The sequence below is a fragment of the Hyperolius riggenbachi genome, chromosome 4 (genome assembly GCF_040937935.1).
Source record: "Hyperolius riggenbachi isolate aHypRig1 chromosome 4, aHypRig1.pri, whole genome shotgun sequence".
Taxonomy (NCBI): domain Eukaryota; kingdom Metazoa; phylum Chordata; class Amphibia; order Anura; family Hyperoliidae; genus Hyperolius; species Hyperolius riggenbachi.
The window spans coordinates 200873229-201017407 of record NC_090649.1 but is presented as its reverse complement, the minus strand read 5'-3'; the positions used below and the strand labels follow the sequence as shown (position 1 = coordinate 201017407).

General features: G+C 44.2%; 1 long non-coding RNA gene across 5 annotated transcripts; it reads left to right on the top strand.

Annotated features, from left to right (window-relative positions):
• The first annotated feature begins 24671 nt into the window (after window positions 1–24671).
• On the top strand, window positions 24672–141809 carry LOC137570626 (uncharacterized). Of its 5 annotated transcripts, XR_011031123.1 has the most exons (9): window positions 66850–66904; window positions 76625–76723; window positions 100743–100842; window positions 126166–126401; window positions 128910–129024; window positions 133930–134077; window positions 135036–135079; window positions 140424–140526; window positions 141586–141809. It is a non-coding gene; the product is annotated as an uncharacterized lncRNA (long non-coding RNA). The 5 variants fall into 5 exon arrangements; XR_011031120.1 differs by lacking the exons at window positions 66850–66904; window positions 128910–129024 and adding an exon at window positions 24672–24712; XR_011031121.1 differs by lacking the exon at window positions 128910–129024 and having other exon boundaries at window positions 140427–140526.
• Window positions 141810–144179: the final 2370 nt, after the last annotated feature.

Sequence of the window (144179 nt, the reverse complement as noted above, 5' to 3'; positions counted from 1 at the left end):
CCTTACCCTAGCAAGTCTGACATTGCAAATCTGGCCTAATTGGCTATTCATGAGGCAATGCTCATGCAAATGCATGCACAAACCAATACCACAAAGCAGTCACCCTGCTACATGCTACATTAGCACTATCCGGCTTAGTGCACACCAGAGCGGTTCGGCAGCGTTTTGCGATCCACTTGCGGCTGCGGATACGCTAGGGTAATGTATTTCAATGGGCTGGTGCACACCAGAGCGGGAGGCGTTTTGCTGAAACGCATATTCCCGAGGTGAGGCATTTTTTTGGATTTCGGATGCGTTTCTGCCTCAATGTAAAGTATAGGAAAAACGCAAACCGCTCTGAAAAACGGCAGTTCAGAGCGGTTTTCCAGGCGTTTTTGTTACAGAAGCTGTTCAGTAACAGCTTTACTGTAACAATATATGAAATCTATGAAAAAGAAGACCGAGAGCCCATATAGTGTAGTAAGTATTAATAAAGGGTGGGATGTGTTATGAACTGTAAGTAATATACTCACAAACCAGGGTTGCCTCCAAAGCAACCACTGTTCAGGCAGGTGGGGAGAACAAGCCTGTCCCCACTCAGGGTTAAAACGTCGCTCTCCGTGGATAGAAGAAAATAGTAGGGTAAAACACCCTTCCACCAAGGGTGGACTTCAAGATACGTTGAGGTGTACAGAGGCGCCGGTAGGATAAAAGTAGCTAAAAAGTTTAAATTGTTGTGGTTGTGGTGGTGGACCGACCAACCATAAACGGACAAAAGCTGTCGAATTTCAAAACATATAAACACATGTCACAGAGGTGCCACGCTTTACTCAGACTACACGCTGTGTATTGCTCCTGTCCCTTATTGCCTGAAGAAGCGGGTTCTTGCCTGCGAAACGCGTTGCGACTATTGTACCGGGAGTAATTGAATAAACTGTTTATATGTTTTGAAATTCGACAGCTTTTGTCCGTTTATGGTTGGTCGGTCCACCACCACAACCACAACAATTTTAAACTTTTTAGCTACTTTTATCCTACCGGCGCCTCTGTACACCTCAAAATATATGAAATCTACTACACCAAATATGCTTTACAAAACCGCAAAATGCTAGGTGAAATGCTACAGAAAAATAAGAAAAAGCGTTTCAAAATCTGTTAGCATTTTGCGGATCTGCTAGCAGTTTTTGGTGTGCTCTAGGCCTCCAGGAGCGCCACGGGGAGGATTCCCAATGCCCCCTTTTTATACAACTGGGGGGACCGCAGGGTCCCAGGCTCTCTCACTGCCTGGAAACCACAGCGGCACCCCGGAGGGGGAGGCTGGGTGGCGTGGACGACCCCCCCCCAAGTTTGGCCAGCGCCGGGGAGAGCCGTCTGCACCCACCTCCCAATATTAAAAACAGGCACTTAACTTAACGTCCATTGCGTTCTGCTACATGCGCATTAATTTGGGGGCACCACATGAGAAAGGAGAGAAGCATGGGTCACCCCGAGCTTTAGAGCTTAGGGCTGGCTCACATACAGCACTCCAGAGGGGGGGGGGGGGGGGGGAGGACAGGCGCACTCACTCCAGGGTTCACACCACCGGAGCAAGCCATCCACCACCTGCCTCCAAAGGATACAAACTGCACAAAATGCTTTCCATGAGAAAATTAATGCGCATGTAGCAGAACCCAATGGACGTTAAGGTAAGTGGCTGTTTTTAATATTAGGAGGTGGGTGCGGACGGCTCTCCCCAGCGCTGGCCACGCTTGGGGGGGGGGCAGCTGCGCCACCCAGCCTCCCACTCCGGGGTGCCGCTGTGGTTCCCAGGCAGCGAGAGAGCACTTTGCAGTATTGGTTTTTTGACCCTGCATAGTTTGGCATGCGAAAGCAAATGCATATTTGCATGAGCATTGCCGCATGAATAGCCAATTAGGCCGGATTTGCAAAGCCAGACTTGCTAGGGTTAAACTTGGTGTTTGAGCACGCATACATTTTCTCATGGAAAGCCTACTTCTTCTTGCTTCAAGGTTGAGGCACGTACTCTATTAGATAGATAGATGCGGCGTATGCTACGACGCGGGTGGGCTAGTGTTATATATTGATTCATCGCCAATATATACGTATTCTAGTCAGCGTTTGTTATTTCCCTTGTATTCGTGCTATGGTGATATATCAGTGCCGCTGATATATATGTACTCAAACTGTTGATATCCTGTATTTAGCTAGTCAGTTTTAGCACGTTTCTGTATGTTGCGCTTATCGTGACCACCCGTGCTTAGCTAGCATAGTCCTGTTCTTGCGAGGTAGCTATTTCTGCAGTTGCTATTGGTTACCTCACTCTAGTCTTGTGAATGCTTGCTGTCACTGAGGCAGTGACTAGATTAGCAAGCATTCATTCTGTCAGCCTCTGTCCTCCTAGTCCTGTTCTTGCGAGGTAGCCATTGCCACGGTCGCTATTGGCTACCTCACTCCAGTCTGTCTTGTCTCATTTGTGAATGCTTACTGTCACTGAGGCAGTGACTAGATTAGCAAGCGTTTATTCTGTCAGTTTCTGTCCTTATTTTTCAGAGTTTAAGGCAGAAAGGAAGTGGGGGTGGCACACCTTACCCGTAAGGTGGGTGCATAGCCTGTCGGTGCTGAGCCCAAGCACCAAATCACATAAGCCAAGTATGAATCCAGGCTAGCACACCATTCAAGTTCCAATAGTCTTCTTTATTGCTACATCAGCACATAAAAGTGACAATTGTTTCGGGGCCAATGGCAGGTCCCCTTCTTCAGACAGTGCAGACAAACAATACACCTCATAGTGCACATCAATTATATACTTGGGTGGATATCCACCCATGGCAATCAAAGATACTCAGAACCTCCCCTTCTCCTCCCATCACATTCAATTAATTGGGTAAACAATGCATGAAACTTTCCCAACCTTCAAAGAATCAGCATTTCAACATACATTTTAAATGTACCCTTATCTTGCATATACTTGAACAGCCGCGTGGGTGCTAAAATCATAGCTAGATGCTGTTACGTGGAGCGCTCACCCACCTCTCCAATGTGTCAATCTGTGTCCAGAGGGGCGGAATCTGCCATCCTTCAAATTCAATAGGCTCACCGTTTTCTATTTCTCAGAGTTTTGGACAATAGACGCTCAGCGCTGCTGTCGCGCTGAGCAACCATTGTTAAGTCTAGTCTGTGATTCCTTGGAGCTGCACTCGCTCTGTGCGCCACATCTCCTGCTGGGGTCACTCTGTCTCCTCCTCCAGTGCATTCGCACTATACCCTGAGATTTAATAGTTTTATGCCTTGCTTGCGTTTTGCGCGTGTGTCTCCTTCACGTCAGGGTGTGCATTGCGCGCTGACCGTGGAGGATACACCACCAAACGTTACACTGACTAATAGAATGTTTATTACAGCAAAAACATTTCTGAATAGATTGGAGTGCTTGCAATGCAGGGTGAGGTTGCAGGCTGCATATTAAACACAGAGCAGTGGGTAAATGGAATTTAATTTTGTAGCTGACAATCCCTCTTTAACAATTAACACAGTTTAAAAGTGAAAGAAAAATAATACAAATGTGTGTGTGATGTTAAATAATCATAAGTTTTAAGGTGAACATTGCTAGAGGTGGAGCAAGGATGTGTATGGGAGACTTTATATGAACTATTTACTGCATATGTGTATACATGTATTTAAAATCTTACCATTTTCATGATAGTGGTTCTTTAATAGGATTGCTGTAGAGTAAATGGAAATGCTATAATGTTCTGTATATTTGTAGTAGAGGATGCCAGTATCAGCTACTTTGCAGCTAGACTCACCACACTGAGACACTGTATTTTCCAGATGTTGTTACTTGCTCTTGTGAGCACCTGGTTCAGAACTTAGTAAAGGAATTTCTTTTACAGTGTCTCAGGACTTTAGGAACACAGTCCTACAAATATTAACAGTTGCTATAGGCATGTTCTATTATTATACATTGAGAACACCTTGTAAAAAGATCCATCTTGCAGTAAGCATCGGCAGTAACTTAAGCTGTAACTTTCATTGGCTTTCCATATTACCGTGGAAATGAAAAATAATGTGCTATATTGCAAACTCCAGGAAAGAATGTGCTACAATTTATTACATTTCTAAGTTGCACATAAATTACCTCTTTAAACTTTTCATTACAATAACAAAATGCTGATGCCGTTAATGTAGCTTGGTGCAATATAAAGGAAAGTCACATTAAAGTGGAATGGTCTTACTTTCTCACTCCTTTTCCCACCTCCAATTCAAAGCAGTGAGATTTTCTTGTTTTGCTTGATTTTCTATGAGAGAGGATAGAATACATAAACTCAAGGCAGTTTCTAGGCTAAATTGCACCCAGAACGTGGGTGTAAAAATTAGTTAGGTAGGTGCCCCAAGTATAGGTTAGATAGGTATGTGCCCCCAATATAAGGTAGATAGGTAGGTGCCCCCAGTATAGGTTAGATAGGTAAGTGCCCCCAGTATAGGCTAGATAGGTAGGTGCCCCCAGTAAAGATTAGCTAGGTTGGGGCCTCCAGTACATATAGCCAGTATAGTTGCTCCCAGGATAGGTTATATAGGTAGGTGCCCCCAGCATAGGTTAGATGTGTAGGTGCCCCCAGCATAGGTTAGATGTGTAGGTGCCCCCAGTATAGCTTAGATGGGTAGGTGCCCCCAGTATAGGTTAGCTAGGTTAGTGTTATAATTCGCATGGAGTTTGTGCGCTGCACCTGGAGCAAACAGAAACCAACGCACAAACCCGCAACCAGGCAGAGATGTCACTGTTTAGGAAAAGACTGCCAAACCAGGAGTAAATGAATAATAAGGATTTATTATTAAATGAAAATAAAGAAATACTGTGCATTCACCTCATGCACAGAAACAATCAGTATCAACTTGCAGGCAATGTATTCTACACACACATACAACACACTGCATCAAATAATACTGGCAGATATATACAATAAGCATACAAGGTATGAAAATCAGGGTTTATACAAGGACCTCTCTGCATAAGCGAGCTATGCAGAGTAGATCCAGTGTATAGAATTGTGTGCACACAGACCCTGGATCCAGAATAGTAATACAACATAAACCTAGGAATATATATACAAAATACAGATTACAATCGAGGAGGAGACACACGGATAGTCGGCAAGCAGAGGTCATACACAGGAGATCAAACAGTACAGTAATCGCTAGGCAAAGAATAGTCGGAATACAAAGCACAAGGTCAAAACACGGGAGATCAATACAGCAGGGAATCAAGGAACAAGGTAACCAGGAACAGGGAACTCCGGACAGGATGGCTAGGATCAGGAACAAAGAGCTAGCAAGTTCAGAGTGTTCAGGTGTGGCTTAAATACCATGCGATAGTCCAGGCCTCCTCCCTGTCTGTGGAGAGATATCCAGAGAGTCCACCCTCTGCTGGTGGGCAGAGGAAAGTTCAGGCTGTATATTCATAGAGGCTGGTGACATCTGCTGGTAAAGCAGAGGTAGTACATGCAGGGATCTACCAGCAGATGCAGATTGTAACATTACCCCCCCCTCAAGGAGCAGCCTCCGGATGCTCCATTTGGACTTATGCCCACCTGGGTCCCAGAAAATACTGGCAAAGAGGCAGGCCATAAATCGGTCAGCAAATGAGGCCACAACCCGGGTATTACCAGGCTGACTGGACAAAAGGACCCAGAGGCAATAGGACATGTTGCAAGTCCCTCTGAAGACCTTTGGGTGAAACAAAAAAATGAAGGACACCAGGAAGAGCCATAGATTGGACATCCACAGGAGCAGGGCATCTGAGGTCATCAAATAAAACAGAAAACTGGATGCCATCAGGAAGGGATGCATAATGGCCATAAACAGGAGGAGGATACCACCAGGAGAGGCACCAGACAGGAACTCATCAGGAGAGGTACCAGACAGGATCTCATCAGGAGAGGCACCAGCAGGAGCAGCAGATGGGAGGGCATCGGCAGAAGCAGCAGACGTGAGGGCATCGGCAGCAACTGCGGACTTGGAGGCAACAGGAGCAGGAACTGCGGACTTGGAGGCAACAGGAGCAGGAACTGCGGACTTGGAGGCAACAGGAGCAGGAACTGCAGACTTGGAGGCAACAGGAGCAGGAACTGCAGACTTGGAGGCAACAGGAGCAGGAACTGCAGACTTGGAGGCAACAGGAGCAGGAACTGCAGACTTGGAGGCAACAGGAGCAGGAACTGCAGACTTGGAGGCAACAGGAGCAGGAACTGCAGACTTGGAGGCAACAGGAGCAGGAACTGCAGACTTGGAGGCAACAGGAGCAGGAACTGCAGACTTGGAGGCAACAGGAGCAGGAACTGCAGACTTGGAGGCAACAGGAGCAGGAACTGCAGACTTGGAGGCAACAGGAGCAGGAACTGCAGACTTGGAGGCAACAGGAGCAGGAACTGCAGACTTGGAGGCAACAGGAGCAGGAACTGCAGACTTGGAGGCAACAGGAGCAGGAACTGCAGACTTGGAGGCAACAGGAGCAGGAACTGCAGACTTGGAGGCAACAGGAGCAGGAACTGCAGACTTGGAGGCAAAAGGAGCAGGAACTGCAGACTTGGAGGCAACAGGAGCAGGAACTGCAGACTTGGAGGCAACAGGAGCAGGAACTGCAGACTTGGAGGCAACAGGAGCAGGAACTGCAGACTGTAGGTTATCAGGATGGATAAACTGAAAGTTATTTTCCAATAGAGCAGGCAAAGCAGCAGACTGGACAACAGTTTGTAAATGCAGGGTATCTGGAGGAATCTGTGGGAATTGAGTACCAGAAAATGTCTTTGAGGACAAGCAATCAGCAGAAATGAGTGTGCGCTTAGCCTCAGCAGAAGACTGTGGGAGCCCTCTTTCAGCCGAGCATTGAGGAAGCATGATCTCAGCAGGAGTCTGTGGAAACAGGGCATTAACAGGGGTCTGTGGTGCCTGAGTGTCAGACATCTGTGCGGATTGAACTTCAGCATAAGTCTGTGCTCTAGCAGAAGTTGAAGGGCAAAGGGCATCAGCAGAGACTCGAGAAAGCTGGACCTTTGGCTGAGCGACTGGCTGGACCACTGGCTGCATAGCTGACAAGACCCTTGGCAGAGCTATTAGCTGAACCTCAGATCGAGCAACTGGCAGACCAACTGATCGAGCACCTGGCTGGGCCTTTGGCTGAGCTGTGGAGTATGGTTCTGCTGGAACGGCAGACTGAGACTCTGCCGGAACAGCTGGCAGGAGGCTTGCTGAGACGTCTGGAGGACCCACTGCCAAACCAACTGACAGAGGTTCTGCCAAGCTGTCTGACTGGGTCACTGCCAAACTGACCAACAGGGACACTGCCAAGCCGACCGACAAGGACACTGCCAAATCTTCTGAAAGGGAAAACATTGGGCCAACGGACACTGGTACTGCTGAGCTGACAGACACTGGTACTGCTGAGCTGACAGACACTGGTACTGCTGAGCTGACAGACACTGGTACTGCTGAGCTGACAGACACTGGTACTGCTGAGCTGACTGGCACAGGCAGGGCTGAGGAGACTGGCACAGGCAGGGCTGAGGAGACTGGCACAGGCAGGGCTGAGGAGACTGGCACAGGCAGGGCTGAGGAGACTGGCACAGGCAGGGCTGAGGAGATTGGCACAGGCAGGGCTGAGGAGACTGGCACAGGCAGGGCTGAGGAGACTGGCACTGCTGAGGAGACTGGCACGACAGAAGTAACTGGCACGGCAGGAGTAACTGGCACGACTGAGGTAAGTGGTACAGGCAGAGCTGAGGTAACTGGCATAACAGGAACAGCAGGCTGGAGTGAAGATGGATTAGGTTTCGGTAAAGATACAGTTTGTGGATCTGCGGAAACTGGCAACATAACTGTTGGAGTCTTTGCGGTGGTAACTGGAAGGATGGAGGCTGTAGGAAAATATTTCCGTTTGAACTTAGATTTTTGACTCAGTCTGGAAGCAGGGGTGAGTTTAACAAAGTCCTGATGTGCAGAAGAACAGGGCAGGTATGATGTAGGTAGCTGGAACGACCATGGAGTGGATCTAACCGCAGTTTGTAAAGGAGCAGTTCTTTTATGATTTTTGGATACAGGTAATTCCAAGTCCGTGGAACAGGTTACTGAGGACAGAGAGCATGTCTCTCCCTTGATGCCTGGGGCAGAATTAACAGGTGGTGTGCTCTGATAATCATAAGAATGAGACAAAATTCTTTGCCAAGCGATTACTAGACCAGAACCTGATTCATATTTACAAGTCTTGTGATCAACCATAGACTGGACAGCACGCATGCATGCAAATATATATGAATCCCCTTTTTCTAGATAGAACTCAAGAAATCGATCCCAGTCACTCTTAAGGTAACCATACATCTGATCAATCTGTTCAGGATGGAATACTGGATCGAAGCTGACAAACTTATTGCTGGAACTGACAGGGTTAACATTGGCTGCTGAATGCTGCACAAACTGACTACCAGAAAACTCAGAAGGATCTTTTTTATGCAAAATCTTTTTCCATTCATCAATCAAAGGAAGTACACGGTCAGACTTGCAAACATTCAGGTTCATCAGAGAAGTTGCAGATTTTATACATGCATCCAAAAATGTCTTTTCTTTTGTGGAATAGAATTCATTAAATGATTCCCAATCATACTTTAATTCATCATTTAGTGCGTTAATTTCCCATCTACTGAATGGGGGATCCCAATCACTCTTAATGGGAGCTTGCAGATTACCCTGAGCATAATTGCAGGATTGAACTGTCTGTTTGGAAGTGACAGGAATATGATTAGTTTTAATTGGCTTGGTTTGGTTTATTACTGAGGAGGAGTTATTGCAATAGACAGGCAGGGATCTAACTTGAGTCCAGGAGGTAGAAGGATCTCTTACTGCAATTAGGGTTTGCAGAATCTGCAACAATGATTGCATCTCAGATTCTGCAGAGTTGCCCTGCTGCATAAAAGATTTAACATGCATAACAATTTGCATTAATTCTTCACGGGAATATGCTGACAATTCCTTATGACACTCATGTTGGTCTTCCTCTGCTAGCAAGGAGTAGAAGTTATTGTGCTGAATAGTCCAATCCACTTCCATAGCTGAAACAAATGAGATTCCAGTATTAATGGAAGTAGCAGGATCATGAGTGGACTTAATTGATTGAATCTGGTTAATTACTGGCCAGGATTTGGCTTGATTCAAAGGGGCAGCAGGACAATTAATGGGGCCTGATAAATTACCCGGAACATGCATTGTGGAATAAGCAACTGAATTTTGTTGGGCTTCAGAACAACATTCATGCAAAACCGACAAAAAGTCTTTTAAATCATAAGGAAAGGTTCTTTCATTACTCACAGACTGAACCCATGAAATCAGCTGCTGCAGATCCTCAAATGAATCGTCTGCAAACGTATAATAGCAAAGTTTCCTTTTGTCTCTTGCTAGAATAGCATATTCAGACAGGTGCTTTAAATCCATGTCAATCATGGCTGGAGAAACAGGATCTCAGACCTTTTCCTAGTGACAAATTGTTTGGCTAGCTCTTCTGTTATAATTCGCATGGAGTTTGTGCGCTGCACCTGGAGCAAACAGAAACCAACGCACAAACCCGCAACCAGGCAGAGATGTCACTGTTTAGGAAAAGACTGCCAAACCAGGAGTAAATGAATAATAAGGATTTATTATTAAATGAAAATAAAGAAATACTGTGCATTCACCTCATGCACAGAAACAATCAGTATCAACTTGCAGGCAATGTATTCTACACACACATACAACACACTGCATCAAATAATACTGGCAAATATATACAATAAGCATACAAGGTATGAAAATCAGGGTTTATACAAGGACCTCTCTGCATAAGCGAGCTATGCAGAGTAGATCCAGTGTATAGAATTGTGTGCACACAGACCCTGGATCCAGAATAGTAATACAACATAAACCTAGGAATATATATACAAAATACAGATTACAATCGAGGAGGAGACACACGGATAGTCGGCAAGCAGAGGTCATACACAGGAGATCAAACAGTACAGTAATCGCTAGGCAAAGAATAGTCGGAATACAAAGCACAAGGTCAAAACACGGGAGATCAATACAGCAGGGAATCAAGGAACAAGGTAACCAGGAACAGGGAACTCCGGACAGGATGGCTAGGATCAGGAACAAAGAGCTAGCAAGTTCAGAGTGTTCAGGTGTGGCTTAAATACCATGCGATAGTCCAGGCCTCCTCCCTGTCTGTGGAGAGATATCCAGAGAGTCCACCCTCTGCTGGTGGGCAGAGGAAAGTTCAGGCTGTATATTCATAGAGGCTGGTGACATCTGCTGGTAAAGCAGAGGTAGTACATGCAGGGATCTACCAGCAGATGCAGATTGTAACAGTTAGCTATGTAGGTGCCGCCAGTATAGATAGCCAGTATAGTTGCCCCCAGTATAGGTTAGATAGGTAGGTGCCCCCAGTATAGGTTAGCTAAGCATTGGCAGTGGAGCGGCAGGGTGGAGGCGTGTAAGCACCCCCTGTGATGACATGCGGTTATGACATCACAGGGGGCGTTGTTACCAACGCGATGGATGCCTGGGACAGGAAGAAAAAAGAGGCTGTGTATGGGGATAGTGGAAAGTGAGTTGTAACTGCGCCATACACGCTCTCCCCCACCGCTGTGCCCCCCACCCTGCCACTCTACCCAGCACCCCAGTCAGTCGCGCGGTTCGCATGCCCCTAGAAACGTGCCTGCACAAACTACAGGATAAGGAGCAGGAAAAAGTAACAGTGAAAGAAATTCAAATAGAAGGTTTATTGATATTCTACTGCAGCATTGTAATTGTTATATAAAATGACAAAGGCACATCCTCCCATCTGGACCTAGCATTGCACAAATAGCAGCTCATACATCTGAATTTCTGAAATAGGAACCCCTGTGTACCTGCATTTAGAAAGTTTGTATACAGCTGTTGAGATTTGTGTTTCTGTCTTGTCTCTACATACACCAACTAATATTTTGCTGTATCGGGTATGTGATATTCTCGTTATCCAAAACATTATTAAAAAGAAATACATAACTCTGAGAGTGACTCGGACGGAGTTTAGCAAAGGCCGCAAAGGCAAGTGCCTAGGTCGCAAGGGAAGCTGAGGCGATGCTGTCCAGGGCCAGACTCCCCCCTTGCTGGCTTCCTCCCCTTCCCCCGCAAGCTGCCGAGACAGACACACTCACCTCCTGAATGATGCAGGCAGTGCAGCTCCTGTCTGTCTCCCCTGTAGTGCTTGTCCTTCACTTCCTGCTTCTATGTTCAGGCATTAGAGCCCAAACGTATTAGCAGGAAGTGCAAGACAATCACTACAGGGGAGACAGATGGGAGCTGCACCGCCTGGATCATTTGGGAAGTGAGTGTGCCTGTTTCCCACTGCCTTTATTACACTGCGGGGAGACAGCATGCGGGGGGGAAGGGGAGGGGGGATCCAGCCAGCGGCAGTTGTGGGGGAGGGGTAAAAGGTGAAGGTGGCTGTCTCCGCTCTATCTCCTGTATGCTGTCGCTGTGAGTTGCAGCTCTAATGAGTTGCTGGTGCCGGAGTAAAAGATTTGACTTGAGATGAGGAGAAGCTACCTATACTGGGAAACTCCATTGACTTCTAATCCAAACAGGTGGTAGCCCCTCTCCACAGAGTTCAAAAGTAAACTAGTTGTTTTCTGGAGTTGAGCACTATATTATAGGGATTGATACAAAGTTCCCCCTTCTTGTGTCTCTCTATATTAAAGGGAACCTAAACTGAGAATCCTTTTAAAATAATACCAGTAGCCTGAATCTCCTGCTGATCCTGATTCTCTTTTAACTTTTAGCCACAGTTCCTCAACAAGCATGCAGGTCAGGTGCTCTGACTGAAGTCAGACTGGATTAGCTGCATGCTTTTTGCAGGTGTGTGCTTCAGCCACTACTGTAGCCAAAGAGATTAGCAGGACTGACAAGCAACTGGTATTGTTTAAAAAGAAACATCTATATCCCTCTCAGTTAAAGGATACCAGAGCCCAAGCCCCTATATAAAAAGACATGATACGCTGTCAGGAGGGTGTGAGCCCTCACTTACCGCTCCCTCATTTGCAACTTTTGTGCCGCCGTTCCCCCGTTCTATACCCCCTTAGCAGCTCCTGACCCCAGTGTCCACTATGTAAATACTGCACCGCACATGAGCACATGAGCAGTATTACCTTCCCTCTCCCCCTGTGACACGCCTATGTCATTGCTAGACAGTACGATGGCGAAGGCGTGTCACAGGGGGAGACGCATGTCTACACCCCGCAAAACTTCACTTCAGGCTCAGGGGCATAGATATGCACATTGTTTACTTACTGCCACTGCTAGCGATCGTTGCGCGTCTCTGGGCCGCATTCGCGGCAATCCTGTACCTCCGTGATCGGGGAATGGATAACAGCTGTTTCCATCCCCAATCACTGTGTCTTCATGAGTCAGAGCTTCCTGCAGCTCTGAGTAAAAAAAATACAGACAGAAAAAAATGTAAACACTTAGTTCCATGTTATGTTTATTCAACACTGAACTCAGTGTAGCACCATCTTGTGGCCAACAAGTAAAAATACATCCAAATACACTCCAATACACTAATCCATAGGAAACGTAAATCATTTTTTAGTATTTTTAACCCCTTCCACCCCTACTAGTTACCAAAATAATAAAAAAAATATATATATATATATATTGTTACCTTAGGGACTTTTTTTAATATGTATGTCATGAGGATATATTACTGTGGGTTTTGTAAATATAGGCTTGTAACTATTATTATAATATAAAAAAAACACACGCAGATTTCCAAATAAAATATTATTGCCATACATTATACTAGGGACACAATTTAAATGTAATAACCAGGACAAATGGGCAAATACCATGTGTCTGTTTTATCATCAATAGCACATTTTATGTTTAAACTACAATGGCTGTAGTCAAATATCTCAAGATCCGCATCATCAAAAAAATCTTTATTATAGCTCAATCCATATAAAAAACACTATAAAAAGTATGGGTGCACATACTTTTTATCGTGTTTTTTTATACGGATTAAGCTATAATAAAGATTTTTTGATGGTGCGGATCTTGCGATATTTGACTACAGACGCTCATTGCTCCCCGAGTGGATCTCGGCACATCATAATATACCATTGGCGCACTAACAATCCAGACTGCACAAACTACAAGGGCTGAAATCTGAAAAATGGTGCTTTTTTCATTTTCTTTCTTCTTCTTCCCTGCAAAAGGCATATAAATAAAATAATTCTTAGCAAAACGTACTGCCCAAAGAAAGTCTAGTTTGTTCCGCAAAAAATAATATATAGGTCATTTGATAATAGGTAGCAATAAAGTTATTGTTGAATGAATGGGAGGAGGTTTTGAAGAGGAAAAAAACCTGTAGTCCTGATGGGCCTGATTCACAAAGCGGTGATAACTCAGTTATCACGCCTAAAAGACTTTAGGCGTGATAAGCTTTGCACCGCTGAGTTAGCACCGATTTGTGCTCTTTATCGCGCGCAAAGTCCCATGCGCAAAGTTTTGCGCGCGCAATTGCGCAACTCCGCGCGCAGCGCCCATAGGGTTTAATGGGCGCATCGCGCGCACTGCACCGTGGAAAATTCACGCGAGTTTCTTCTTATAATGCCTAAACTGAGTTTAGGCGTGATAAAGGGCTTTTCACTGGCGTGCAAACACTTTGCACCGCTTTGTGAATCAGGCCCGAAGTGTTTAAAGTTACCTTTAAAAAGTTATAGGATACATTGACTTTTCCTTCTGACCAATTTGAGAGAAAATTGTAGGGCATACCTTAGATGCTTTTGTAAGTTTGTGTTGATTTGAGTTGACTTCACTAGTCACCATAGCAAAACCTTCCCCACCAAGGTCATCTAATCTGTATCCGTACAATAAAAACTTGTGTGATGTAGGTGTGAGACTGGGGTGATCCTGGGAGCCCCACACTCTGCCTATAGACCCTCTGTTGAAAATATATATTGTACCACTCTGCAAAAATTTGCTATCAGGTTCTAATACTGTAAACCAAAAGACAGAAACCCAAAAGTTAGCACTACTTGTGTGAAGTGTGAAGCATACTACTGTACTTTAAATAGTAACATGAAAACAGCAAACTACAGTGTGACCAGAAAGCTTTCCCTAAATAAACAGTAACTGGAGAAATCCAGAGTACAACAGTGGCTTGTGTGACTTTCCATTGTCATTGGTTAGCACTGTACTCTGGATATGACCAGTAGCTGTTTACTTAGGGGTTTGTATATGATCACATAATACTCTGCTGTTTTCAGTTGCTCTTAAAGCAAACCTGAGCTGAAAAATTAAAGTCAAAATAAACATACACATTTCATACTTACCTCCCACATAGTTTGCTCAACAATCTCTTTCTTCTGTCTCTTGGGTCCTGTTTGTCCACTGTGATCAATGGAATTATCAGTCCTCTATGGTGATGATCCTATAGCAGCTTCTGGGTCAGCAGTTCATTAACCAGTAATATTGCTTGAGCCATAGGGAAACATGGACATTACCTTACACATCAGTTGTTCGGGGGCAGAGGTAGCACAGCTGGACTTAAGGTGGCACAAGGCGGTACAAACCCCCCTGGGGGTGTGGGTTTGTTGGTAGGTATGGCTTTGTTACTAGGGGGTGGGCTTAGTTCAGGGGGTGGGGCTTAAACAATGGCATGGTGCCCCCTGGACCAACAGAACTCCAGGCAGTGGCCTTTAATACCTATGACTAAAACGCCCCTGTGTGCAGTAATTAACTGAAAAACGAGCCCATTATCTATCAGGAGCAGATCGGACATGTTGTAAATTATTGATTTGACCTGTCAATCTGACAGAAAGTTGCAATGTATTTGTCAAGCGTAAAAGGTGCATATCAATTTTTGGTGTGGTGAAAGGGTAATGCTGTTGGTCGGGGCAGCTGGCAACAGTGGCCTTTGGGTGGTAAAAAGTACAAATCCAACTCTAGATAGAGATTTACAAAGTAGATTAATGTTTTATTGTCTCTGCTCAATGACCGTTTATTAAGTGTCCCAGAGCTAAACTACTTTATTTCTAAACAAAGTATACAGTCTGGGCACAGTCATCAGGTGCAAACTTTATTCAGCTTTCCGCAATATAGTTAAAAGCCAATACATTTCATGCTATCATGGGTGTGACTTGCCTGGACAAAGCATGGCACCAATAGTCAGTGATGCAAAACAGCTGTGGTACCCATTTGTCACTGCTTTTAAGGCTGGTTCACACTGGGCACTTTTGCAGCTCTTTGCTGATCGTCAGCGATTAGCAAAGCGCTGCTGCTAATGTATCCCTATGGATACATTCTCATTGTAGCATTTGCAATTGCGATCAATCGCAAATGCGCGACATGTAGAGCTTTGGTGACGATCGCACTGTGATTCCCATTCTATTGAATGGGTAAATCGTGGTAAATCGTTCTATTGAAGCACAAATCGTGGTAAATCGTGAGATTTTGCCTGCCAAATCGCGATCGCAGACACGAACGTGATCACGATAAAACGCCCAGTGTGATCTAGCCCTTATGCCCACCTCCAATCACCTGTCTCACTGTCTCACTCCACAGCACCATGAGTGCATGAAGAGTGCTGGCTTTTCACTGTATTAAGGTAAGCTGGATAAAGTTTACAACTGAGGACTGTGCCCGGACTGTATATTTTTGGGGAAATCTAGGTGCCTTGCTTCACCAATGTGCGAACCGTGAGGATGTCAGCTCGATGTTGCTGCACCAGAGATGGGTAAGATCTTTACAAGCCTATTGCATTACTAAGTAGAAGTCCTTCCCATAATCCCATAGAGCTGTGTCTTTTCTATTTCTTGTGCATCTGCTAAAATACAATAACTATTGACCTTTTTTATCTATCTCCTTCAATCACAATCTCTTCTCTGTAGGAAAGAGATTTATGGCTGTAGTTCCTTATCAGTAAGGGTTACGCTATAGTTCGACTAGGTCCAACTGGAGAGAAACTGTCAGTTGCATAGCTAAATGTTAACTCTTTCAGGCAGAGAAAGAAAAAAAGGAACACAGCATAGTTATTTGTTTGTTTGACACTGTACATACACACGTTTATCTCATCATGTCATATGTCGCCTTGGGCATACATTAATGCTAAGGGTAGTTGCGGTCGAATCAGGCCATATGTCTCCAATCAGGCTGGGTGCACACATGGCAGAAACACTAGCGTAGCAGGAAACGCTGTGCTTCATGCAGCAACATTAGTCTATGGGGTGCAGAAGAAGCTGCGGTTCCCTGCATTTGTACAGTATGCGTTCCACAAACGCTGGTAGTGTTGCATGATATGCAGGCTGACTGCCAAAATGCACATAATAAAAGTTTATGGTAACGCATATGCATTGCGTTTTTCATGAGGTTTTTAAATGTGTTTTTAATTAAAAAGTAAAGATCTGTGATGTGTTTCGTTTCTTGTTGTCTTCCTAGTGATTTGCATACATAAAAAGACGCATAAAAAACGCATATGCGTTTATCATTATCGAACCGCAAACGCATTAAACCGCACACTACGCATGAAAAACGCACCTGCGTCAAAAAACGCAAACGCACCACAAAACATTGTAAAAAAGCAATCGCATAAGTTCTAATCCATCCTAAAATGCTACTTTTTCACACTAGGCGTCAATTCACCAGAGGTTACCAACCTATTTATCTCTTGGGAGGTAATTTACCTCCTGTGATATCTCCAAATATTCTCCAGAAGTATAGGGGAAAATATCGACAGAGAGAAATGCAAGAGATAAATGTGAGATAAGTATGAGATAAATAAGTGATAGTTAGTAGTTAGTTTTTCTCCAAATCACAATTCACCAGGGAAGAAAGGGGGTGTGGCCATTCGTTATTTTTTCATCTCTTTATCCCCTGAATGAACCTGGAGATATCGTGGTTTTCACACAGCAGCTGCTGCTGTGGAAGATGGAGCCTTTTGAGCTTACTCTGTAAACCGCTAGCAGATGCGCAAAATGCTAGCAGATTTTGAAACGCTTTTTCTTATTTTTCTGTAGCGTTTCAGCTAGCATTTTGCGGTTTTGTGAAGCGTTTTTTTGGTGTAGTAGATTTCATGTATTGTTACAGTAAAGCTGTTACTGAACAGCTACTGTAACAAAAACCGCCTGGCAAACCGCTCTGAAGTGCCGTTTTTCAGAGCGGTTTGCGTTTTTCCTATACTTAACATTGAGGCAGAAACGCCTCCGCAATCCAAAATCTGCAGCAGCCCGGGAGTATGCGTTTCTGCAAAACGCCTCCCGCTCTGGTGTGCACCAGCCCATTGAAATACATTACCCAAGCGTATCTGCAGCCGCAAGTGGATTGCAAAACGCAGCCGAACCGCTCTGGTGTGCACTAGGTCTTAGAGCTTGCTTCTATTATGAGGAGACAAAGGCGCAGGAGGAGGGTCTGTTTAATCGCCCCTCGTATTTTTTGTGAGAGAACAGTTCTTGATAATTTTACTGAGACAGAGGTGGTGAAGAAGTTCAGACTCACTCGTGATATGATTTATGATATGATCCGGCAGTAAAAGGCGGGAATACTCTGGTCACGTAGTGGTAAAACTCCGCCTCCTACCCACAATGCTTCACTTTCAAGCTTACAGAGAGGAAAAGTATCCCATGCAAATCATTAATACCGATTACCTAACTCTCTGCTTTCTCACACTTTCCTCATGCATATCTCTCCATTATCCCCTGCTATCGAACATTTTTCTCTCTGTGCTCTCACACTGGTGAATTGACTCCAGAGTGTTAAAATACCTCATGAGATAAACTACCTACCTTTTTTCTCTTAGTAAATCCTCTCTGGTGAATTGACGCCATTGTCATATGTGAACCCGGTCTCAGAGAAAATGAATATAGCTTTGTCATTCAAATGAAGACAAGAGACTCTCTGGAAAAAGTGATCTTGGTTGTACATTACAAACTAATATGAAAGCATACACATAAATATATTTATATAGCCTATGTTATCAACATTACTTTTACCACTTTATATTTGTTTTATGAAATTATGCTTTTTCATGAAATGTATTTTAGAGCTTGATTTGTTGTACAGTTAAACATTTATATAATGCCCTTCTTTCAATTCTTTCCATGAATAGTTTTCATTAGGAAACATCACCCTATCTGAAATACTACAGACTGTAAGAGGTGATTATTTTTAATCTTTCACATTATCATGTCCTGATGGTTAATGCATTGCTGCCGATTTTAAAAGCTCAAATGGCTAATTGAGCAGAAAGGGTCTGCTTACTAAACAATTTATGTATGGAAAAAAACAAACAGTTATTTGCTCTGAATGTTGGCTCTCAGATTGAAAATCGCTGCAATATGACTCATTATCGGCGGAAATGACAGATGTTGCAGTTGATGGAATACAAATTAAAATTAGAAATTTAAAGGAAATTTAACCTTTGCAAAATAAATTACCTTTATGACAGCCCTTCAGAATCGAAAGTCAGTGGTGAAGAGCCATTTATCTCTCAGGGCAAAATATAGTGCACTAAAGGGAAGATTTATCCATTTTTGTACAAGCAAATCATTACTTAAAGCAGAACTCAGAGTGCACAGGGGGGAAACACGATATGTATCAGCCTCTGGCTGATTTACTAACATTCTCCAGGGCTAGAGACCACTAGACATAAGTGATCCTATAAAATATATTCCAGATTTATTATTATATGTATATTATTATGCTGTAATGTGCTTGTCATACTGCTTGTCTGTGCTGCAATACTTTAGACATTACCGTAGTTCTCAAACCTTTCGGCAACCATGAGCCATATGACCCAGGCCAGGGTTGTGCATTTACCTCCTATTAGTCCACATCTAAAGTATTACTTATCTTTTCCAATGTTCTCCAGGGCAGAAGAACATTGATAAATCAGGAAAAAGCTGTGTTTAAAATACTTGCGTTATCTCAAACACACATTCATAAATGTTGCTGCACAGCAGGGAACATGTACTGTGCAATGGCTTTATCACTGAAGGACAGTATGATTAATACATCTTCCCAGAGAACAGCACTGTATCACTTCATACTACATACTATATACTCTGCAAGGCACTGTGAGAAACTTCAGCACTATACAAGTAATAAATAAATTATGTTTTCCTCAACTCCTTCCCTGGGATAATTTGTGTTTTGGTATAAAGCTGTCAGCTATTCATTTCTACACACTGAAATTGATAAAACAAATTTGGTTAGCTTACCCCAAAAGTCTGCATCCTCTAAGAACAATGAATCATTTTTGTTTTGTGTTTTTTTTATGAATAGTTATCTGGTGATGACTTTGAAAGTGTTTGATTGGAACAGCAAAGTTAACTGCATGCTTCTTGATTAGGTGCAGGTGTGTCTGGCCTGTTGCTGGGCAGGTGTTCTTGATTGGGACTCCGGTGAGTATAAAAGCCCCGCCCCTCTGTGCATGTGCCACACTTTATCTTCTGCATGGAGCTAATCACATCTTTCCCCCTTTCGCATTTGTCGTTGTGGTTATTTTATGTGATGAAGTTCCTTTGGAGTTATCATTGTTATCATGCTTAAAGCAAATCTGAAGCAAAAATAAACACATGAGATAATGAATTGTATGTGTAGTAAGGATATTAAATCGATCATTAACCACTTATATACCATGCTATTTTGTGCTGATCTGTGCTGCGTGGGCTCTCCAGCCCACAGCACAGATCAGGTTGCAGCCAGGCCGATCAGACTTCCCCCCTTTTTTCCCCACTAGGGGGATGTCCTGCTGGGGGGGTCTGATCACCGCCGGCTGCTTGCGCTTGCGGGGGGGGGGGGGTGTTTCAAAGCCCCCCTCCGCAGCGCTTCCTGGCCTCCTTCCCCTTCCCTCCCTCTCCCTCCCCCTGTGAGCGGCGCAGGACGGATTTCCGTCCTGCGCCTGATGGGATAGGCTTTAGCCTATCAGATGCCGGCGATCCCCGGCCAATCAGAGGCCGGGGATCACCGATCTCCTCTACGGCGCTGCTACGGCGCCGCAGCAGCGCCGTATACATGTAAACACCGGGGAAGATCTTCCCCGTGTGTTTACATTTACCCTGCGAGCCGCCGATCGGCTCGCAGGGTGTTCACGGAGACACCCTCCGTGAACTGACATGGAACGGTTTCCATGGAATACACTTCAGGATTCAGGGGCATACATATACGCACCGAGAATCCGGAAGTGGTTAATAGCAAAGAAAAAAAGTCTCATATTGTTTACCAGTACAGGAGTAGTTAAAATACTTAAAGAGACTCTGAAGTCTCATAAAATGTCACTTTTTATGTAATAGTTACTTTCAGCAGTATCGCCCTAACTAAAATGCTGCATGCCCGCAGCAGATGGCTGGTTTTAAACCCCCCAAATCACTGTGGGAAAATGCGGTGAGCACTTCCTCATAGAGGCAGAGCTTTGGGCTGTAGCTCTGCCTCCATGCGTGTCGATCCCCGCTGATCACCGCCCCTCTCCCCGCCCCTCTCAGTCTTCTTTCACTGAGAGAGGCAGAGTTGCAGCTCAAAGCTCTGCCTCCCCGGGCAGAAAAATCCATGACTTTTAAAGTCGTGGATTTTTGCCCCGGTATTTGGAGGGTTTAAAACCAGCGATCTGCCGCGGGATGCAGCGTTTTGGTTAGGTACTGCTGAAGGTAACTGTTACATAAAAAGTGGCATTTTATGAGACTTCAGAGTCTCTTTAACTGCTTGCCGACCGCGTCACGCCGATGGGCGTGGCCGTGACGGCAGCCCCAGGACCGCCTAACGCGATCGGCATAAAGTCCTGGGGCAGCAGTTTGCAGGAGATTGCGCGCACGCTGTGTGCGCATCTCCTGCTTGGTGGGCGGAGCGGAGCTCCGCCTTCAATCTCCGAGCGGTGATTGCCGCTCGGAAGACTGTTGCATGGCGAAACCACTGTGTATTTACATGTACAGCGCTGCAATCAGCAGCAGCACTGTACTGGGGACAGCTGTGTGACACGGCTGTCCCCCTGGGGGACAAGAGAGCGATCGGCTCTCATAGGCAGAAGCCTATGACAGCCGATTGCCGTGATTGGCCGGCTGGGGGGTTGTAAAAAATAATAATAGTAAAAAAAAGTAATAAATATAAAAATATATATATATATTAATTAAAAAAAAAATAAACACAGAGGGGGCGATCAAATCCCACCAACAGAGAGCTCTGTTGGTGGGGGGAAAAGGGGGGGGGATCACTTGTGTGCTGTGTTGTGCGGCCCTGCAGCTTGGCCTTAAAGCTGCAGTGGCCAATTAAGTAGAAAATAGCCTGGACACTAGGGGGGTTTAACACCATGGTCCTCAAGAGGTTAAAGAACAACTATCAAAGAACAATTTTTTCTGTAAACCCCACATATCTATAGAGCTTTTAGCCAGCAACACTATAAAGTAAACAAGGCTTTCAGCACAGCCTGTGTGAAAAAAGCCTTGTTTACCTGCTGTTTGTAACAATTTTGTGTTGGCATTGGGGGGGGGGGGGGAGAAGCAGGAGGGGAGGGGAGGCAGAGCTGAATTGTAACCCGGCTGTAAATTGATTACTTTACACTGCGAGGGAGAGAGTGAGACAGGAACACACAGACGGAGCTGCAGCTACTGATTGTTTACACACTTTTGAAGCTATATTTCAACTCTCTATCATTCTGAACAGATAACAGTTACAAGTACTAGAGCCAGTGAAGATTGTTTCTGTATGCTGGATGTGCTGAACACAGTCCTCCATAGTAATGCCCACAGTGAAAACTGTTCTCTGCAAATGTAATTTTCTTCATATAAAATGATGAAAAGATGAAAAAAAGCCTTTGTATTGCCATTTGCTAGTAATTACTGGAAATATATGTGGCATTTAGAATTTTAGTTTGCTTTGATGGTTGTCGTTTAAGTTGTTATCTATGTGCAAAAGAGCATCTATGAGCTAGTCACCAACTTGGTCCTGTTTTTTTGAGGAGCTAAAACAGTCAAGAAACAGTGAGAGACAGCTGGAGATAAGGTTAACTGCAGGAAAGTTCAAAGGGTTATTAGCTCTACTTTGTTTTACAGAGTGTGGATTCTAAACATGCAACTGTGATACTTTGATGCAATGTTATAAATAAAGCTGGATAGTGTCCTGGTTAATGGCTCTGCCTAATCTTGGCTCTTCCTGTTCAGTAAACCAGCACCTATTCTGTTAGAGACATTGGGAAACACTCCCTAACACTGCTACTGCCTATAGAGCGCATCCTAGTGGCTGCAGCTCTGGTGATTTGAGTCTGTCAGGAGAAAAGCGCAATATACCTGTTATTTGTTTTTTGTCTAAAGCTATATAACTGAAAATAACAAATATGATACTATTTTCTTTGATACTAATGTTCTATTTATTATCTGTACTACACATACAATTCATTATCTCATAAGTTTACTTGCTAAATTTGCTTTAATGTTTGCTAAAGAGGTTTTAAGCAACTTATTTTGTGGTTATGATGATACATAGGTTGAAAAAAGACATCCATTCATCAAGTTCAATCAGAAAATATGATAGAACACTAGCCTACACCCTTACATATCTAAGTTGATCCAAAGGTAGGTAAAAAATCCTTACAAGGCTTTGACCAACTAACCCTAAAAGAGAAAAAAAAATCCATGATCAGATTCGAATGCCATTTACAAGGTCTTTTTGTTTCTAAATATAAGTAATTTACCAGGAAACTCCTGTTTCTCAAAAGAATCACACATGCAGTGCACACACCACAACTGCTGCACTAAGCCACCATCCACAACTGAGTCATCCACGCTAAGTTGCCACCCACACTAAGCCACCGCCCACACATGCATCTGTGCATACTTAAAGAATAACCATCAAAGAAACTATTTTTCTGTAAATCCCATATACCTATAGAGCTTTTAGTCAGCAACACTAGAATACTTTTCAGAGGTCTCTCAGCACAGCCCGTGTGAAAAAAAAGCCTTGTTTACCAGCTGTTTTTGTAACAATTGTGTGTCGGCATCGGGGGAAGGGGGAGGCAGAGCTGAACTGTAACCTGGCTATAAACTGTTTACTTTAAACTGCGTTGCAGAGAGAGACACACAAACAGGAACACGGAGCTTCAGCTGATGATTATTTACACACATTTGAAGCTATATTTCTGCTTTGTATCATTCTGAAAAGATTCCAGTCACAGTATTAGAGCCAGTGAAGATTGTTTCTGTATGCTGGATGTGCCGGGCACAGTCCTCCATAGTAATGCCCACAGTGAAAACTGTTCTCTGTAAATATAATTTTCTTCATATAAAACATGAAAAGATGAATAAAAGCCTTTGTATTGCTATTTGCTAGTAATTACTGGAATATATATGTGGCATTTGGAATTCTAGTTAACTTTGATAGTTGTCCTTTAAGAAAGCCTCTGTAGCTGTGCACACATACCGCAACCGCTGCACACTAAGCCACTGCCCACACAAAGCCTTCACCCACAACTGCGCTGCCCACACTAAGCTGCCACCCACAGGTGCGTCTGGGACCATACATATTTACAACCTTCGATTAGTATATAGGATTATTGGTTGGGGGTGTTGCTGCCTGTGCTTCCTTGTACCTTACATGCCTGTCCAGCTAATGGGAGAGAATAACATTTTGCATGGTGAAATGCACACACTTGTCCCTGCAATATTGGTGGCATTACTTCCATCATTTTGTGGTCACGTTTTCATTTGCATTTTCCGCATGTGATTTTTTTTTTTTTTTTTTCATTTGCAATTTTTCGTTTTGCTGCAAAGCTGTTTGAAAGCTGTTAGATTTTTTTTTTTTTTTTTTTTTTACTGTAGATAAAAATGCAAAATGGAATATGGAGGAAGGAAAAAAATTCCAGATTCTCAAGTGGCCCTTTTATTAAAATTGCACGCGGGGTGGTGCCTCTTTCCCATAGTGCGTCAAACCGTGCACAATTCAAACAAGTGTGCACACTGAAAGCTTCACCTGCAGAAGCAGTGTCCATATGCACACAAATAAACATTTTCAATATTTTGGAATAATGCACAAAGAAACCTGTGAATAATCACCATCAGTAAACAAGGCTGGATCTATTGCACAGCTTGAATAATACTGACGAAGGTCCTTTATAGTAGTTTTATTATTAATGTTTACTCAGTGATCAGATTTGTTTAACACAGTGTTATGTGGATGAGTATAGATCTACTTTAACTGATTGATGTCTTTTTGGACTGTTGTATAAAGCATTCCTTTATCAGCTGCACACCATTACATCAGCATCATAGCGTTGTGCGTAACTGTTTACATGGAATTCATTGATTTAAAATAGGTTAAATACAGTCGTTGTGGATGTTAGATGGGCAAAGCATCATGAAAATAATTCATAAACACATACCATGGAAACAAATATGCCTCATGCTTGGAGCTTTCTGAGTTTATTCCAGGCAGCAGCTGCCTCGGAACGATAGCCGTATGTTGATTATATTATGGGTCTTCACTTTTCCACTCACTCATTCTGTATAGAATGACTCCAGGAATTAATTCCTTGGCTGTCAAAAAGCTCTGGGGATTAAGTGTTTCTGTCTAAAAGTAACGGATAGGCCTCCCAGTGGGATGATCGGGTAATTGTAGGAATAAGTACAAGTTAAACAGCTACAGCAGAGGATTAGCAGGCAGTGCTGGTGTGGTTGCTAAAGACCCGGGGAATGAAAAGTCGGTCAGTATATCAATTCAATATGCTTGAAATTGATGGGTGTCTAGATAATGCATGCTAGCTGAATATTTATGCAACTGTTCACCTCATGACAGTGTTGTTTCTGTGAAGTAATTAGTGGCTTCCATCTAGGATGGTCAATGTAAATTAGAATGTATTTTTCTTATTACAGGTCTGTACATTACGGTTAATGAAGAGTTGTTTTTCTCACTAGTTCTGTGCCTAAAAGCTTTATTAACTGACCTAATAAATAGAAGTGCCTTTTTATGAGGCCATGTAGATGACATTTCGAAGGTTCACAGACAATTCACTATGCTTTATTCATGGTTCAGTGTGACCAAGTTGAGAGCTACCATCTTTTGACACCTACTATCAGGCAGTTTTTAATATATACAGGCCAGATTTGTTGGACCCCCTAGATTCTTTAATATTCTTCAGCTTAGGAGTACCTTAGAAAATAAAGCCCCCCCACACAACATATATTATTTCGGTATTATGGATATTTTCTCCATATTTCAAAGTCTTTAAGGCATCCTACTTCTTCTTATTCATAACATGCTTGCTCTGGATAGACAGCTAAGACAACTTTACAGGTACCAATAAGGCTTTTGTATATCAGTGTAAATCAGTACACGTTCTCATGAGTGGACAACATAGTAAGATTAATTATCTGAAATTCCTATCTAAACAGGCAAATTAAGTATTGTTAGTAGTATGTGTTTATAAAGCAAGGGAAAGTAAGAAGTAGGGAAAGAGGACATCACCTAGATCAGAAATAGTCAGTGATTTTACCAGGGGCATAACTAGAAATCACGGGGCCCCCTGTGTAACTTTGGATGAGGCCCCTCGTATAGGTGCCCGCCCCCAGTATAGCCAGGTATAGGTGCCCTCAGTATAGCTAGATATAGGTGTCTTCATTATAACTAGGCATGTTTGCCCCTAGTATAGCCAGGCATGGGTACCCCCAGTATAGCTAGGCATGTTTACCCCCAGTGTAGCTAGGTATAGGTGCCCACAGTATAGCCAGGCATGGGTTCCCCCAGTATAACCAGGCATGGGTGCCCCCAGTTTAGCTAGGTATAGGTTCCCCTTAGTGTAGCTAGGTATGGGTGCCCCCAGTATAGTCAGGCATGGGTGCTCCCAGTATAACCAGACATGGGTGCCCCCAGTTTAGCTAGGTATAGGTGCCCTCAGTGTATCTAGGTATGGGTGCCCCTGGGCTGTCATGTGGACCAGTGTTTGTGCCCCCAGTATAGCCAGGCATGGGTGCCCCCAGTGTAGCTAGGTATAGGTGCCCTCAGTGTAAATATGCATGGGGGTGCCCTCAGTATAGCTAGACATGGGTGCCCCCAGTGTAGCTAGGCATAGGTCCCCAGTATAGCCAAGCATGGGTGCCCCCAATTTAGCTAGGTATAGGTGCCCTCAGTGTAGCTAGGCATGGGTGCCCCCAGTATAGCCAGGCATGGGTGCCCCCAGTTTAGCTAGGTATAGGTGCCCTCAGTGTAGCTAGGCATGGTGCCCTCCCTATATCCAGTAAAGAGAACACGGACTTACTACTACGTTCCATGCTGGAGATTCTTCTCTGTAACAGTGCCCGATGACGCTACTTCCTGTTTATCAGGAAGTAGCGTCATCGGGTGCTGATACAGAGAAGATCCTCCAGCGTGAAACACGAAAGTAAGTACGCGTTCCCTTTACACCGCCGCCACTACTGCTGACAATTAATGCCGGAGGAGGAAGTATAGCCCAAGGTGAGGAAGGGGGGGGGGTGCCCCCCCCTCCCCGCCACTGTGTGTGAAAAATGAAAATGTATGATGAGTCTGAATTATGAGTCATTTGTGTAACACTAGTGAAGGTAAAGGTTAGGTTAAAGGTCAGTACAATCCTGCAGCATCAATGAAAGAAGAACCATTGGCAGCGTTGTGATGATGATGTAATGCGTGTATATGTACTGTGCTTGTTAAAGGCTCCTTTGCCTTGTTACAGAACTCAGAAATTAATATAAAGTAAATATATTCTGATGTTGACTGCTAGTTTTAACATGTTCATATGGAGCATTTTGGCTGTAACATATGTGGAATGCATTTGCCATCATTTTGTGAGAAAATGTGCCATAATAATGTTGTTTTTGATATATTATTTGTCAATGTACTCAAACCCTGGTTCTGGAGGACTGGAACTGCCATGCTGATGGTATTACTCTATAGAAACACAGTCTGTTGAGTGTCTGGGACAGCATTCAAATAGCTCACTTTAACATGTAAAGCTTTTAAAATCCCATCAGCATAATGTCAAATATTAACAAAACAGCTGTTTCCTCGCATTCAGCAAGCCATCTCTGCCACAAACTGCCAACAGCTGAACAGGCAGAAGCTACATTTTAGAAATATTTAACCATGCTGGCAAATCATCATTTACACTTAATACAATATTTTTTGGCAGCAAATGCATTTTTTTCTGTTATTAATTTATTGCATTCCACCAAGAGACATACTTCTGCTTCATCACTGATCTGAGTTCTCCAACCTGTGTATAACTGGGCAAGAAATAAGAATAATTATGTGCCCAAAAACATATGTACAGTACTTTCACTAGTAACCTTAAAGAGAATCTGTACTCTAATATTCTTACACTAAAAAGCATACCATTCTATTCCTTATTTTCTCCTGTGCCCCTCTGTGCTGTTTCTGCCACTCTCTGCTGCAATCCTGGCTTGTAATTAACAGTTTTAGGCAGTGTTTACAAAACAAACTAACCAGCTTGTGATAGGCTCACATAAACAGAGTGTGTGAGTCATACAGAGTGTGCAGGGGGCCTGCAGAGGGTGTGTATCGCTTCTATCCAATCACAAGCAGCCCTGCACATTCCACACATTCAAGCCTTAGCCCGACAGACACAACAGAGGAAAGGAGATAAGATGTATTACAGAGACAGTGCAATTAGGAAAGGCTGCAGTAAGCCAGAGCACATTAGAACAGGCATAGGAACTTATAGGATAGAAGAACTAAGGCTGAAAAATTTGTTACAGAGTCTCTTTAAAGGACAACTGAAGCAAGAGTGATATGGAGGCTTCCATATTTATTTCCTTTTAAACAATACCAGTTGCCTGGCTGCTGATTCTCTGCCTCTAATACTTTTAGCTATAGACCCTGAACAAGCATATGAACAAGGGCCCATATGCAATTCATGTTTTCACTTAAGTTTACTACTAGGTGACATTGTCATATCTTATTAAAAAAAATGCATTTTAAACCACCTGTAAGCAAAAACATACCTACATAATTTTAATAGTACATTTCCACCTACTTTTTCGTACTTTTCAATTGCAAAATTATTTAAAAGTTATTTTAAACAGAAGATAAAAGAAATTATCTCCTAGGAGAAAGCTCAGAAGAAAAAGTTAATGGGATATGGGCCTAGGTGTTTCTGATATTATTGTCAGATCTGAATGCGCAGTCAGGGATTTTATCAGGGCTGGTAACAAGCAGGCTGAGCATTGAGGAATGAAACAGAGAGCAGGGTAGGTGTTTTCTCTAATGTTCCCACTGATATATATGGTAAAATACATGCGGGTGCTTCGTCTCTGGTTCACTTTAAAGTAGGATAAGACATACATTTAATCCACGGTCTAAAGCATAAAACTAATTGAAAAAAAAAGATATAAAATGGATTTAAAACTACTGGAAGGGTTAATACAGTAATACCCCCGTTATCCAGAACTCAGTTAACCAGAAGTCTCAAGCAACCAGAAACCAGTCCTGACCTTGCAGGATGCATAAATCTACTTTTACACCTCTTTATACAGTAATAGACCTCTGTGACATTACAGTAAGTCTGTCCATTGTATTCATTTGTTTTTAATTAGGCCTATTTTTAACATTGACTCTCAGGCAACCAGAAATTACACTTATCCAGCATCAGCCGGATAATGGGGGTTTACTGTAGTTATTCCTCTACTTTACTCATAAGCTAATTGGTGAGCGTATCACTGAAATGATCAGATAGTGTTCAGCTAATAGTAAGAGGTGTAAACAACGAATCTTCTGCTGTATCCAGGGGTGTTGCTAAGAACGTAACCTACTTTGTTTGCACAGTAATTACATAATCTTTCCGTGGTACAACGTCATATTTTTCTTGTTTCCTACTTAATTCTTTTTGCTATGTTTAATGTTTTTGAGAAAAAAATTAATTTTGAGTTTTATACTACTTTAGAAACATATTACACGCTTCAGATGAATTTGGCCAGGTCATTACATTCAGGACCACAAATATTTAAACTGAACTCGTTCATCCTTACCATACTGGCAGTGCTAGCTGCTGTAACTATTCAAAGGAGATAACTTGTCAACTCCTCTAAAAAAATTACTTTTCAGAACTTGGCAAATTAAATAGTGCTAAATAGTAGAGTGAACTCATTTTGTGTAGTTTCATGCTTGCTGAGTGTCTGAAGGCCTCTTTCACACAGGGGGCTGAAGCTTGTCAGGCAATTCAGCCTCCTGGCTACCGACTACAAACACCATTGCGATTACAGTGCAGCTGAATGGCACCATTTGTAACATCACAGGGGTGGTCTCTTAACATGTAGTGGTGTTATCTGACATCAGAAAACTGCAACATGTAACATTTGAGCATGCCCGCCACCAGACTTACCAGCAAACATTCTCAGCATCCCATGGGAAAATGGGCCTAAGATTGTTTATTGGTTAGACTTGAAAATATGTCCTGGGTGAAAACTCAGGAGAAAAATTAACTGAATATAGACCACCATGTATGAGGGTTGGGAAGAAATTATTTAGACTCTAAATTCATGTTACATTTAAGTCTGTTCCACAAAAGTGTTTTAACTTTAGGTATGTTTACTTCAACCACACAGAGAGATAATTCATAAGATAAACAAACGGGATGTTATGATGTTAAGTGAGTTCAGAATGGACTGGAGAGGTGAAACTGGTCCACTGGCAGACCACAGAAGAGAGTATTGCAATAGTTCTCAATACAGGTGCTCAAACCTTCAACAGCCCTTTTTATGGTCCAGGCCTGTGTTGATGACGTTTGACTGCTAATTGCAGACATGTTTACATGATTACTTGTGGTCTTAGGTATTCTCTTGCCTAGAGAACCTTAGGAAAAATATGGCCTGAATACCATACCATACCATACCATAGAATAGCACATCTATCACCTAGAGCTATGTTGAAAAAACATAGGGCTATTTATAAAAGCAAGAACTCAACCCCACTCTGCAAACCTCCCACCCATGCCATTCTACATAGATGTGATCTTGTCTTAGGTGAGAGGAATATTGAAATGTCTTTCAGCTGGTAACTGTTGAAGACCTATTAATTTTACAGCATAGGAAATGTTAACCTTGTTAGTGATCATTCCTTTGGAGCATCACAGTATTCTCCTTTAATGTTGTAATGGTGTAATTTAACATAGTTATATGGGTAGGTTTTTTAACCACTTTAATCGTTTTTTATTTTCATGATCAGCAGTTTTGTAAGATGCAGAGTTAAACAAGGATTGGATCCTTTAAACATTTATAAAACTTATGTTCCCTAAGGGGATGATATGGGATGAGCAGTAGGTAGTGTTATGTTAAACTTTAATGTAGTCAGATATGAGCTCTTCATCTTCAATTGGCTAACAACTGCCTCTGGGCGGAAGACACCAATGCATAAACAAATACACATCATTACATCACATTATGTTGAATGCTCCAACACAGCCAGACTTCTGCTTCATGTGGATAAACCAGCCAACTAAGACTGTGCAGATCTCACATTTTGACTTGGCACAAGAAATGCATGCTTAATACTTTACTGTCTTTATTTCTTTAACCATTATTCTGTTAAATTACCCTTTGTTTAGATCTTTGAAGAAACCCAAACTTTATAATAGAAAAACAAAAGTTTGCTTTCTTAAAACAGAAAGAATTTGCGATAATTCAGGTTGGAGTGAGCTTGAGATGTCTCCCAGTGCATCACTGCTGAATATATGCAAATTAACCATTGTACCCTTAGAAGCTAAACACACCTCCAGAACCGCTGGAATGCAATGATGTGTCAGCTTGTTAATGTGTACAGAGCCATAATAATCCAACATGCATACAGACTGTTTTGGATTGTTTGATCCTCATCAGTGCATGGCATGGATTAATTTGGCTCTATGCAGTAGGGCTTGTAACACCGAGAGGTACAGACTAACCAGCAAGCTCATGGTGACCCAGAACTCATTGGAGTGTGTAAGGGACTACAATGGTCCTAAAAGCCCCCTTACTAAGATGTTAAGAAAAACAAAAGTTTATAATAGAAAAACTCCCTTTAACTTATTCTGTCCCGATTCTGAAATATTTCTAGTAAACAAAAGACCCATTAAAACGAGCAGCAAAGCATTAATTTTCCTCCTGTTTTTTTCTTTTTGTTGTTGTTGTTTTTTTTTGTATACAAAAATCATTGCTTGTCCATTGGGAAAACTAGAGTCAAACAGATGTGGATTCATCCCCTCCCCAATTTTCCTCCTAGGCTGCTCACCAATTTGATGATGAATGCTGCCTGAGGCTGCTAATGGTCATGTTAAATAGGTGACTCCATCCTAGTAACTTACTTGCTATGACTAACAACTGTGGTTATATTCACATACGTTTTAGTAGAGTTGCCAGTGACAGCAAGTAGCCCTTTGCAACACATTCATACAGCTAGTTGCTGGCAACTCAGTTGCACTGTGTCCTCACAAGAGCAAGAAACAGCTTTGTAGAACGTGCAGGTATGGAGAAACTGGAGTCAAACTGTCTGTGTCAGTCCTGTTAGTTTACCTACAGAATAACCAGAGAGCTCATGGTGACCCACAACCACTAGGAAAGTATAAGGGCCTTAAAGAGACCAAAAAGCTAAAAAATAGATTTGCCATCTTAAAGCAGAAGGTTTAACAACATCATCATTCATCTTTAAGTGAGCAAGAAAGATCTCCCATGATGCATGGCTGCTGAATGTGCTAATCATCTATATATGCCACTCAAGTAGCCCCTGCAACCCCCATGATTGGAGGGGGACAGAGATTATCTTTATGACCCAAAAAATATGTCTGCACACCCAGAATTGCTGGTGTATATATAGATCTTAAACTTTACAGAGCCACACCAATCAAACGTGCAAACAGCTTTTTTTTGGAATTAAAGTTATACCCCTGAAATAACCTATGAAAAATTATTTTCAGGATGAAAATATGAAGTAGGAAATTGTAAGATAATGACCCACATGCGATTCACTTTTTCTCCTGAGTTTTCTCCTCTGTGATATTTTTAAACCGTGTCATAAAATGCCTTTTAACCTCCTTGGCGGTTAATTTTTTTTTTTCTAATTTAAAAAAATCCTTTTTTTTTTTAATTTTTTTTTTTGTTTCATGTAAAGCTACCAGAGTGGTAGCTACATGAAACACCACTAGAGGGCGCATGTGGCCCTCTAGTCCTATCGTCGCCGGCATCTATAGCAAACAGGGGAACGCGTATATAACGCGTTCCCCTGTTTGGCTTCTCCTGTCGCCATGGCGACGATCGGGATGACGTCATGGACGTCAGCCGACGTCCTGACGTCAGGCACACCCGATCCAGCCCGTAGCGCTGCCCGGAACTCATTGGTCCGGGCAGCGCAGGGCTCTGGCGGGGGGGGGCCCTCTTCAGCCGCTGCGTGCGGCCGATCGCCGCAGAGCGGCGGCGATCAAGCTGTGCGCGCGGCTAGCAAAGTGCTGGCTGCGCGCACAGCAATTTACAGCGCACAAATCGCCCCACCAGGGGCTGAGATCTCCCCCTGCGCGGCATAGCCCGAGCTCAGCTCGGGCTTACCGCCAGGGAGGTTAAACCACCAGCAAGTAAGAAAAATACCGAAAGTACTTTTGGTAGTACAAACTTTTAGTTACTTTCTCAATTGTAAAATGCTTAAAAGGTACGTTAAAGAAAAGATGAAAATTATCTACTAGGAGATAACTCAGGAGAAAAAGTAAAAATGTCTTTTAAACCACCAAAAAGCAAAGAAATACTCAAAATAATGCTGACAGTACTTTTTTTCACCTACTTTTTGGTACTTTTTTCATTGCAAAGTACTAAAAAGTTATTCTAAAGCAAATATGAATACCGGTAATTATCTCCTAGAAGAAAACTTATGGACCAAAGGCCCATATGCAATTATTTTTTTTCACTCAAGTTTTCTCCTATGAGATAATTTTTAATTTTCTATTTAAAATACCTTTTCAGCACTTTTCAACTCAAAATGTACCGAAAAGTAGGTAAAAGGGTACTATCAAAATTATTTTGAGTACTTTCTTGCTTTCTGGTGGCTTAAAAGGCATTTTATTGACAAATGTATACCGTATTTTTTGCCGTATAAGACGCACTTTTTCTTCCCCAAAATGTTGTGGGAAAAGTGGGTGCGTCTTATGCGGCGAAGGTACGGATTTCGGGATGCAGAGGGGCGCAGGGAAGCACTATATACATTACCTGCTCCTGCCGCCGCGCTCCTGGCTCCAATCCTGGCTCCCCGATCCTCTTCTTCCATCTACCGCTGCCTGCTGCTGCCCCCGCCGAACATCGCTGGCCGGTCTTAATTAGCCGCAGGGATACGCTATCAGCACACCACGTGCCGGGGTCACGCATGCCGCCGAACGCTGGCCGGTCCTAATTAGCCGCGCAGGGATACACTATCAGCACACCACGTGCGCCGGGGTCACGCATACGCATGTGTGACCCGGCGCACGCTGATAGCGTATCCCTGCGCGGATAATTAGGACCGGCCAGCGTTGTTCGGCGGCATGCGTGACCCCGGCACGTGGTGTGCTGATAGCGTATCCATGCGGCTAAGACCGGCCAGCGATGTTCGGCGGGGGCAGCAGCGGGCAGCGGTAGATGGAAGAAGAGGATCGGGGAGCCAGGAGCGCGGCGGCAGGAGCAGGTAATGTATGTGTACTCACACTACCTGCACAGGGGGACACCGGCACTGGAGGACACACGGACAACGGGGCCACAGGCACAGGGGACGCTACCACAGGGGACACTGCTACAATAGGGGGACACTGCCACAACAGGGGGACACTGCCACAACAGGGGGACACTGCCACAGGGGACACTGGCACAATAGGGGACACTGCCACAGGGGACACTGGCACAATAGGGGACACTGCCACAACAGGGGGACACTGCCACAACAGGGGGACACTGCCACAACAGGGGGACGAGGGACACTGGCACAGGGGGCTGCAGGCAGAACAGGGGGACACGGCAGGCAGAACAGGGGGACACAGCAGGCACAGGGGGACACAGCAGGCAGAACAGGGGGACACAGCAGGCACAGGGGGACACAGCAGGCACAGGGGGACACAGCAGGCACAGGGAGACACAGCACAGGGGGACACAGCAGGCACAGGGGGACACAGCACATAACACTGTCCCCAGGGGCGTTTCTAGGGTCCCTGGAGATCAGTGGCACCTGTGGGCACCAGGAGGGGAGGTTGGGCGTGGCCATGCGGTGAGTGGGCGTGGCCATGGGTGGGGCCAAATGTACATGAACTTAGCAGCGGTGTAAGCTACGGATAACGGGCCTGCCCATCGAAATATTGGACGGAGCCCCCTGTCCTTTATTTCGATCATTTACAATCAGTATAGGCATAGATCAAAGATGTATACGCACATACAATTTTGATTGGTCAATCACTGACCCCCAATTTCCCACCCCCGTGCAGTAAGTGGGCCAACAGACAATGAATTTTATGAACAGAGCTAAAATTGGCTAATCAAAATTGTATGTGTGTACCAGGCTTTACAGCTAATACTGTACATACTGAAAGTAGCAGGGATCAGCATACAATACAGCTGGTTTACAATCAATAAAGGCACAGAGTAACACCTTACACTGTACACACTGGAGGTAAATCAGCACACAGTGCAAGCACTAGAGAACAGCGTATACTGTACATACTGTAGGCAGCAGAATTCAGCACACTGCAGCTAGCGTGCCAAAAATATGACGATCACGTTGTGTGGCGTGCTTATCGCGCCGCACCAAAAAATGGGTGGGCCATGGACCAGAATATAGGTGTGGTAACGGGTGGAGACAAATTTACATGAACCTAGCAATGGTGGGACATCAGATTAGGACAGTGGTGGCGAACCTTTTGGAGGCCGAGTGCCCAAACTGCAACCCAAAAGTCACTTACCGGTATCTATCGCAAAGTGGCAACAGCAATTTAAACTAAATACTGTACAAACGTTTTAACTCATACATGAACATTATGGAAAATCCAAGTTGAAAATAAACTGTGAAGATAAACAATTTCATCCATCCTACTCCTGAAAAATGTATTCAATTTTTTAGAACCTCCCAGTTTTATTTTCTGTTTTAAAACGCTAAAAAAGTAGGTTTAATGCTATTGTCTCATATGATAAGGATTCAGCTTTTCCCATAGTCTCGCAGTTAGCAATCATGTGACCCCCAACAAGACATATTCAGCAATCATGAGGCCCCCAACAAATCAGGAGGCCCCCAACAAGACAAATTCAGCAATCATGAGGCCTCCAACAAATCATGAGGCCCCCAACAAGACAAATTCAGCAATCATGAGGCCCCCAACAAGACAAATTCAGCAATCATGAGGCCCCCAACAAATCATGAGGCCCCCAACAAGACAAATTCAGCAATCATGAGGCCCCCAACAAATCATAAGGCTCCCAACAAGACACATTCAGCAGTCATGAGGCACATAAATAGACAGCATTTCACATAAATAGGCAGAATGCCCCCTTAATATGGTAGCCCCCCCAAGTTAGGTAGTGAGTGACAGGGACCCCCAGGTTAGCTAGTGAGTGACAGGCGCCTCCAGTTAGGTAGTGAGTGACAGGGACCCCGATAGTGAGTGACAGGGAGCACCTTTAGGTAGTGAGTGAGTGCCAGGGAGCCCCTTTAGGCAGTGAGTGAGTGCCAGGAAGCCCCTTTAGGCAGTGAGTGAGTGCCAGGGAGCCCCTTTAGGCAGTGAGTGAGTGACAGGAAGCCCCTTTAGGCAGTGAGTGAGTGACAGGAAGCCCCTTTAGGCAGTGAGTGAGTGACAGGGAGCCCCTTTAGGCAGTGAGTGAGTGACAGGGAGCCCCTTTAGGCAGTGAGTGAGTGACAGGGAGCCCCTTTAGGCAGTGAGTGAGTGACAGGGAGCCCCTTTAGGCAGTGAGTGAGTGACAGGGAGCCCCTTTAGGGAGTGAGTGAGTGCCAGGGGAGCCCCTTTAGGGAGTGAGTGAGTGCCAGGGGAGCCCCTTTAGGGAGTGAGTGAGTGCCAGGGGAGCCCCTTTAGGGAGTGAGTGAGTGCCAGGGAGCCCCTTTAGGGAGTGAGTGAGTGCCAGGGAGCCCCTTTAGGGAGTGAGTGAGTGACAGGGAGCCCCTTTAGGGAGTGAGTGAGTGCCAGGGAGCCCCTTTAGGGAATGAGTGAGTGCCAGGGAGCCCCTTTAGGGAGTGAGTGAGTGACAGGGAGCCCCTTTAGGGAGTGAGTGAGTGACAGGGAGCCCCTTTAGGGAGTGAGTGAGTGACAGGGAGCCCCTTTAGGGAGTGAGTGAGTGCCAGGGGAGCCCCTTTAGGGAGTGAGTGAGTGCCAGGGGAGCCCCTTTAGGGAGTGAGTGAGTGCCAGGGAGCCCCTTTAGGGAGTGAGTGAGTGACAGGGAGCCCCTTTAGGGAGTGAGTGACAGGGAGCCCCTTTAGGGAGTGAGTGAGTGACAGGGAGCCCCTTTAGGGAGTGAGTGAGTGCCAGGGAGCCCCTTTAGGGAGTGAGTGAGTGCCAGGGAGCCCCTTTAGGGAGTGAGTGCGTGCCAGGGAGCCCCTTTAGGGAGTGAGTGAGTGACAGGGAGCCCCTTTAGGGAGTGAGTGAGTGACAGGGAGCCCCTTTAGGGAGTGAGTGAGTGCCAGGGGAGCCCCTTTAGGGAGTGAGTGAGTGCTAGGGGAGCCCCTTTAGGGAGTGAGTGAGTGCCAGGGAGCCCCTTTAGGGAGTGAGTGAGTGACAGGGAGCCCCTTTAGGGAGTGAGTGAGTGACAGGGAGCCCCTTTAGGGAGTGAGTGAGTGACAGGGAGCCCCTTTAGGGAGTGAGTGAGTGCCAGGGAGCCCCTTTAGGGAGTGAGTGAGTGCCAGGGAGCCCCTTTAGGGAGTGAGTGCGTGCCAGGGAGCCCCTTTAGGGAGTGAGTGAGTGACAGGGAGCCCCTTTAGGGAGTGAGTGAGTGACAGGGAGCCCCTTTAGGGAGTGAGTGAGTGACAGGGAGCCCCTTTAGGGAGTGAGTGCGTGCCAGGGAGCCCCTTTAGGGAGTGAGTGAGTGACAGGGAGCCCCTTTAGGGAGTGAGTGAGTGAGTGACAGGGAGCCCCTTTAGGGAGTGAGTGAGTGACAGGGAGCCCCTTTAGGGAGTGAGTGAGTGACAGGTAGCCCCTTTAGGGAGTGAGTGAGTGACAGGTAGCCCCTTTAGGGAGTGAGTGAGTGACAGGGAGCCCCTTTAGGGAGTGAGTGAGTGACAGGGAGCCCCTTTAGGGAGTGAGTGAGTGACAGGTAGCCCCTTTAGGGAGTGAGTGAGTGACAGGTAGCCCCTTTAGGGAGTGAGTGAGTGACAGGGAGCCCCTTTAGGGAGTGAGTGAGTGCCAGGGAGCCCCTTTAGGGAGTGAGTGAGTGCCAGGGAGCCCCTTTAGGGAGTGAGTGAGTGCCAGGGAGCCCCTTTAGGGAGTGAGTGAGTGCCAGGGAGCCCCTTTAGGGAGTGAGTGAGTGCCAGGGAGCCCCTTTAGGAAGTGAGTGAGTGACAGGGAGGCCCCTTTAGGGAGTGAGTGAGTGCCAGGGAGCCCCTTTAGGGAGTGAGTGAGTGCCAGGGAGCCCCTTTAGGGAGTGAGTGAGTGCCAGGGAGCCCCTTTAGGGAGTGAGTGCGTGCCAGGGAGCCCCTTTAGTGAGTGAGTGAGTGACAGGGAGGCCCCCTCTCTAGCCGCCGCCGCTCCCCCCCCTACCTCTCAGCAGACCTCAGGATCAGCGGCGACCCGACCAGATGTACGAGCGGGCGCTGGACGCACCCGCTCGATATGCGGAAGTGATGTCACTTCCGCATATCAGTGCGGGCGCTGGGTCCTAGCGCCCGCACGATTGGTCGCCGGCTCGCCGCCTGATCCTGAGGTCTGAGACGCGGCGGCGGCGGCTGGAGGGAGCCGCTGACAGAGGGGGCAGCGGCGGCCGGGAGATCCGTAGCACCCCAGGAAAGATTGGGGGCACGTGCCCCCCTAAAACAGGGCTAGCGACGCCCCTGACTGTCCCCATATGTGGTGTAATAGTATGTAATGTAACTGGAAAGGGGGAGGTAAAAAGTCCTTAAGACACCCCTGCATCATAGACACACCTAGGTTTATTATTTTTTTTTTTTTCCTGATTTTTGCCCTCTAAATCTGGGTGCGTCTTATATGCCGGAGCGTCTTATACGGCGAAAAATACGGTAAATATCACCTAGGAACAATCTCAGGAGAAAAAGTTTATTGCATATGGGTGTTTTATAAAAAAAATCCCCTTTTGTTATTGGTATACATTCTTAACACATTCAGGCCCATATGCAATTAACTTTTTCCTCCTAGGAGATAATTTTCATCTACTTTTTAAACGAACTTTTCAGCATTTTACAATTTAAAAAGTACCCAAAAGTAGCTGAAAAAATACTATTAAATTTATTTTGAGTATTTTCTTGCTTGCTGGTGGCTTAAAAGGCATTTTATAACACGTTGTGAAAATATCACCCAGGAGAAAACCCAGGAGAAAAAGGACAGGATTAATTGCAAATAAAACACATGCCCATATGCAATTAACTTAGTTATCTCTCCTAGGAGATAATTTTCATATTCTCTTTAAAATAACTTTTAAGCATTTTACAATTGAAAAAATATGTACAAGTAGGTGAAAAGGCACTATCAAAATTATTTTGAGTATTTTCTTGCTTGCTGGTGATTTAAAAGACATCCCTGGCGGGCTCAAAGCGCCAGCCACTAGGACGCGCTCTATATGCAGTAGCAGTGTTATGGAGTCTTGCCCAAGGTCTCCTACTGAATAGGTGCTGGCTTACTGAACAGGCCTCTGGCACAGTACTCCTGTGCCAGAGGCAGAGCCCTTAACCATTACACTATCCAGCCACTGTAGGAACAGAAGGCAGTTGTAATATGCAATGGGGTGGATGCAGTACTACACATATAACAATATCTGCCTACTGCGCACATGGTGGGACGGAAGGAGGGGGTGTACAAGCGTGCATGGCGGGTGTGCATGCGCTTGGCGAGGGCTCTGCGCCTGCGGCAGGGGAGAATTCGGCAGGATTCTTGAAACAAATAGGGGGATTACTGGTTTAAAAGAATCAACAGATATGGTGGCGCTAACATACATAGTTACATAGTTACATAGTTATTTTGGTTGAAAAAAGACATACGTCCATCGAGTTCAACCAGTATAAAGTACAACACCAGCCTGCTCCCTCACATATCCCTGTTGATCCAGAGGAAGGCGAAAAAACCCTTACAAGGCATGGTCCAATTAGCCCCTAAAGGGAAAAATTCCTTCCCGACTCCAGATGGCAATCAGATAAAATCCCTGGATCAACATCATTAGGCATTACCTAGTAATTGTAGCCATGGATGTCTTTCAACGCAAGGAAAGCATCTAAGCCCCCTTTAAATGCAGGTATAGAGTTTGCCATAACGACTTCCTGTGGCAATGCATTCCACATCTTAATCACTCTTACTGTAAAGAACCCTTTCCTAAATAAATGGCTAAAACATTTTTCCTCCATGCGCAGATCATGTCCTCTAGTCCTTTGAGAAGGCCTAGGGACAAAAAGCTCATCCGCCAAGGTATTATATTGCCCTCTGATGTATTTATACATGTTAATTAGATCCCCTCTAAGGCGTCTTTTCTCTAGACTAAAGAAACCCAGTTTATCTAACCTTTCTCGATAAGTGAGACCTTCCATCCCACGCATCAATTTTGTTGCTCGTCTCTGCACCTGCTCTAAAACTGCAATATCTTTTTTGTAATGTGGTGCCCAGAACTGAATTCCATATTCCAGATGTGGCCTTACTAGAGAGGTAAACAGGGGCAATATTATGCTAGCATCTCGAGTTTTTATTTCCCTTTTAATGCATCCCAAAATTTTGTTAGCTTTAGCTGCAGCTGCTTGGCATTGAGTACGATTATTTAACTTGTTGTCAATGAGTACTCCTAAGTCCTTCTCCAAGTTTGATGTCCCCAACTGTATCCCATTTATTTTGTATGGTGCTAGACCATTAGTACGTCCAAAATGCATGACCTTACATTTGTCAACATTGAATTTCATCTGCCATGTATGTGCCCATATAGCCATCCTATCCAGATCCTGTTGCAATATGACACTATCTTCCTGAGAGTTAATGATTCTGCACAATTTTGTATCATCTGCAAAAATAGCAACATTGCTCACTACTGCATCTACTAGGTCATTAATAAATAAATTGAAGAGCACTGGACCCAGAACAGACCCCTGTGGGACCCCACTGCTAACAGTCTCCCATTTTGAGTATGATCCATTGACCACAACTCTTTGTTTTCTGTCCAGTAGTCAGTTCCCTATCCATGAACACAGACTCTTCCCCAGTCCTTGCATCCTCAACTTTTGCACCAGACTTTTGTGGGGAACAGTGTCGAAGGCCTTTGCAAAGTCCAAGTATATCACATCTACAGCATTCCCAATATCCATATTAGCATTCACTACCTCATAAAAGCTGAGCATGTTAGTCAAACAGGACCTGTCTTTAGTAAACCCATGTTGATGCTGAGAAATAAGATTATTTTCTACTATGAAGTCATGTATAGTATCTCTTAGTAACCCCTCAAATAGTTTGCATACAACTGATGTTAAACTTACAGGTCTATAATTTCCTGGATCAGATTTTTGCCCTTCTTAAATAATGGGAAAACGTGGGCTGTACGCCAATCCACTGGGACTCTGCCAGTTGCAAGAGAGTCACAAAAGATAAGATAAAGGGGTTTATCTATGACTGAACTTAATTCCCTTAGGACCCGAGGATGCATGCCATCCGGGCCAGGTGCCTTGTCTATTTTTAATTTATTTAGTCTTGCCTTCACTTCTTCCTGCGTTAAGTATTTAATATTACAGTTAGAAGATTGAGACTCTTCCGCCTCTGTAGTTTGCAACAGTGCTGTTTCTTTTGTGAAGACAGAAGCAAAGAAAGCATTTAATAACTCTGCCTTACCTTGGTCATCCACCATTGAGTTCCCATCCTCATCCTTTAGGAGTCCTATACAGTCAACCTTTCTTTTTTTAGAGTTAATGTACTTGTAAAACTTTTTTGGGTTAGATTTGATATCCTTAGCGATTTGTTTTTCAGCTTCAATCTTTGCCTGCCTAATTTCTTTTTTACAATTTTTATTGCACTCCTTATAATTGCTTAGTGCAGCCTCTGTCCCCTCCTGTTTTAAGACCTTATAGGCATTCTTTTTCCTCTTCATTTTATCTTTAACCTTTCTATTCATCCATAGAGGCCTTTTTTTATTCCTAGACATTTTGTTTCCATATGGGATATACATACTACAGTATTGATTGAGTATAAGTTTAAAAGCTTGCCATTTCCCTTCAGTGTCTTCCCCTTGTAGTACATTATCCCAGTTCACCAAACTTAGTGCCTGCCTAATTTGAGTGAACTTTGCTTTTCTAAAGTTCATAGTTTTAGTGGTCCCGCTGCCCCGTGGCCTATCAGTCACCAGCTCAAACGTTATCATGTTGTGATCACTATTTCCCAAATGTTCTTGAACCTGCACATTTGATACATTATCTGGTCTATTAGAAATGATCAGATCCAGTAACGCATTCCCCTAGTTGGTTCAGTTACCATTTGAGTCAAGTAATTGTCCTGTAGTGCTGCCAGAAATCTGCTGCTTTTACCAGAATGGGTAGCCTCAATACTCCAGTCAATGTCTGGAAAGTTGAAGTCGCCCATAATTATGACCTCATTTTTACCTGCAGCTTTTTCAATCTGCTGTAGTAATCGCAGTTCTGCAGCTTCATTAATAAGAGGTGGCCTGTAGCATACCCCAATAAGCAATTGGCAACTTTTATTTCCACCATGAATATTTACCCAAACGGACTCCACATCTTCGCAATCTTCCTCCATCTCATCGTTGAGGACAGCTGTAAGAGAATTCTTAACAAAGAGACAAACCCCTCCACCTTTTTTCCCTGTTCTATCCCTCCTAAACACATTGTATCCTTTTAAATTAGCTATCCAGTCATGGCTTTCATCCATCCATGTCTCGGTTATTCCCACAATGTCATAGCCTTTGTCATTCAGAATGAACTCTAGTTCGTCTATTTTATTTGCAAGGCTCCGAGCATTGGTTACCATGCACTTTATATTTTTACCACCACATTTACCAATTTTGTTTACATGAAATTGGCTACTTGAATTTTTACCAACCTCCTTAATCTTTACACTGTCCCCACCCCCCTCTCCACCCTCCATAATGATAGGTTCCCACTGTCTTTTTACCTCATCTTGTCTATGTATTGAGACTTTATCCTCCCGCCTCCCCCCAGATCCTAGTTTAAAATCTCCTCCAACCGTTTAGCCATCTTCTCCCCCAATGCAGCTGCACCCTCCCCATTAAGGTGCAGCCCATCCCTGCTGTAGAACTTGTAGCCGACTGCAAAGTCTGCCCAGTTCTCCAGGAACCCAAACCCTTCCTTCCTACACCAATTTCTCAGCCACTTATTTAACTCCCTAAGCTCCCTCTGTCTCTCAGATGTAGCACGTGGCACTGGCAGTATTTCAGAAAACACCACCTTGGAGGTCCTTGCTTTAAGTTTATCTCCAAGTACCTGAAAATCATTTTTGAGGACCTTCCATCTCCCACTAACTTTGTCATTGGTGCCAATGTGTACCATGACAGCCGGGTCTTCCCCAGCCCCACCCAGTAATCTGTCAATTCTTTCCGCTACATGCCGAACCCGAGCACCCGGGAGGCAACAGACTGTACGGCATTCGCGGTTTCTTCGACAGATTACCCTATCTGTGCGCCTAATAATTGAATCCCCTACCACCAGTACCTGTCTAGCCTTAGCTGCACTCCTATTCCCTTTCTCGTTACAGCAGTCTGCCCCTTGGTTGCTAAGGAGCACATCCTGCTGCAGCATTGCTACTCCTGAATCATCCTCCCCAATATTACGCAAACAAGCATACTTATTAGTGAGGGACAACTCGGGACTAGCCTCCCTGCCACTTTTTCCCCTACCCCTTCTAACTGTGACCCAACTAGCGGCTGCCTCTGCTTCTTGGTCCGGCTGTACTCCACCCTCCTCATCTTCAACGGTTCCTTCCATCCAGTGTCTGGATCGTGAGATCCAAGCTCTTCTCCATGTTGTGTATGCTTCTCAGTGTTGCGAGATGCTTATTTAGCTCTGTGACTTCCGCCTCTAACTGAGCAACACGCACACACCCAGGGCAACAGTAAACACCCTCAATCCACTGATCAAGGCATGCATACATGTTGCAGGATGTACACTGTACAGCATAGTCCAACATGATGACTTTTGTGTGGGGAAAAATTATTTAAAGTAAACTGTGGTGGTAAAAGATGAAATGGGAGAGTGAGTGTAGCTGGGGAGGAGGAAAGGGAGAGTAAGTGAAGTTAAGGAGTGAGTGAAGAGGGGGGGGGGAGGGGAGTGAGTGAAGAGGGGGGGGGGAGGGGAGGAGGGGGAGGGGGGGAGGAGGGGGAGGAGGAGGGGCGGGAGGGGTGGAGGAGTGGAGGTGGAGTGAGTGAAGTTGGGGTGGAGTCCCCAAAATTTAAAGACTACACCACAACGTGCCTAGCACATTCTAACCAATGCAAAAAAACCACAATATTGATTGAAGGTTGTTTTTTTTTTTTTTTTTTTTTTTTTACGTAATAAGAAACCAGTGCTGTTCACTAATGCGGTATTTTGACAATGAAACAGGTTGTAAAAACTTTGACCTGTTACATGGCTGAACAATTGTGCCTGAATGTAAACTCTCAAGTTCCTATAAAACAGCAGAGTGCTAGTATGAACAGAGTCATGCATATAACTTTCTCAGGCAATTTCAGGCTCTGCTAATTAAGTTCATTGTATGAGCTTGTAGTTATAAGAGTGTGATGGAGGTCTTATTTCCCTGCCTGAAGGTATTTAGCTAAGTGTTCTGGATAACACTTATTATAATGATCCTCACAGCTTCCTCTAGTCAGATCAGCCTAATACCATTTAGCAGAACACAAAAAGCCATTTTACAAGACTTTGTTGATCGTTCCAAGCTTTTGCCTCATTCTAGAAAAATGGGCTTCTTAGAAAACTGATCTTGTTTAACTCTTCAGATATATTGATGCAAATATCAAAGCTCTCTGCGTGTAAGCGCTACTGTAAATTGGATCTGCTGCAAAATGAAAAATAAATTACAAAAAAAGGAATCATATGGAAAGTGCTGAAATTAAAAGTGAACCTGAACTGAGTAAAAATATTTAAAACAAAAACACATGATGTACCTGCAAAAGAAAATGACATACTTACCTCTCTGTCAGTCCCTCTCAGAGGCTCACCATTTTCTTCTTACAATGATTCCCTCAAGTTCTGACAAGGTTTTGTCAGAACTGAAATATAGCAGTTGCTTTCAGTTATATATCAGTTGTTGTCAGTTATAACTGAAAGGACAAATTGATGTGAAAGGTAATGTCCATGTTACCCTATGGCTCAAGTAGGCAATATTACAGTTTAACGTTGTGTTAACGAAGAAGCTGTAATGAGGTAATGGCCATTTTCAAAATGGATGACGGAGAATTCCATGAATCACAGTGGACAAACAGGACGCAGGAAAGGAGAAAGAGATTGATGAGTAGACTGCATGGGAGTAAGTATGACGTGTATATGTTTATTTTGGCTTAGAATTTTCAGTTCAGGTATGCTTTAAGGACCTTTTCCACGTGGAAAAAGAAAAGCTGCCGATCATCAAAAACTCCCAGCTCAAATTTTAATATAAAGGTTTAGGAAAACTCTATACCTGCATTTAAAGGGGGCTTAGATGCTTTTCTTGCGTTGAAAGACATCCATGGCTACAATTACTAGGTAATGCCTAATGATGTTGATCCAGGGATGTTATCTGATTGCCATCTGGAGTCGGTAAGGATTTTTTTCCCTTTTGGGGCTAATTGGACCATGCCTTGTAAGGGTTTTTTCACCTTCCTCTAGATCAGGTGTCTCAAACTAAATTTACCTGGGGGCCGCAGGAGGCAAAGTCAGGATAAGGCTGGGCCGCATAAGGGATTTCACAAAAAAGTCCTCAAATGTCATTATTAACAGTTTTAATTATTTCTTCTGAACATGAAGTGTCCTATCTTATAGTTTGCTTCAGTGCTCCCATTACAAGTAATCCGCCGTGTCCCCGCCGCAAAACAAGGGCTGCAGAGCCCCCAAATCGCCCAGGGGGCAATCCGCCGGCATTTCCTGAAAGGGGCAGAGCTTTCAGGTTGAGCTCTGCCCCTCCTGACGTCAATTGCGGCGGATTGCCGCCTCTGCCCACCCCTCTTACTCTTCCTTCACAGAGAGGGGCGGGGAGAGGCGACGATCTGTGCGGCGATTGACGTTAGGAGGGGCAGAGCTACAGGTGGAAGCTCTGCCCTCTCAGTGCAGTCGTGGATGTTTGCCCGGAGGATTTGGGGGCTCTGCAGCCCTCGTTTAGCGGCGGGGATGCGGCGGATTACTTGGGAGCACTGAAACGAACTATAAGGTAAAATAGTTAGCTTCCGTGTCTCTTTTGCCGGCGCGGGTCACAAAATATTGTACCGAGGGCCGCAAATGGCCCGCGGGCCACGAGTTTGAGACCCCTGCTCTAGATCAACAGGGATATGTGAGGGAGCAGGCTGGTGTTGTACTTTGTTCTCTGGTTGAACTCGATGGACGTATGTTTTTTTTCAACCGAAATAACTATGTAATTATGTAACTATGTAAAAATACAAATTCAGGTTAAAAATTCAGTCACATGATCAAAAGCAAACACCTCTAAAAGAAAAGCAGGTACGGCACTCAGTATGCACAATATTGTGTAATTGCATGGTCAGCATACTAGTAAGCAGAAGGGATGTCACCTATAGTTGGATCCATTCACAAACCACAAATTCACAAACCTCATGACCATGCTGTGTGCTCTCCGAAAAAAAACGAATAGTGGTACAGACAGTCTCCTACTTACAAACGACTTGTGTTACAAAGTTTCATATTACAGTTGTGATAAGTCACAGATGAGGGGGGATTAGACAGGCTAAACTCTTTATATACATACAGGGTGCATTCTATATGTTTTCCTTCTGTCCTGTGCAAGAGTTCAGGTCCACTTTATAATTATTGCAGGAGGCCAACTGCTGGTGAATAGCAGAAGAATGAAACACTACTCGCAGATAAGAGGAAGTGGCAGGTCGGTTTGAAGTTTGAGGAATGCCACATACTGGAGGATAATAAAAGCCTAAGTTTAAAATACCACCAATGGTTCAATCAGCAACAACTGGCACAGGCAATTTTGTTGTTTAAAGAGAACCCGAGGTGTGTTTAAAGAATGTTATCTGCATACAGAGGCTGGATCTGCCTATACAGCCCAGCCTCTGTTGCTATCCCAAACCCCCCCTAAGGTCCCCCTGGACTCTGCAATCCCCCATAAATCACAGCCATGCTGTGAGGCTGTGTTTACATCTGTAGTGTCAGTCTCAGCTGCTCCCCCGCCTCCTGCATAGCTCCGGCCCCTGCCCCCATCCCTTCCCTCCAATCAACAGGGAGAGAAGGGATGCAGGCGGGGACCGGAGTTCTGCAGGAGGCGGGGAGAGCAGCAGACTGACACTATAGAGATAAACACAGCCAGCTCTGACAAGCTGTTTGTCAGCAGCGTGGCTGTGATTTATGAGGGATTGCAGAGTGCAGGGGGACCTTAGGGGGGTTTGGGATAGCAACAGAGGCTGGGCTGTATAGGCAGATCCAGCCTCTGTATGCAGATAATATTCTTCAAACCCACCTCGGGTTCTCTTTAATAAATCATTCCTACAGTTCCTCCCCTTTGTAACAAGTCACTTGTCTTACTGCTGCAGTGACGTTACCTAGTCACTACTATTTCACCCAAGAAGCAACCCCTGTCCTCGATGCAGCCTTGTTTCTAGGGGCAGGTACGGTGGGTGTCCACCCAGGGCACAGTGGGGGGGAGGGCGCACCCATTGCAGTGATCGTGCAGTGGCACACTTAAACTCAGCTGCAGGGGGCAACTCCTCCTTCGCTTTCCTCGACCGCCTCCTACATTCTACCCCCTCCATCGCAGAGAAAGATTTATGGCAGTGAGAGCGGTGTAGTAAAGACTTTCCGGGCTCCATGCGAGGTTGCAGCCAGGATGTTCTGTCTCTAGCATTGCTAAGGGCCCATTTACACTTAATCAGTTAGTGTGCGTTGGTATGCGTTAGTATGCGTTTTTTCCATAGCAGTGCATTGTGAAAAAGATTTCAGTTAAAACGAGATAAGTGTGAAAGGTGCCATATGAAAACATGGGCATTACCTTGAAAATCAGTTTTCTTTCAGTTATAACTTAGAGCAACTGATTAAGTGTAAACAGAGCCTTACTCTTACTACTTCCTGTAATGAGGGGGATGGGGGGAGCGCACCCATACCTGGCTAACCTATACCTGGCTAACCTATACTGTGGCACCTATACCTGGCTACAGGACCAGATTTACCATAAGGCACTGTATGCCTACAGGTGCCTGATGATGGAATGGCATCTCAGTGCCTCCCTCCCACCTTACCTATGCAGTGTCCTGAGCCGAGTGTACATGAGAGGTTACTATTGGCATTCCATTGATGAGATCTCCCTTCAGTCGGGGGCACCGCTAGCTACTTAATACTGATGGTACCTCTCGATTCTCAATACTGAGGATAGCTCTGGTTACCTAATGCTGAGGGCAACCCTTAGCTACCTATGACGGGCAAGGGAAGTAAGGGAGAAGTGACCGCTGGGCCAGCCGGCACACTTGTGGTTTGGTTCGGTGGGTGTTGGTAGGTTCTGCAGGGTGAAGTCTAGTCTAGTGTGCCAGAACATCAGTTGCTATTAGAGATGTCCCAAACGGTTTGCATGCAAACTTATTCACACGAACAACGCAAATTTGTGTTCGCGGTCGAACGTGAACTTTATGCGAGTTCGACCCACCCCCTATACTACATCATTGGGCTAAACTTTGACCCTCTACATCACAGTCAGCAGACACATGGCAGCCAATCAGGCTGCACTCCATCCTGGAGCCCCCCCCCCCCATATAAGGCAGCAGCATAGGCCAAGTTCTCACTCTGTGTGCTGCAGTATTAATAAGAGAAGGGAGAGACATTGGAGAGATAGGGAAAGCGATAGTTAGGAGGTCTGTTAGCTTGCTCCTTGCTGATATTTGTTGCTGAAAAGAACCACCAAAACAGCTCTTTTGAGAGCTAATGTTCTTGTAATGTGTTTTTTTTTTTGTATGGCCCACTGACACTGCATATACAGCCCTGTCTGTCGCAGCTGGTTCTTGCTAATTGCTATACTGTGCCAGGCCCAGCACATTCAGTGCCTACCTTTTCACTGCACATGTGTGTGTGACAGCTGCACATTGTATTGTAATACCAGTCACTGTATACCTTTCACTGCACCTGTGTGACAGCACGCAGTTTTATATACAAGTCACAGCATACCGGTTCACTGCACCTGTGTGACCGCATGCTGTTTTATATACCAGTCCGTACATACCTGTTAACTGCACCTGTGTGACAGATGCACATTGTATTGTATTACCAGTCACTGCATCCATTTTCACTGCACCTGTGTGACCACACGCCGTTTTATATAGCAGTCACTGCATACATTTCACTGCATCTGTGTGACCACACGCTGTTTTATATAGCAGTCACTGCATACATTTCACTGCATCTGTGAGACCGCACGCTGTTTTATATACCAGTCACTGCATATCTTTCACTGTATCTGTAGTTGACTATTTAACACAGAACACTTCATCTTCCTCAGCTTCCGCACAGAAGCGTGACATATCTTCCTCCTCCTGCTCTGATTCTGGCACCCCACTTAACACTCCGTTGGCAGCCATCACCAAAGTGCCATCATCCCAGGGCTCAGCAGTGTGGAATTTTTTTTGTGTTTCTGCCTCAGATGAGAGCAATGACATCTGTACTCTCTGCCCCTGAAAATTGAGCCATGGAAAGACCAAGACCCGCGTATGGACAACTACCTTACGAAAGCGCATGATGAAAAAGCATAAACTGCAATGGGGTGACCACCTGAGGAAAAGCAGCACACAAAAGCAAAGCCACACACCACAGTGGAAGATACCAGGCCGCAATTATTTCTCAAAAAAGGTGATACCAAAACTGTACTGTGATGTTGAAAGGCAAGTGGTGTCATCTCTGGCACACAGCGTTTGGTCAAGGGTCCATCTGACCACGGATGCCTGGTCTGCAAAGCACGGTCAGGCCTGCCCGAACACTAAGTCAGTCCCCACACACAACATCTCTGTCTGCACGCCGTGTGACTGCCTGCCCCAAGACTAAGTCGGTCCCCACACAGCATCTCTGCCTGCTGGCCGCTTGACTGCCTTCTCCGCCACCACCAACAGGGTCCAGGACTCCAGGCAGAGTCCTGAATTTGTAAGGCCGCTGCTAGCAGTGGCCGCTATAATAATTTTTCTGGTGGGTGTACATGCCTGCCTAATTTTTCTGGCTGCACTGTGGCTGCAACAACAAAACAAAAGGCATGTACATGTGTCAATTCCCCTTTGTGATCGTTACCTTGCCGCGGTCAAGGGGCTTGCATATTACAATGAAGTAATGACCGACTATATGAGTGTGTTGGGGGCACACCTGACCCAAGATAATACGGTCATTGCTTCATTGTGGATAGACCAAATTCCATCAGCTGGACACTCAGTCACTGTTGTTCTGTCATTGAGCTACCTCAGCCTGACCATATGGGCTTGAAAACCACCATTGCCTGCACTCTAGCCATGGTGCGCACCAGTCCAGCACGGCCATCACTACACAAACAGCTGTTTGCAGTGCATTAAACAGTGAGTTTGGTCTGTCAGTGTGAAGCAGTACACTAATTACACTACCTGATCCATGTATAGTACACACGCAAGATGTTTTCAAGCACTTTAGGCCTCCAATTTAGGAATGCAATGTGAGTTCTGCCCTTTAGGGATTATAACCCTGCTGTGAGTCAAATCTGTAATTTTCTTTTGGCATGTATCCCACTCCGCCATGCCCCCCTCCAGGTGTTAGACCCCTTGAAACATCTTTTCCATCACTTTAGTGGCCATAATTAGTTTTTGTAGTTTTGAAAGTTCGCCTGTCCATTGAAGTCTATTGCGGTTTGCATGATTCGCCAGTTCGCGAACTTTTTCTCTAGTTCGCGAACAAACAAATGCGTGTTTGCGACATCTTTTGTGGCTATAGGCTCCTGTGATGTAAATCTGGGTCTGCCTGGCTATCCTATACTGGGGCACCTATACCTTACTAACGTATACTGGGTGGGGCACCTATACCTGGCTAAACTATACTGGGGCACGTATACCTGGCTTACCTATATTGGTGCACCTATACCTGGTTTCCTTTACTGGGACACCTATAAATGGCTACCTATACTGGGGTACCTGCACCTGGCTACCTGTACTGGGGGGCCAAATACCACATTACAAACAATATTCTTGAGCCTATGTGGGGACTCAGGGGGGGCACCATTTTTACACTCTTGCCCTTGGAGCAATTTAGCCTAGAAACTGCCCTGTCTCCATGAACATGTGCAGCAAAATTACCTTTCTGGACCAAGCTGTCAGCAAAATGATCCACATGACCATGAAATGTGGTTAAGCAGACAGTCAGCTCCTTCGTGAACATAACATAGCCTCCTAACTAATCTCCCTTGAAATAATTCACTGAATCTCTGTAAAGTAAAAATGATATTCCTACAGCCCACTGAGTAAAAAACCTTTCACTATTTTCTGACAGTTCTGACTGCTTGGTTTCTCTTTTCTTGCTTCAGTTGGCACAATATTGAGCTGTAATTATGATGTCAGCTTGTCTAAATCATTTAATTGTAGTCTGTCATGAAACACAGTTCTGATTAGGTCTTATACTGTACTTACCTGCTTCTATATTGAAGATAGATTCCTGGCTGTTTGTCTTTGAAGATGTAGGCTGAAAAGCAATTTTCTATTGTCATTGTTAATGTTACTACTTAGTGTTTTAATTAATTTGACTATCCAGTTGGAACAAAGTGAGATACGTAGTAAGCAGCAATTTGGCATGTAAGGATGAAATAGATGTGTATTTCCAATCGTGTGCAGTCTCACAGCAGTGGGTTATGATGTGTACAGATAAGACAAAGAATTTTAATGTCAGCTCACGTATAAGTTATACATTATCATGTACAATCAAATACAAGCATTCCTCGGATTACACCAATTGTTTGGTCTGGGAATACATACGGTATGTAATTAAGATTTCACATGAGAAACACCAGAACTCCAACCAAAATTGTATTTACAGTATTTATTTAGTTTTGAGTAGAGTGAAGCGAGATTGAACTCAATCTGGTTTCTTATTGTTATTAACCATTTCACTACTGAGTGGTTTTCCCCTTCTGTACCAGAGCAATTTTCACCTTTCAGCGTTCATTCCATTCATTCACCTATACCTTTATTACTACTTATAACAATTACAAAATCTATATCTTGTTTTTTTTGCCACCAATTAGGCTTTCTTTGTGTGGTACATTTTGCTAAGAATGATTTTAATCTAAATGCATTTTAACATGAAAAATAAGAAAAAAGAAAAAAATAATTTATTCTTTAGTTTTCAGCCATTATATTTTAAAACAATACATGCTTCTATAATTAAAACCTACACATTTTATTTACCCATTTGTCCCGGATATTTCCCTAGTACAATGTATGGCACCAATATTTTATTTGTAAATGAAGGTGCATTTTTTTCAATTTTGCGTAAATCACTAAATACAAGTCCATTATTTCATAAATAACATTAACCACTTTCACCGCTGGACGTAGTAGCTACGTCCAGGAGGCCATGTGCGCTCCTGCGTGCTCCTGTGGCCGATCGCGCACGTGCACGCGTGCCCCCGGCCGCGGATCAGTAGCCCAGGAATCAGTGAATAGGGCCATGGTGCCCGATCACTGATTCCTCTCCCCGCAGAAAAAGCGACAGCTTCTCTCGGAAGCCTTGCTTTTTCTGCCTCCTACGTCCCCCTACGACCCTCTAAGTGTACATGTTACGCTTAGAGTGACATCATGTAAACAAACCTTAGGTTGCCATCGTGTGGCCCAAAAGTATCCCACCCTTCCAAAACTACATCTACATTATAAAAAAATAAACATATATTTACATGAAAAAAATACTATTTACATCCCACCCTTCCAAAAATACCCAAATAAAGTATTTAATAAAAATAAAAACGCATTACAATAAAAAAAAAAAAACACATAAATATTTACCTAAGGGTAAGCTTGTAAATAGTAATGGATGCAAAACGGAAAAAATGCACTTTTATTTCCAAATAAAATATTGTCGCCATACATTGTGATAGGGACATAATTTAAACGGTGTAATAACCGGGACAAATGGGCAAATACAATACGTGGGTTTTAACCACTTGAGGACCACAGTCTTTCTACCCCTTAAGGACCGGCCACTTTTTTTCCATTCAGACCACTGCAGCTTTCACGGTTTATTGCTCGCTCATACAACCTACCACCTAAATGAATTTTGGCTCCTTTTCTTGTCACTAATAAAGCTTTCTTTTGGTGCTATTTGATTGCTCCTGCGATTTTTACTTTTTATTATATTCATCAAAAAAGACATGAATTTTGGCAAAAAAATGATTTTTTTAACTTTCTGTGCTGACAATTTTCAAATAAAGTAAAATTTCTGTATACATGCAGCGCGAAAAATGTGGACAAACATGTTTTTGATAAAAAAAAAAACCATTCAGTGTATATTTATTGGTTTGGGTAAAAGTTATAGCGTTTACAAACTATGGTGCAAAAAGTGAATTTTGCCATTTTCAAGCATCTATGACTTTTCTGACCCCCTGTCATGTTTCATGAGGGGCTAGAATTCCAGGATAGTATAAATACCCCCCAAATGACCCCATTTTGGAAAGAAGACATCCCAAAGTATTCACTGAGAGGCATAGTGAGTTCATAGAAGATATTATTTTTTGTCACAAGTAAGGGGAAAATGACACTTTGTGACAAAAAAAAGAAAAAAAAAAAGAATCCATTTCTTCTAACTTGCGACAAAAAAAAATGAAATCTGCCACGGACTCACCATGCCCCTCACTGAATACCTTGAAGTGTCTACTTTCCAAAATGGGGTCATTTGTGGGGTGTGTTTACTGTCCTCGCATTTTGGGGGGTGCTAATTTGTAAGCACCCCTGTAAAGCCTAAAGGTGCTCATTGGACTTTGGGCCCCTTAGCGCAGTTAGGCTGCAAAAAAGTGCCACACATGTGGTATTGCCGTACTCAAGAGAAGTAGTAGAATGTGTTTTGGGGTGTATTTTTACACATACCCATGCTGGGTGGGAGAAATATCTCTGTAAATGACAATTTTTTCATTTTTTTTACACACAATTGTCCATTTACAGAGTTATTTCTCCCACCCAGCATGGGTATGTGTAAAAATACACCCCAAAACACATTGTACTACTTCTCCCGAGTACGGCGATACCACATGTGTGGCACTTTTTTGCACCCTAACTGCGCTAAAGGGCCCAAAGTCCAATGAGTACCTTTAGGATTTCACAAGTCATTTTGCGGAATTTGATTTCCAGACTACTCCTCACGGTTTAGGGCCCCTAAAATGCCAGGACAGTATAGGAACCCCACAAATGACCCCATTTTAGAAAGAAGACACCCCAAGGTATTCCGTTAGGAGTATGGTGAGTTCATAGAAGATTTTATTTTTTGTCAAAAGTTAGCGGAATATTGATTTTTATTGTTTTTTTCACAAAGTGTCATTTTCCACTAACTTGTGATTTTAGAAAGAAGACACCCCAAGGTATTCCGTTAGGAGTATGGTGAGTTCATAGAAGTTTTTATTTTTTTGTCACAAGTTAGCGGAAATTGATTTTAATAGTTTTTTTTCACAAAGTGTCATTTTCCGCTAACTTGTGACAAAAAATAAAATCTTCTATGAACTCACCATACTCCGTACGGAATACCTTTGGGTGTCTTCTTTCTAGAATGGGGTCATTTGTGGGGTTCCTATACTGCCCTGGCATTTTAGGGGCCCTAAACCGTGAGGAGTAGTCTTGAAACCAAATGTCGCAAAATGACCTGTGAAATCCTAAAGGTACTCATTGGACTTTGGGCCCCTTAGCGTACTTAGGGTGTAAAAAAGTGCCACACATGTGGTACCGCTGTACTCAGGAGAAGTAGTATAATGCGTTTTGGGGTGTATTTTTACACATACCCATGCTAAGTGGGAGAAATATCTCTGTAAATGACAATTGTTTGATTTGTTTTACACACAATTGACCATTTACATAGAAATTTCTCCCACCAGCATGGGTATGTGTAAAAATACACCCCAAAACACATTATACTACTTTTCCTGAGTACGGCGGTACCACATGTGTGACACTTTTTTGCAGCCTAGGTGCGCTAAGGGGCCCAACGTCCTATTCACGGGTCATTTTGAGGCATTTGTTTTCTAGACTACTCCTCGCGGTTTAGGGCCCCTAAAATGCCAGGGCAGTATAGGAACCCCACAAGTGACCCCATTTTAGAAAGAAGACACCCCAAGGTATTCCGTTAGGTGTATGGCGAGTTCATAGAAGATTTTATTTTTTGTCACAAGTTAGTGAAAAATGACACTTTGTGAAAAAAGCCCAATAAAAATCAATTTCCGCTAACTTTTGACAAAAAATAAAATCTTCTATGAACTCGTCATACACCTAACAGAATACCTTGGGGTGTCTTTTTTTCTAAAATGGGGTCACTTGTGGGGTTCCTATACCGCCCTGGCATTTTACGGGCCCAAAACCGTGAGTAGTCTGGAAACCAAATGTCTCAAAATGACTGTTCAGGGGTATAAGCATCTGCAAATTTTGATGACAGGTGGTCTATGAGGGGGCAAATTTTGTGGAACCGGTCATAAGCAGGGTGGCCTTTTAGATGACAGGTTGTATTGGGCCTGATCTGATGGATAGGAGTGCTAGGGGGGTGACAGGAGGTGATTGATGGGTGTCTCAGGGGGTGGTTAGAGGGGAAAATAGATGCAATCAATGCACTGGGGAGGTGATCGGAAGGGGGTCTGAGGGGGATCTGAGGGTTTGGCCGAGTGATCAGGAGCCCACACGGGGCAAATTAGGGCCTGATCTGATGGGTAGGTGTGCTAGGGGGTGACAGGACTCGTAGTGTTGGGCGAACATCTAGATGTTCGGGTTCGGGCCGAACAGGCCGAACATGGCCGCGATGTTCGGGTGTTCGACCCGAACTCCGAACATAATGGAAGTCAATGGGGACCCGAACTTTTGTGGTTTGTAAAGCCTCCTTGCATGCTACATACCCCAAATTTACAGGGTATGTGCACCTTGGGAGTGGGTACAAGAGGAAAAAAAAATTAGCAAAAAGAGCTTATAGTTTTTGAGAAAATCGATTTTAAAGTTTCAAAGGGAAAACTGTCTTTTAAATGCGGGAAATGTCTGTTTTCTTTGCACAGGTAACATGTTTTTTGTCGGCATGCAGTCATAAATGTAATACATATAAGAGGTTCCAGGAAAAGGGACCGGTAACGCTAACCCAGCAGCAGCACACGTGATGGAACAGGAGGAGGGTGGCGCAGGAGGAGAAGAAGGCCACGCTTTGTGAGACACAACAACCCCGGCCTTGCATGAGGGCAAGAAGCGTGCGGATAGCAGGCTTTGTACCGCCATGCAGTCATAAATGTAATAAAGATAAGTGGTTCAATAAACAGGGACCACGCGGCAACGCTAACCCAGCAGCAGCAGACGTGATGGAACAGGAGCAGGCGCAGGAGGAGAAGGCCACGCTTTGTGAGACACAACAACCCAGGCCTTGCATGAGGGCAAGAAGCGTGCGGATAGCATGCTTTGTACCGCCATGCAGTCATAAATGTAATAAAGATAAGTGGTTCAATAAACAGGGACCACGCGGCAACGCTAACCCAGCAGCAGCAGACGTGATGGAACAGGAGGAGGCGCAGGAGGAGAAGGCCACGCTTTGTGAGACACAACAACCCAGGCCTTGCATGAGGGCAAGAAGCGTGCGGATAGCATGCTTTGTACCGCCATGCAGTCATAAATGTAATAAAGATAAGTGGTTCAATAAACAGGGACCACGCGGCAACGCTAACCCAGCAGCAGCAGACGTGATGGAACAGGAGCAGGCGCAGGAGGAGAAGGCCACGCTTTGTGAGACACAACAACCCAGGCCTTGCATGAGGGCAAGAAGCGTGCGGATAGCATGCTTTGTACCGCCATGCAGTCATAAATGTAATAAAGATAAGTGGTTCAATAAACAGGGACCACGCGGCAACGCTAACCCAGCAGCAGCAGACGTGATGGAACAGGAGGAGGCGCAGGAGGAGAAGGCCACGCTTTGTGAGACACAACAACCCAGGCCTTGCATGAGGGCAAGAAGCGTGCGGATAGCATGCTTTGTACCGCCATGCAGTCATAAATGTAATAAAGATAAGTGGTTCAATAAACAGGGACCACGCGGCAACGCTAACCCAGCAGCAGCAGACGTGATGGAACAGGAGCAGGCGCAGGAGGAGAAGGCCACGCTTTGTGAGACACAACAACCCAGGCCTTGCATGAGGGCAAGAAGCGTGCGGATAGCATGCTTTGTACCGCCATGCAGTCATAAATGTAATAAAGATAAGTGGTTCAATAAACAGGGACCACGCGGCAACGCTAACCCAGCAGCAGCAGACGTGATGGAACAGGAGCAGGCGCAGGAGGAGAAGGCCACGCTTTGTGAGACACAACAACCCAGGCCTTGCATGTGGACAAAAAGCGTGCGGATATAGCAGCAATGCTTTTTGCCGCCATGCAGTCATAAATGTAATACAGATGAGAGGTTCAATAAACAGGGCCCGGAAACGCAACACCATCCCAGATGTTCATTGGTCATGTTACTTGGTTGGGGTCCTGGAGTGTTGCGTAGTCATTTCCAATCCAGGATTGATTCATTTTAATTTGAGTCAGACGGTCTGCATTTTCTGTAGAGAGGCGGATACGCCGATCTGTGACGATGCCTCCGGCAGCACTGAAACAGCGTTCCGACATAACGCTGGCTGCCGGGCAAGCCAGCACCTCTATTGCGTACATTGCCAGTTCGTGCCAGGTGTCTAGCTTCGATACCCAATAGTTGAAGGGTGCAGATGGATGGTTCGACACAGCTACGCCATCTGACATGTAGTCCTTGACCATCTTCTCCAGGCGATCGGTGTTGGAGGTGGATCTGCACGCTTGCTGTTCAGTGGGCTGCGGCTGCATGGGTGTCAGAAAATTTTCCCACTCCAAGGACACTGCCGATACCATTCCCTTTTGGGTACTAGCTGCGGCTTGCGTTGTTTGCTGCCCTCCTGGTCGTCCTGGGTTTGCGGAAGTCAGTCTGTCTGCGTACAACTGGCTAGAGGAGGGGGAGGATGTCAATCTCCTCTCTAAAGTCTCCACAAGGGCCTGCTGGTATTCTTCCATTTTGACCTGTCTGACTCTTTCTTCAAGCAGTTTTGGAACATTGTGTTTGTACCGTGGATCCAGAAGGGTATAAACCCAGTAATTGGTGTTGTCCAGAATGCGCACAATGCGTGGGTCACGTTCAATGCAGTCTAGCATGAATTGAGCCATGTGTGCCAGAGTCCTACCAGAATCCTCATCATCCTCTTGTGAGCGTTGTGATAGTTGTTGTGATGCATCATAGTCGTCACCTTCCTCCTGGTCTGCTTCTGCTGACCATTCGCGTTGAATTGTGGAAGTCCAACGTGCACCGCTCTGGCCCTCGTCAGTGGTGGCATGAAATTCCTGCTCCAACTCCAGCTGTTCCTCCTCCTCTTCTTCGTCATAGCTGCTGGGGCCAGCGTTCCCTGAGGCGGATGGCCTGATGTTGGTACCATCACGCTGATCGTTTTCTCCTTCAGATTCCCCCAGTTGCATCATGACAGCTGTTTCCTTGATTTTTAACATCGACCTCTTCAGTAAACACAGCAGTGGTATGGTAATGCTGACTGAAGAGTTGTCACTGCTCACAAGCAATGTGGATTGCTCAAAATTTTGGAGGACTTGGCAGAGGTCCAACATGTTGGCCCAATCGGATCCACAGAAGCTTGGCAGCTGGCCGGATGCGCCTCGGTACTGCGCCGTCATGTACTGGACCACTGCACTCTTCTGCTCGCAAAAGCGGGCTAGCATGTGCAGCGTAGAATTCCAGCGCGTAGGGACATCACACAGCAAGCGATGGTGGGGGAGATTGAAGCGCTCCTGCATCTTGGCGAGTGCCCCCGAAGCAGTACTGGAATTTCTACAATGTTTGGACACTCGACGCACCTTCAACAGCAGATCGGGCACGCCTGGGTATGTCCTCAGGAACCGCTGAACTACTAGGTTCATCACGTGCGCCAGGCAAGGGATGTGTGTCAGCTTAGCCAACCTTAAAGCGCGAATGAGATTACTCCCATTATCACACACAACCATGCCCGGTTTCAGGTCCAGCGGTGCCAGCCACAAATCCGTCTGTTCCTTTATTCCCCTCCAAATTTCCTCCCCTGTGTGCTGCTTATCCCCAAGGCAGATTAGCTTCAGCAACGCTTGCTGACGCATGCCAACAGCTGTGCTGCACTGCTTCCACGATCCTACTGCTGCTGGGTTAGCGTTTCCAGGTGAGGTACAGCTTTGAGATGCGTTGGAGGAGAAGGAGTCAGAGAGGTAGGTGCTGCTGTTATCCAGTGGGAGGGACGGCGGTGCAGCTGTTTGTGGCGTGGGCAACACCCGTGCCGTAGCAGGTGAGGAATCGCTGCCAGGCTCCACAAGGTTCACCCAGTGCGCGGTAAGGGAGATGTATCGACCCTGGCCGAACGCACTCGTCCAGGTGTCAGTGGTGAGGTGAACCTTGCAGGCAACGGCATTCTTCAAGCTTCGGGTTATTTTGCTGACCACGTGCTCATGCAACTCAGGCACTGCAGAGCGTGCAAAGTGGTAGCGGCTGGGAACCACGTAACGTGGGATGGCCACTGACATCATGCCCTTGAAGCTGTTTGTCTCCACCAATCGATATGGCAGCATTTCGCAGGCCAGAAGCTTGGCTATGCTGGCTGTTACTGCCACGGCCCGGGGGTCATTTGCTGGCAATTTCCTCTTGCGCTCAAACATCTCCGACACAGACAACTGAACCGTAGCGCTGCACACGGAAGGGCTGTTGGTTGTTGTGTTTGATGAACACTGGGAGACCTCAAGAGCACTACTCCGGAAAGTGACAGTGTCAGCGTCGTCTGATGTTTGTGAATGTTGTGAACCACGCAATGGCTGGGCTACTGCTGCTGCTGAGGCGGGTCTGGTGGTGAGTCTGGTGAACCCAAGGGAGGCAGTGTTGTTTCTGGTACCCTGTCCTGACGCGTTTGCCCAAAGAGTGGGATGTTTGGATAGCATGTGACGGCTCATGCTGGTGGTGGAGAGGTTGTTAATATTTTTCCCCCTGCTCAGGCGGGTCTTGCACACCTTGCAAATCGCCATGGTAACATCCTCAGTGCAGTCTTCAAAGAAAGCCCAGACTTTGGAGCACCTGCCTCCTTGCTGGCGATTTCTGTTTGCTCCTCTTTTGCCTCTCACTTGAACTTCCACGCTTGTGGTGCCTGAAATTGCGCGCCGCCTACCTTGTGGCACAAGGCGAACTCGTGCAGCAGTGTGTTCTTCAACAGACTCATCTGTGCTGCTGCTACGACGGCGATGTTCTCGTTCACAAACAAAATCTGGGTCTCTGTCCACATTGTCCATACCCTCCTCTTCCATCTCCTCAAACTCGTCATATGTCATTGTGGGCCACCGCCGTGGAGTAGAGCTCCCCACAACAACCTCTGCGCAGCACACTCCAACGTCGTCTTCCAGATCTTGTCGGCCGACCTCCTGCAATTGCAACCCCTCCTGCCCAAATTGCTCTGGGATTTGGGTTTCCGAGTCCTCTTCGGACTCGCCTTGTATTTCAGTGCGCGGTGCATTTCCCACAGTTAACGGTTGTGAATCCAGGCACAACATTTCTGGCTGTTCCTCCATTGACCTTTGAAAGGTGGAAGTTTGTTGGGCTGGGAATAGCTCCTGCGAATACCCCATTGTGTCCTGAGGTAATTCATCGGACTGGTTATCTGGCAGTTGTGTGCGTGGTGTCGCTGCCGGTTGTGTCAGCTTTGTGCCCACTGGCTCCTTGTAACTGGCTGAGGACTCGGACCTCGTGCGTGATGTGCTGGTGCTGCTTAACCCACTGCTGGACGCTTGAGAGGTCATCCAAGTAATTATCTGGTCCTGTTCTTTTGGATTTGTGAGGGTTGTTGTCCTGGACAACATGGGCGGTATTGAGTGGGTTTTCTTGGGTGCTCCCCTGTGGCCTGTACGTGAACCGTCAGGGGAAACACCTCTTCCCTTGCCCCTCCCTCTTTCACCGGATTTCTTCCTCATTTCACTTATCCTTACAGTACACGCTGACTGGCAGCAGTACAGTGGCAGTACAGAAATGCTATACAGTACCACTATTCCCAGCAGCGACACAGAGCACAATGCTATACAGTGACGGGTGAGCGGTGTACCACTATTCCCAGCAGCGACACAGAGCACAATGCTATACAGTGACGGGTGAGCGGTGTACCACTATTCCCAGCAGCGACACAGAGCACAATGCTATACAGTGGCGAACGAGCGGTGTACCACTATTCCCAGCAGACACAGAACAGTACACAGAATGCTATATAGTGTGGCTGAACGAGCGGTGTACCACTATTCCCAGCAGACACAGAACAGTACACAGAATGCTATATAGTGTGGCTGAACGAGCGGTGTACTACTGTTCCCAGCAGACACAGAACAGTACACAGAATGCTATATAGTGTGGCTGAACGAGCGGTGTACTACTGTTCCCAGCAGACACAGAACAGTACACAGAATGCTATATAGTGTGGCTGAACGAGCGGTGTACTACTGTTCCCAGCAGACACAGAACAGTACACAGAATGCTATATAGTGTGGCTGAACGAGCGGTGTACTACTGTTCCCAGCAGACACAGAACAGTACACAGAATGCTATATAGTGTGGCTGAACGAGCGGTGTACCACTATTCCCAGCAGACACAGAACAGTACACAGAATGCTATATAGTGTGGCTGAACGAGCGGTGTACTACTGTTCCCAGCAGACACAGAACAGTACACAGAATGCTATATAGTGTGGCTGAACGAGCGGTGTACTACTGTTCCCAGCAGACACAGAACAGTACACAGAATGCTATATAGTGTGGCTGAACGAGCGGTGTACTACTGTTCCCAGCAGACACAGAACAGTACACAGAATGCTATATAGTGTGGCTGAACGAGCGGTGTACTACTGTTCCCAGCAGACACAGAACAGTACACAGAATGCTATATAGTGTGGCTGAACGAGCGGTGTACTACTGTTCCCAGCAGACACAGAACAGTACACAGAATGCTATATAGTGTGGCTGAACGAGCGGTGTACCACTATTCCCAGCAGACACAGAACAGTACACAGAATGCTATATAGTGTGGCTGAACGAGCGGTGTACTACTGTTCCCAGCAGACACAGAACAGTACACAGAATGCTATATAGTGTGGCTGAACGAGCGGTGTACTACTGTTCCCAGCAGACACAGAACAGTACACAGAATGCTATATAGTGTGGCTGAACGAGCGGTGTACTACTGTTCCCAGCAGACACAGAACAGTACACAGAATGCTATATAGTGTGGCTGAACGAGCGGTGTACTACTGTTCCCAGCAGACACAGAACAGTACACAGAATGCTATATAGTGTGGCTGAACGAGCGGTGTACCACTATTCCCAGCAGACACAGAACAGTACACAGAATGCTATATAGTGTGGCTGAACGAGCGGTGTACTACTGTTCCCAGCAGACACAGAACAGTACACAGAATGCTATATAGTGTGGCTGAACGAGCGGTGTACTACTGTTCCCAGCAGACACAGAACAGTACACAGAATGCTATATAGTGTGGCTGAACGAGCGGTGTACTACTGTTCCCAGCAGACACAGAACAGTACACAGAATGCTATATAGTGTGGCTGAACGAGCGGTGTACCACTGTTCCCAGCAGACACAGAACAGTACACAGAATGCTATATAGTGTGGCTGAACGAGCGGTGTACCACTGTTCCCAGCAGACACAGAACAGTACACAGAATGCTATATAGTGTGGCTGAACGAGCGGTGTACTACTGTTCCCAGCAGTGACACACAATGACTGGGGGGGACCCTGGCTAGCGTGGCTGGAGCGCGAACTACCCTGCCTGCCTACCCAAAGCTAAACCCACAGACAAATGGCGGAGATATGACGTGGTTCGGGTATTTATTTACCCGAACCACGTGACAGTTCGGCCAATCAGAGCGCGTTCGGGTCCGAACCACGTGACCCGTTCGGCCAATCACAGCGCTAGCCGAACGTTCGGGGAACGTTCGGCCATGCGCTCTTAGTTCGGCCATATGGCCGAACGGTTTGGCCGAGCACCGTCAGGTGTTCGGCCGAACTCGAACATCACCCGAACAGGGTGATGTTCTGCAGAACCCGAACAGTGGCGAACACTGTTCGCCCAACACTAGACAGGAGGTGATTGATGGGTGTCTCAAGGTGTGATTAGAGGGGGGAATAGATGCAAGCAATGCACTGGCGAGGTGATCAGGGCTGGGGTCTGAGGGCATTCTGAGGGTGTGGGCGGGTGATTGAGTGCCCTAGGGGCAGATAGGGGTCTAATCTGATAGGTAGCAGTGACAGGGGGTGATTGATGGGTAATTAGTGGGTGTTTAGGGTAGAGAACAGATGTGAACACTGCACTTGGGAGGTGATCGGACGTCGGATCTGCGGGCGATCTATTGGTGTGGGTGGGTGATCAGATTGCCCGCAAGGGGCAGGTTAGGGGCTGATTGATGGGTGGCAGTGACAGCGGGTGATTGATGGGTGGCAGTGACAGGGGGTGATTGATGGGTGATTGATAGGTGATTGACAGGTGATCAGTGGGTTATTACAGGGAAGGACAGATGTAAATAATGCCCTGGCGAATTGATAAGGGGGGTCTGAGGGCAATCTGAGCGTGTAGGCGGGTGATTGGGTGCCCGCAAGGGGCAGATTAGGGTCTGATCTGATGGGTAACAGTGACAGGTGGTGATAGGGGGTGATTGATGGGTAATTAGTGGGTGTTTAGAGGAGAGAATAGATGGAAACACTGCGCTTGGGTGGTGATCTGATGTCGGATCTGCGGGCGATCTATTGGTGTGGGTGGGTGATCAGTTTGCCCGTAAGGGGCAGGTTAGGGGCTGATTGATGGGTGGCAGTGACAGGGGTGATTGATGGGTGGCAGTGACAGGGGGTGATTGATGGGTGATTGACAGGTGATTGACAGGTGATCAGTGGGTTATTACAGGGAAGGACAGATGTAAATAATGCCCTGGCGAATTGATAAGGGGGGGTCTGAGGGCAATCTGAGCGTGTAGGCGGGTGATTGGGTGCCCGCAAGGGGCAGATTAGGGTCTGATCTGATGGGTAACAGTGACAGGTGGTGATAGGGGGTGATTGATGGGTAATTAGTGGGTGTTTAGAGGAGAGAATAGATGGAAACACTGCGCTTGGGTGGTGATCTGATGTCGGATCTGCGGGCGATCTATTGGTGTGGGTGGGTGATCAGTTTGCCCGCAAGGGCGGGTTAGGGGCTGATTGTTGGGTGGCAGTGACAGGGGGTGATTGATGGGTGATAGGTGATTGGCAGGTGATTGACAGGTGATCAGTGGGTTATTACAGGGAAGGACAGATGTAATTAATGCACTGGTGAATTGATAAGGGGGGGGGGTCTGAGGGCAATCTGAGCGTGTGGGCGGGTGATTGGGTGCCCGCAAGGGGCAGCTTAGGGTCTGATCTGATAGGTAACAGTGACAGGTGGTGATAGGGGGTGATTGATGGGTGATTGATGGGTAATTAGTGGGTGTTTAGAGAAGATAACAGATGTAAACAATACATTTGGGAGGTAATCTGACGGCGGGTTTGCGGGCGATCTAATGGTGTGGGTGGGTGATCAGATTGCCCGCAAGGGGCAGGTTAGGGGCTGATTGATGGGTGGCAGTGACAGGGGGTGACAGGGGATGATTGATGGGTGATAGGTGATTGGCAGGTGATTGACAGGTGATCAGTGGGTTATTACAGGGAAGAACAGATGTAATTAATGCACTGGCGAATTGATAAGGGGGGGTCAGAGGGCAATCTGAGCGTGTTGGCGGGTGATTGGGTGCCCGCAAGGGGCAGATTAGGGTCTGATCTGATAGGTAAAAGTGACAGGTGGTGATAGGGGGTGATTGATGGGTGATTGATGGGTAATTAGTGGGTGTTTAGAGGAGAGAATAGATGTAAACAATGGATTTGGGAGGTGATCTGATGTCGGATCTGCGGGCGATCTATTGGTGTGGGTGGGTGATCAGATTGCCCGCAAGGGGCAGGTTAGGGGCTGATTGTTGGGTGGCAGTGACAGGGGGTGATTGATGGGTGATTGATGGGTGATTGATGGGTGCTTGATGGGTGATTGACAGGTTATCAGGGAAGATAGATGCATACAGTACACAGGGGGGGGGGGGGGGTCTGGGGGGGGTCTGGGGAGAATCTGAGGGGTGGGGGGGTGATCAGGAGGGGGCAGGGGGCAGGGGGGGGATAAAAAAAAATAGCGTTGACAGATAGTGACAGGGAGTGATTGATGGGTTATTAGGGGGGTGATTGGGTGCAAACAGGGGTCTGGGGGGTGGGCAGGGGGGGGTCTGAGGGGTGCTGTGGGCGATCAGTGGGCGGGGGGGGGGCAGATCAGTGTGTTTGGGTGCAGACTAGGGTGGCTGCAGCCTGCCCTGGTGGTCCCTCGGACACTGGGATCACCAGGGCAGGAGGCAGCCTGTATAATACACTTTGTATACATTACAAAGTGTATTATACACTTTGTAGCGGCGATCGCGGGGTTAACATCCCGCCGGCGCTTCCGTATGGCCGGCGGGATGTTACGGCGGGTGGGCGGAGCCAGTTGCCGGGGGAAGCGCGCGTCATCAATGACGCAATCGCTCCCCCGGCATGCCTAAAGGACGCGCTGCCTGAAGGCGTATTGCGGTCCTTTAGGCGTCCACTTTGCCGCCGCCCATGGGCTGTGGGCGGTCGGCAAGTGGTTAATTATGGAGGCATGTATTATTTAAAACTATAATGGCCAAAAACTGAGAAATAATGAATTTTTTCAGGTTTTTTTCTTATTATTACTGTTAAAATGCATTTACAGTAAGGTAGCAGTCAGCTGGAGGCAGCAATATCTGTCTCTGTCATTAAAATCACAGATAAATATTTGGGCTAAAATTAGGAAAACTGTGTCCAACTTTTATAAAACATGGATCCCTTGGATAGATTGGCAAAATAACGACGGTCTATCATATGTCTATCATAAGCTTGCCAGAAATTTGCAGGGTTTACTAGATCACTCCTAAAACTGAAGCTAGGCAATTGCTGAATCCTTCCCTCCCTCCACCCAACCAAAAAAAGCCTACCTTATTTATTACCAGTGATTCTCAAAAAAATCTCTATTACCGCAATTCTCAAAAAAAAATAAAAAATCACACGGCACAATTGCTGCAGTGCCCCCACTGCCCAAAGCCTGCCCGTGCACCACCGCTGCTCAAAGCCTGCATGTTTGCACACCAGCAGTAGGCAACGGTTGTAATGTGTCCACGCAGCTTGCATCCTTTGATTAGTATTACAGATTACCACCAGAAGGACTCCTCTAACTGCCTCCTGTCTGTGCTCTGTGGCCTACTTTACTTATTCTTACCAATATAAAAATTCCTCCAACTACCTTCTGTCTCTGTTCTGTGGCCTGACAGATTTATTCTTGCAACTATGTGTATCTTTTCAAGTGCTTTCTGCCTGTACTTTGTGACAGGGCCATTTTTGAGCTATTGGGGGCTCCCCAGCCAATGCACCCTAGGTACCCCCTAAATAGGACTATAAAAGTTGAATTGACAGGGGTGTTTCTAGGATTTCAAAACAACTGGTGCACCTCTGAGCACCATAGAACGTGTAGCTGTGAAGACTGAATAGACTGCTTTAGCAAGAAGTAGGGATTCTGAAGAAATTCCGATTTCCGCCAATGCCGATTACCGATTTCTGATCGGTTTCTAATTTCCGAGTTCGGATTACCAATTTCTGAGTAGTGGGTTTTTTGGTCATTTTTTTGCATTCTCTGATTGGCCAAATACTTCTGAGTTGACTTTGCATTCTCTGATTGGTCCATTGATTTCGAGTTCTGTGATTGGGCTAAAATTACCGAATTACAGTAATGCAGTATTTCTGCAGAAATCCGATTTCTGAGTTACGTTTTCCGATTTCCGATCAGAAATTCAGATTTCCGATCGGAAATTCGGAAATTTCAATTTGCGGAATCCGAATGAGCATCCCTAGCAAGAAGTGTGGGGTCAAATATTAAGCATAGTATAAAATCAGAGGATTCTAGTTGCAGGCTGGTATATTCCTATTCTAGTGGTGAGTAGGTAGTGATAAGCTTTTAGTGGCAGGCTGTAAGATTCTAGTGGTGGGCTGGTGATTGTGCTGTGATTATCCACCATAAGAATCATTGTGCATGTTGCATTTTGCCTGGGATTCGAGCTGACTGAGCAAAAGTGCAAATCGCAGTTGCTGTAAAATCACATTGCGTTTTGCAGTCTAAAAGAGCCCTTACTGAATGGCAGTTGCTCAGTCCAACTGCCAAAATAGCAAGCATATGAGTATGAGGGTGGTCAGCATCTTTGCATAGATCCTTTTCAGTGAGTACTCTTGTAAGAAAAAAAGGGTAGAAGGTGTTCATCCCTGAATTTTCCCACCATTGACTTCAATGGAATTTGAATTCAGCTCTTGAATAAACCAGAACATTAGTACCAATTTGGGCAAACTGTTGTCTAACAGAACTGGGAGAAATACAAGCAACATTGATTAGAAGTTACATTGGCACGTGGTTATTGTATCGCTATGTTTTAGACATATGTAGGACAGGCATCTGTCAGCCAGTTACTCACCAACATAGCCTACACAGCAAGGCCAGCTAAACTCCTTCCCATTCCCTGCCATATAGGCAGGGCCGGATTTAGCATAAGGCACTGTAGACACATGCCTACAGGCGCCTGATGATGGAAAGGTGGCTCATTCCCCTCCCCAAATGCCTCCCACCTACTTTACCTATGCAGAGGCCCAAACAGAGTGTAAATGAGAGGTTACTCACCCGAGTCTCAGCATTCCACTGACCAGATGTCCCTTCAGTCGGGGGCACCTCTAGCTACCTAATACTTGGAGGCACCACTAGCTACTTAATGCTGAGGATACTCTGGCTACCTAATACTAAGAGGTACCTGTAGTGAACTTAGGGAGAAGTGACAGCTGAGCCAGCCAGCACATTTGCAGTGCAGTTATGTGGGAGTTTGTAGGTTAATGGAGGGTGAAGTCTAGGGTGCCAGGACATCTGTGCCTGTGATGTAAATCCACGCTTGCACATATGCAGGTGTCTGCTATTATAATATTTACTAGCAGAAGGCTTCTGTGCAAAACAATAGTTAATCATTTAAAAGTTTTTGTATCATTGTAGCTTGTTAAACTTTTAGCTTTAGTACACATATTATTTATAATGGAAAGGAAATGTGAATGTTTCTATAATGAATTGCAGATGTTTTGACTATAATTTGTTTTGAAGTTTCCATAACCCTGACATGATTAGCAAAATCCTATTAAAGAAAGACAGCATTCTTATTTTATTTTAACCTGACATTTTGTCTTTGCTGTGAAACCTTTTTCAGTCTCCTGGACAATTATTTTATTTTATCGTCTCTGATGTACAACCTCCACCTCGGAGTGCAGATCACATTATTCTGAATAATAGTAATAATGAACAGATAAATCACCTAGTAATTATAACCCATAAAAGAAAAAGGCTTGTTTCATGTGTGACAAACACATTAATTGCTTGTCATGTAAATAGTTGATACATTTTGAGATTTCTTTTGGGGCGAGACATAACCAGTGCTGCAAAAATCATTTTTCATTTGTGAAACAGTACACAGGCATACAGTCCACTTGCCATGTACTAATTTAATTCATTTTTGGTCAGCTGCTCCCACTTAACAGGACGAGTACTTAACAAGTTGCATGCAAGCTGTTAGGCCTAGTCCACACTAGGTCCGGAAACGTATCCGTGGGCCGTGGCTGCGTTTTTCAACCCTGATGAAAAACAGAGTCCCGGATACTAATGTTAAAAATAGCACCCATCCTCACCCAAGAAAAATAACGGATCCGTCTGCGTTTGCGGGGACCCGTTTTCAAAACCTGAACGGAAGGTCCGGATCTGCTGCATTTTCACAGACCACGGATACACGGATGGGTAGGGAAAAGCAATGAGAAAACGCATCTCCATCTCCACAGGCAAAATAGCAACAAAAACTGATGAGAAAACGGATAGCCTGAACTTTATTATTGGCCCAAAAAATCCTCCCACTACCTTCCTAATGATAGAGACATTTTCTGTCCATTTAAAACTGAACGGAAACTGATGCAAAACTGATGCACTTTGATCAGTTTTCGGTCTGGTGGTACGTCCCCTGATCTTCCCCTGATCCCAGAATGCAATGTCTGTCCTGCAACCGTGCCTAGTGTGGACCTAGCCTACAGGAAACCAACATCCTCCAGTGGTAGACAGGTCATGTGTATGCTAGGTGTGTATTTTACCCCACAAGTGGGGCTTGCACTCTCTTGCAGGTAGGCACTTATCTGTTTTTAAGTAGCGCTGCTCATTTCCCTGCCATGTACTAATTTAATTCATTTTTGGTCAGCTGCTCCCACTTAACAGCCTTGCTTTTGGTGTATATGCAGAGCTTCTGTTTGGGTTCAAGGTGCGTTTGCAGTTTCTGGGGGGGGGGGGGGGGGGGCTCAGCGCACCTCTAATAGGAGGCCATTTGGAGGCAGCCTGGTGATGCGCTGATCCACCTTTTGCGCAATTTTCAATTTTACTTAGTGGCGCACCCAGGCTATGCATATGCATAGGTTAGGATTTAGTTAGTGTTAGGTCCCCTCCCATCGAGGATGACTTCTCCACAGTGGGAGGGACGAGTACTTAACAAGTTGCATGCAAGCTGTTACAGGAGGAAACCAACATCCTCCAAGTGGTAGACAGGTCATGTATGCTAGGTGTGTATTTTACCCCACAAGTGGGGCTTGCACTCTCTTGCAGGTAGGCACTTATCTGTTTTTAAGTAGTGCTGCTCATTTCCTTGCCATGTACTCACTTAAAGAATAACACCAGCCTTCTACAAAGTGTGCCAATTAAACACATTCCAGGCCTGTGAGAATTCCATAAATTAATTTAATCTGTTGCTTAAAATGCAATGTAAAGCCGTATGGAAAGGAGGTGGTAACGAGTTGTGCATGCTCTGTGGGTTAGGGTCAAAGTTGGATTAATTCCAAATATTAGTTGGTTCATTTTAGTGTATGGCTTTGTAGCACAGACAGTAATCAGCAGCATTGATCTCTGCTGTCAGTTAGTTGGACTTATAGTTGGTAATATACTGTATTTTTAAAGTGTACCTGAGTCGGACTAATTTGGGGGGGAGGGGATAAAAAAATTATATATACCTGGGCTTCCTCCAGCCCCCTCCAGGATGATCACTTCCTCGCTGTCCTTCTGCACCATCTGGATACTCCGCAATTCGCTCCCCTGTCACTCTCCTGTGGTCCATGGGAGTGCGATGGGGACACACCTATTGCCATCTGCACAATACGTCCTAGACCAGAGGACTGTCCAGGGCAAATTGCAATCTATGTGTTAGCTAGGTAATGCGAATTATACTGATTGTGCAGTGAATTTGCTCCATTGTCTCTGCTAGAAGTCCCAGAATTTAGACTCATGAATTATTAGCTTGATTACTAAAGCAGCATAATACTGTGTTATTGTTTTTGTGTTGTTGCTTAATTGTTTAGGTGCACAAAATAATGACACTACAATTACAGTGCACGTGGGAAGGTATAGGGAGGGTTGTTAACCTCCTTGCCGGTTATCCCGAGCTCAGCTCGGGGTAACCTGCGCAGGAGGATATCTCAGGCCCCGCTGGGCCGATTTGCATAATTTTTTTTTGTTACAAGCAGCTAGCACTTTGCTAGCTGCTTGTAACTTCCGATCGCCGCCGCTCGCCGCCGATCCGCCGCAATCCGCCGCGCCGAGTCGCTCCCCCCCGCCTCAGAGCCCTGCGCTGCCTGGCCAATCAGTGCCAGGCAGCGTTGAGGGGCGGATCGGGATTCCCTATGACGTCCCGACGTCCATGACGTCGGTGACGTCATCCCGCCCCGTCGCCATGGCGACCGGGGAAGCCCTGCAGGAAATCCCGTTCTCAACGGGATTCCCTGCATACTCTGATCGCCGAAGGCGATCGGAGTGGGTGGGGGGATGCCGCCGCTTAGCGGCTATCATGTAGCGAGCCCTTGGCTCGCTACATGATTTAAAAAAAAAAAAATTAAAAAAATGTGCGGCGCTGCCTCCTTGCCGGATTTTTTAGACCGGCAAGGAGGTTAAGGGTTAGGCACTGGTAGAGGAAGGGTTAAGGGTTAGGCGGGCCTTGGTAGAATGGGGATAAGGGTTAGGCATCAGCAGAGGGAGGGGTTAAGGGTTAGGCATCGGCTGGAGGAGGGTTCTGTGTGAGAGTAGGCTTAGGTCGGGACAGTAAAATATCCATAAAGATTATTGATAGTTTACTATCTGAATTAAGTAGTAGAATATTGGTTATTCAATTCTATTCTACTGGCTGCAATATTCGGCTCCCTTTTTTGTAGTGTCTTTATTACGTGTACGCCTTAATATCTGCTTTAATATCTGCTTTTTATTATTTATTTATTTATTTCCAGTAATTCCCTTTTAACAAAACCCTTCCCCAGCTGTGAAGGTCATACCTGGAATTCTTGTGGTTTAAGACGGGCATGTTAGTCAGTGCTGCCCCAAAATGTTTATGAAAATGCTTTATTTGCACCATAGAGATAAATTCCACTTCCTGTGAAACTCCCCAAAAGGTAGAGATCTTTACTCCACACTATCCAAAACTAAAAACGAAGAATTGAGCTTTTGTATGTCTAATGTCAAACATTTAAACATTGTTTTATAAAAAGAAAATCCCCCAAAAATATGTTTATGCTCTGTAGTAGCATGTTTATCTTGAGTAATTTACAATTTATCTGACCTCCAAAGCTTCATACACATGTTAGATGAGAACCCATCGCCGTGATTCACGAATTGGAAGGGTCCTGCGACTAACATGGTAATTATCATAGTGGTTTTTTTCCATCGGTGCACTTCAATTTTGGGCCAATCCAAAAAGCTGCATTTTAAAACCTAATATAGGCCGTATTAGGTTTTTAAAATAGCCGGTAAAACATGCTTGTTTAAATGTTGAAAATTGTGACTGGTCAATTGCTGCCAATTGTGTTATTTAGTGTGAAAAGGCACTTTACGATTCAATATGCTGAATTCTGTAAGAGTTATAGACACCAAGTGCTTTGTTCCACTCCTTACCTGATGTAACTTCTTCAAGAAAAGTTTCCTTAAAGTGTACCAGAGCTCAGTAAAAGGAAAAAAAATATACATACCTGGGGCTTCCTCCGGCCCCATCCGCTCGGATCTCTCCTACGCCACCGTCCTCTGATGTCTGCAGCTTTGGTACTGGGTCCTCGCACTTCCATCAGTCGCAGCCAGTCTGGCGTAAGAAGTGCAACTGCAGCTGCTGGAGAGATGCGCAAAGAGTGCACTTCTCCTGCGTAGACTGGCTCCGACTGATGGAAGTGCGGGGACCCGGTACCAGAGCTGCTGACATTGGAGGACAGCGGTGTGGGAGCAATACGAGCGGATGGGGCTGGAGAAAGCCCCAGGTATGTATAACATTTTTCCTTTTACTGAGCTCTGATTCCCTTTAAGAACCAATCTACTTTTAATAATGTGGGCTGTGTAGCTCCATTCCCTTTTTTGCTCAAGGTAGAGAAAGTGAATCCCTCTAAAGAAGACCTTGAAGATAAAAGAGTCAGTGGGAGGAGAAAGGCCTCTAAAAGACAGGAGAATGGTTCATATAGAAAGAGGCAGGCCTGAAGTTTGAAGGAAATAAAGTATAATAGAACATTTCATAACAGAAAAGATAGTGCTGATGATTCTGTGCCCACATAACCATTTTTATCAAAAGGAAATTGGTGATTAAGAAGACAATATCTTTTTTTCATCATTTTTTCAGGTTTCCTTTTAATATGTGTACATCAAATCAAGATTGAAATATTTTTATTTGATCAGGTTGTTCAATGACACAGATCATTTCTTCCTACGGAGCTGAAGATCCAACCTTACAGATAACACAATTTAGACAATCTGGCTCCAGTAAAATTAATGATTAATAGTATGTCATCTGTCTGCATCAAATGAGCTCAAAGATCCTGCTGCACTTATATTAAACTGACTACACAGGTTGAAGTTATAGTTCATACGTGCTATTGCTTTCGGAAAAAAAAAGAGAGAAGTTTGATGCTATCTGTAGTTTTCTCAGGTATTTGGGATGAAAAGCTAAACATCATGCTGCCAATGACACATCGTTCTGTTCCTGGAATATTAGACATAAAACTTCTATGGTAAATGTGCTATAGACCAAGCCTGGCAGAAAGCATTAATTAACTCTTCTGGGTGGCATCACTGATAAGACCCAATAATTAGCTCATGATTGGCCAGGCTTCTAGCTGATCTGCATAATTATAGAGATGGAGTAGTACTGAGCAGGCAAAGGTGGATTGCGGGGTACAGAGGTGAATATTCTATCTTTCACAACTGAACCTTGTAGTGAGTAGTTTGCTTTAATCACCAGATATAAAGTGCATTTTCTATACATCAGGCAGCAAATGTCATATTTGCCAGTAAATTGCATTTAAATAGCATACTGCAGAGGCACATCACCCATGCATCCAATTATATGACTTGGCTTTTATGCAAATGTAGCAGATTTTTATCAATATTCCATAACGAATAATCAGTTTAGTGCTTTGTGTTATATTTCCATTACTGGGGAAGGGGAAGAAGCATTTGACTCTCTGCCTCCCAGTTCTCTTCGCACGACAAAACCGCAACAATGAATGTGTACTGATATTGTATTTTCCATGGACTCACTTACTCTCAGTTAATATGAAATGGTTGAGCTGATTACTGCTCTTTCTTTTCACAGATCTTTATTATATTAGTTTGTACAGGAAAGAATAACATCAGAAAAGTAATACACATGTACGGTAGAACACACTACTTTATTATATGGTATTGTATGTGGAAAATTGACTATAGACAATGGTATTATATTATACAGTACCCTGAATGCAGCCTCAGAAGGTCCTTGTGTAAACAGAGAAAGTGAGACTATCTTCCCAGAGAATATTACCGTATGAATAGTTTTCATTTATTAAGAAATTTCCCAGTGCAGTGAAATAAAAGAATACATCAAATTAATTTTGGTGTGACACCCCTTTACTTATAACACAGCAGCCTCTGTGGGTCAATCAGGTCTATCCAGGTCCTCTGAAGTCAGCCTCTCTCACTCTTTCTCTTTCTATCTCTCTTTCTCTCCTCTCTCTCTCTAAATATATTATTATTTAGTACTTATATAGCGCCGTCATAGGGGCTCACAATCTAATCCCTACCATAGTCATATGTGTTGTGTAGTGTGTGTATCGTAGTCTAGGGACTTTTTTTGGGGAGAAGCTAATTAACTTATCTGTATGTTTTTGGGATGTAGGAGGAAACTTCAGTGCTCATAGGAAACCCACGCTGGCACAGGGAGACATGGGCAGAACATATAAACTTCATGCAGATAGTGCCCTGACTTGCATTCGAACCAGGGACCCAGCACTGCAAGGCGAGAGAGCTAACCACTGCGCCACCACACTGTGCCGCCATACTGCCCAATATATATATATATATATATATATATATATATATATATATATATATATATGGGTGGTTCTTCAATGAAGCAATGAAGCAACATGAACAACATGCTTCAGAGCGGCAACAATCAGAGGGCAGCAAGAGGTGACTCCCCTCCCCAAATGTCCCCCTCCTTGCACTCCCGTCTCCCCCTCCCCAGATGTGTGCCACCGCTTCACTCAAATACTAAGCTGGCCACTAACGGTCCAATTTCTAGCGAAAAATCGTTCGAGTGATCAGAAATTCTGATCGGATTGGTTGTAAATAATCTCCATTGATGGACACAATCGATTATGAACGAGTGAAAAAAATGTCGCCCGAATGAATTTTCGTTGAACGAAAATTTGGATTTTCTTGGTGGTAGTGATAGATAGGAAGCAAAGATTGGTTAGTTGATGGTGTAGTGAACGATTTTTCGTCCGATCAGAATTTCTGATCGCTCGAACGATTTTTCGCTAGAAATTGGACCGTTAGTGGCCAGCGTTCTTGCGATGGTATCTCTATCCACCCATCCAGCGTTTTGTAGCCATGGCTACAGCGATGCCTTATGTGACAAGTTAGTTAGAGAGGAAGCAAGACTTCACGTGTGGCTGGTGATTCCATCGCTAATCTGCTGAGAGTGGGTGAGTGATGCAACGCCAGTGCAGCACATACCTGGCATCCTGGGGATAAGAGCCAGGATGCTGCGGACCAGCTGGCAGGATATGCTGTCTCGGAGGAAAAAGAGGGAGGTAAACGTGGTGCCAGTGCCTGCAATGCACAGACAGATGTGTCTCTCCTCTTTCTTATATGTTAAGTTTCTTTCAATAAGTTTAGTGTAAGTTTTATTCAATGATTTACAGTGTGTAGAGTAAGCTGAAGATAATGTGTATCATTTTACTTTTAGATTAAAACCATACGTATCACCAACCTATCTAGTTCAAATAAAACCATACGTATCTCTAGTATACCTAATGGGACATTTATTGTATTTGTAAGGGTGGTTTTTACCTGTTTAATGTTAGCCAGGCTCTTCAATAATTTAGCACTCTATAACCCAGCATAGCACCATAGATATTCTCATAATTTGTTTTATTCATTACATGTGTTACATTAGTGGAATATAATGGGGCAGTATGTCACTAAGATATAAGTACAGTATTGCAGAGCCAATGCATTTTGGATTTTCACAAACACTTTATGCAGTGATATAAATAGATATGTTGTGTCCTGCATAAAGCCAGCTGCACCAAACAAAGCTGTGCTCATTGCTGAGTCTGTAGACATATAATGACAGAGCATTGTTACTGTTACTAAGAGGCTGTTAGCCATCTGTGCTCGACAGTTCATTGGATGTTACTGTACTGAATGTCAAGACTCTGTCCAGTACATTTATTCACTCTGACTACACTTTATGAGAACTCAAGTTCAAGCAATGGTTATTTATTATTTCAAGACAAAGGACTTGATTCACTAAGGCTTGGTCTACATAAATTACTGCATTTGTGTGCTGTTTGCAAACATTTGCACCCCTCACCTCAGTCTGTTATGGAGAACAGTGAGTTTAGTCTTCTTTAACATACTCCTCCCACCATAACTATAATAATACATACTGTCAAGATTTTATAAACAATACTTTATTCCACTTGTTTTAAAAAAAACAAACATTAAAATGTTATTGCCAATAGTATAAGAAAAGTACAATTATCAGGTAGTCATTTGGCTTATACAAAAACAACAATCCAAAACAGCCCTGCATGTATGCAGAGAGAGAATAACATGAAACAGAAAATCAAGTAGAAGAGTAGATATTAACTTAGAGAACTATGTATTTGGGTATTTCACTAGTATTGAAATGGGAGAAGTCAAGAGAAATAGGTAAAGATTGGTATCTGCATGAGGAAAATAGTTGTACCGGTTTGATGGCCTGCTTAAAGGAACATTACTCTTGTATATTTAAGGCCGTAGGGAAAGTAACAACTTTTAATTAATTATGGTCACCAGGGAGATAGCGAAGCTTTTTCTCCATGCTAATATTAGCATTAGCTAAAGCGAGAGTATGAGAGAGCAAGGGAGGGTTGTTGGCACTCCAGTTGGATACAATCTCATGGCGAGTGGCACATATCATTTGAGAACTCTCCAGGCAATGTGGGGTGGGTATAATGTCTAGGCCTACGTGGAGGATCACACGTTGTGGAGTTAAATTGAAGATGTTGTGATGTAATGACTTATTTCTTTCAAGAACGTATTGATGGATTTACAGAAATAACTTTATTCCACTTGTTACATACTGTAAGCATAAACCAATACCTGCTGCATTTGGAGAGTTATTATTATTATTTAGTATTTATCAAATGCTGACACCTTCCGCAGCACTATACAGAGTATATTGCCTTGTCACTAAGTTACTAACTGACCCTCAGAGGGGATCACAATCTAATCACTACCATAGTATAGTGTATGTATCATAGTCTAGGGCCAATTTAGGGGGAAGCCAATTAACTTATCTGTATGTTTTTGGGTCATGGGGGGAAAACAGAGTGCCCGGAGGAAACCCATGCAGACTCAGGGAGAACATACAAACTCCGTGCAGACAGTGCCCCAGCTGAGATTCCAACTGAAGACCCAGCGCTGCAAGGTAAGAGTGCTAACTACTATGCCCACATGCTTCCACCCTTCATCTGTAATAAGAGAAATCCCCAGGCAAGACAGCTAATTTGGGCACCGTGTGGCACCGAGGACTTGTGTGCCGCCACAGGCTGTAATTTGAATTTAGGGGTATAAACTGAGATAAAAACTGTGTAATTTGGGCCCCCAGGATAGCCAGAGCCCAAATTATGTGGGGAAGTAAACAGTTAGGCTATCGGTAATGGAATAGTTTAGAATGAGGGCAAGAGTATACCTAGATCAGGGTGAGCCATCTTTCAGCTTCACCTTGCACCCATACTGTATTTCCTTTTCCTCGCACTGTTTCTATATGTAAACATTCCCAGGGGTCATTTAATGCATGTTAATAAGAATTATAGTAATGAAGAGGTCCTCTTGAACCAGGAGTTTTAGGCTAGGTTCACACTAGGTCCGGAAACGTATCCGTGGCTCCATTTTTTGCCCGGAACAAAAACAAGGCATGGATACCAGTGTTAAAAATAGCAGACCTCTTCACTCCCTGAATGGACGGTCCAGATTTGCAACATTTTCACGGGCCCCAGATACATGGAGGGGTAGTGAAAATGAATGGGAAAACTGATCCCCCTCTACAGTTTTGAACACAGAAACGGATCTGTTTCTGTGTCACAGCCTGTGGGTGAGAGGGGGCCACCATGCTAAAGGGGGAAGCAGCAAGCAGCAAGGATGGGGGTGGCAGCGGGCAGCAGGGATGGGGTTCGTCCCCTCGCCTCCCCGCTCCCCCTCCAGCTAGTTTCAAATTTAAACATAATTTAAAATCAATATAATGCAGCAGGCGGCAATCGGGGATCGTACTTCCTTGCGTCCCACCGCTCGCCGCATCACTTCCTGCAATGCCGCCCTCTGTTGTTCATTGGACGGCATTACAGGAAGTGACGTGGCGAGCGGTGGAGCGCAAGGAAGTAACTTCCCCGCTAGCCGTCTGCTACATTATATTGATTAAATGATTTTTAAATTATTGAAACTAGCTATAGGGGAGTGGGAAGGGGGGACCCAGGTGAGGGAGTGAGGGACCAACCCCCCTCCCCACCTCTGCCCCCCTTCCTGACTGCTCTCCCCTCCAGCGTAGCGGCCCCCCCACCTACAGCCAGGGCTGGGGACGTGTCCACGGACTGGAGACGTGCCTGCAAAAAAAAACATTTCTCTCAAAACGGAGAGAAAAAAAATTGTTTACAAAAACACATCCGTTTTAAACGGATCCGTTCTGCAGTGGACAAGTGTGGACCTAGCCTTAATCCATGAATGAGTGAGTTTTTGAGAGGGGATATCCTCTTCCGATGGCTTGGACTACTCTGGATAGAGTCAGGAGGATGACTTGGACAGGTTTCCTTGCAGAAAGAAGAGGGAACTCTCTAAGCCTAGGCCCAAATTTGAATGCGTGATCGCACATCATGGGACACACTAGGGACAACTTACAGATTTAATAATTAAGCAATGAAAGGTGCTGGTGGCAGACTAAAATGTACTGTCTGAAGTGGGTCCCCTCCATGCCCCCTTTGACAGCTGAATGGTTTAGGAATTAGGATTTCTCTCAAAACAATAGTACTGCCTACTTGTTATATAAGTATGTACATTTCTCTGTGTGATGGAACACCATCAATTATCTCCAAATGTCACAGTACTTCAGTACATCGTATTTACTTTTTTAACTTTAATCAATACCATTTTAACAATACGTACTTACGGATATACATTTGAAATGAGAGCCTTACAAGTAAAATGCTGTGGAGATTCTAAAGCCCTTTTCATGCATTATATTTTTCTATTTTCGTCAGTAAGTAAGGTAACAGTGATTGCGAGGTAGCCATCCTGCAAAGCATTATATATGATTTGTGCTCTGATTAAATATTTATGAACTCCACAAAGAGCTGTAGTTATTGTGTGTGTAGGGGAGGATGATGGATAACACAGTTATCCATTTCATTCCTTTGTTCTGTAAATCTTATCGGGAGAATGTGAATTCATTGTTCACACCTATCAATAACACATCAGTATTCAGTCTCAAAAGTTATTAACTTCTCTTACTTTTTTACAGAGGAGATTACTTTTGCATCATATATACTCTTTAGTCATATAGTTAAGTAGTTCAGTGCTGAACTCTGGATGGGTCAAAAACAGCCTGAGATACATACAATTATTTCTAGGTCATGACCATTACTTGATGAATACTAAATGTCCTGAAATATGTTTTTCGAACTGCAAAGTAGTAACTTTATGATAGCTGCAGCTTTTTCTTCTGGGTCTTTGATCATGTACATAAAAAAAGGGTGCCTGAAAATGTTGGCCCCCAGAAAAGCCAGTAGTAGAATATTAGTGAATTGACAGATATTCTACTCTTACAGTGCAAATTATGATAGTAAAATATCAGTAATAGATACCAATATTTTACTACAGCTAAATATAACCCTACTCTCACACTGAACACTCCCCCTACCCATGCCTAACATTACCCCCCCCCCCCCCCACGGCAAACCTTAATCACCCCTTCCCCCACAGCTAACCTTAAAGCAAACAATAGCGCCCTCTATGCTGCTATATGATATATACTCTATGTGTAACGATCGGTGTAACACAGAGAGGATCTGATTACCGGTGATCTGCAGTATCACCGAGAATGCAGATATATACCCAATTATTGATGATCTGCAGTATCACCGATAATCAGATATATCTCTAACCTCTGGACACCTAAGAGATGGGAGTGTTTTGGTGCAACAGTAATACTTTGAGGACCGCACCTGAATATCAGGTGCTAGAGCAATGAGGAGTACTGCTTCGCAGCAAGTTCCTTCCGTTGGTCTGAGCTCTCCGAAGGGAGGAGTCAGGCCGAGAGTGGGAAGGACAGAACGTGAGTGACACCAAAGAAAGAGTGTCACTGACAGATCTGTGAACTATCTCTCAACAGGAGAGATAGTTCTCGAGGTCGGGCAGGCCAGGTCGTTAACACACGGACAGATCCAGTACAGATACAGGAGACAGATGCAGAATCCTAAGACTAGCCGGGTTGGCAACAGAGTATCAGAATGACAAAAGGTACAAAATCAGAGATCAGAAGAATGGTCAGGAAAGCAGAAGGTCGTAACAAATAATCAACAATTCCTAGACTAAGGTGTGAGTTCCTTGGTCATCAACACCTTGGAAACTGGTCTAGATAATAACACAGATAATAACAGAGTTCCTAGACTAAGGTGTGAGTTCCTTGATCATTAACACCTAGGAAACTGGTCTAATGTAACACAGATACTGACAAGGTCTGAGTGCTACCACGTAGTGATCGCAACGCCAGACACCAGAAGAATGACCAGCACCCAGTATATATACACCAGCGCTCACCTGCGCCTCCCCTAAGTGCTGGACCAATGAAAACTGAAAGAATTGTCAGCTGACCGGCCTGGTCAGCTGACCCACTTCTGGCTGTCATAAATGCTCTGCCTCTCCGCGCGCGCACGCGTCCTTCTGAACCTGTGTGGACTAACAGTCCCAGCCACACCAGACATGTGTTGTAATGCCTCTACTGTTTTGGATGCGGAATCCGCCGCACCGCTGTCCGAGCGTGTGGCGTTTTCTCCGCGTTCAGCAGTACTGACAGAAGTAGGCCTATGCGCCGCGTCGGACGCGGAATCCGCCGCCCTGTTCTCTGGGCATGCGGCTGTTTCTCCGCGCTCCATCAAACCAGTGAATGCAGGTCTCTGCACGCAACCTGACATGTTGAACGCGGAATCAGCCGCCTTACTCTGAGTACTTGCGGCGGCTTTTCCGCGTTTTCTCACAGTACCCCCCCTGAGGAGTGGACTTTGGACAGCTCCTACCCGGTTTCTCAGGATATAGAGCGTGGAATTCCCTTCTTAATTTGTCCGCATGCATGCGACACTCAGGTACCCATGTTCTCTCCTCAATACCATACCCCTTCCAGTGCACTAGATACTGTACCGAGTTCTGCACTACACGTGAGTCTAAAATCTTTTCTACTTCGTACTCAGGTTGGTCTTCTACCATCACAGGAGGAGGAGGAGTGGCACCCACATGGACTGCTGGTTTAAGCAGAGACACATGAAAAGATCTTACACAACGCATGCTGGCAGGAAGATCGATGGCATAAGTAACATTGTTCATCTTCCTGGTTACAGGAAAAGGGCCCACAAACCTGTGACCTAACTTGGGCGAGGGTTGTTTCAGGGTCAAATGACGTGTGGACACCCAGACCAGGTCTCCTGGTCGGAACTTCCACTCCAAGGATCTTTTCTTGTCAGCTTGACCTTTCTGATTTTGAAAAGCCTTCTCCAAATTAATTCTCCCGATTCCCCAAATGGTTGTAAATGATTTTTGCCAAGCCTCCAGAGCTGGAAACGGAGTGGAAGCTACTGGTAATGGGGAGAACTTGGGCAACTTTCCGGTTACCACCTGAAACGGAGAAAATCCAGAGGAAGAGCTTTTCAAATTATTGTGCGCAAATTCTGCATATGGCAAGAACTTGACCCAATCATTTTGCGCATCCGCAACATAACATCCTAAAAATTGTTCCAAAGACTGATTAACCCTCTCCGTCTGACCATTGGTCTGTGGGTGGTAGCCCGACGAAAATGACAGTTCCATGCCCATTTGATGACAAAATGCCCTCCAAAATCTAGAAACAAATTGGACTCCCCGATCTGACACTATGTTTTCCAGAATGCCGTGTAGTCAGAAAACGTGGATGATGAAAAGATTGGCCAACTCCTGGGCCGAGGGGAGTCCTTTCAAGGGCACAAAATGGGCCATTTTACTGAAACGGTCGACTACCACCCAAATGACCGGCATGCCTTCAGACCTTGGAAGCTCACCCACAAAATCCATGGACAAATGGGTCCACGGTTCACTCGGGGTGGGCAAAGGCTGCAACGTTCCCACAGGTGCCAGACGGGAGGGTTTGCTTTTAGCACACACTGCACACTCTCTGACATACTCCTTACAGTCTGTTGCCAGAGAAGGCCACCAAGCACACCTAGCAACCAAGTCTTGTGTTCTGGAGGCCCCCGGATGCCCAGCATTCTTGTGCGAGTGGAAAATCTGAAAAATCTGGAGACGAAATGGCAGTGGTACAAACATAACCCTCTCAGGCTTTCCCTCAGGGACATCCTGCTGGAAAGGACTTAAAGTCTCTGTCCAGTCTTTCCAAGTCTCTGTGGCTCCCAGCACTACTTTCTGTGGGACAATGATCTCTGGGTCTGAGGGCTGTGCTGTCTCCGGCTCAAAACATCTGGACAAGGCATCCACCTTAATGTTTTTTCTACCCGGAGTGTACGTAATTACAAATCTAAATCTCGAGAAAAACAGTGACCACCGAGCCTGACGGGGGCTTAATCTCTTAGCCCCCTCAATGTATTCCAAATTTTTGTGATCAGTGTAGACTGTAATCGTATGTTCTGCTCTTTCTAGCCAATGACGCCATTCTTCAAAGGCCAACTTAATGGCTAGGAGCTCCCTGTTGCCTATATCGTAGTTTTTCTCTGCTGGTGAAAACCTCCGAGAGAAATAGGCACATGGGTGTAATCTTCCCTGCAGCCCAGAGCGTTGAGACAGCACAGCCCCTACCCAAACGTCAGAGGCGTCAACCTCTACAATAAATGGATAAGAGGTGTCTACGTGTCTCAAAATGGGTGCAGAGCAAAACAGTTCTTTCAAAGTGGAGAAAGCAGCTAGAGCTTCGGGGAACCAGTGGTTAGTATCTGCCCCTTTCTTTGTGAGACTGGTGAGTGGTGCTACGATTGTGGAGTACCCCTTTATGAACCTTCTATAGTAATTAGCAAACCCTAAAAACCTCTGGAGAGATTTGAGTCCTACTGGCTGAGGCCATTCCAGGACAGCAGAGACTTTGGCAGGATCCAAAGGCCCGAGGTGGAAATTATGTATCCCAGAAAAGCGACAGATGTTACCTCAAAAATGCATTTCTCCAATTTGGCATAAAGCCTGTTTTGTCTAAGCTTGTGCAGCACGAATTTGACATGAGACCTGTGCTCAGAGAGGTTGTCTGAGAAGATTAGTATATCGTCCAGGTATATTAGGACAAATTTACCCAACACCTCCCTGAAAACTTTATTGATGAGTTCCTGAAAGACGGCCGGGGCGTTACACAACCCGAAGGGCATCACCAGGTACTCGTAATGCCCGTCGGGTGTGTTAAAGGCCGTCTTCCATTCATCGCCCTCTCTGATCCGCACCAGGTTGTATGCACCCTGCAAATCCAATTTCGAAAAAATCTTCGCATTGGTGACTTGAGTGAATAAATCGTCTATCAAAGGTAATGGATAGCGATTTTTAACTGTGATCTTTTTTTTTAAACCAAATTTTTATTTTGAATGAAAAAGGCATATTGTCATACATCGTAACAATGCAATATACATCCTGATTTAACATCTTCAAAAAGGAAACATTTCAAAAACATTTACAGGTCTGTTACTAAGGAGTTCTGCAGAGTCCGTTCCATCTAGCAATTCAGAATATCTTGTTTCATTTTATTCAAAGAACATAACAATTTACGTTAATAACCGTTTCATTCACTTTTTTTCTTAATACCCTTACCCTCCCCCCCTCCCCATTCTGTAAACTCAACTTGCCCTGTACCGTCTACTTCTCCTAAGATTGTTTAATCTGTGTCGCATGTTGACCAAAGGGCTCTAAGATATATAAATCCCTCCCCCCCCCCCCCCAATTATGTTTACTATGCTAAGGGGGATCTCGCTACCTTTTACTCTCAACAATGGTCAGGGGCCAACTTCTCCCTCTTTATGATCCTCCACTCAATTCCACCTCCTGGGCTATCTATTTGTGCATTCCAATTTCCCCAAAGTGCCATGCAGTTGCTCCACACAGTAGTACAGTACCATTCCGTATACCGGAAAGGTTCCATTATTGTCTCTATCTCATTTTTCTTATATTGATATACTATAAATTTTCTCCATTTTTCAAAAAATCTTTTGGTATACTTGCTCTTATGCGCTAAAGTTATAAATTTTTCGTTTTCCAGGAGAAATATCAATTCCTTTCTAAGTTCTCCTATTCTTGGTACTGTTGGAAATATCCATCTGTTGAATATTACTTTTCTGGCTGCTATTAGCACCGTGTGGACCAACCTGCTCGGCACCTTACCTGGGTTTGTTTCAGATCCTATCTCCCAGAAATTGAATAGGAGTAGCCCTGGATCTTTTCCAATTTCTTTCCCACACATTTTCCTGATAAACACACAAACTGTATCCCAAAATTTAGAGATCACAGGGCATTCCCACACACAGTGAAACAGATTAGCGTTTAGAAGCTGGCATTTCGGGCATTTAGCTAGGTATCCCTGGGGTGGGGGGTTCCTATATCTGATATCGAAGGCGTATTTGGCCCTATGCAGAAACAATAAGTGGGATTCCCTCCATACCTCATAGGTTACACATTTTTTAACTGTGTTCAGACCTTGCAAGATTTTCTTAGGTAGTTCTGGAATAGTAAGCTCTCTCTCCCACCTTTTAAAGCTTTGTCCCGCTACCTTCTCCACCTTCCAGGATCTCAGGTCTTTATATAGTGAAGATAAGGTGATTTGTGTACTCCCTGGTTTAATTAATCTGTCAAATGCAGTGGCTTCCAATATTGATTCATAATCTTTGAGAGTTGCTGAGCAAAAGGAAACTACCTGTGCTGTGCATAATACAAAAAATGTGTAGCAGGAACCCCATACTTTTGTCTTATTTCTGGGAATGTCATCAATCTTTTTTCCCTGAGGTCACAGATATTTCCTAACATAGAAATGCCCCAATTCTCCCACTGCAGAAAGCCCCCATGCTGCATGGCCGTAGAAAACTCCGGGTTCCCCCATAGCGTCATATATTTTGAGATCCTATACGGGAGGGACAGCCATTTATGAACTTCTCTCCAGGCCAGAATAGTATCCCTGAGAATTAAATTGTGTTTAATTCTTATTGGTAGGTTATTTTGTTTAGTATGTAACAGTCCCTTCAATTCCCAAGGTTCTGCCACACTTGCCTCTAACTCGTAATTTGAAAATCGGTTTGTGGAGTCTATCCAGTCTTTAACGTGTCTAATAAGGCACGCCAAGTTGTACAGTCTTACATTCGGAATCCCTACACCTCCCCATTCCTTTGGCAATTCTAGCTTTCTTAAGGCCACCCTATGTTTTTTACCTTTCCATAAGAAGTTGGCAAACTCGGTTTGGAGTCTTTTGACATCTCTGTGGGTCAGCAGCATGGGGATATTCTGGAGGGGATACAGAAGCTTCCCAAAGGATATCATTTTTATTAAAAACGCCCGGCCAATCAGGTTAATAGGCAAGTTCTTCCACGTTTGCAATTGGGCCACCACTCTTTGTATTATTTTAGAAAAATTTTCTTCATATACTGTTGCTGGATCTCTAGTAATCACTATACCCAAATATTTTATACTTCTAGGTGCCAGCTTAATACCCATATTCTTTACCCATTCTCTGTCTTGATGTTTGGTCAAGAAGAAAATTTCCGATTTATCTCTGTTAATTCTGAGTCCTGTGAAGGATGTAATCCCCTGGATAAACTTTAATATATCCTCTATTTGGCCTTTCGGATTGCCTAAAAACAGTAAGAGATCATCAGCGAAAAGTGTGTGCATAATCATATGTTTTTCTATTTTAACACCCTGGATTGTTTTGGACAAGAATCTAGAGATTGGCTCAATTGCAATGTCAAAAAGTAGTGGAGACAGCGGGCATCCTTGCCTTGTACCTGATTGCAGTGGGAATTGTGTAGATAGAGACCCTGGAAGGTGAATTTTAGCTGTTGGGTTTTCATATATTGAATTCAGAAACGTCAGAAACTGACCTTCAAAGCCCATAGTGTCAAGTACTTTTATCACCCAATCCCTATTGACATAGTCGAAGGCTTTTTCCATGTCAATACTGACTATGACACTCTCCTTAAAAGTCTCCGGGTATGCTCTTGCTTGCTCCAGGGCTAGTAGAACTTTCCTAATATTTGCCACAGAGGACCTGCCCTTAATAAAGCCAACTTGGTTAGGTGTGATTATGTCAGGCATTAGTACTGCCAATCTATCTGCCATTATTTTAGACAGGATTTTTATATCCTGGTTTATAAGAGAGATGGGTCTATACGATTCTGGCAGAGAAACATCTCTCCCCTCTTTTGGAATTAATTTAATGTATGCTAAATCCGCTGTTTTTGAATAGGATTTCCTCTGCAAGATGTCGTTATATACTTTTGCTAACGTTTCCGGGAGTTCTGTCTGGAGTAGCTTAAAGAACTCTGTGGAATAGCCGTCAGGTCCTGGGGCTTTTTGGCAAGCTAAATTTTTAATTGTCATAGTTATTTCTGAGGTTGTTACTGGGGCGTTAAGTAGCTCTATGTCCTCTTTCTGTAGCTTAGGCAGGTGGATTTGATCTAGCAGGAGCTGAGCCGCTTGTCCATCAAAGTTTTGCTTACTATATATCTTCGCATAGAAGTTTTGGAATATTTCTAAGAGTTTTTTGGGCTCAGTGCATATTACATTATTTTTGTCCCTAAGGGCAGGTAATTTAGCGTTATGTGAATTTAATCTCACCAGGTTAGCTAACATTTTACCCGATTTGTTTCCAAAGTGGTAACATTTTGCCTGCATACATTTCTTAGTGTACAGTTCTTTACGTTTTAACCAGTAATCATGCTCGTTTTTTAATGTCTGCCAATGGTTTCTATCCTGAGAAAGCATAGTAGCCTTATAGGTATTGAAGGCAGTTCTGACCCTCTGAATTGAATCAGTATATTTTTTAAGTATTAGTTTTTTTTGGCTTGCTACATACCCCATCATTCTTCCCCTTAATACTGCTTTCCCAGCTTCCCAAAAGTTAGAGACATCTGCACCCTGGCAAGAGTTTGTTTCTAAATAGTCATGCCACCATCCTTTAAGTGTTGCTGCGAAGCTTTCATCCTCATATAGATAAGAGGGAAATTTCCAAACAAAATCCTTTACTTTTGGTGCTGTGTCTAATAATTCAACGCTCACAGGATTATGGTCTGATATGACCTGGTCATGAATATCAGAAGCCAAGATTTTTATTAGGAGATTCTCATTACCCAGCAAGTAGTCAATACGTGACATAGTCAAATGAACCAAAGAGCAGTGTGTAAATTCTCTTTCATCCGGGTGCAGACGTCTCCAAATATCTGTCAGCTGGTGTGTGTTAATGAATTCCCCCATTATTTTGTCCCTTTTCCCTGGCTTATATGTGCTCGATGGTGTAGGGTGTTTATCCTCATGGATATCAGCTACAGTATTAAAATCCCCTCCCACCAAGACATTAGTGTTTATAGATTTATGCAGTGTATCAATCAATAGTTGGAAAAATTCAGAATTCTCTTGATTTGGACCATATACGTTTACTACGGTTATAGTTTCTTCTTTTACTTTCAACGTTAGAGCAGACATCCTACCTTTTTTATCACACGTATGGGAAACCTTTTCACAATCTAGTCTCTTGCTTATTAAAGTGATGACCCCTGCCTTACGTCCTTCTGCTGGCGAACCCACGCACCACCCCACCCACTGCTTTACCATAAAACCAAAGTGCTCCTCTGCTAAATGTGTCTCCTGAATTATAGCAATATCGGCCTTTAATCTTTTGAGGTGTTTCAGCACTCTTGATCGTTTATTGGGAGACCTTAACCCCTTCACATTCCACGTTATTAGCCTGAGCATTTAATAATGATAGATTTTACCATACACTGTTTCTTGCTCATTCTTGCGATCCACATTCCCCCATACAGCATGTACTTCAGCAAAAAGTGAGATCTCATAACCCCTTTAAACCCCCCCAAACATTTAACAGCTTCATACTTAACATAAGTCTGTCTATATCCATATAGCGACTTCTCTTTTTTCCCAGTAGGAACACCTCCTTACTTTCAGCAGCTTTATTTCCCCTCCAACCTCATGAAAAGTCATTGTTAATATCGTCTTGGACCCCCATAGAATAAAAATGCGTCATTCATTTGTGTCATCTTCGTGCTCAGGTGTCTCGTTTGCCCTCTCTTTCTGTTTCCTTGGCCTCATCCTCTGTTTATACGGCACTACTGCTTCTTCTCCCGCTGATCTCGGCTGCTTGAATCTCTTTAGATATGTTCTTGCCTCTGCTGGTGTTTTAAACATCAGGACACCCTTTTGCTTATCCGTGACCTTTAACACAGCGGGGTAGAGCAGGGCAAACTTCACGTCGTTATCATAAAGTTCACTGCATACCGCACTAAAAAGTTTTCTTTGTTTAGTGACTTCAACTGAGAAATCCTGGAATAGTAGGAGTTTTTTATCGTCGTATGCAACTTTGTCTCTGTTTTCTCTGTAGGCCTCTAAAATGGCAGCTTTTTCACTGTAGTCCAGATACCTCGCAATAGCTACTCTGGGCCTGGGATCTGTAGCATTGTCTTTAGGAGGGCCTATTCTGTGTGCCCTCTCCACCTTACAGGAATTCGGCAGTCCCAGCAACTGTGGAAGAGTAGTCTCACAAAATTCCTTTAAAGGCCCTGCTGCGACGGATTCCGGAATTCCCACAATCCGTATATTATTTCTCCGTGACCTATTCTCTAAGTCTTCCAGCTTTGTGGCAAACTCCACATTCTGTTTAAGCACATCTTTCATGACTGCATCTGACTTTTTAAGCTCGTCTTCGCAGTTAGAAATTCTTTGCTCTGCTGCAGATACTCTGCGTACACAGGCTGTCAGCTCTGCCGTTATTTCCCCCATGGTGCTGCGTATTGATTTTTCAATTATGGCCGTCAAATCCGGGGAAATAGTACTCACCACCGCCTTTGCCAGTTTGTCATAGTCCACAGCATTGTGACCGACTGGTGTCCCTTCAGGCCATTCCGTCTCTGAGCTGCCACTTTCCTCCTCTCTCTCCTGGTCCGCCATCTTGGGAGTTCTCGCTGCCATGCGGTCGTCTTGTTTCTTCGTGGAGCGGGTCAGATACTTGTCCATCTGCACCCAAGATTCGCTCCTTAGGCTTCCAGCCCAGTCACCCACACTTTGGGTTTGCAGGGGGGTCCGCACGAGAGGCTTAGAAACGGGGAAACTACCGCTTTACTCGCGGAGCGCTGCTACCTCCGTCCTCTCTCCTGGGCGCCGGAACCGGAAGTCCTTTAACTGTGATCTTATTCAGTCCCCGGTAATCAATGCATGGCTGAAGGCCTCCGTCTTTCTTTTTTACAAAAAAGAAACCTGCTCCGGCAGGCGACCGGGAGGGGCGAATGAATCCTTTAGCTAAGTTTTCACGGATGTACTCTTGCATGGCCACCTTTTCTGGCCTAGACAAATTGTAGAGATGACCTCTAGGGGGCATACAACCCGATCGAAGATCAATGGGGCAATCGAAAGGGGGATGTGGAGGTAGTTTATCGGCAGCTTTGGGACAAAACACGTCCGAAAACTCAGCATATTGTTCCGGAACTCCCTCCACATGAATCCTGGTCTGGCCTAAGGTCACCTTCACTAAACAATGACGAAAACAATGGGCTGATCAGCTCTTTAGCTGACCAGTAGCCCAATTTATCTGAGGGGAGTGAAGGTGTAACCACGGCATGCCAAGGATGACTGTGGAGGTTGTCATGCGCAACACAAAAAACTGCAATTTCTCTCTATGCAGCACCCCTATAGTGACTTCCACCTGTGGTGTCTGGGACAGAGGACGGTTACGCTGCAGGGGTGAATCATCCACTGCCGTAACCTGGAGGGGTGGTTTTACCGGGGTGAGCGGAATACCCAATCTCTTAGCAAATTCGTAATCCATAAAATTAGCCGCTGAGCCTGAATCAATGAAGGCCTCAGAGACTTCAGATTTATCGTCCCATGTAATCATACAAGGAAGAAGTAACTGCTTATCATCTAGGGGTAAGAGCTGTACGCCTAGGGTATTACCCCCAACTACTCCTAGGCAGTAGTGTTTCCCGACTTCTTAGGGCAATTTCGTACTCTATGACCCCCCTCTGCACAATAAAGGCACAACTGCTCAGAAATCCTGTGTCTCCGCTCCACTTAAGACAGTCTTGACCGACCAATCTGCATTGGCTCGGGTGGAGGTGAAACGGGAGGAGATGGAGTCATAGGAGGCGCAGCGTAGGACACCATTTTAACATTGTTCCTACCCCGGGTCTGCCTTTGATAGCGTAATCTGCGACCAATCCTGATGGCCGATAAAATGGCCTCATCAACGGTTTTTGGTTCAGGCTGACTTAACATAAGGTCAGAGACCTCATCTGACAATCCTGATAAGAAACAGTCTAAAAGGGCATAGGTGTCCTACCTGGCTGAAACTGACAACCTCCTAAATTCGGCAGCATACTCCTCGACCGGACTCTTGCCTTGACGCAACAACTTGAGCTTCCGCTCAGAAGTCGAGGCAATGTCTGGATCATCGTAAATTACTGCCATAGCTTTAAAAAATTCATCTACGGAGGTTAAGGCTAAATCTCCGGTTTTCAGACTGTATGCCCAGGTCTGAGAATCACCTGATAACAAAGTCTTAATAAATGTGACCCTTTGGGTCATGGTTCCTGAAGATCTAGGTCTCAACTCAAAGTATGACAACACTCTACTCCTAAAATTTCGAAGGTCAGATCTTTGACCAGAAATTTTTTTTAGGTACAGGCATACGTATGTCTGTGCTAGGAGGGGATCGCACTTCATCCACAGCCGTCTGGAGGGTTTGTACAGATCCAGATAAGGCGTCTATTAACGTCCGGTGGCTACCCAGCACTTGGTTGATGTTATCCGCCAAGGTGGTAAGTGTGCCCAGACTTACCAGTGAGTGCGTCCATTTGTGTTTGGTGTCTGGCGTTCTGTAACGATCGGTGTAACACAGAGAGGATCTGATTACCGGTGATCTGCAGTATCACCGAGAATGCAGATATATACCCAATTATTGATGATCTGCAGTATCACCGATAATCAGATATATCTCTAACCTCTGGACACCTGAGAGATGGGAGTGTTTTGGTGCAACAGTAATACTTTGAGGACCGCACCTGAATATCAGGTGCTAGAGCAATGAGGAGTACTGCTCTGCAGCAAGTTCCTTCCGTTGGTCTGAGCTCTCCGAAGGGAGGAGTCAGGCCGAGAGTGGGAAGGACAGAACGTGAGTGACACCAAAGAAGGAGTGTCACTGACAGATCTGTGAACTATCTCTCAACAGGAGAGATAGTTCTCGAGGTCGGGCAGGCCAGGTCGTTAACACACGGACAGATACAGTACAGATACAGGAGACAGATGCAGAATCCTAAGACTAGCCGGGTTGGCAACAGAGTATCAGAATGACAAAAGGTACAGAATCAGAGATCAGAAGAATGGTCAGGAAAGCAGAAGGTCGTAACAAATAATCAACAATTCCTAGACTAAGGTGTGAGTTCCTTGGTCATCAACACCTTGGAAACTGGTCTAGATAATAACACAGATAATAACAGAATTCCTAGACTAAGGTGTGAGTTCCTTGGTCATCAACACCTTGGAAACTGGTCTAGATAATAATACAGATAATAACAGAATTCCTAGACTAAAGTGTGAGTTCCTTGATCATCAATACCTAGGAAACTGGTCTAATGTAACACAGATACTGACAAGGTCTGAGTGCTACCACGTAGTGATCGCAACGCCAGACACCAGAAGAATGACCAGCACCCAGTATATATACACCAGCGCTCACCTGCGCCTCCCCTAAGTGCTGGACCAATGAAAACTGAAAGAATTGCCAGCTGACCGGCCTGGTCAGCTGACCCCCTTCTGGCTGTCATAAATGCTCTGCCTCTCCGTGCGCGCACGTGTCCTTCTGAACCTGTGTGGACTATCAGTCCCAGCCACACCAGACATGTATTGTAATGCCTCTACTGTTTTGGATGCGGAATCCGCCGCACCGCTGTCCGAGCGTGCGGCGTTTTCTCCGCGTTCAGCAGTACTGACAGAAGTAGGACTATGTTTTTGTTTGACTTAAGTGCCCCTTTAAAGTGGGTCCAAGATGAAAAACTAACTATAACAAGTAACTTGTACACAAGTGTTTACTAGCCTAAAATAATGTTCATAAATCCATGCGTTACAGCATAGTGTTGTTTTTTAATCAACCCCATACTGTGTACGTAATCAACAGCGCATACTTTATTAACAGGAAGATCGGCTCCTGACCCGGTGATAATAGTGATCACACGGGAAAAGTAAAAAAAAAAATCCACCAAAAAAACAAAGGCTCTGGCCCCCTGAGGTCCCCTGGACGGTCCTTAATTAGTGTTGTGTAATATGAATACAAATTGTTGCCCTTTGCTAGTGCCATTATCTTCAAGATGTCACAACTGCTGTGTGCATAGTTAAAATTACCCGTAATAAAGGCACAATGACATTTTACCATAGTGACTTTGTATGTAATGTAAGCTATAAAGAACAAAACCCCAGTCATTATTTCTACCATACAGCATATGCTTGACCGTTCATGTTCTTATACATCTTCAGATATTTTCAGTAAGAATAACTGTCTTTTCATTTAAATCTGGGCTGCTACTTTTTAGTACATTGTCACTGGCTAGGTGCTAAAAAGGTATTTTGCAGATATAAAATTTGATGAGACAAAATGCAGAAAAAAGTTCATTGAATCAGGGCCCTGGTCTATTCCTTCTAAAAGTATCTATCTTGCCTTTAGAAGGTGATAAATCGTACTTATTATCATGGTGACAAGAACATATTTTGCCATTTTGCATTCACATTCAACTACTAATAACTTCTAAACTGCTTTTTCTGTATCACAAATGTTCTTTTGCTTTTTTTCTGGTAGATGGAGGCTTCTTTTGGTCAAACATTTTAAAAAGTTGTGCTTCAAGATAGTCCAGAGGTTTCCCGGATCCTTCTACACGCCACAGATTGGCTGTGGGCTGTGAGCGAGCGCATACGCACTGGATAGGCACAAATATAGTCCACACATACGCAGTGGGAGCATGCTCTAATGCACAGGCTTTATTCTCTGCTGCATGAGTGCTTCTCTCTACTAAGCTTGTGCAAGCAAGGTCCAGATGCACTCATTCATGTCTGCACTCCGGGCCAGAAGAAGCCTATACAGCATCCTGGGTCCAATAGATAAATCAAGGCCCAGAGCTGGATTGGCGGCCTAAAGAGGGATCTGGGATACCTCTGGACTATGCAGAGGCTTCCCACTAATGAGGTTAACATCTAAATATCATACTTGTTTTCAATTTCAGGGTTTCTTTAATTGCATTGTCTCCAAATAAGCAAATGCAATACAAATGTGTATTAAAAAACCTATTCATCTTACTACCTCCACATTCAGTCAGTCTCAATGAGAGAGAGAGAGTCTTTTTCTTGGACACCTGTGTCTCATCACCACAGATACAAGCACTGGATATTGTCTCCAGCACATAGCAGTCTTTCTCTCACCCACACACCACAGAACAAATTCTGTTGTGGTTCTTTATGGGACAGTATCAGTGGGCACATACTGTATGGAAGGAAAGGTTTACTTGATGGAGGGGGGAAAGGGGTTTCCAAGCATAGCTGTCTACACTTAGCGAGCTACATGATGAATTCAGCTTCAGCATGACAGGACATGCATCCCCGAAATGTCATTTCCTGTCACACCCACATCCTCAGTTTAATTTTACCCTTATATTTAGTATATAACGCTGCACATTAGCTCCAGTCACCAAACCACAATGATTCCCCTCACACTAAACAATATCCTAACTGTATCAATCTTTTCCATTTTCATTGTGTGTCCTTATTGAAGACATTTCAGGTGAAGGCGCAAACAATAATTAAAATATATAAGAGATTTAAACGCATGTCTCCTATGTTACAAACTATAGTTCTACTTTAAGCTTATGATAAAAGTTCTGTGACAGGAAACAAGGGAACCAAACCCACTTAAAAAGACACTGAAGCGAAAAAAATAAGTCTAATGTTGTTTACAGTACAGGAAGAGTTAAGAGACTTCAGTTGTTATCTATGCAACAAAGCCATTGAGCTCTATGACTTTGAAAATCGCAGAGAGCCCTGTCTTTTGAAGCTTGTTATCTCAACTGTCTGTCAAAGTATTTTCTTTTTCTTTGCTGAGAAGGAGTTCAAAAGTTTATTGCTGCTCTGCAAAAACATTTAAAATGCTGAGTAATGTGTAAACTGCAAATATTAGAGAATGATGCAATGTTAATATATACAGTGGGTTCCAAAAGTACTCGGTCCCCTTGAAGTTTTCCACATTTTATCACATTACTGCCACACACATTAATCAATTTTTGGGGAATTCCACATGAAAGACCAATACAAAGTGGTGTACACGTGAGAAGTGGAACGAAAATCATACATGATTCTAAACATTTTTTACAAATCAATAACTGCAAAGTGGGGTGTGCGTAATTATTCAGCCCCCTGAGTCAATACTTTGTAGAAAAACCTTTTGCTGTAATTACAGCTGCCAGTCTTTTAGGGTATGTCTCTACCAGCTTTGCACATCTAGAGACTGAAATCCTTGCCCATTCTTCTTTGCAAAACAGCTCCAGCTCAGTCAGATTAGATGGACAGCGTTTGTGAACAGCAGTTTTCAGATCTTCCCACAGATCTAGATTGGATTTAGATCTGGACTTTGACTGGGCCATTCTAACACAAGGATTTGTTTTGTTTTATACCATTCCATTGTTGCCCTGGCTTTATCTTTAGGATCATTGTCCTGCTGGAAGGTGAACCTCCGCCCCAGTCTCAAGTCTTTTGCAGACTCTAAGAGGTTTTCTTCCAAGATTGCCCTGTATTTTGCTCCATCCATCTTCCCATCAACTCTGACCATCTTCCCTGTCCCTGCTGAAGAGAAACAACCCCAGAGCATGATGCTGCAGTGTCACCACCATATTTGACAGTGGGGATGGTGTGTTCTGAGTGATGAACAGTGTTAGTTTTCTGCCACACATAGCGTTTTGCATTTGGCCAAAAAGTTCCAGTTTGGTCTCATCCGACCAGAGCACCTTCTTCCACATGTTTGCTGTGTTCCCCACATGGCTTGTGGCAAGCTGCAAACAGGACTTCTTATGCTTTTCTGTTAACAATGTGTAATAGATTGCGGAAAAGCCGCCGCGCGGACTGGCGGCGAGGCGGCTGGTTCCGCGTCCAGCTCGGCGGTTTGCACGCAGCAGCGTGCGTCTGATGTGGCTGGGCCTGTTAGTGCACACAGCATGTGCGCTGAGAGGCAGAACCTTTATGACAAACGAGGAGGGATCAACTGACCAGGTTGGTCAGCTGATCTCAGAGCAAGTGGCTATTGGTTGATCAGCGATGGGTGGCGCCGGGCTGCGCCGCTCTATATATAGTTATTGCTGGTCAGTCTCAAGTTGTCTGCCGTTGCGAACACTTACGTGAAAGCACTCAGACCGTAGTCAGATCCCACAGTGTGTTAGAACAGGAGGACCTGGGAATTCTCACTGAGCCAGATTACTTCTGTATAGAGATGTCGCAAACCGACGATTTTCGGTTCGCGAACTGGGTTCGCAAACTTCCGCGGAAGGTTCGGTTCGCGGAAAAGTTTGCGAACCGCAATAGACTTCAATGGGGAGGCGAACTTTGAAAAATAGAAAAAATTATGCTGGCCACAAAAGTGATGGAAAAGATGTTTCAAGGGGTCTAACACCTAGAGGGGGGCATGACGGAGTGAGATACATGCCAAAAGTCCCGGGGAAAAATCTGGATGTGACGCAAAGCAGCGTTTTAAGGGCAGAAATCACATTGAATGCTAAATTGCAGGCCTAACGTGCTTTAACACATCTTGCATGTGTATACATCAATCAGGGAGTGTAATTAGAGTACTGCTTCACACTGACACACCAAACTCACTGTGTAACGCACCGCAAACAGCTGTTTGTGTAGTGACGGCCATGCTGGACTACTGCGCAACATGGCGAGATTGCTCTTCCTCACTCAGTGATGTCAGGTAATATGTGACTTCCTTCTCAACTTTCCATGGCATTGTTAAAAAGCTTACGTTTTGTTTTTAAATTACATTTTCTACTTGCTGTGTACTTGTTCAGTACCGCTACAATTAGAATCCTGTGGAGGCGGGCAAGTCTGCCATTGTGACCCCGGGTAATGGCCGGGGAATGAGGGGTTTAAATCCAGGAGGAGGACTTTCGAGGCCCTGCTGTGTATTTGAAATGAATGTACTTTAAATCCTTTAACGAGAACCAGTTATGGCGGGCAAAGATGACACCACATTCCTTTTACGAGAATCATATGGAGGCGGGTAAATCATTTGTGACCCCGGGTAATGGCCGGGGAATGAGGGGTTTGAATCCGGTGTGGAGCCTGAGCAACGGCTACCACTACATGTCCAAGGAGGGCAGCAGGCAGGCATGCACGCCCGCCCGCCCCGAGGTAGTGACCAAAAATAACAATACAGGAGGAGGACTTTTGAGGCCCTGCTGTGTATTTGAAATGAATGTACCTTAAATCCTTTAACGAGAACCAGTTATGACGGGCAAAGATGACACCACATTCCTTTCACGAGAATCATATGGAGGCGGGCAAGTCTGTCATTTGTGACCCCGGGTAATGGCCGGGGAATGAGGGGTTTGAATCCGGTGTGGAGCCTGAGCAAAGGCTACCACTGCACATCCAGGCAAGGAGGGCAGCAGGCAGGCAGGCATGCTGCCTGCCCTGAGGTAGTGACCAAAAATAACAATACACAGACCTGCCGGTGCCTGGTGGCCTTCCTCTGGGTCTGCCTCTAGCTCTTCCTCTACCTGGTTTGTCCATTTTGTCCATCTCGGAGGGGATGCTAGGTATATGCAGTGAGCTGGGTTCACTGAACAGTAAAGGTACTTGGATGCAGTGAGATGGGTTCACTCAACACAACAGGTAGTAGGATGCAGTGAGCTGGGTTCACTCGACACAACAGGTAGTAGGATGCAGTGAGCTGGGTTCACTGAACAGTAAAGGTACTAGGATGCAGTGAGCTGGGTTCACTGAACAGTAAAGGTACTAGGATGCAGTGAGGTGGGTTCACTCAACACAACAGGTAGTAGGATGCAGTGAGCTGGGTTCACTCAACACAACAGGTAGTAGGTATATGCAGTGAGCTGGGTTCACTTAACACAACAGGTAGTTATGTGCAGTGATGAGTTGGGTTAAGTAAACACAACAGGTAGTAGGTATATGCAGTGAGCTGGGTTCACTCAACACAACAGGTAGTAGGTATATGCAGTGAGCTGGGTTCACTCAACACAACATGTAGTAGGTATATGCAGTGAGCTGGGTTTACTCAACACTACAGGTAGTTATGTGCAGTGAAGAGGCGGGTTAAGTAAACACAACAGGTAGTAGGTATATGCAGTGAGCTGGGTTCACTTAACACAACAGGTAGTTATGTGCAGTGATGAGGTGGGTTAAGTAAACACAACAGGTAGTAGGTATATGCAGTGAGCTGGGTTTACTCAACACAACAGGTAGTTATGTGCAGTGATGAGGTGGGTTAAGTAAACACAACAGGTAGTAGGTATATGCAGTGAGCTGGGTTCACTCAACACAACAGGTAGTAGGTATATGCAGTGAGCTGGGTTCACTCAACACAACAGGTAGTTATGTGCAGTGATGAGGTGGGTTCACTCAACACAACAGGTAGTAGGTATATGCAGTGAGCTGGGTTCACTTAACACAACAGGTAGTTATGTGCAGTGATGAGGTGGGTTAAGTAAACACAACAGGTAGTAGGTATATGCAGTGAGCTGGGTTCACTCAACACAACAGGTAGTAGGTATATGCAGTGAGCTGGGTTCACTTAACACAACAGGTAGTTATGTGCAGTGATGAGGTGGGTTAAGTAAACACAACAGGTAGTAGGTATGTGCAGTGAGCTGGGTTCACTCAACACAACAGGTAGTAGGTATATGCAGTGAGCTGGGTTCACTCAACACAACAGGTAGTAGGTATATGCAGTGAGCTTGGTTCACTCAACACAACAGGTAGTAGGTATATGCAGTGAGCTGGGTTCACTCAACACAACAGGTAGTAGGTATATGCAGTGAGCTGGGTTCACTCAACACAACAGGTAGTAGGTATATGCAGTGAGCTGGGTTCCCTTAACACAACAGGTAGTTATGTGCAGTGATGAGGTGGGTTAAGTAAACACAACAGGTAGTAGGTATATGCAGTGAGCTGGGTTCACTCAACACAACAGGTAGTAGGTATATGCAGTGAGCTGGGTTCACTCAACACAACAGGTAGTAGGTATATGCAGTGAGCTGGGTTCACTTAACACAACAGGTAGTTATGTGCAGTGATGAGGTGGGTTAGGTCAACACAACAGGTAGTAGGTATATGCAGTGAGCTGGGTTCACTCAACACAACAGGTAGTAGGTATATGCAGTGAGCTGGGTTTACTCAACACAACAGGTAGTTATGTGCAGTGATGAGGTAGGTTAAGTAAACACAAAAGGTAGTAGTAGGATGCAGTGAGCTGGGTTCACTCAACACAAAGCTAGGTATATGCAGTGATGAGGTGGGTTAAGTAAACACAACAGGTACTGGGTATATGCAGTACTGGGTAGTACAATGTGCAGCTCCCTGTCACACACACAGGTAGTCAGTCACTGAATGTGCTGGGCTGCTGGCAGTGGCACACACACACTATCAATTAGCAAGGCTGTGTATACAACAAAAGTGTCAGTTTGACACACAGTAAAAAAAAATAAAGTACAGGATGAGCTCTGAAAAGAGCTAGGGTGCTATAAAAGCAATAACAATCAGCCAGGAGCAAACTAAGAAGCCAAGAACCTAACTAATCTGTCCCTAGAAGAACAAGTCTGCAGCAGCTCGCCCTAGTCTGTCTAAAAGCAGGCACACGAGTGAGTGTAATGGCCGCCGGACCCTGCCTTATATAAGGGGGGGGTGGGGCTCCAGGGCTTACTGTAGCCTGAATGGCTACAATGTGCCTGCTGACTGTGATGCAGAGGGTCAAAGTTGACCCTCATAGTGCATTATGGGGCGAATCGAACTTCCGCAAAGGTTCGCCTGGCGCAGGCGAACGCGAACCCCCAATGTTCGCCTAGAACCGTTCGCCGGCTAACCGTTCGCTACATCTCTACTTCTGTATTACTATTGTGTTATACTTCAGACTAGTTCCAGGGTGTTGAGACCACGGACCTCACACCCAAGACTAGGGATACTGTGTACCATCGCATTGTACTTCAGACCAGTTCCAGGGTGTTGAGACCACGGACCTCACACCCAAGACCAGGGATACTGTGTTACCATTGTGTTATACTCCAGACTAGTTCCAGGGTGTTGAGAACACGGACCTCACACCCAAGACTAGGCATTGTTTGATATTTGTTATGACCTATTGCATTCCTGACTATCCCTCTGCTTTCTGATTCGGTACCTACGCATATCTGATTACCTGTTGCCAACCCTGCCTGCCCCTGGTTACCGAATCAGCCTTCTGTCTCTGTACCTTATCTGCCTGTGTGTTGCCGACCTGGCCTGCCCGACCTTGAGAGCTATCCCTCTCCATTGAGAGATTAGTCTCCAGACCTGCTTGTGACGCCCACCTTCTAGGTGTCACTCAGCCACAGGGCCTTCTTGCTATTCAGCCTGGGGCTCCACCCCTTTGGATGTCTCAGGCTGCTGAAAGGTCTTTGCACTTCCCAGAGGGAGATATTTCCCATACTGCCAAGGACCACCTGCTCCTCGGGTGGTCCCACTCAAAGTCATTACTGTTGCACCAAACACTCACACTATATAGCTGTCCAGAGGTTAGTTATACTTGTATTATTGGTGATTCTGCAGTTCATCAATAATCAGGTATATATCTGTATTCTTGGTGATACTTCAGATCACCAATAATCAGATTCTCTCTGTGTGCTGACACAGATCGTTACATAATGGCTTTCTTCTTGTCACTCTTCCATAAAGGCCAACTTTGTGCAGTGCACAACTGATAGTTGTCCCACGGACAGATTCCCCCACCAGAGCTGTACATCACTGCAGCTCGTCCAGAGTCACCATGGGCCTGTTGACTGCATTTCTGATCAGCACTCTCCTTGTTTGGCCTGTGAGTTTAGGTACACGGCCTTGTCTTGGTAGGTTTACAGTTGTGCCATACTCCTTCAATTTTTGAATGATTGCTTGAACAATGCTTCGTGGGATGTTCAAGGCTTTGGAAATCTTTTTGTAGCCCAAGCCTGCTTTACATTTCTCAATAACTTTATCCCTGACCTGTCTGGTGTGTTCTTTGGACTTCATGGTGTTGTTGCTCCCAATATTGTCTTAGACACAGGTGCACTCTATTTAGTCATTAGCACTCATCAGGCAATGTCTATAGGCAACTGACTGCACTCAGACCAAAGGAGGCTGAATAATTACGCACACCCCACTTTGCAGTTATTGATTTGTAAAAAATGTTTGGAATCATGTATGATTTTCGTTCCACTCCTCACGTGTACATCACTTTGTATTGGTCTTTCACGTGGAATTCCAATATAATTGTTTCATGTTTGTAGAAGTAATGTGACAAAATGTGGAAAACTTCAAGGGGGCCAAATACTTTTGCAAGCCACTGTATATATATATGTATATATATATATATATATATATATATATATATATATATATATATATATATATATATATATATACACTCAGTGTCTCTTCAGTGTCTCTTTATCAAATACAGAGCTGCAAAAAACTTCAACAGTCATTTTTTTTTGTATTTGAATGCATCCAACTCAAGTTTGATTTACAAGTTTTACATTTTAGGTAAATAATTACAAACCAGGAGTTCAAAAGTGAAAAAGTTTCCCTTAAGGCAGCCGCTTGTGACATACAGAGATATATCTGCTGCCAAAAACATGCGGATAGCTCAGCAGCAGAAACCCAGTAGCGTGTCTCCAAAGTATAATATACCAATACAATAGATGACAGTAATGAGACAGAATCTGCATTGTTTCAAACAGCTGGAGAAGGATGTGTCTGTACATCACAATGAGAAGGTGAACTACTTTTGGATGAACTGTGTATTTGTGAGCACACACAGGATGAGCTGGAATTTGGAAGGTAATTGTACTTTGATAAGAAAATTATAATCATGCATGGAAAAGTCAAAAGACAAGCATTTTAGTTATAGTAGTAGGAATTCTTGTCAAAATGAGCTAAGCAATGAGATAAAAGGCAAAGAAATACACACACCTGTGGGGAAGACAAAGCACAAATTAATACCATAGTGTGCAAGGAGTTTTACTCCATTTTTATTCCAATGGCCATCCCCAAAAAATCAAAGGAAGCAATGGTAGTTTCTGGGGTCTATCAAATGATCTGCCTATGTAGAACTATTTACTATTTAGCATACTGGGATACAATGAAGTTTTCTTAAAAAAAACAAAAAAGGGGGGGGGGGGGTTATGTAATAGATATTGATTTCCTATGGGAAGTTCAGCAAACTGGATTCTAACACGTTCCTGTGTTAGCTTATTTCATTAGCTGCTGGAAGCCTGTAGGCTCTTACTGCATTGTATCAGCTTGTAAGAAAGTAAAAACAGGGGTGGGATTGATTAAAATAAGCTAACTAGAGTAAAATAGCCCTATCTGCGGGTAATAGCTATGAGCCTAGAGATTTTTTTCATAGCTTAAACAAATGGCTCGGAAAAAAAAAATACACAGTGATTTAACCGTTCTCTTGTTTTCAGACTCTGATATTGCAGGCAAAGATAAATAGCAACAATTCAATCAGAACTAAAATGTATCAATATCTCAATTCTGGCCCATTTTTTTATATTGGTAAAACATACACAATAGTAACTACGGTAAACACTAATAATGCTTCAGAGCTCAGTACATGTTTATACTTTGACCAAAATTTACATTTTATGAAATTAGCAAAATTTAATCTGTGAGATTAACAAAGTGTAAAATGCTTCCTCCTAGCCGACTCGGCTATGTGAAGTTGGCCCCCCTACAATCAGCACAAATAAAAGTTCTAGCATGTTTGGTTAAGCTACGTTTGTGCCCGTTTGTGCCGCAAAAATAAACATTTGTGCTGCTTTTGTTTTAAAGATAATAGTAATTATCTTTTTCCAAACGATGACATCACCCAGCCCCCCTACAAAGGCGCACGGACACAAAAGTGGTGTCGTTGGTTAGTGCTGGGTTTGTGCTCATTTGTGCTGCAAAAATCACTGTTCTATCTGTTATCGTTTTTGAGATATTAAAGGTTTTTTATAAAGGTCAAAAGTTAACCCAGCCCCCCTACAACAGCGTACAGACACGAAAGTGATGTCGTTGGTTAGTGCTGGGTTTGTGCTCATTTGTGCTGCAAAAATCACCGTTCTATCTGTTATCGTTTTTGAGATATTAAAGGTTTTTTATAAAGGTCAAAAGTTCATCTAGCTTCATTCACTTCACTATTGAGATGTTTCTGGTTTATTTAATGTACAGATAATGCCCGGTTAACAAGATAGGGACTGTAGGTTCATTCTTCTATGTCCCCACCTCTGTTTGTACCCCCTCTGAGTGCCTCTGCTTGTACCCCCCCCCCCCCCTGTGCTTTGTAACCCCTCTCTGTCTCTGTTTGTACCTCTGGTGCCCCCCTGTGCCTCTGTACCTCTTTGTGTACCCGCTATGCCTCTTTTTGTACTCCCTGTGTCTCTATTTGTACCCCCAGGGGCTATGGCTTAAAGTATTAGAGGCAGAGGATCAGCAGGACAGCCAGGCAACTGGTATTGCTTAAAATGAAGTAAATATGGCAGCCTCCACATACCTCTAGCTTTAGCTCCCATTTACGTTGGAATAATACTAGGGAGTGAATAGCCACAACTAGAAGATACCTTGTATCCACATTTATATCTTGTCCATACTTGCTATTCTTCATGCACTACATTGACCAGAAGTAGCTAATGTTGTTTTACCTGTTCACAGTCAACAGTTGGCTTGTTTGTGCCTTAAATCTGGTTAAATGGAATTATTTTGTTACACTCTGTATAATTTAAACGAAATAAAATTTCCAACCTTTACTGCAACTTGTCTCTCGGCAACTGTCGCTAGTCCGGCACGTGTCTCAGCTTGTGTATGCGGACTAGCGACAGGCAACACTGTGAAGTGAAGGGAGCATCCGGCCGGGGGATGCTCCCTTCGGCGATAGCTTCCGCCACATCTATGCCCTGTAGCAGAGACGTGTAGACAGCTGTCGCTGCTGCAGAGCTGTTGTCTAGCTGTCGTCAGCACGTCCCCTGTGCGCTGGCGACAGCTACAATTGTAGCCCATGTGTAAGGGCCTTTAACTTTGCTCTGTCTCTGCTTCTCACCTAAATGTTCCACACCATGCTCAATACATCAGAGACTTCTGGGTTCATAGCCAAAAGTGAGAAATATGGAGCACAGCATGGAACACAATTCTGAGATGGAGTGATAAAGAGAAGTTGACCCTCTGTGCCACAGCCCAAGCAGTCCTGATTTGAGATGAGTAATTATTGAGCAGTAGGGCTAATGTTGATTTTCTGCCTATGGACTTGTGTTTGATTTTGAGCTTTATAGATTGGGGCCGGGGCATCCGTGCAACAAACTTTCATTGATCTGAAGCAAGGGGAACTTTAAAGTTATTGCAGCGTTCTATTTAATTTGAGAGCTATAGAAAATGGATAGATAGTCCACGACTTATGAATGGCCCAATCCCATTGCGATGACGTCATTTCTGCATAGAGGAAGTTTGAGTCCACTTGAGGAACTGAGTCCACCACAGGGTGGGGGTACAAATAGAGGCAGAGGGCAGGACAGAGGCACCTGGAGGCACAGGGGGTACAAACGGAGGCACAGAGGGGGTACAGAGACACAGGAGGTACAAACAAAGGCACAGGGGGTACAAAAAAAAGGCATAGTGGCAGTGGCGTTCCTACCATGGGGCGGCAGGGGGCTCCCCGCTCTGGGTGTCGGGTGCCCCAGGGGGTGTCACCAAGGTCTCCCACAGAGGCCTGTGCAGGAGGGGGAAGCAACACAGAATGGAGGGGTGGTGGGGAAAGGGGCGGGGAGGGGGACGGACCCCCCACCTCCCTCACCTGGGTCCCCTCTTTCTGGCGCTTCCCCCCTCCTAATTAGCAGCAGCTTTAGATATGAGGGCAGGAGCGGGTGGAGAGGACTTACTCACCTGCTTCCTGCATTCCAGACGATGGCGCACAGCGTCATCGTCACGTGACGCTGCCCCCCGCTTCTCCACCGCCCACTGTGCTTCCTGATTAGCGGAAGCGCAGTGAGCGACAGAGAAGTCGGAGACCAGCGTCACGTGACAGATGACGCTGTGCGCCATCGCCTGGAACGCAGGAAGCAGGTGAGTAAGTCCTCTCCGCCCGCTCCTGCCCGCATATCTAAAGCTGCTGCTAATTAGGAGGGGGGAAGTGCCAGAAGCTTCCCCCATACTGGGGGCAACTATACTACTGGGGAAACTATACTGGGGAGTGGGGGCAACTATACTAGCTATTCTGGGGGCAACTATACTAGCTATAATGGGGGCAACTATACCAGCTATACTGGGGGCAACTAAACTAGCTATACTGGGGGCAACTAAACTAGCTATACTGGGGGCAAGTAAAGTAGCTATACTGGGGGCAACTAAACTAGCTATACTGGGGGCAACTAAACTAGCTATTCTAGGGGCAACTATACTAGCTATTCTGGGGGCAACTATACTAGCTATACTGGGGGCAACTATACTAGCTATTCTGGGGGCAACTATACTAGCTATACTGGGGGCAACTATACCTGCTATACTGGGGGCAACTATACTGGGGGCAACTAAACTAGCTAGCTATACTGGGGGCAACTATACTAGCTATACTGGGGGCAACTATACTAGCTATACTGGGGGCAACTATACTGGCTATACTGGGGGCAACTATACTAGCTATACTGGGGGCAACTAAACTAGCTAGCTATACTGGGGGGCAACTATACTAGCTATACTGGGGGCAACTATACTAACTTCATTGGGGGTAACTAGTTTCACTGGGGGCAACTGTACTAGCTATACTGTGGGCAACTATACTAGCTATACTGGGGCAACTATACTAGCTAATACTTTATATGGTCATGACCACGCCCATTTTTCGCCGCGGCGCGCTAAGCACGCCGCAGGTTGTGGCCACGCCCATTTTTTATGGGGTGTGTGTGTGTGTGTGTTTGTGTCTTTTATTACCCAGTACCGGGCGCCAAATGCCCTAGGTACGCCACTGCATAGTGGGTACAAACAGAAGTACAGAGGCACAGGGGGGGTGCAGGAGGTACAAACAGAGACACGGGGCACAAAAAGAGGCATAGCGGGTACACACTGAGGTACAGAGGCACAAGGGGTACACACTGAGGTACAGGGGGTACAAACTTTGGTGAGGATTACAAAAAGAGGCACAGGGGTGTACAAACGGAGGCACAGGGGGTACAAATAGAGGCACAGGGAGTACAAAAAGAGGCACAGGGAGGGGTACAAACTGAGGCACAGAGGGATACAAGCAGAGGCATTTGGAGTACAGACAGAGGCACAGGGTGTAAAACCAAAGGCACAGAGTAGGTACAGAGGCTCAGGGGTACAAACAGAGACAGAGAGGGGTTACAGAGCACAGGAGGGGGGGGGGGTACAAGCAGAGGCACACAGAGGAGGTACAAACAGAGGGAGCAGTGAAAAATGGCGCCAAGCTCAGTTTATATAAAAATGGTGGCACTGGAATTCCATTATAAAACGATATTTAGCGTTTTAACGATAAGAACTGTAAAATAATGGCGCCGAATTCCAAAACATTAATTATAATTTTAAGATGCCCATAAAACAGTTAATTATCGTTTTGAATGGATTTATTTCTGTTATTTATCGTTTTAGCTCTTAAACGTTATTTTATAAAACGTTAACGTTTTAGGTGTTATTTTTCCATTACTACATACATGCATACATATACATACATACATACATGCATACATACATGAATACAAGCATACATACATGAATACATGCATACATACATATATACATGCATACATACATACATAAATACATACATACATACATACATAAATACATATATACATGCATACATACATACATGCATACATGTATGTATTCATGTATGTATGTATGCATGTACGTATGTATGTACGTATGCATGTATGTATGTACGTATGCTTGTATGTATGTACAGTATGTATGCATGTATGTAGCATTGGAAAAATAAAGTATAACAACTAAAACGTTAAATAGTGTTTTATAAAATAACGTTTAAGAGCTAAAAGATAAATAACGTTTTATAATATCGTACGCTAAATATCGCAAAGTAAAATGGCGCCATTATTTAGCCGGCGCAATTTTTCATTGTATGCCAAACAGAGGTGGGGACGTAGAAGAATGAACCTACAGTCCCTATCTTGTTCGTTAACCAGGGACTATCTGAACTTTTGACCTTTATAAAAAACCTTTAGGGCCCTTTTCCACCAGCGCTGGCTGAATCGTAAAGTCGCAAACCGCTAGCGATTTTACAATCGCTACGGTTTGCTTTTTAACATAGGAATCGCGTTAGGTCATTTCCACTACCGCAATTAGTTTTTTACAGGAACGCGAACGCGCGGCGGAGCGATATTTGCCGCGATTTTGCTATGCAGTGCATAGCATAGCAAAATCGCGGCCGCAAACGTCGGGAAATCGCCGGCTTTGCGATTCAGCAATCGCTAGCGTTCAGCGTGAACGCTAGCGACTGCTAGTGGAAAAGGGCCCTAATATCTCAATAACGATAACAAATAGAACAGTGATTTTTGCAGCACAAATGAGCACAAACCCAGCACTAACCAACGACACCACTTTCGTGTCTGTACGCTGTTGTAGGGGGGCTGGGTGAACTTTTGACCTATATAAAAAACCTTTAATATCTCAAAAACGATAACAGATAGAACGGTGATTTTTGCAGCACAAATGAGCACAAACCCAGCACTAACCAACAACACTACTTTCGTGTCTGTACGCTGTTGTAGGGGGGCTGGGTGAACTTTTGACCTTCATAAAAAACCTTTAATATCTCAAAAACGATAACAGATAGAACGGTGATTTTTGCAGCACAAATGAGCACAAACCCAGCACTAACCAACGACCCCACTTTTGTGTCCGTGCGCCTTTGTAGGGGGGCTGGGTGATGTCATAGTTTGGAAAAAGATAATTGCTATTATCTTTAAAACAAAAGCAGCACAAATGTTTATTTTTGCGGCACAAATGGGCACAAACATAGCACTAACCAAACATGCTAGAACTTTTATTTGTGCTGATTATAGGGGGGCCAACTTCACATAGCCGACTGACTCTGCTCCCAATTAGTTATTCCCAGTCGAAATTTACATCGAGAAATACGGACTAGACTGAGCTGAGTTTGTGATCTTCCTCCTGCTCAATACCATAGCGTACATTTCTGTTGATAATACTACTTTATCATTGGCTGTGAGGTCATTTCAATTGTAACGCCTTTATTCTTTGATACAGTTTTAAACTACAGTATCTGTATGGCCTTCTTGGCTACCTTTGACTTGTTTTATTTTCTAATACTGGTTGGTTTTTTTAATGTATTGCATGGTTCCGTTGTAATGTTGCCCCACCAGTTTCTCAACTGTTATTTATTTATTTATTTTGCTTTTGTCATTTGAATTAGGCGGAATTTTTCTGACCAGTGTCCTCTATATCTAACATAGGAACATATGTTTGACTATGTTAATTGTATTGTAATCCAAAGGTGATACACTGCCTTTTCTGCATGCTTTTTTGGACATATTTTTCTGTGTTGTATACTTATTCAAAAGTAAGATACTGTGGGCTTGATTCACTAAGATAAATAGCGCGAGTGACCTGCTGTTACTTGCGCTATTTAACCCTGCGCGCCTTAATGCACGCTATGCGCGCTATTGGCAGCATAGCGAGGCCAATAGCCTGCCTGTCAAGTGATGTCATGTGACAGGCAGCCTATTGGGCCAATCAGAGTGCCAGGATCACTTCCTTTAAAGTTACTGGACCCGAAAAGGGTCCAGGGCGGGATGATATGAACACCTGTTACTGGCTAGTAGCCGGCATTATCTACAAGCACTCACTATGCTGTGCATAGCGAGCCCTCCTCTCACAACAGGTAATAATGCACGCTATGCTGCCAATAGCGCGCATAGCATGCATTAAGGTGCGCAGGATTAAATAGCGCGAGTAACAGCAGGTTACTCACGCTATTGGTCTTAGTGAATCAAGCCCTGTATGTGTTGAATGTAGAAATAGGGACTAGAGAAAAGCATTTTATTTCTTTTTTATTCTACAATACAGATAATAGTTTTGGTACTCATAGAGTTCCAATCCATTGGTCTTAGTGAATCAAGCCCTGTATGTGTTGAATGTTACATTGTTACATAGTTATTTTGGTTGAAAAAAGACATACGTCCATCGAGTTCAACCAGTACAAAGTACAACTACAGCCCATCCCCCACATACCCCTGTTGATCCATGTAGAAATAGGGACGAGAGAAAAGCATTTTATTTCTTTTTTATTCTACAATACAGATAGTAGTTTTGGTACTCATAGAGTTCCAATCCATTTCTGCATCATGCCTGTTGAAACTTAGTTTTCGAAAGCGACTTATTTGGAGAAAAAGAATGTTTTTGGATCCCAAGTACAGCGAGACCCAATTTAGTTCCTGGTAAGAATGCTTGTGCTACCAGCTGAGATGCACAAAACAATAAAAGGTAGTGAAGAGCACAGACAATATTGCTGAAGGAAACATTTACAAATTTTGATCAGTACCACATACATTGATCCTCTGCAGCCCTGGGGATCCATTGCTGGCTCCCACGAAACTTTCCCCAACAAGCACTGCGCAGGTGTGGCAATGTTTACCTACTGCAATCCAGCACACGTGCAGTATCGGTTTTCCAAAGGGCTTAGGCAGAGCCCAACTGGGTCCGCTCTACTGCGCAGGCACGAGTCACCTGTGCCTACACAGAAGAGCGGACCCAATCAGCTCGATTGGGTCTGCTCTACTGTGCAGGTGCAGGTGACTCGCGCTTGTGCAGTAGAGCGGACTCAATCGGGCTTGGCTATTCCCTAATGTGTTTGCGCTGGATAGCGGTAGGTAAATATTTACCTCTTCATGTTCAGGAGGCTTTCAGCACTGGAACGGTGGTACTGAGGAGGACAGGGGGAAGTCTCATTAGGATCCCGAGGCTACCCCCTCCCGAGTTAACTATCCCCCAGAGGTTTTTTTTTTATAAATTAAATATTTCCTTTAAAAGGCAGTCTACAAGTGAATTCACATAGGATGAAATGCCAGTTCATCTCTACTGCAGAGATTTGAACGCTAGCTAGTTGCTACGGAAGGTACTAATGCTGACAAGGGCAAGTCTGGCTGCTTCATTTACCCAAAGAAAAAAAACAACAACAGTGCAATCAATGACACAGTCAGCACACTGTGACACACATAATGATGCTGAGGAGAAGCTGTCTTCTCATTTTCTTTTCGAAGACAAAGCTACAATGTTACATTTAATGTAATACCTGAAGTGAAGGAGCAATGTAGTTAATCAAACTGTATTATGTTCTTTGTATTTTATGGCATTTTTTTCTCTTTTTTTGCCAGATATGTCAAAATAATGACTTGTTTTCTTTACGTATGACTACAACTAAGAGTTGTTAAACCTGACAACAAAATCTGCAGAATCCAATTTATCATATTGCAAACCTCATTATTATCCAAAACACAAACGATGATAGCCCAGGTAGGGGAGAAAATATTGATTCTATAAACACCATCATCTTTTCCGTCATTGCTCAGCTAAACGATTATGCTTTGAAGAAGTAGTGAGAAAGGTGAAGGCCAACACTAAAGAGAGGTTCAGAGAAATGTTATGTCTCTATAATTGTAAGGCTGGCTGTGGAAAACATAATGTCTCACCAAGACTTATGAGCTTCAACAATCTTAGGAGCGTCTTTCTTTTATGACTTTCAACTCACAACATTTTTTTCCTCTCAGCCTTTGTCAATCCTTTTCCAGAGTTTCTTCAACTTTTTTGATGACATCTTCTAAAGTGGGGTAGAGAGAACGTAATGAGCCCAGTCAGGATTAAGCCCCAATCTTGATAAAGTTGGCCATTAACGGTACAATTTTTTCATCAGATGCAATCTTTTGATGCACTTCTTACGATCCAAAATAATCTAAAGGTAATTCTCGATTGTTCCCATAACTAGGTCGATTAGGGAATTTGCACTCTTTAGATAAGATTGTAAAATCCAACTTTTGGACTGACGGAATTTTTCAGTTCCAATCGACCAAAGAATTGTTTCACCTCGTTTTTAACCAAACACTGCACTATTTTCTGTACAATTGACCGCAGCTGCAGCCCCAGGACCGCCTTACGCCAATTGGCGTCAGTTCCTGGAGCCGTCTACTGAAGGAGATCACGCACAGGGTGCGCGCGCATCTCCTTCTCAGGGGCGGAGCTCCGCCCCCTCTTCAGTCTCCGAGCGGCTATTGCCGCTCGGGAGACTGTTAGACGGAGTGATCGCCATCTATTTACACAGTGCAGCGCTGCACTGGGGACAGCCCCCTGGGGAACAAGAGAGTGATTCGCTCTCATAGGCAGAAGCCTATGACAGCCGATCGCGTGATTGGCTGGCTGGTGGGAGGGAGGGGATTGGAGAGAACAATAAAAAGGCAAAAATAGTAAAAAATAAGTAAAACAACATGAACATAAATATTGATTTAAAAAAAAATAAACACGGGGGGGCTATCAGACTTCACCAACAGGGAGCTCTGTTGGTGGGGAGAAAAGGGGGGGGGGGGGCAGGGGATCACTCATGTGCTGTGTTGTTTGGCCCTGCAGCTTGGCCTTAAAGCTGTAGTGGCCAATTATGAAACAAGCAGCCTGGTCTTTAGGGGGGTTTACCACTGTGGTCTTTGAGTGGTTAAAGTACGCCATTCATGAAGTGTGAAAAAAATTAAAAATGTTGTATTACATAATGATGCCAGCAAGCTGGAAATTGATGCTCACGTAAAGCGATGAATCGCTTTACGTGAGCACAACTCCGGGAGGTAAGCTGCACAGAGCCAATCTACACCCAGCATCTGGTGCCAACCATTTCTGTCTCTACCATTATTGCTGAACTGGAAATTGATCCTGTTTCTACTACACCAGATATTTCTATGACACAACCACACTTGTATTAGTATAATTTCTCCACTGGTCAGTGTCAGGTGCCATGTTTGCAAAGCCATTTGGTGAGATTCTCACAATCCTGACAATTTCAGTCATCCCTACTCCAAAGCCTATTTTGATCAGGTTATATTACATTTCAATACAATTCTTTCAAACGGCATATAACCCTCCAAAAAAGCCATATCAAAGTTAATTCACTGGAATAGGAGATAAATTAGTTTTGTTTTAAGATGCCATTATCATACATAAACACAGCTCAAATTTTTAAATTATTCTGGAGGTAATTTCAGAGTCGCCAAGGCCTGGTAAATAATGGTGATAGGTGGCACAGATATCGGTGGAGGGAGTGTTTAGCCGGGAAGGGGCACAGATATTGGCAGAGATTTGGCAGAGGGGTAGGTTAGTGTTAGGCATCAGTAGCTGGATTGTTAATGTCAGAAGAGGGTTAGGCCATAGTAAAGTATCAGTAAAAATTATGAATTTTCGATTATCGGAACTAGCCACTGCCCAATAGTAGAATATTTGTAATTTTACCAATAGCTTACTGGCGGCTTTCCCTGGTGCCCAAATTACCACCAAACCTTTTTGAATGTACACGTGTTGACGTTAGTTATTTTCTGTGCCTCTGCACCTGGACTTGGGAGTATGCCTTCAACTGAAGCAGCCAGTGAAAACGGTAGCTCTAAGATGCAGAAAGCAGTTCCATGGATAAAAGACTCTTTTGCGTTATAAAAAGTTATGTAAATTTTTTTTTCTTTAAATAAACTTCAGGGAGCAATACCTTTAATGGATGACTAAATCATACAGAACACGAAGCTTTCAAGCAACTAGGCCTGAGAAGGAGGCCATGTTCTTTGAAAGCTCACAATAAAATAGACATTTAATGTATTATTCTCCATAGCAGTAATATAATCCAGCAATTTTCATGACATCAGATTGACAGCAAAACAGCATTTTGCATAGCAATACATTTTGCAAAGACATGGTATCTTACATTGTGCTTTACAAGACACGTACACTATTAAACCTTTTTATATCTAGAAATAATAAAATCCTATGTCAAATATACCTCCTGGTAATATTCACTCCTCTGCTTACAAGCAGGCATCAGAGAATATTGTCTTGGGTGTTTGCCTATTCAGTATCATTAGTGATGAGATTCAAACTCCAGCCAAAAATGACTTTGACTTCAGTTCAGCTGACGTTGGTGTAGGCAAAGGCAAATCTGTACAGGCCAACAGTGCCTGCTGGGCTGCTCCCATCTCTATCCCCCTTTACCCAAAACCAGGTATGCAGATTAAACTGCACAGGTGCAGGGAAGAGCAGAGAGAACCTGATGCAACACTGGGGCAGATAAATATAATGCCCCATTCCACTACCCTGCAGAAGGGGAAAACATACAAGTGGGGAGAGGAATTGCAGCCCCATTAGCCAAGTAAATATAGTGCAGCCACTGCATGAGTTGGGCGCACAGTTGCCAATAGTGAAAATATCTGTAATTTAAACTACCAATATTTTACCATTGACAAACCTGGTACCCATTCACACTTGAACCTTCCCCCAGTACCTAAAACTAACCGACCGAATGCCTAAACCTACCCCCTCCCCCCCCTCTAGTACCTAGAAAAAACCTCCACCTAATGCCTAAACCTAATCCTCCTTCCTAGTGCGTAAAATAAGCCCACACCTAATGATTCAACCATGATCTGCCCCAACATATGCCTAAAGTTAACCCCCCATCTAATTCCCAAACCTATTACCCCCCCTTTCCCACTAGTGCCTAAAAAGAAGCCCCACCTAATGCCTAAACCTAATCCTCCCTCCTAATGCCTAAACTTAATCCCCCTGCTAGTACCTAAATTGAACACCCCCCCACTTAATGCATAAACCTAATCCCCCTGGTAGTGCCTAAAACAACCCCCCCCCCCCCACACACACACACACACTTCCTTCGTAATGCCTAAACTGAGCCCCCTACCTAATGCATAAACACTTATCCTCCCTCCTAATGCCTAAACCTAACCCTTCTGCTAGTGCCTAAAACAACCCCCCCCCCACTTAATGCCTAAACCTAATCCTCCCTCCTAATGCCTAAACTGAGCCCCCTACCTAATGCTTAACCTAATCCCCCTGCTAGTGCCTAAAACGAACCACCCCACTTACTGCCTAAACCTAATCCCCCTGCTACGGCTTAAAACAACCCCCCCCCCCTCCCCAGCTACGGCCTAAACCTAACCTACCCCTCTGGTGCCCATTACCTGTAGCCTATCAGCTACTCTAGTAAAAACCTATATCATATTCAGTTACAACTCACCGCCTGGGCAGTGGGCACCCGATCATTCATACTTGGCATTGGCATCTCTTAGATGCCTGCCAAGCTGTGTGCCCAAATCACCTGCTTTGCCCTAGCCTCTCTAAGTATCATGGGTAGTGCAAACACATGTACATAACAGCTGCATTCTCAGTAAAATCTAGAGACAGGTTATCTTGCAGATCAGCTGGGAGCAACCCAGAGTTACCCTTTATTTTATAAACTCGCAAAAGCCTTAATAAACCATACAAACTCCATGCAGATGGTGTGCTAGCTGTGATTTATGCCTAGGATTCTATTGCTGCTTAGCCACCCTGCTACCCAAAATAAAATGATTTTCAGCTTCTCAGGTCTCAAACCCAGAAACCTTCTGGGTCATTCTGAGTTAATTATTTAGTTAGATATTATATAAGGTCCAGCGCTCAAATAGTCAATGACAGTAAATAAAAAAGTCCAGATACAGTGTTCCAATGTCAGGTAATATAATACAAAGGGCAATGTCCACTCCAACCAGAGTAGAACCCTGCAGGTGTATGCGCTCTATCGTGGGTCAGCAGATACCCCTTTTGACAGTCAATAAGTATACATAGACAGCGCTCCACTTCTTAGTACAACTGAAGGAATCCCCTCAAGGGGCCGCACTCACCCAAAGGTTGTGACCACTGTCAGATTGGTCTCAGATCGCTTGTATATTATCCTCCTGGCCGACTGCCCGATTCCTGTTGTGCTGTGCTGCAATCCTGCTGGGAGCCTTGTTCCACTCCTATCATGCGGATTTCAGTATGCAAACATCTCAGGTAACAGCGCATAGAGTAATAACGGGCTCTCCCCCGTGCCTCTCCGGATAGGCTCGCTGGGTTCGCCGGTATCTCCGCTGTAGTACTTCCTGCTCGTCTTGCTAGCTCCTGAGATGTTTGCATACTGAAATCCGCATGATAGGAGTGGAACAAGGCTCCCAGCAGGATTGCAGCACAGCACAACAGGAATCGGGCAGTCGGCCAGGAGGATAATATACAAGCGATCTGAGACCAATCTGACAGTGGTCACAACCTTTGGGTGAGTGCGGACCCTTGAGGGGATTCCTTCAGTTGTACTAAGAAGTGGAGCGCTGTCTATGTATACTTATTAATTATTTAGTTAGACTATTTCCTTTCAAATTTTGCGGCTTTTTAACTTCCACCTTGAAAAGACAACAAATATAAAAGTAAAATGATATAAAAACAGTAAGTAGTTTCCTGTTTATCATTCTGCCAGGACTATTATTTAATCAGCCAATTAAACGTTAATGCCAACATGACTTTATTTAAGACATTTTTGTTCTATTAAAATGTTTCTGCCTTAGTAATTATTTTAGTTAAAAATCATGTCACCAAAAAGTCACCATTCCCTTTAAGGACCATAAAAAAGATTGTTTGACGTAGAGTCAGATATTTTAGTAGAAGTATTTGTTGCATGTTCTATAATGATAAACTGTATCCTAATGTTTTACATTCCAAAATGTCAGCAATCCTCCCAGGAATAATAATGTAATGTCATTTGCTAGACTTTGTGTTTTACACAGACCTCTGAAAAGTTGTCATAAGGTAACAGATCGTTAAAGTAGAACTCTGCTTGCTTTTTGGTTTTGTCTCGTCTGGTTTGTTTCTAAGTCTGCATCCTTATTAAAGAAATTCTCTTAAATAACCTCTAAAGGTGAAATAAATAAACCAATCTCTCTACTTTATAAATTAATAATGCAGCCAATGAACACAGAGAAAAAACTGTATCAGATAAAATGAGAGAGAGATTTAGGACACGTAATAGATGATCCCCAATGGGCTTTGATATGGAGAAACACTTCAAAATGCTCTAGTAACGTCTCTCTGACAGAAACCTCAGTTAAAATCATGTTTCGCTCATATCTAACTCCAGTGAGGATAAATAAATATAAATCCTCCATTCCAAAAACGTGCTTTAGAGGTTGCTCCAATTTGGGAGACTATTTTCATACTTGGTGGACATGTCCCATAGTTCAGAAGTTATGGAACAAAGCATTTGGGCTATTAGATGAAATATGGGGTAAAAACATCCTAACCACCCCAATAGTAGCTTTACTAAACATAAGACCCGCTAGCCTAAAGAAAGAAGAAAATAACTTATTCACTAAGATCTTAGTTGCCACTAGATCCCATATAGCTCAGTCCTGGCTTACTAAAGAATTAAACTGGGAAAAGGTAATACAAAAAATTAATTATATATGTATGAATGAATATATAATGGCTCTGACAACAGGGGACTCTTCCCCATTCTTCTCCACCTGGTACCCATGGTTGATTTCCAAACACGGGAAGCACCTATGTGTTAATCTTAAAAACATGGACAGGGAGTAACAATAAGCTCGAGGCGGTTCTAGAGGGAAATATACTATATATTATACTATTAAGATAAATAACATGGAGTAGAATCAAGGTACCCCCCCCCATAAGGTAGATCAACATATTAATCTTCGTATTTAAACTAAACTAGCGAAAGGTATAAAAGGAACTGACTTTTTCCCCCTAACAGGTTACTACTTTTGAACTGATTGACTGTTAATACTTACGTGAGAGAAGCCTCACGGATATACAATATGTTCATAATAATAAGAATATCTTTGTTTGTATGTTTGTTAGCCTATCAGAATATTGGTTATATGCTGTAAATACCGCAAGTTCTATTTTGGTGTTATATTACCAGATATGTATGACTTAATACTTTAATAAACACCTTTTTTGAAAGTAAAAAAAAAAAAAAAGAAATTATCTTCACTTCTATTTACAGAGACGGGACAGAATAAATCACCTACATTTTCAAGTAGCAACACATTCAAGGAATGAAGAAAAAGTGTGGTGAAGGAATTTTAACCTGTTTGTGTTGCTTTAATTGATGCCTATGTTATCTTTGGTGAAAACAATTCCCAACCTGAAATTTTCCCAACAGGAACATAGGCAGCAGAGAGTCTAACCCTTCTGCACTCTTTTTACAGCTTAAAGTGGTGTCCCCCCTCCCTTTAAAGTGAACCAGAAACGAATGTAAAAAAGTTTGATACTTACCTAGGTAGAGGGAAAGCCTCAGGTTAGAGGCTTAACGTGTCCTCCTCACCCACACCGTTCCCATGCATGGACCCTCTGAACACATCTGACAAGAGCTTGTCTGCGCTTGCTTGAGTATGGCCATGCCTGCACAGTAAGCCAAAGCTGCCCTTCCAAAAATGGGTTAGTGCTACTGCGCAGGTGCAGTAAGGCGCATACAGAAAGAGTAGCAAACGTTCGGAGGGTCTCAGGCATCTAGGGTAATTTCGAGGATTAAAGTGGACCCAAATTAAAAATACAAGATTTCTGAAATAAAATCTATTTTCTAACTTTTAATAATAAATAGCAGCCTTTTTCAGCTGCACGATGACCAATATAAAATATTTTACATTTATTGGAGGAACCCTTCCATTCCTTTCATATTCCCGGGACAGAATCCGGCAGACTAGTGGAGGAGATAAAAAACAAAACACAGGTTGCTACTGATGATGTCACAGGGGAGGTGATCTCAGCCTGTATGAGATTTCACATAGACAACGCCCCTGTGAGGGAGGGTAGCTAATGACAAACACGCCCATGATCTAAAACCTCCTACTAAGCTCAGAAGTAATAGCTACCACCTGTATAACCCTAGTTATGAAAAGAGAAGGGTGAAAGCAGTGCCGGGCCGAGGCATAGGCTGGAGAGGCTCCAGCCTCAGGGCTAGTGTTGGGCGAACAGTGTTCGCCACTGTTCGGGTTCTGCAGAACATCACCCTGTTTGGGTGATGTTCGCGTTCGGCCGAACACCTGATGGTGTTCGGCCTTTTAAGTTCGGGTTCGCCCCGAACTACTAAATGGCCGCCGAACAGGGCCGAACAGGGCCCCTGTTCGGCCAAACAAGGCCCTGTTCGGCCGAATACTGCCCCCCCTATGGGGTCGCAGGCATAAGAGGGGAGCATGCCCCGATCGCGGGGGGGGGGTCGGAAATTCCCCCCATCCCCTCCGCTAGCGCTCCCCCCTCTGCCCGCTTCCCCATACAAAAGTTTCAGGAAGTACCGGTCCGGTGGTAGTGGGTGGCTGGCAGTGGGCGGCACTGTGAAGTGAGTGACTGAGGAGGAGGAGTCCGGAGAGTGACGCGTTGAGGGAGGCCGGGCAGCGGGCGGTTCAGCAGTAGTACCGTACTACTGCTGAACCACCCGCTGCCCGGCCTCCCTTATGGGGAAGTGGGCAGAGGGGGGAGCGCTAGCGGAGGGGGTGGGGGGAATTTCCGACCCCCCCCCCCGCGATCGGGGCATGCTCCCCCCTTATGCCTGCGACCCCATAGGGCCCCCAAAAGCGGGATGTTCAGGGAGTTCGGGGTTCGGCCCGAACATGCCGAACATTGCGGCCATTTTTATTGCATTATGGATGTGGGATTAGTTTGGAGTTGACTTAAGGTGCCCATACACTGGCAGAGGGCCCTCAGATTCGACCATGAGATAGATCCTTCTCTGATCAATACTGCTGCCAGATTACTATACACAGATTTCTGAAATCTATTGGAAATGTGTGGAGTTGCCTCCACCTGCCAGATGGGTACAGTTAAAAATGGCGTAGGATGAAAAATGGCGCACCGTTTTGCCGATAAATGTATCATAAAACAGTATTTACTGTTTCAATGTTTATTACAATAAAACGGTAAATTGCGTATTATGATACATTTATTGGCGGAACGGTGCACCATTAAAAAAATGCAGGGCTGCTGCAGGCAGCAATAGTACTAGGGGCACATAATGATATAGAACATTATGCAGCCCCGACATGCACTATAAATCACACCTGGTGTCCCTAGTCCCGGCATGCCTCATCTGCCCAAGATGTTTGATGTACTCCCTGGCATCATTAATTACCCTCCCCAGCCTGGCTCACCTGCATGGAGTGACCCTGTTCATGCTGGGCACGCAGCGGGCACAGAAGGGCCAGGCGAGAAGCAGCGGAGGGTGGAACACAGCCGGGCACGGAGCTCGCACAGAGAACTGGAGCCGGCACAGAGCCAGACTGGGCATGAACAGGGAATGTCAGAGACTTTCCCAGCTACTGTTGAGAGAAGAAATCTCTCCTCCTCTACCCACACAATGATGTACAGAGGAGAGAGGATTAAAGCACTATTTAGCGTTATAAGTGTAAGTCACCCTGTATGCACCATTTTTTAACACTTTTAATGCTAAATAGCTTTATATAATATAAGTCAATGCAGCACCATTTCTATACCCTCAGTGCTGGGCGCCATTTTTATCTGTCCCGTGCCAGGCACCCCAGGTTTCCACATCTATGTAATCCTCTGGGCTGTGCACAATGTTGCAGCGGAGCATATGCTCAACTTTCTGCTGGTGCGTCTCCTTCTGTGTCTTCACTCCATTGCTGCTGGGTGCCTGTACTGGTTCCCCAGTGATGCTGGAGAGGATACACAGGACACAATATACTGCTAGAGATGGCCCGAACAGTTCGCCGGCAAACGGTTCCAGGTGAACTTCCGGTAGCTCGCGTTCACCATGTAAGGTGAACTTTTCCGGAAGTTCAGTTCGCCCCCATAGTGCACCATTAGGGTCAACTTTGACCCTCTACATCACAGTCAGCAGGCACATTGTATGGGGGCAATGGGAAGCCTCCTTGTGGCGCCCCTGGATAGTGCTACATGAACGCCCCTGGATATGTGGCGCCCCTGGATATGCTACATGAACCAATTCCCGCAGGGCGATTGTTTTGCGGTTTTTGGGTTTTGACCCTGCATATTTAGGCATGCGAAAGCAAATGCATATTTGCATGAGCAATGTCTCGTGATTAGCCAATAGGCCAAATTTGCAAAGCCAGATTTGTCAGGTTCACTTGGTTGATGCATACATTTTCTCTCTGTTGTAATTAGCATTGCATTTTCTTTTCTTTGGAGGCGGGTGGTGAATGGCTTTTTTTAGGAGGTGAGAGCCCTGGAGCAGGCTATTTGCGCCTGTCCTCCCCTTATGTGTCGCGCCCAGGTCATGCGCATATAGCAGAACGCAATGGACGTTAAGGTAAGTGCCTGTTTTTAATCTTGGGAGGTGTGTGCGGGCGGCTCTTCCCGGCGCTGGCCACGCTGGGGAGATCACTGTAAACAAGAAGCAGATTCGGGCACCATCCGTCATTCAGCTCATTTATTAAAACAGCTTGTGCAATATGAGATGTCAAATGGATATCACCTGATTCTCATGACGATACTGTGCAGGATGGGGTGGAGGTGGGTGCTCAGGGTTGCAGAAGGGTCGGCCCTTCTGCAACCCTGAGCACCCACCTCCACCCCATCCTGCACAGTATCGTCATGAGAATCAGGTGATATCCATTTGACATCTCATATTGCACAAGCTGTTTTAATAAATGAGCTGAATGACGGATGGTGCCCGAATCTGCTTCTTGTTTACAGTGAATTCATGCAATACTTCCTTCCTACTATGTTTACAGGGCACACGTCAGTGGCTGAATTTGTATAGTGCAAGTGATTGACTGTGCGAGAAGTTTTGGCCCAGTGTCATTCTACCCACTGAACTTTCCTGGATTGTCAGGAGTGCCACACTTGCTTTTCTTGGATCTAGTCACGCTGGGGAGATCGCCTGCACCCCCCAGCCTCCACCTCCGGGGTGCCGCTGTGTGGGTTCCAGGCGGTGAGAGAGCCTGGGCCCCCCGCGGCCCCCCGGTTGTATGGGGGCAATGGGAAGCCTCCTCGTGGCGCCCCTGGATAGTGCTATGTAGCATGAACCAATTCCCGCAGGGCGATTGTTTTGCGGTTTTTGGTTTTTGACCCTGCATATTTAGGCATGCGAAAGCAAATGCATATTTGCATGAGCAATGTCTCGTGATTAGCCAATAGGCCAAATTTGCAAAGCCAGATTTGTCAGGTTCACTTGGTTGATGCACACATTTTCTCTTTGTTGTAATTAACATTGTAGCCAATTAGGCTACACTCTCTCCTGGAGCCACTCCCCCCTTATAAAAGGCAGGCAGCGCTGGCCATTACACTCACTTGTGTGCCTGCATTAATTAGTGAAGGGACAGCTGCTGGCAGACTCTCATAGGGAAAGATTAGTTAGGCTCTTGTAGGCTTGTTAGCTTGATTGTTATTGCTAAAATAGCACCCCTTAACAGCTCTTTTGAGAGCTAATGTTCTCCTGATGTGTTTTTTTTTTGTGTTGCCCACTGACACTGCTTTATACAGCCCTATCTGTTGCAACTGGACCTTGGTAATTGCTATTACTGTGCCAGCCAGGCCCTGCCTAACTATCTATACTGGGAAACCTACCTATGCCTACCTAACTACTAGGGCAACTACTTACCTATATGGGGACACCTACCTATGCCTACCTACATACCTATACTAGGGCACCTACCTATGCCTACCTACCTATACTAGGGCACCTACCTATGCCTACCTACCTATACTGAAACTCCTACCTATGCCTAGCTAACTACTGGGGCACCTACCTATGCCTATCTACCTATACTGGGACACCTACCTATGCCTACCTACCCATACTGGGACTCCTACCTATGCCTAGTTAACTACTGGGGCACCTACCTATGCCTATCTACCTATACTGGGACTCCTACCTATGCCTAGCTAACTACTGGTGCACCTACCTATGCCTATCTATCTATACTGGGACACCTACCTATGCCTACCTACCTATTCTGGGACTCCTACCTATGCCTTGCTAACTACTGGGGCACCTACCTATGCCTATCTACCTATACTGGGACACCTACCTATGCTTACCTACCTATACTAGGGAACCTACCTATGCCTACCTACATACAAGAAGATAATAAGGTCGTTGCTTCATTGTGGATAGACCAAATTCGATCAGCTGGACACTCAGTCACTGTTGCTCTGTCATTCAGCTACCTCAGCCCAACCATATGGGCTTGAAAACCGCCATGGCCTGCACTCTCGCCATGGTGCGCACCAGTCCAGCACGGCCGTTATTATGCAAACAGATGTTTGCGGTGAATTACACAGTGAGTTTGGTGTGTCAGTGTGAAGTAGAACTCTAATTACACTCCCTGATTGATGTATACACATGCAAGATGTTTTAAAGCACTTTAGGCCTGCAATTTAGCATTCAATGTGATTTCTGCCCTTAAAATGCTGCTTTGCGTCAAATCCAGATGTTTCCCCGGGACTTTTGGTGTCTATCCCACTCATCCATGCAAAAACTCAGATGTTAGATCCCTTGAAACATCTTTTCCATCACTTTTGTGGCCAGCATAACTGTTTCTAGTTTTCAAAGTTCGCCTCCCCATTGAAGTGTATTGCGGTTCGCGAAAGTTTGCACGAACCTGTACCTTTTGCGGAAGTTTGCGAACCCGGTTCACAAACCGAAAATCGGAGGTTCGGGCCATCTCTATATACGGCGCGCTGGCCGATAGGAGAACATAAACTCTGCGCAACACTCATCATGTATGACCACCTTAAATATAATTATATGTAGACTTTCCTTTACACAAAATAAAAATATTACTAAATGAACTTAACAAGTACTGTGAGTCAGAAATGACGCAATTATTTGATGTAACTTAAAATGTGGGCAAAAGGTGATCCCAAGTTATTGATCATCACAAACATGACGCAAGACAGTTCAATGTCCGGTCACAGATGTGCAAAGAGTCATGCTTTCATGTGAGCTGAGCCAGTTTATGCAGGGCACCAAGCTGGTAGCCTTTAAAATGCTGCATTGTAGTAACAGATTAAGATAATTAGTGATTGTAACATAATAATTCAGCTTTTCTCTTATAGCATTTACAATTCAGTAATAAAATAGCAGTTTATCTATCCTTTCTCATGGCATTCCCAGAGTTCCCTCTTATCTTATGTTTGCTTTTAGCTTTATTACAGATTTTTAATTGTAAATTGTTAATATTGTTAAATGTGTCAGATTTATTTTTTATTTTTGGAAAAAAAAAGATCCCATTAAGGTCAAATAGCTTTTATAGACACATACCAATGCGTTTCTTGGGATAAACCCTCATAAGGTTAATGCAAATGTTTAAGGATGTGCTGGTTTAGAGTGGAGTGTCTCACTCGGTGTATGTATTGCGCCGCCGCCAGATGTGTTGGGTGTTGGGTGGTGCCGCTAGTAAAATACTGGTAATTTAGATGCCTAACTCCCCATAACTTCCTACCGCCCACCTAATGTCTAACCCCGTAAGTTCCTAACCCCCCCACCTACTGCCTTACCTTATTTCCCCCATGAGTGCCTAAAACTATCCTTGTAACCCCGGCACCCAAATGACTGATAGTTGAAGCCAGTCATCACCATTAATTATTATGTAGTATCGGGCATCCAAATCACTGCTTAGGCACCCAGTTACCGATGAATAACACAGGCTCTATTAGACGAATACCGATCATGGCACCCAATTGATCTGACACTCTTGTTGAAGGACATTGTAAGGACAAGATTACATAATGTATTGTATTGTCTGGCTAATATGGCTGCATGTATTGCGATTGTGTTGTCCGTTATCATGTGTCACTATTTTTTCCCTATAATTATTGCATTGCTGCCTATACTGTTTTTCTATACTAAGTGTTCCATAATGCCTCTAGTGGTGTTTGCGTATATACTTCTTGGAATTTACTAAATACTCATTCTCAGTGGATGGACTTAGTGTCCATCCAGTGTGTTCTACTGTGAGAATGCATTTACAATAAACATGGCAAAAGTGGTAAAGAAATGGTTAGCAGACAACAATATAACATTTTGGAGTGGCTGAGACAGATTCCTGATGGCACGAAGACCCTCCAACCTGAAAGATTTGGAGCTCATTGCTAAAGATGAGTGGGCAAATATACCTGGGGAGACATGCAATAAGCTGGTCTGCAATTATAGGAAGCTTTTGATTGCTATAATAGCCAATAAAGGCTTTTCTATATATTATTGAGAAGGGTATGAATAATTTTGGACTGGACACTTTTTTGCTCAAATATAAATAAAAGCTGAGATATTGTTTTTTTTTTTCACAATAATGCCGTCTTATCATCTTTTGGGAGACACCTATGTCATTTCCCGTCATCAATGTATGAATAATTATGGGCAGCACTGTATGCTAAGGGAATTACTAGCAACAAGTTAAAAAAACATTTTTGTTTTAAAAAGACCTTGTAGTTTTTGAGATAATTGATTTTGAAAATGTAAAGTAAAAATGTTTTTTAAACCGTGATTTTTCAGAGTTTAAAATCCATTTTTCCTTTTCGTTTTTAAAATGGATTTTCTCAAAAACCACAAGGTATTTTTGCAAAGTGATGTTTTTAACAATAGCATGTATGGGGGCTTTGCTATTAACAGCTAAAGTTTACCCAAAATTATGCTGAATTTTGTGAAATTACGTATGGATCACACAAAATCAATTGAATGTCCAAACCGCCAATACGTATGGCCGTTATTGCGAAATTATGTATGGCCAGCCAATAATTCATTTAAAAAAATAAATTGCTGAGAATCCCTGTGACCTCTGAGGAGATGGATTAGTCCAATTTCTGTCAGATTTGTCACATTTTCACAGATTCTACTGCCTACTGTAAGGAACATAGGAAGGAAGAAATGTATAGGGCATTATTACTCTGGCAAAAATGTATAACTAATACATGTGTATTTTAAATTTTACACATTTTCGTAAGAGTGGTCTTTAACAGCTTGCCGACCGCGTCACGCCGATGAGCGTGGCCGCGGTGGCAGCCCCGGGACCAGCTAACGCTGATTGGCGTAAAGTCCTGGGGCAGCAGTTTGCAGGAGATCACGCACAGGGTGTGCGCGCATCTCCTGCTTGGTGGACGATCGCCGCTCGGAAGACTGTTGGATGGCGAAACCTCCGTGTATTTACATGTACAGCGATGCGATCAGCAGTGCTGTACTGGGGACAGCCGTGTGACACGGCTGTCCCCCTGGGGGACAAGAGAGCGATCGGCTCTCATAGGCAGAAGCCTATGACAGCCGATCGCCGTGATTGGCCGGCTGGGGGGAGGGAGGGGATTTAGAAAAAAAATAGAAATAAAATAGCAAAAAATATTTTAAAAAAACCCAAATAAATATTTATTAAAAAAAGAGAGCTCTGTTGGTGGGGAGAAAAGAGGGGGGGGGGGGGGGGGGAATCACGTGTGTGCAGAGTTGTACGGCCCTGCAGCTTGGCCTTAAAGCTGCAGTGGCCAATTAAGCTTAAATTAGCCTGGTCACTAGGGGGGTTTAACACCATGGTCCCCAAGAGGTTAAGCTTGCTTAGGGCTTAGCGTTCTATCAAAAGCTTGTTAAAGTCATTGGCAACCGCTTTATAAAAAAATGAATCAGATACTTACCTAAGGAGAGGGAAGGTTCTGGGTCCTAATGAGCCTTCCCTCGGTGCAGCACTGGCTCCCCCGTTTAAATCCCCTGCCACGGGGGACTTCGGAAGTCTTCAGGAGCCGAGTACTCCCGAAGACAGCTGGATCCATACTGCGCATGCACGTTTGCGCGACGGAGGGTACTCGCGCATGCGCAGTATGGAGCGGCCCGTCTTCTGAAGTACTTGGGCTCCCGAAGACTTTCCGAAGTCACCTTCGCTGGCAAGAGCTGTATTTGAACAATTTAGTCAAATACTGCTCCCGGGACAGCGCAGCACCGCGGGCACCGGGAGAGGAGAGGGAAGCCTCATTAGGACCCAGAGCCTTGCCTCTCCTTAGGTAAGTATCTGATTTCCTTTTTTATAAAGCGGTTCCCAATGACTTTAATCAGTTTTCTGAATAAACGTATTCACTATAGTGAAAGCACTATTCAAAATATACTATAGTAAACATATCTGAATTTACCTTTCAGCAAAACAACAGAATGCATCTGGTTATTATGGATTGCTGCATATCACACTTTGCCCTTTGCACTGCCTTATTAATATACCCAAAAGCATTGCACAGCAAGTGGCATAAAATATGTTCAGATCTGAATATATTCCCTGGCTGATTGGTGACGGAAGCTGGATATGAGCATCGTTATCACAGCTATGCAGCAGCTAATGATAACTGCGTATCAGCCCCATTGTACTGCTGCATAATCTGTCTTTTATTCCTTTTCCCAGTCCCAGCAAAAGACGCCCCTTATCTGCGTGACACGAAGCTGAGTTCCCACCAATTCCTTTGTAAAGACAAAGCCAGCGAGGCCTGCCCCCTGTCCCCAGGGAAACATCATTTTTGTCAACCCTGCAAAAGAAAAAGACAAAAGAAATGTAGAACTAATCAAAAACAATCTAGCAAACAAAAGAAAATCTATAATTTAAGAGATTAAAAAGAAAAGCAAAGCTGAAATTGAAATGCCAACATGCAAATTGTGCTAAATGGCTGGGAAGTTTGTAAATCTGCTTGTGGTTTGAGGTTTGGTCTATACAGTCACTATAGAGTGCAGATACTCCAACATTATATGTGCTTACACCTTAAAAGGAACCTGAAGTGAGAGTGATATGGAGGCTGCCATATTTATTTCCTTGTAAATAATGCCAGTTGCTTGGCAGCCCTGTTGATCTTTTAGCATAAGTAGTGTCTGAGTCAAAACCCTGGAACAAGCATATGGCTAATCCAGGAAAACCTGAGTCTGCTGAGTCAGAGTACCTGATCTGCTGCATGCTTGTTCAGGGTCTATGGCTAAAAAGTATTGGAGATACAAGATCAGGAGGCTTGCCAGGCAACTGGTATTGTTTATAAGAAAATAAATATGGCAGCCTCCATGTCCCTCGCGCCTCGGGTTCCCTTTAAATGACTTGAAATACAGGTGTCACTGCTAACATCTTTTTAAAATGCTTCTTCTGATTTTCTAAACAGTTTACCCAGAACAATTATGCTCATCATGTGACTCTGATGTCCCCGGCTGCATACCTGTTCCCAGAAGAAGCTGAAGCCAACAGAACTTCACAACTAGGCAAATGGCCTTTTTAAAAAGGGGAAAGAACACTTAAGCCCCATACTCCTCTCGCTCCAAGTTTCCTTTAAGTTACACGATAATCCAGAGTTTGAACTACAGAAGAAACTACAGAAGAAACATGTTTTACTTGGCTAAGGTCAGCAATCAATCATTGCTTTTATGCAATCATCAGTCTGTAGCTATAGAGACCACTCTTACCAGTTTTAAGTAACTGTATTAGTAAAGAGAAGGTCAGACAGGCGCTTAGTGTGCTACTTTAGGCTGTTAACTGAAACACTTTACAAGGACTTCAGGTGCGTTCCGGCTGGTGCTCATCATAGCCCTAACACCCAGTCTATGTGACAGGGCCATGGCAAATCACATTTATATCAGTAACACCATGTACCTCTCAAAAGCTAAGAAAACATTACTAGTGCTGTTAAAGGGGAACTTCAGCCTAAACAAACATACTGTCATTAAGTTACATTAGTTATGTTAATTAAAACAGATAGGTAATATAATATCTTGCCCACCCTGTTTTTAAAGAACAGGCAAATGTTTGTGATTTCACGGGGGCAGCCATCTTTTTTATGGGGCAGCCATCTTTTTAGTTGAAAGGGGGTGACAGGGAGCATGACACACAGTTCAAACTGTCCTGTGTTCTGATTACCCCTCCCAGCTGCATGTGCTAGGCTTCAAATCTCAAATTAAAAAAAAAAAAAAGTTGCACCAAAACAGCAGAATGAGAACATCAACATCAGAAATCCCATATGCTTTGCACAGCATCAGGGGAAAAATGCCCGGACAGTTTTCTTCTGTGCAGCTAAAAATGAGGGTAAGAAAAACTTCTGATGCTGTTAAACTGTTAAAGAAGCCTTTTCAGTGCTACTGAGTAGATTTTTAGTCTGGAGGTTCACTTTAACCTCCCTGGCGGTAAGCCCGTGCTGAGCACGGGCTATGCCGCCGGGAGGCACCGCTCAGGCCCCGCTGGGCCGATTTGCATAATTTTTTTTTTGCTACACGCAGCTAGCACTTTGCTAGCTGCGTGTAGCATCTGATCGCCGCCGCTACCCGCCGATCCGCCGCAATTCCTCTCGCCGCGGCCGCCCCCCCCCCCAGACCCCGTGCGCTGCCTGGCCAATCAGTGCCAGGCAGCGCTATGGGGCAGATCGGAGTCCCCTCTGACGTCACGACGTCGATGACGTCGGTGACGTCATCCCGCCCGTCGCCATGGCGACGGGGGAAGCCCTCCAGGAGATCCCGTTCTTTGAACGGGATCTCCTGATCTCCGATCGCCGGAGGCGATCGGAGGGGCTGGGGGGATGCCGCTGAGCAGCGGCTATCATGTAGCGAGACTTTGTCTCGCTACATGAAAAAAAAAAAAAAAAATTAAAAAAAAAGATTTGCTGCCCCCTGGCGGATTTTTTGCAAACCGCCAGGGGGGTTAAGAAACTAATCCCGTCAAAGCCAGCTGCAGTAGAATTCAAGACAAACAGCCAGCTAGGTCTTTTAGCATGTTACGTATATTTACATTTAGAGATGGCTCGAACCTCAGATTTTAGGTTTGCGAACCTCAAACGCGTGCGCTCACCTAGGTAGGTAGGTGCACTGAACAGGTGGGTATGCAGTGATTGGTATTACAAATGTGCAGCTGTCACACACACAGGTACAGTGAACAGGTGCAACGACTGACTGGTATATAACACTGCATGCGCTCATGTAGGTAGGTAGGTTCACTGAACAGGTGGGTATGCAGTGATTGGAATTACAAATGTGCAGCTGTCACACACACAGATACTCACTGAATGTGCTGGGCCTGGCAGTGACACAGTAGGAATTACCAAGGGGCCAAGGTCCAGCAGCTGCGACTGACTGACAGGGCTGTGTATGCAACACAAGTGTCTATGGGACACAAACACACACACACAGGTACTGTCAACAGGTGCAGTGACTGGTGGTATATAACACTGCGTGCGCTCACATAGGTAGGTAGGTGCACTGAACAGGTGGGTATGCAGTGATTGGTATTACAAATGTGCAGCTGTCACATACACAGGTAGTCACTGAATGTGCTGGGCCTGGCAGTGGAACAGTAGGAATTACCAAGGGGCCAAGGTCCAGCAGCTGCGACTGACTGACAGGGCTGTATATGCAACACAAGTGTCTGTGGGACACACACAAAAAAAATAGATCACAAGAACAACATTAGCTCTCAAAAGAGCTGTTGAGGATGAGGAGTGCTTTTTAGCAATAAGTATCATCAAGAAGGAGCAACCTAACAAGCCTAACACAAGAGCCTAACTAAGCTTTCCCTATGTTAGCAGGTTCTCTCTCTTCTCTAATTTCTGCAGCCACATGAGTGAGTGAAAAGGCTGACACTACCTGCGTTTTATAAGGGGGGGGGGGGGTTTGAGGCGGGAGTGTAGCCTGATTGGCTACTCTGTGTCTGCTGAGTGTGATGTAGAGGGTCAAAGTTGACTCTAATGATGTAGTATAGGGGGCGGGTCGAACTTGCATATAGTTCGAGGTTCACTGCGAACGCGAACCACCGATGTTTGCGCGAATAAGTTCGCGGTTGAACCGTTCGGGCCATCTCTATTTACATTTTAAAGAATTCGTTTTGACACATTACCCCAAATTTTAAATATGGTTTTTAATATTGCAGGTCTGTAAAGTTTCACTAAGAAAAAAATACACAGCTTCTCCGAAATTATCTTTACACATTTCAAGTGTCTAAATGAAGCGTATAAGGCTGTGTTCCCACTAGCAAATTGGACATGGTGAGTAGAGCCGGGACAAGGTCCTCCAGCACCCAAGGCTGAGACACCAAAGTGCGCTCCTCCATTCCTCCCTCCCCAGCCGTCACACACTGATTACTATTAGACTAAGAGGCGCCCCAGGGCCCCCAACACTCCGAACACCAAAATCTCTACTTATCTGGCTTGCAGTCACTGCCATGTATCCCCTTTTCTTATTTCTCTCTGCTTAAAATACAGTAGAGGAATGATAGATGAGTGAGTTGTGCGCCTGCTCCTACACTGCGCCCTGAGGCTGCAGCCTCTCTCGCCTCTACCTCGGCCCGGCCCTGATGGTGAGCACATCTGCTAAGCGTCTGTTCTCCACTCTAGTGGGTACAGAGCATGGCCACACACCATACAATTTTTGTTTTTAAATTCAAGAATAGCAATCAATTTTTCTGACTGATTGTAACAATTTAAAAATCTGACCAATGTACCACACATGTGTTACAATTTTTCCCCAATCATGAATAAAATAATTGAAAACTCAGAAAAAATTGATTGTAACTGTACAACAAGTAACTGACAATCCATCACACACCATACAATTCTTGATAAAGTTGGTCTGAAATGTCCAACATGTCCAATCTCCAAAAATCGTAAAAAAAAAAAAAAAAACAAACGGGAAATTCAATCGGATTTATCTATTTTTCGGGACAACCAAGTGAATTGATCAAATTGGTGAAAAATTGGATCTTTTAATTGTATGGTGTGTGGCCACCTCAACACAAACATACCTATGTTCCTCTGGCACTGCTCTGGAGTTCTGCATGTTTCCTGCTGCAATAGCCTCCTAGTATTGATGACACCTGTAACTGAGAGGCAAGTGATTACTTCAACTGATGTTCACACATTCCTAGCCCACTTACCTACATATAAAAAAACGCCAGCCACATATTTGCCTTAGTGGTAAGAAATGCTTCATGAAAGGACAACTGAGGTGACATGTGACATGATGAGATGGCATGTGTACTACAGTGCCAAACACACAAATAACTATTCTGTGGTCCTTTTTTTCTTTCTCTGCCTGAAAGAGTTTAAGAGACTCTGTAACAACATTTTCAGCCTTATTTCTTCTATCCTATAAGTTCCTATACCTGTTCAAATGTGGTCTCGCTTACTGCAGCCTTTTCTAGTTGCACAATGGCTGTGTTATCTCTGTTATATAATCTAATCTTCTCTCTTCTGTCGGCTCTGTCGGGCTCAGGCAGGAATGTGCTGTCTGCTGTTATTGACAGAAGCTATACACACCCTCTCCACAGCCTATCACAAGCTGGTAACAGCCATGTCTTTTGTTTGTAAACACTGTCTAAAACTGGCAATTACCCGAGACTACTGCATGTGTTCCAGTCTCTACCGATTAGAGTACCCAAATCCTTCTTTGATACACTGAGAAAGGACTTTCTGAGATTCATCTGGCATTCTAGACCACCACGTATTAACTACAAACTCATGACACAGCCCAAGGAGATGGGGGGCTTGGCGGTCCCTAATCCGCAAATATATCATGCAGCAGCAGCCCTAAAGAGGATAACAGATTGGCATAGAAACGGGGAAGATAAAATGTGGGTGAAACTGGAGCAAAATTTTATACAGACGCCTTTAACAGAGATTCCATGGTTAAAGAGTAAAATACCAATTGTGCATCCTGCAGGATGTTTTCTTGGGTGCTCCCTGGAATCACTATTTCTGTACTCCCGCAGAGCCCAACTAATCAATCGACCTTCGCCCCTTCTCCCGATAATAGATAACCCAGATTTTGGCCCAGGGCGCAATAAAAAGGCATTCCTACAGTGGGGAGACCCTGAACAAATTAGAGCATTTAAGCTGGTTAAAGAAGGGGACTGGGTTCCAATCTCCGTGCTTAAGGAGACATTACAGAAGCCGGGACTGGAGGAATGGTCCCTGATACAAATTAGGTCATTTCTAAGATCTCAAGGTACAAAAGCGGAATTTTCTAGAGAGTGGAAGCCCTTTGAAAAGATGTGCTTTGGGGTAGGACAAAATAGAGGCTCCATCTCAGAAATTTACAACCTCTTGAACATGGGGACGGACCTAACAGGGAAGTGGAGGGAGAAGTGGCAGAGGGACATACAAAAGGAGTATACAGACACTGAATGGAAGAAGATATTATATTTTGCCTACAAAAGTTCGATGTCCACAAGAATTCAGAAATCAGGAGTCAAAATGATAAGTAGATGGTACCTCACTCCGGATAGACTAAATAAGATATTTGGTGGAGTAGATGCGGGGTGCTGGAGATGCCGGACCAAAAGGGGGACGTTATTTCATTTATTTTGGGAGTGCCGGGAAATCCAGCTGTTCTGGGCAGAGATTAAAAAATACTTAGGGAAGATCACTGGGTTAGTCCCTCCAGAGGACCCAGATTTCTACCTCCTGCATGCAAACTCCTTTAGTGTTAAAGAATATAAGAACTCTATTGTGAAACATCTAATAAATGCAGCAAGAATACTGATAGCGAGATATTGGAAATCGGTGGATATTCCATCAGTTGGGGAATGGCTGAGAGAGGTGACTTATATCTCCCAGATGGAGAAATTGATACAGGAAAACAGGGAAGGAGAACAACTAACAGAGAGGATTTGGGAAAGATGGAACGCATTTGTGGATACTGAGGAATATGCATCCTTGATGAGTAGGGAGTGAGAGAAAACGGAGATGGGCATTCATTAGGGAAAAGGAAAGGGAAAAGTTGGCTCCCTGCAGTTTTGGGGGTCCCTCTCTCCTCCCCCTCCCCCTCTGTTTCCCCGCCGGTGTCTTTGGTTAAAAGTTGATGGAATGAAGGGACGTTGATGTTTTTGGGAGTGAAAGATTGGTGGTATGTTAGCGGTTACTAGAAAGTATGAGGAACTTTCAGTAAGAGGAATGGAGGTGAATTGGCAACAAAATATGGTGATTTAATGTTAATCCCTCCTTATTAATAAGGTCCCCACTAGAAGTACCAATTTTTGGCTGAAATGGCCCCTATGAAAAGGGGACTAGAATGAAGTAACTGGTGGATACCAAGATATAGGATATGTATTGATATGTACTATTGATGGTTTTTGTAAAAAAAAAAATTTGATATAAATAAAGATTCTAAAAAAAATAAAAAAAAATAAAACTGGCAATTACAAGCCAGGATCGCAGCAGGGAGGGGCAGAAACGGCACAGAGGGGCCCAGGAGAACATAATGAATAGAATGGTATGCTTTTTATTGTAAGAATTTTAGAGAACAGATTCTCTTTAAACATCAGGTATGGAAGTGACAGTTTCTGTCCGGGTCGGGACTGGGTCAGACTATAGCATAACCCCCACTGATAAGTCATTACAGCCATAAAACACTTTCCTGTCAGTAAATGGCTTCTGAGAGCAGGAAATAGATAAAAATGGTCAATAATTCCTAGATTTGTGCTCTGGCATACTTCAATAAAGGTGTCATTGAGCAGAGACAATGAAACAACAAAAACTTAAAAACTAGTTTTAAATATAAAATAAAACTATGGGATATCTAAAAAAAAGTAATTTTTAGGAGAAGACGGATGGGCACAACTGTTTTTCTCATCAGTTTATTTTCACCTTGGATGTCCTTTAAGGCAATATATTATGCTGGGTTGTACAGGAGAGTTATTACAATAAAGTGGTTTGTAAGCAGAAAGCTGCATTATTTGCTGCCATTGTATATTTTGTCATTTTAAAGAAAACCAGAGGCCGTTCATGGGGGGGCAGATGGGAAACAGAGACATGCCTCTGTATCTCCACACTGCTGCGCTATAGCCCTCTGAGATTAGCGACAATATTTGTCACTATCTCGGAGGTGAACATGTGAGAGACGTATTCCCTGTTCAAAATGCCCGCCAGGGGCGTTCCTGCAGGGTCTCCAGAGCTGACGTTGAGCAGCTCTCTCTCTCCCTGGCCATGCCCCCTGCCTCTCTCATCCCAGCATCATGACCCAGAGGTCACGAAAGTGAAAGTGGGCCATTGTGGCCCACAGGAGCAGCGGGGAGCGGCAGTCTTAGAGGCTACCTGATTCGCTCAGCCCCCCTGGATCAGGTAGCCTCGTTTTTTTCTCTTTTATGAGCCCACCTCGGGCTCTCTTTACGTTCTCTTTCAATATTAACCCTATTGTTTTCACAACAGACTTTGTAGTAGTTTCGCCAATACTAGCACTACCACATACTTTTACATTTGTCAAATTGTTCATGTCATAATATTTATTATTATTATTTCATATCTATTGTTCGTTCCATCATGTACTACCTTGTAACCCTAACAGTTGTGTCAGGCCTAGGGTTAAACCAGCACAGAGCAGAATTAACTGCTGGTATTGACAGAGACAAAGTAACATACGTAAAATAGATTACATAGGTTATTTATAAAGTGAACTAAACTTAAGTGAAGTAGCCAATACATAAATACAGTTAGGCTAAATTAGGAATGGAAGTAGAATAAAATCAGGAAATGTAACCAAACAATTTAGTTTACAGGAAATGGATGATAAAATCCAGATTCCACATTAGTGGAAAATAAGTGGAGGATATACCATACAACTGAAATAACTGTTTAGTTGTTTCATCAAGATGACTTGTCCTGCAGAAAATAACTATGATAATGTGTAAGAGGCAATAAAATAAGACACAGGAAATTGAATCAGCTTTAAATAAAAGTCAAAAATAGCATAAAAGGGAGACATGGATGAGACACCTAATTTCTATAATTTACTTTTTAGTTTGAGAAACCTGCTTTACTAATGTTCAAGGGGGTTGGTGGGCAGATATATGAGGTAACTTGCAGGTCAGAAATTAATAGCTTTGTCTTCTTATATATTCAGAGTAATCATTACCTGTATAAACCTGTGTGCATTGCGGTGCTAATTTATCAATACAGATACAAAGGAAGCCTCAACCTATGTAGAAAAGTTGACCAGAGCAACCAGATTTTAACTGCAAAATGAAAGAATGATCCCAGCTGCTAGCTCGGAGCACAGATGATGAGTGGATAATTCTTCTACAATCATACAGGAAGAAAATTAAAGGTACCTATATATAACCTCCCCCCTCCTCATTCATTCAGTTTACTCCGATTCTTCATAAACATATGTACTTCTGCACGCCGGATGTCTCTGCCAATCACTGCTTCTTTCAGCTGTTGCATGGGCATGTTCACATATACTGTCTATCCATCTTAGCCTATGTCGTCTTCTCTTTCTTTTGTCCTCAATTTTTGCAAAAATAAAGGATTTCTCCAAAAAATCTGGTCTTCTCATTATGGGCTCAATTCACAAAGGCGTGCTAACATAGCACGCCTAACAGCTTTGGACGTGCAAAGTTGGGTGCTAAGTAGTTTACACGTCTAAAGCTGTTACAGATCGCGCTCAAAGTTTAGCGCTGCGTGGTGCGCGTGAAATGTCGCACCGGTGCACGCAAAACGTTGCGCCGTCCGTGTGCTAAGTACGCTTAGCACGTGAACAGTGCAAAGTTTCACGCGCACCGGTGTGACGTTTCATGTGCACCACGCAGCACTAAACTTTTGCACACGTATTAGCGCATGAAGCAGCCGTTTTCGCATTCCAAGTGCCTTTTCAGTGGCGTGCTAACACTTAGCACCCTTTAGTGAATCAAGACCAATGTGACCAAAGTATTTGAGTTTTAATAGCAGTATTATCCCTTCTAGACTGGTTAGATCTTCTAGCTATCCAAAGAAGTCTCAGTAGCTTTCTCCACACCCCCAGTTCAAAAACATCAATTTTTCTACACATGACTTTACTTACAGTCCAACTTTAACAGCCATATGTTACTACTGGGAAGACCATGGCTCTAAGTTAACTGCCCTGATCTTTGTTGGTAAAATGACATCTTTATCCTTTAGCATCTTGTCCAACCTTCCATAGGTTTCCTTCCAAGCAACAAACGTTGCTTAATCTCATAGCTGCAGTCACCATCTAGGAAGATGAAATCTGTTATAACTTCTAAAGTTTCTCCATCTATTTGCAGATGGTTCATTTGAGCAGATGACATGACTTGCAGAACATACTAAGGTGAGCTTTCTGCTTTACATATTGGGCATACAAGTTAAATAAATAATGAAATAATACAACCTTGTTGCACTCCTTTACCAATTGTGAACCAATAAAGATTTCAAACACAGCCTTTGCATATAATTGCGGCTAACACCGCCTTGCTTTGCTAGCTGTTTTTATCTCCTACTACGCTCATAGCCAGGGAATCAGGCTCGTACTGGCTGAGCGCAGAAAAAACGTTTACACGCCCACTGCAGCGTGTTCCAAATAACCACCATGGAATCCCGACCGGATCACCATCCAAGACCGTGAGGCTATCCATGCAAGCCGGGTGCCTGGCATAAGAGGGACACAAGTGTGAGAGCTGGCAAACTTATATAGGTTTTTTCAGCCTCGACAACCAGGTGAGACCTTTCCTATAGGGCCTAGAGCCCTCACCTACTAGTATCACAGTGTGTGCTTTTTCTCCTTTCTGTCTCCAATTGTGAACCAGTCTGTTATTCCATACTCATTTCTAACTGTTGCTTTTGGTTTACATATAGATTTTTCAAGCAAATGAGATGACTTGGTATCCTCATTTCAACAAGACAATGCTACAGTATATCATTATATACACAGTCAAAAGCTTTTGAATAGTCAATGCAAAAGTATACATTCTTTTGGAATTCCTTTACTTTCTCTATTGTCCATCAAATGTTGGCAATATGGTCCCTTGTGCCCCTCCCTCTTCTAAATACAGCTTGCACTTCTGGCAGTTCTCACTCAATATATTGCTGGCTTGTAGAATTTTGAGCATTACCTTGCTAGAATGTGAGATAAGTGCAATTGTCCAATAATTTGATCACGCTTTGGCATTGCCCTTTTTTGTTATTGGAATCTGAACTTCCACTGGAGAAGGTGCTGGCAGCCCACTATTTCTGCCAGGGAAACTACATGAACTGAAGCAACCAGAGTTATATAACCTGTAGCAGCTGCTGACTTTGATACGCTAAAATTCTTTCTCTTCCTGAGTTAATAAAAATATGCAATTTGGGGGAATCTTTAGCTCATCCTTACTGAGCAATCATGGAATTGTAATCCAGATTTCTTTACATCTGTTTTGATAAATCTATCCCTATGTGTACATGCATTAAAACACTGTAAAAAAAAAGTCCTCACCAAAGGGTCCTGCAATACATTGTCAGACATACTAAGTCTATGTATATTCATGTACATAACAGTGGCTTGGAACAACTTGTCTATGTAGCAGTGAATGTCAGGTGAAGTTTGTCATTGCAAACATTTTTGTGAAAGCAGCTTCTATATTCAGATTGAAGAAAACAACGATAAACCTGACACTGTTGAAGTAATCAGCTATTTATGTATTGTGTGTACAGTACAAAACCACTTTAGCTAAGTACATGAACAAGTACTTACCATTCTGAGGGTAAAGAGGTGGTAACGGTCAGTGGGTGCCAAACTAAAATGATAGGAATATTCAAATGTACACTTACATCCGTTTTGTGCCACTAGGCACTTCTTCCATGGCTATGCACAACCGCATCTCTGCTCAGGAGATTAAATGCAAGCCCTTCCTGGAAGATGCTGAGGGAACCATGTCACCTCTAAGTTAAAGGTCAAACTAACCCACTAAAATATCCCCATATGGTGGTCAGAAAAAGTCACTAGGAGAAGCATTTTAAACACATAATCATACTACAGGCATTCTTTTGGTAGCATGATTCCTACTGTAGACTGTTATGAGCATGCAAACAGCAATGCACGCAAACAACAATGCATACAAAATGAGAATCATACAAAATATGCTGGTGCACAAAATCTACACTAATTGAAAGTGAATGGAGTGGGCCATGTTACAACGAAAATATGGGTGATAGTTTAACTCTATGGCCTAGGTAAGGAAAGGGAAAGGGCTGAGAAGAATAGCACTTGTCTGACATCAACAACACTAAAACTAAATAAAAAAAATAGAAGCGCAAACAATACAAAACTAGACCATCAAAATTACTGTTATCAAAGTCTCAGTGGATTCCTGAGGGGCAACAATTCAGCTGAACACTAACAAACCCTGTACAGCACCTCTTTTTTTACAAAGTTATTTGCCTTTTGTTTGGTAAATGATTTGAAAGAACATTAGTACACATTGGTGTCATTTCATTTCCCTTATGCTGGGAATACATGGTTCATTTTTGAAGTGATTACATGGTTCGATAAATAATTTCCAACATGTCCGATCTCCATTTCGAATCCTTTTGCCGCTTGATTTCTGATAGAAGTGAATGGAAAAGGATAAGAAAAATGAGCAGAAGATAAAAGAATTGACTGCAGAATTGAGCGTCAAAAATGATCGAGAAGAGAATCGAGCGCCAGAAGCCCAGAAACGAACCGTGTATTCCCAGCATAAGGAGAGGAATGCCCCTGTTTGCCCCTTTCTGCATGTGTCAGTAAGATGATACGTGTTACTGTACAACTCAGCATACCTGTGACTTTAAATGGAAGTGGCACCCTAAGTGAATTACACTTGCGTAAGCCCTTTTCAGGTCAGAAAGTAAAAGCTTTTAGTGATGGTGGCCTTTTTGATTTAGGATGTAACATACTGAACTTGTTAAAGCTTTTCTGAACTTCGCAATCCTTGAACAAATTAATCCGTAAGAGCATTGAAAACTTTGACTTGGCTGCTCAGTCTGAAACCTAATAATGCAGGCTCAAGTCAGTTAGCAATAAATTAATGTCTCTAAATTTTGCGCAGTGTTTCTTTATGCCTCAGAATGTTCTTTTCCTTAAAGCAACCCTGGACTAAAAACTTTCCGTTGCTTGAGCTAATCTTTTCCGTGTTCTTCATACCTAAATAACATTGTTTAACTACTAGTACACATCAGGGCTGGCGCTGCCATTAGGGCAAAGGGGGTAATTTTCCCAGGGCCCCAACTGGCGCTGGGTGCCTGCGCTGGCTAATCCCCCCCCCCCCCGGGTAGCATTCTCCTAACTAGTCCTGAGTCCCCCAGCTGTGTTTTTCCTCCGGCTGTTTGTTCTTCGACATGAGCCAACTGTCCAATCACTGCCGGGCGAAGAGAGGCACTGTGACAGGAAGCAGCCAATCAGCACAGGAAGGCACGCTGGGAATGGAGAAGGAGTAGTGCACATGACCTGCATGTATCCCAAGTTGCACACTTGACCACAACAGAGAGCAGCCTGAGGTAACCCTTCTGCAGGTAACCCTTCTGTGTCTGCATGGCAGGTCATTACTAGTAAAATGGGGACTACAGGTACCAACATGCAAGCTAGTTCATTTGAGGTGAAGTGCAGGGGCCCTGTGGAGGGGAGGGAGTTGTGGTCGTCTGCTGGCTCATTAGCCCTTGTGAGCTGACATTGCTGGGGGGGGGGGATATAGGGGGCCCCCAGGATACCTATGCCCGGGGCCCTCCATGTCGCTTAAACCAACCCTGATTGTGATCTCACCTTCCTGGCCAGAGCTGCAGAATGAATTGTCTCTGTATCACGGGGCTGCAATTTTTCCTTCTGCTTAATCTGTAAATCACATTTTCTGCATTTATAGTCTCTGCATTTGTACTTTATTGTCTACTTTAAAGAGACAAGGGAGAACAAAAAAGGTGACTGGCACTCGTTGCACACTGGCTAAGGCAGTTGGAATTTGAGCAGACTGTGCTCTCCACCTATAGAAACTCACGTTTTGATACTCAAGAAGAAAGCAGGTCCTGCACCAGTCTCAATGCTTCAATAGTGATTTAATCCAACAGGTACAGTAAGGTCATTAGGGGTACAGAAAGAGCGGCCTGACAGCCGTTTCACAGGTCTTCCTGCTTCGTCAGAGGCCTAACGAAGCAGGGAGACCTGCGAAACGGCAGTCAGGCTGCTCTTTATGTACCCCTAATGACCTTACTGTACCTGTTGGAATAAATCACTATTGAAGCATTGAGACTGGTGCCGGACCTGCCTTCTTCTTGAGTATCAAATTGTCTACTTTAAACAGTAAAGGTGGCCATACATCTATCAACTTGGCAGCGGATCGGATGAAAACCCGTGCCGCCAAGTGCATGTCCGATCAGTGATGCGACCAATTTCAGATATGTTGATCGGACAAGGAGCAAGATGTCAGGCTGTCATGGTTGATCAGGTGTGTGGCGGTAATGGCAAGTGATATCGGGATGAGCAACGGATGCAATGAAATCCCTGGCGCTTTTCCTGTCAAACATGCCCCTAATGTCAAACATGCCCCTCCGGTGCCTGGTGCACTACACTTTACCTGTCCGTGTACGCCTCTGTCTCCTCTTACACTCGCACTACCTGGGACCACACTCAGCTAGCTACACCTTAAGGGGGGCAGGAGCAGCACACCCAGTGAGAACAGTTTTGGGGGGCTGTCTATGTGATACATTCATGCATGTTGGTAGAGGTCTACTTCAGTCTTGCTCACAGAGTGGCTCCCTCCAGTCTTACATAATTGCAGGATGTCTTGGTTACAGATATTTTGTCAGCTTAATTGAAACTGGTGCCCTCTGGTATATTCTCCAAATTAATTAAAGCTTCCGTTATAATGTATTTTTCTTACTCGAAGGACAATTGAAGTGAGAAGAATATGGACGCTGCCACATTTATTTCCTTTTTAAACAATACAAGTAACCTGGCAGCCATGCTGATCTATTTAACTGCAGTAGTGTCTGAATAACACCAGAAACAAGCATGCGGCTAATCTTGTCAGATCTAAAGTCAGAAACACCTGATTTGCGTATGCTTGTTAGGGTCTATGGCTAAAAGTATTAGAGACAGAGGATCAGCAGGGCTGCCAGGCAACTGGTATTGTTTAAAAGAAAATAAATATGACAGCCTCCATATTCCTCTCATTACAGTTGTCCTTTAAATGCAGAAATCTGGCATCCAACATCTGTTTTCTTCTTCCTTGAGCTGGACAATTTAGGTCATTGATATGGCCATATTAACAAAAATACCTCTGTGCACACCTCTGATTCACTCAACCTTTAATATCAGCCCCCTGAGACAAATCAGTGTTGACTATTGAATAATGATATTTATATAACTGACTCACTATCCAAGTATTTCAGGTACAACAAACAGCTGTATGATAATTTACTTCCCGTGTCTTGAAATTATTGCAATTTGCATCAGTATTCATCAATAACAGCAGTGACAAACCCACCCTGTATTGAACTGCAGGAATGAAATAGTCATGTAATAAGCAACTGCACAGCACAAACTGGCTTCATTTTCTTTCTCACCATCTTTGTGGGGAAGATGCAGAAAAGAACACAATCTGCTAATTAGCCTTTGAATCTTCTAATCAGCCCATGATATTCCCAGCTATTAACGACTTTTCTTTAATCAGCAGAGAAGTTTGTGGCCCGCTTGACGATGTAAAAGATCAGCCCTGATACAGCATTATATATGGTCCTCTGTCTCTATGATTACTACATTGTTCTACTCTAAAGGTATGTGTTTAATTGAGGTTGACCATTATGCTGTATGCTAAGGTAGTCTACTCACTTCCCACCAAGGTCCATATTTACAAAAGCTTTAAAGATGTGCAAAATTACTTATTACATTTACTTATCTACTATAAAGTCCAGTAAATGCTTTTCTAAATAGCTTTGCCTTTCAAATTAAAATGCAGCTGAAACTTACATTTAAAGGTAAAGGCAGTTCTTCTTCAGGGAAAAGACTATAGAAAACGTTAAACTGCGTTTTTCAACTTTACAGTGTTTCAGTCTAAGCCAACCATCCCTTCCTGGCTTCAGGCTGTTTTCCATATTCTCCCCTATTTTTCACGATGTTTCTGAAATAATCATGTGCTTGTGTCATCACAGAGAGTACAGTCACACAACCATTAACAGGGTCCACGAGATCCCAGTGTCATCATGTATATAAGCTGGTGACAGGGCAACTGAGATCAGAACAAGTGAAGGAATTTGGTCCATTTATATGCTCTCTCATCTCCAGTGCCAAAACCTCTTTTTGGTTTGCACCAGTTTAAACACTTGTAAAGAAAAGGGCCCTGAGCCAATCAACACCTTTGTTTACAGTGGTACTTGTCAACCTCCTCTAGCCATCCACTAAAAACGTGGTGGCACTGGCGGTGTCATTTCCATAATGTTAATACTTAGCTGAGCCAAGTGTCACTGTGTGTATTAGCACCAGCTGTTCAGGGCCCAATAAAGATAGATAGTATTTTCTTTATAATAGGGTATTTGTTTGATTCATTTTCATGTATTACATAACTTGGTTATATTTCATTGAACAAATGCTTGTACTGCTAAGCAATGAGCTGTACTTTACCAAGAGTCATGCTTCGAGAGGTGCATGCTACTAACAATGCTATGAGAGCAGGACAGAAAATAATTAGCAAACATTATTGTGCTGTAACAGCCAGGTGGATGCAACTTTATTCTGTCTCTCATGGGCTATGCAACAAACTGCATAGCTCAAGGGACTTGAGCTAGTGTAGGTTTTACATTTCTGATCATCAGACACTTTTCTTTTGTCTGTTGTAGAGTGCAATTACCGGAAAGCTTTCCAGCAGGGTTACTACAAAAACATCTTGGTGACCCGACAGCTGACATCTTGTTCAAGTACATGAAGGTTTCCAGTCATATAAACACAATATAGAAGAAATAGGAAACTAGATCCATTCACTTATGATGTAGTACAAAGATTTTGGAATTTACTGTACATTCAGATAGTCATCTTTATTTACTTTCATATGTATTTTTTAAAAGCTTGCATTAGTACCCCATATGCCTTCTCCATTTTTCACCAATAAACAAAACTTCAACCAACTTTACAAAAAGCATGAATTGTTTTTAATCAGGGTACTTTAACGTTCTTACATGCTGTGAAAATAGGATGAAGCATGTTCACAGAGATGTTTCTTCTAAAAGAATATTTATGTGCAAAACTAAATTGGACACCAGTTTTCAATGAGCTTTAATCTAATAGCCTTTCATAAATGCTTTTTGGCATTCTTGTTTTTGAAAGTCAACCAGCTTTTAATAATTATTAAAAAGTATTGGGTTTCTGTACTGTTTTGCGTCCTTCTATTTATATTCTGAATATGCTTTGCAGTCTGTGATGGAGGTGCTTTGCTGGCTAAGGAAGCTATTACAGCTAGGGCCAGGACAAGGTCCACCACTAACAGAGGCTGAGCTGCCTAAGTGTGCCCCCCCCCCCCGCCTATATGTCGACGCGTGTATACAGATTGCGGTGGAGCCAGCAGCGGACACGGACAGCTAAAGTATAGTGCACCCGGCACATCTTAGGGGGATAGCACCAGAGGTTTCGTCACTCGCTGCTACCGCCTTACACACACACACACACACACACACACACACACACACACACACACACACACACACACACACACACACACACACACACACACACACACACACACACACACACACACACACACACATATACACATATTGGGCTCGATTCACGAAGCGGTGCTAACCCAGTTACAGACTTTAGGCGTGATAACCATTTTTATCATGCCTAAACTCAGTTTAGGCATGATAAGTTTAGGCATGATAAGTTTAGGCATGCTAAGTTTAGATAAGTTTAGATCGCGCGCAAAGTCCCGCACACAAAGCAGTGCCATTAAACTCTATGCAAAGTGCACCAGACTTTGCTAGCGCAAAACTTTTGATCAGCTGTGCACTGCGGTGCTAACCCAGTTGGTGCTTAAACTTATCACGCCTAAAAACTTATCACACCTAAACTTATCACACCTAAACTTATCATGCCTAAACAGAGTTTAGGCATGATAAATGGCTTTTCACTAGCGTGCTAACTGTTAGCACCGCTTTGTGAATCAGGCCCATTATATATATACACATATATATATATATATATATATATATATATATATATATATATATATATACACACACACACACACACACACACACATATATATATATATATATATATATATATATATATATATATATATATATATATATACTTATATATGTATATATATATACAGTGGTGTGAAAAACTATTTGCCCCCTTCCTGATTTCTTATTCTTTTGCATGTTTGTCACACTTAAATGTTTCTGCTCATCAAAAACCGTTAACTATTAGTCAAAGATAACATAATTGAACACAAAATGCAGTTTTAAATGATGTTTTTTATTATTTAGTGAGAAAAAAACCTTAAAACCTACATGGCCCTGTGTGAAAAAGAAATTGCCCCCTGAACCTAATAACTGTTTGGGCCACCCTTAGCAGCAATAACTGCAATCAAGCATTTGCGATAACTTGCAACGAGTCTTTTACAGCGCACTGGAGGAATTTTGGCCCACTCATCTTTGCAGAATTGTTGTAATTCAGCTTTATTTGAGGGTTTTCTAGCATGAACCACCTTTTTAAGGTCATGCCACAACATCTCAATAGGATTCAGGTCAGGACTTTGACTAGGCCTCTCCAAAGTCTTCATTTTGTTTTTCTTCAGCCATTCAGAGGTGAATTTGCTGGTTTGTTTTGGGTCATTGTCCTGCTGCAGCACCCAAGATCGCTTCAGCTGGAGTTGACAAACATATGGCCGGACATTCTCCTTCAGGATTTTTTGGCAGACAGTAGAATTCATGGTTCCATCTATCACAGCAAGTCTTCCAGGTCCTGAAGCAGCAAAACAACCCCAGACCATCATACTACCACCACCATATTTTACTGTTGGTATGACGTTCTTCTGCTGAAATGCTGTGTTACTTCTATGCCAGATGTAACGGGACACGCACCTTCCAAAAAGTTCAACTTTTGTCTCGTCGGTCCACAAGGTATTTTCCCAAAAGTCTTGGCAATCATTGAGATGTTTTTTAGCAAAATTGAGACGAGCCTTAATGTTCTTTTTGCTTAAAAGTGGTTTGCGCCTTGGATATCTTCCATGCAGGCCGTTTTTGCCCAGTCTCTTTCTTATGGTGGAGTCGTGAACACTGACCTTAATTGAGGCTATTGAGGCCTGCAGTTCTTTAGATGTTGTCCTGGGGTCTTTTGTGGCCTCTCGGATGAGTTTTCTCTGCGCTCTTGGGGTAATTTTGGTCGGCCGGCCACTCCTGGGAAGGTTCATCACTGTTCCATGTGT